Source organism: Channa argus, chromosome 8 (genome assembly GCF_033026475.1).
Source record: "Channa argus isolate prfri chromosome 8, Channa argus male v1.0, whole genome shotgun sequence".
NCBI classification, from domain to species: domain Eukaryota; kingdom Metazoa; phylum Chordata; class Actinopteri; order Anabantiformes; family Channidae; genus Channa; species Channa argus.
Genome location: NC_090204.1, coordinates 16,142,244 through 16,262,010, shown reverse-complemented (window position 1 = coordinate 16,262,010; position 119,767 = coordinate 16,142,244). Strand labels below are relative to the sequence as shown.

The following is a 119,767-nucleotide window of genomic DNA, read 5'->3' as shown; positions in this document are numbered from 1 at the left end:
GTTTGATGGAAGCCCTGAATCAGTATATATCATTTTTCTTGAACCAAAAAGTCACCAAACATGTCCACTTTCAACCAAGTTCAGAGCATAAAGGTAAGAATCACAAAAGTGAACCAACTTGAAGTGTCAAATCAAGCTACCAGCAGAACAGTGAAATCAACAATACTGGGCAGTGAATGAGCAAAGTCACACACAGCAAACTCACCAATGAACACAATCCTGGAGTTTATGCACTTGGTTACACAACAAAAAAGGCTATCACTATAAACAGAATAGGGTATAACTATTCTATTAATACAGAAATATGTACTGTGTACACAGTTATGGAGAACATAAATGTGACTTGCATAATCCAGTTTTTCTGCACCTGGAAATATTATAAATGAACCTCAATGACTTGAATTTGACCACCCTTTACACACCGAAGCATTTCTATCTTCCAAATTACCTCACCAAAAAAAAAAAACATTACTAAAATCCTTCGTTCATTAGCTGTTTACCATTTTTTTCCCCATAATCACATGACAGTGAGTCTTTTGGCGTGTGTGTGTGTAAAATTAAATTGACAATATTTATGATGTGTTTACCTTTTCCTCTTAAAGTAGATTTTTATTGAGAGTCCCTTGGGGGAGGGAGACTGAATGGGAGAATTAATACTGTGAAGATTTTACAAAAACACTTAATTCTAATGAACCAGCTCCAGATATTATCAACTTATCTCAAACATTAATACAGTTTCATTTCATGAAATGTCACAACATTTATTTTAAAAATATAAAGGTGGAACAGTGATTTAGGGAGGGGAAACTCACCTAAAATTCTTACATTCAGTTGTTGTGAACCCAAACTGAATGAATGATGCCATGATAATTGCATAACTGCTAATAAAAGATATCACTACACTCAGAAACTGTACTGCTGTTGAGAGCTAGAGACTTAGCTGTAAATGAAACAGATATTCAGTCTATTCTTACTTAAGACAAAGAAAAGCAGCACATTCTCACATTCCCTTGTTTTTAGATGTCACATAGTGACAGACACTGGGTGAAACACAAGTACAGCCAGTATGAATAATATATTGGAAAGCAAAAAAAAAAATAAAACAACAAAAACCAAAGGACTCATTCTCACAGACCAAACCATCTAGGGGAAACTGCACAAAAGAAAAATGTGGCTGAAAGTAAACCCTTGAAATGAACTCACAGGAGGTACAGTTTTTTCTGGCTGCATCCCACAATTGTTGACAGCTTCCAACAGTCACCAGCCACATAATTTACTACTACATATGATTTTACACATGGAAATAAAAGCCCTGTGAGTGCTGACCTGTCAGTAGCTAGTTTCAGGTGTTTACTAAAATAAAGAACTCCAGATATTTAAAGGGGAAAAGTGATCCTCCCTCAGCCTCGTTCATATGTAATGGGATCCAGAAGAGAAGTGTGTACATTGCCCCGGCAGAGTGAGAGATGAAATTAAAATCAAATACTTCTCTGTGGTGATGACAACCGTAATTTCACACTTGATATAAAAATAATTAAAGATGACTGATGTTTTTCAGCTTAAATTAGCTCCTGGCACAGGGTGACAGATTTCATATCCACTGTTTTATTGGCTATAAAATTCAACAAAACAATTTATGTCACATATCCAGACTAAGACTAACTTTAACGGGGCTTATGCTGCCCAAAGTTCAGCCAAACCTCTGATACAACAATGACACTGTTATAAACATATGTATCTTTAATATTCTCACTATATATTAAGAAAACATACAATTAACCCAAATTAACATAAAATAATTTGTTTTCTTAAAATATCATTTTAAAAATATCTAAATGCATTGCTAACCCATTGTTTAGCAGTTCGGGGGTGTTATTTAAGCTTAAACAACCCTAAACCATAACATATTTTTTTAACTTAGTTCTCTTTGATATTTTACCTCTGTAGGCTGTATTATAGGTTAAAAATCCAAAAGCAGATTTTCTACCTTCATAAACAGCTGAGAAAGGCTGCACATGGTAATTCGTACAAACAGTTGAACAAGTTTTTGTTTATCATTTGTAAATATATTTAATATTTAATTTAAGCAACAGTTCTAGTCTTAAAAACTATAAACCATGGTGCAAATGCCCTGTAAGGGACAATCAATTATAATTCCCGGACACAGTTAGACCCTTCTGATAACTAATGACCTGCATCTCCTTATGCTAGTGCGCCATCTATGGGTAAGAGAATGCATTTACTGTCATGCTTACAACATCAATATGCATATTATTTATTCATTTTTTTGTACTTTTGGCTTAACCTGTCAGTTCAGGGTCGCTACAGCGGATCATTTGTCTGCATGTTGATTGGGGACAGTTTTGTACCCCGGATGCCCTTCCTGATGCAACCCTCCCCAATTTCTACTGGGGGTGGGTTGTTGTGGGTTGGCTGTTGGGGGTTCAGTGTCTTGCCCAGGGACACTTCTGACATGTGGTTGGGAAGAGTGGGGCACAAACATCAGACCCTATGGTCAGTAGGTTGCCACTCTACTCACGGAGCCACTATGCATATAAATTAAAAAAACAAAATACTTACAAAACTCTGTTACACAGTATATTTCTATTTCTATTACTGATACATTTTAGAAGAAGCCTTTTATTTTATTTTAAGTTCAGAGCCATTCAGCCCTAAAATACATGTTAATGTCAACAAAACCTATGTGAAACCCCAAACTACAAACTTATGAGTTTGTATGTTGGTGTTTTCAAAAACTAAAATACTAGCAAATGATCCACATGTGGCATAATAAATTCCCAGCAAATGTAATTACAGAAAGCCACATTCCTTAATTTGTTCATTTGTATTTCCCAGCTTGTAGTGCAGTGTGGGCCTCTTTTCTCTATTTTTGCCTTAGGAGTACATATTTGTGACAAGTAGATTGATTTTTTTCTGAAGAGATTGCGAGGTAGAATCCAACAGACAGGCTGGATAAATCAAAAAAGTATTGATACACAAAAAAGCTGTTCCACAAGTTTGGCTCCTCCAGGCTGGACTATTGTAATGCACTCCTCTTTGGGATCTCTGGCAGGAGGCTTCAAAAGCTCCAAAACATTGAAAACACTATTACCAGGCTCCTTAGGAGGGTGTGGAAATGTGAGCACATCAATCCTATCCTCCAGACACTTCACTTACCCACCAGTGCATCCATGGAATTGCCCCACAATATCTTAAAGAACTCCTCACACCACAATCCACAAATATATACCATCTCTGCCCCTCCAGGACCAGACTCCACACAATGGGGGATCAAGCTTTCTCAGCAATTGCTCCATGGCCCTGGAACGTCTTGCCTGAGAACTTGAGGGCACAAGAGACTGTGGACTGTTTCAATAAACTGTTAAAGACTTTTCTGGTTCGAAAAGCATATTAATGGGAATGCAATTTTTTTTATTACTTTAAATTTACCCTTTATGTTTTTTGTGTTTTATTCTTGTTTTTAATCTGCTTGTGGTGCACTTTTAGATCTGCCCACAAATGTAAAGTGCTTTATAAATAAAACAACATTATTAATCTTAACACTACAACAAAGTAATAGTAAAAGGAAAGAGAATGGGGTCCAACATAAACATCAGTCATTTTCATACACAGATGTAAAGTACTGCATGTTAATACATCAATCATAATCATCCAGTAATATAAAAAAATACAATAGAATATACAAAAAGTACTTTTGATAATTGGTACATTTTGTTGCTATTATTTTTGTAATTTTTTTTCCCCAACTTAAATATTCCTATGCACATAGTGTACATGGAATGAGGTAGCAAGTGAAAAGATTACCAACAAGATTACCTGCAGCTGGGACATTTTTGGAAACGAGTTAGGGGGAGGTTTGGAAGTGAAACAGACTTAAACAGATATTATCTCTGCTTCATTTTTGTCACCTTTTTAATTTAAAGCTGCAATTTACAGATTGCCTTGCAATATTCATGAAAACAAGAAAAGTCTAAATTCTCATCTTCATGTATTCTTTCTCCCCCCCTTGAGGCAGACTATCATGTTATTAAAAAGTACACAATGAAACAAAATGAGAACAAATATCTTAAATCATTTAATAGTTGCAGTGATAATTATAAATAAGTACTGTAGCACAGACACACCATTATATACACAAAACTAGTGTATAAAGCTCTCAGACTATTACAGGCATTTTCAATGCAAACGTTGGCACAAGTCAATTATTTCAAAGTTCATTATTTACGGCACAACTACTTCCACAGGTATCTAAAAAGTTGGCAGCGAATATGATTCCGGTTCATCTGGAAGAAAATACACAGTACACAGAGAATGACACCATGTAAACGCACTACATGACATTCAGAGTAAGAAGTTCAAAGCCTGAGAAGTTGGATTTCCATAAACAAAAATTCATAAACTTTGGTTGTCGACAAAAGTTATGTTACACTTCTGACGACAGTATAAAAAGAAAACAGGAAGAATTTTTTTTTTTTTTAAATACTTTGGATTTTGGAAACCTATTTCCAATCAAGTACAAATGTAGAAATATATGTACAGAAAAACATAAAAACCTGTGATCATAAGGCAGAAGTGCTTTACTGGGATTTGTATATGTTAATATTGAGATGAAACTATAACCAAAACTCGGCAGGGTTTCACCATCAAAACACATGAACTGCGTGTTATTTTTCCATTGGTGTAACAGGGCCATTGTACAGACAGTTGAGCTTTTAGGCAACAGGTTCAAGTATCAAAGAGGCTTTAAACGTTGCAGTTTTGTGTAAACTCAGTGAACACTGTACATTTTGAGTAAAACCCACCAGTGAACTTCAAATAGGTTGGAGGCTAGAGGTGTTTTAACAACATTTAGTTCTTTACTTGTCCTTGAATATTGACTGTGACTGAAACATTTATACCTCGTCTACACCAGCGTGCAGGGTTCAGGCACAGTCCTGCCATACACTCACATTGAAACAGATGTTTGTTCTCAGCTGTTATTTGAATCACAACAGCTTAGTCATGTAAACTGTAAGCATATCCCACAGATAATAACTAAAGACCATAAATATCCTGTGTATAGATAAGGTGACAACATTTTTTTCATTTTTCAGCTAGAAGTAGAGATATTTCAGCCTAGTTTAATAAAGGGAAGTAAGAGAAGTTTAATGGCATTTATTTACATGTACTACTCAAACTATAACCAAAAGAAGCAAGTTTAATGTGAGTGAAGGTGTCCTATAAAACTGATTTCAGAACATATCAGACGCTGCTATCTTTACACCTTTTCATGATTCTCTACCTACAATGTCTCTGTGCATATGATGCAGAAAGATTATTGATATTCCTGCTTCATACCTCGCTACTTACACAAATCCTAAAGGCCAATCTGTCGGGCAGTAAAGTATTTCTTTGTGCGGTAGAGGTCTTAGCACCTTATAAACTCAGTCATTCATTATTAGCCCTACAGCACCTTTGAGACTACTGTACAAATGGGTTCCAAGTAAATTTTCCATTACTTTTTAGGTTATTATTGTCATAATGTATTCTCGTCTTTGCACTTTTTTATACTCTACAGTGCTATTCAAGTTTGCACAACAATGATCGTCTAAGTTTATTTCATGTTTCACTTTGTAAGTCTAATAACGTTTTAATCAGTGTCAGACTGTCCAATGTCAGTGTGACATTTTGTGATAAAAGCATACAGTGAAGGATCACAGCACTGTGATGCAGAGTGAAAAAAGTACGACAGCAGAGTCATGTCACCTGCTCGAAACATCATCTGTCCTGCTCTTTGTTGTGAAAATGCAGCTCTGCTGCACTACTTCCTCTTTTCTTTATGTGTTTTAGCCTGCACTAATCACAAATGGCGAGAAAGGGGGGAAAGGGGTTAATAAATGTCAATTCTCAATTAACTTTGAACAGGAGAGTGATCAACTATGCATTATTGATGCTATTATACACGTTCAGCATGTGAACTGTCTACACTGTAGACCGTTCAAAAACGGATCTTTCCTTTTTCTTGCAAAATTGCTTTTGCAACTCTAGATTTAGATGTTTAGAAGAGGACCAGAAACTGTGAAATTTGCTAATTTTGGAACAAGAAAATAGTTAATCAATTCTAATGTTTATCTGCAATAAATATATACTTGTTATCCTCTGCAGAATGAGCAGTTAACATGCTAATATATATTAACATTTAGCACACCCTATACAAATGCTTGATTGATTTATAAATAAAAACGTATGGAAAATTTACTACAGAAACCAGAGACCAAGCAGAGGGAAGCAAGCATCATTCAGTGGTTTCCTGAGCATGGTGGATGTTACACAGGCATTACATACAGATAGAGCTCCTGTCTGCACCATGGCCACGCAGAAGTCCTGCTCTCAGCTCATCCGCTCGAGGTAGACAGACAGCAGAGGTGTAGGAGGCAGAAACTCTTCTTGTTTGTTAACCACTTCAGTCTGACGCAAGCCGTTATTGTCGTTGCCTGAGGATCCAACAGACTCATGTGAAATGCAGTAAGCTAGCTTTGTAAGACTAACAAGGCTGAATAAATAAGATTAAATAAACAAAAAATAAATATTTATTTTAACTAAAAGGGTATTTTATGGTTGCTAAAGATACCAATATTTGACAAATGATTACTACATGCATATTACCAGGAGGGAAACATTTCTGTCTTTAAATATATTAACAATTGAGTGAATATCATATTTAAAGGCAAGTAATGCTGATTAGACATATTGCTCCTTTGTGTCCGTGTTTTTGTATCCACTCACTTGCAGAGGCCAGGTCCATGTACTGGCAGATGGCGTGAAGAAGCAGTCTCTCAAAGCTGATTCATAAATAAACAACAGAAGCGTGACTTTTCACTCGTCTTCTTTTAAACCTGATTCAAACTTGTGGTGGTAAATTATCTTTATTGACCCAGTTTCGATGTACAGATCAACAAATATAATGCACTGCTTCATCTCACTTGTTTTCTTTATGCTCACATCCTGTTTTTGTGTTTACTGTATTGGATTTCCTGCTGCTGCAGTTACTCTTCTTTGTGTGGATCATACAGGTTTCATGTAATCTAATATAAACTGTTAAATATTTATCAATCTAGGCTGTAAACATGTTTAGTGGTTAAATGATAAGGACAACATGAGGAGCTTTGTAAACATGATATATGATGCAGGAAATGTATTCAGACTGCAACATTTTATTTTCAACATTATTTATTTATTTTTAAGAAGATACTTTAGCACCCTGTTGCCTTGCTGGACTACACAAATAAATGTGGGGGCTGAAGTCAGTCTGAATGCATAGAAACATTTTCCATAAAGTCACTGATCGACCCAAATGGCCCATGAGTTCAGTCTACTGAATAAAAAAAAATGAAAATCTATCTTTAAGTGGAGTAGAAAAAGCTCCTGTATGTTTGTACAATATAATTATATTCAAGAAGAATATAAACAAACAATGTTTTTTGCAGGATTTAAGTTAAATTTAAGATGTTTAAGCCCAACCGTAATAGCACATTGAAACCAATTTAATGCCTGTTTCATGGTCATATAAAAGGATCGACAGCATGGAAAGTCAGAAAATGACCTACCATGAAATACAATCTGGAATTATTTAATACAAATGTTTTAGTACTTCCAAATATTATATAATATGAATGAATCACTTATGGAGGTCAATTGTTTTACAGATGTACTGAAACTCAAAAAGGATCAAACTGTTTATAGTTGTGTAAATTCCCCTGACAGCTGCAATCAGATACAATAGTATATTTCAAATGGCATTACAGCCAACAGAAGCCATTGAATTTATTATATTTTACCCATCACCAGTGCCATCGAAGACCTATTTATGAGGAAACTTATTTCAATGTTTTGTCAGACTTAAGAAAACCTAAATATAAAAAGTGCAGTTGCAGTTGCTACCTGCTGGTGAGGTTGGTTGTGTAAACTGAGCGAGGTTGAGCGTTGAAGAAGCTCAGAAGGTTTTCCTCAAGCACTTCTAGAGTTCCCTGTGAGGAAAGAAAAACATCAGCAGTGAGTCTCCGATAGGAAGACAACACAGAGGTTCAATCACACATATCACATAGTTCTAAATATTTATTTATTCTGTAGTTTTAATCTCTGCTCTGCTGCTGTGGTGCCTGAATTTCAGTTAGCTGTTAGCTGAATTAAATCAAGTTTGCCAATGTCAAACAACCAATGTACAACTGAAACAATTAGTCTCACGTAACTGATTCATCTATTTCTAAATAATTTATCAAGTTTTTTTCTACAAAAATGAAAAGAATTAGCTGGTTCCTGCTCTTTAAATATCAAGATTTGTTGCTTTTCTGTGTTTTATATAACTATAAACTGAATATATTTTAAAAAGGATACAAGATATCTTGAGCACTGGAAAACACCTTGATATTTTTATAGAAATTTTAACCCAGAAATGGAATGCTCAATTAATTGAGAAAATACAAACCCAAACTCAGTGTCACACAGGTCAACTAAGAAATGAAGGATATAAAGACATTTTCAGTAGTGACCGAAAGACAAAAGTATGGTCTCTGCGTCTGGTACACAGATGCGATTTTTTTACCAGCAGCAAACACATGAAAAGTAAACCAACAAGTGTTTTAGGTTTAGTGATCAAACTTGAACTTAAGCTTTAGGCAACTGTACAGTATAGATTCCTGTCATGTATACAAAACTTGATCCACTTAATTAATTATTAACCAAACAATTATGCTCCAAGCACAATGAGAAGAATACATGACACTTACCAATGGGATTTGCTTCCGTTTCAGAGTCGCTCGCAGCCGGCGATCGATTCTCTGGAAGCAGTCCTGAGCAGTGAAGGCAGGATATACTGTGAAGAAATGATTGAAATTCAGCCAAACAGCTCTATTCAGACAAAAAACTACTGACTGACACACTCACCATTCCTCTGGTCTTTGAGAGGCCTGGTGATTTTCTTCTTGGCCTCCTCTTGCTCCAACAGAGAGAGCAGCTTCTCCTGCTCCTCACCAGAGCAATTCATGAAATCATTCCATGGCTTTGAAGAGCAAGACAAAAAGCAAATCAGCTGAAACATGAACACAAAAACGTCAAAAAATTTAAAGCCCTGTAGGATGCTTTAGAGCAGGGGTAGTCAATTACGATTTAAAGAGGTTCGAATAGAGAAAATTTCCTCATGCGCAGGTCTCCAACAACATGATGTTTAAGTTGAATTATAATTTAGTTATACATTAAAAAAAATAACAATCTCAGAAAAGAGTCGCCGGTCGAAATGTAATTTCCGTCTGGGTCCACCCATTCGTTACCACTGCTTTAGAGCATAATCGAAGCAAAGCAGACTAACCTCTATGTAGTATTCATTGGTGCGGGCTTCAGTGAAGATGGACGGGATAGCAGGGTTACTGCAAACCTCCATATCATCTTTGGAGCACTCATCCCTCTCAAGAAGATTAGCAAGATACCGGTCTGATTTTCAGGGAAGGAGAGAAGTGATGATAGCTATGATGTAAGCAGAGCTTGAATAGCAGATAATGAGAAAGCCAAAGATGTTAATTCTTCAGATAAATGTCAGTTAAATGTAAATTTCCATTAATGAAGGTGACATGTTTCTCAATTTCAATGCTAAATCTATGAGTACAAAAGAAATCAAAGAAATAAGAGAGTCTCAAAATTTGGAGTTTCCTCTAAAGACTTTTCCAGCACAATCTGAAAATGCAAAAGCAGAGCTTACTGTTCTCCTGTCGACGGAGGCTCTTTTTGCCTTTGGCTCGGGGGGTGAGTTCAGAATTGCGGATGGCTTGGTTGATAAAGAACTGCTTCCTTTTGGTGGGAGACACGCGCTTGGCGGGAGAGTTGGGAAGTGAGGTGCATTTACGCTCCTCTATCAGGCTGGGAAATAAATAAGATGAAAATGTGAACTTAGTCAAAGAAATCATTATGGTGGAATAACGAAGTAACAAAGTCCTCTGGCCGAGTAATTTGTGGTATTTTATGTTGAAGGAAATAGTTAAACTGTAACAGATTTGGTGTTCACTTTTCCTCAAGCTGCTGCATATACATCTTTGCTACGCTTACCTTACAGTTCTTGTCTTTAACAATAATAAATGTCTTTAAGAATAACTAGAGTAAAAACAGGTAAGCAGGATTATAATGAAGATGTGTATGTCATTCTTATATTCGATGGTGGAGAGGACAAACCTTCCCATCATTACATAGAAAACCATATTCATTTGGGTTTAATTATAATAGAAAACAGTCCTTGCCCGTTTCTATGGTTTTCAAATACTGACATAATATGAAATATCGTCAAATATATCAGATATTTCAGAAAAATCTAAGATTCTAGTTTATTATTACAATATACACAACCGGCATATCATGATGGCCACGTGTGCAATTTAATGCAATGAAATACAGTGGCTCTGCCACGTCTTCTATTTTTACAAGGTTATAATTTCTCAGTTTTTAGGTTGAAATTGTCAGAAAGGTGATTCTACTATGCGTTTAGTTTTGAGGTAAAAGAGGGCAGTGGAGTCATCCTTGAGTGCATTATAAAAAGAGGTGGTTTAAAATTGTTTTTTTGTTTTTTTATTTGTCCTTGCAGCTCATCCCGTGAGTTCAGGGTCGCGACAGCGGATCATTGTCCGCATGTTGAATTGGCCCAGTTTTTACGCTGGAATCTGACGCAACCCTCCCCAATTTCTACCGGGCTTGGACCAGCACTGCACAGCTGGGAAGGGGAATGGGCTGTTAGGGGTTCAGTGTCTTGCCCAAAGACACATCGACATATAGCCGGGACCGGTGATCGAACCACTGACCCTATGGTCCGTGGACGACTGCCTTACACCCCATTTAAAATGAATGAGGCAGCCAAAACTTTGTAAATCATCATTGTGATGTCTGGAAATAAAATCGTGCCTGTTGATGAAAACCTGACACTTACTTTTGATGTTTAGCACATATTAATTACATTTTCATTCATCAGCAGTCTCCCTAAAACTAGCATGGCTGTTTCTGCTTTGCAGTACTGTGCCCCCTGCCATTTCTTTCTGCTGTAGTTTTAAATGGGTCATAGCAGTGAAGAGTATTCTGCAACACCCTTCGATGTAGGTCAGTGGGTGGTGTGTTTTCTGCCTGTGAGTTAGCAACTTGTTCAGCCGATGCTATTTTTGCCGTAGCCCTGCAGGTTACACGCAAAAGTGCAGCAACATAATACGGTGTAATCTGCGTTAGTTAGTTAGCTTTGTCCAAAATGGGACACATCACAAAATTTCCGTGTGATATATGAATCCGAATAAAACGCCGTACGCTCTCGTCTGTAGCCATGCAGCGGTTTTAATAGCTGTAAAATTGTACATACTGTAAACATATACATATATACATATACTATGACACCCCGTACCTCGGTCTTGACAACAGGGAAGTCATTCAAAGATCTGAATAACGCATGTAGTAGGAAAAACTCAAGAGAAATTCGTCAGGTTTATCAGTTTGTTGATAAAATCACCTTGGCGTGAGGGAATCCAAATCACAACACCCAAATCAGCTAATTAGTTAGCTGTTGAACGGCTAGCTTATCTACATCCATTCTCGCTAACGCTAACTAGCGTGGTATTTCAACTCTGCATAACTTAATGCTAGCTAGCTTGCTAACAAAACAGACTCGTATTTGTCACTTACATGTAATCCTGTTCTTCGTTATTTGTCAAAACCACCATCTTATTTAAGCAGAACAGACGGATGCACTCCACCAATGGACCGTTTAAAAAAAACACAAATATGGGGAAGGAAAAGACAAACTAAAAGAGACGTACGTTTGACAGAAGCTAGCTCGGCGGCTGCTAGCCAGACCCAGACAGAGGCAGCAGAACAAACACAAAGAGCTTTAAAAAAAAAAAAAAAGTAAGAGGTCTCACTCTGTCTGCTCTTAGAGCCACTCCATAACGCTTTTAAAAGAAATCAATATATAAATTCTATATGCTCCATTTACATGTTAATTTCATTTGTAACATTTGGATTATATGGAATGGCACGCTAAATATTTAATATATACTATACAACACATGGCATTTAGAAAATTTCACCAGTAATGTACAGTATTTGTTTTATTTCAATTCTATTTATTTGTCCAAATAAAACAAAAATGTATTTCAAGGAATTAACAAAGTCAAGATCTTACAAAATTGTAATAATTATTGCCATGACAAATATGTAGTACAGTAATTAAAATGACAAACGTTGGGTGATTATAATTAAAAAGATTACAAATAAGAATGATACTTTGATGGTAATGATGATAATAACATTATAATTAATTCTGAAGACCCATATTAACATTTAAGTTTTGTTTTGGGGGCTCCTTTTTGTTAACAGGGAAACCGTGCCTAGTGCCACTTAAGGCCAGGTTTAGGAAAGCAGCAAAACTGTGGGTTCTTAAACAAAATCAGGAAATAAACATCAACCGATAATTGTTAAAACACTTTAGAGCAAAGGGGAACCACAGTACCATTACACATATAACCTGCTACAGCAACTAGGAAGTTCACAAACTCTCTTTTCTTTTTCAGCCAAAGTCTAAATAAATTAACTATCCCAATCCATCAATTTACTGTTTTTAATCCAGGCTCAGTTTATAATATTAACTACAAATTACCTGCAGAGTTAGGTGATAAGCGTTTATCATTACGAGTGACTTCTTTCACGAGACAGTTATTTGATGTTACCATTATAAAATGATGAGTGCATCTTTTAAATTATCCACAAACGATGGAAATTAGATGGAACTTTGGGCTTTTGGAAGCCTACAAAATTTTTTTGTCAAAACAAGGAAGCTAAAGCACATAAATAAAAGTTAATATTAATGTGACTCTAACAATATAGTGAGTTACAAGTTTTCCTTTAGCTCGTGAGTGACTCATCTTTTTAAATAGAAAATCTGTGGCACCTAATTAAATTAAAATTCCTGACAAAACTTCAAAATAAAACCACTGACACCTCCATGAATTTTAAACTCCAGCATGTTTGAGTGATTTTAAGATTAAACATTATCATTCTTTTGACATAATTTGAAGTAACAATGACGTTTTTTGCACTTTCCACTTGCCTTTTGTATTCATGTTGCCATAACAGCCAGTTTAATAGGCCTGCAGTTGACTAAGTGTTCTGAGTTTTTCTCTCAGTTACTGGAGAGAAAAAGATCTGGGAAGGTCTGATGAGTCGGGACAACATATTTATTTCAAGAAGCTTCTTTTGAGAGATGTTTGGACAATATCCAAGAACATTCACCAAGGTTTTGTTGTTCGTATGTCAGAATGGGGAAAGAGAAGACAAAGACAGTAAAACTAGAAAAACATGAACCAGACACCTATCCGATGATTGTGGGGGAAGTGAAGAAGTCTATTCCCAGGATAAGAGCTGTGAAGCCAAAGGAGGAGATTCGAGTTTCCACAATGACAAGTGGCTCCACTACAGGCAGATGCATAACTACATGTGAGACATCAGGGAATGTAAAGAAGCTTTATGTCAACTTAATGCCCATTTTGGCTTCAGCGAAAGGGCCTGTGGAGGAAGAGGAAGTGGAAAAAGAAGATGTTAACAGCTGTAGAAATGAAAAGGAACCAGAAAGCAGCAGTAAAAAAGACCAATCTGTCATTAAGTTGGCAGAACAGACAATTAATACAAGTGATTCTTACACAACTTTGAAAAAAAAAACTGAACTCAAACAACTTTTTCCTGGAATTGTGCTGCCACCTTTAACTCAACCTAAGCAAACTCCAGAGCGTTGTGGCCACCACAAAAGGGTGTGCTTCACTCCTCTACCTCCCATCAGTTTGTTTGAGCAGACAACCACCACAGGCTGCAGAGGTTATGGAGACAGCAGGCCCTGGATAGATGATCTTCTGTTCTCTAACACTGTAAGCAAAATGGAGAACTTGTTTGTATAAAATGACCTGCACCGTGTTTTTACATTTACAGAAGTGTTACAGTTGTAACTTCATATGCTGAAATACGCTGAGAGTGAAGCAAGCTTTAAGGGAGTGGTTTGTTTCCAGTAAAACTAAACATTTAAGACTTAAGGCAAGTGAAAGTGAAGTTTGACATCACAGAACAAGTAGAAATACTAAGACACAGAAGCAAATGGAAGACTGTAAACAAGTACATTTTCCTACATCTTGAAATCTTCCGGATCTGAGGGGCAAAATGTTTAGAAATTATATGACATGTTTCAATGTTTGCTTTCTTAATTTCTTTTTGCAGAGATCAGCTGAATTTCGTCTTCCTGACATCACCTTGTCGAGTCTGGACACCCTGCTGCAGACAGTCACGCAGAAAATGGGGAAGAAGATGAGAGACGCTGATGAAGGACCATGGAGACGAGTCCAGCTCGATCACCTCCTCCTTGCTGTTAATGAACGGCCACTGAGGGAGAAGATGGTCAACCACAACACAGAGGAAAGAAACAAAGAAAACACATATGTTTGGTAGGTTTGTAAGTGTTATACTTTGATATTTGTGTGGCTACAGTGTAAAGGAGAATGTAGGAAGTGCTAGTACATTATCATTAAAACTGAGGCATTAAATATTACACAATTACAAAAAAAATATTTCAAGAGTTGAGACAAAATTTTAAAATATACTGAATATTTTATACCTAACTTTACTGGACACAGACAAGTGGGCACTTTAGTATATAAAAACCTCATCATTAAATCAAGTAATTTAAAGGATTTCCATTGTCTAGATGAGATTCTTTGGAGGTGGCTGTAACCATGAATACATTTGAATACATATATGAATGAATACATAATTTTTTTTAACTCCCTAAAAAGATTTTTAACACACTATAATGTAGCAAATTAGCATTTATGAAGGTATCTATCGACAACTATCACCAACGGTGTATGAACATAAAGAGTGACAATATAGTAAAATGCAGTTAGAAAAAAATTTCTTTACAAAAGACGTCATGATTTTTGACATGTTTTAAAATCTCTTTTTATGTATAACTGTTTCACAGCGCATTATAAGTCATTTAATAAAAGGTTATGAAAAGCTAAAATAATGTTAATTAAAGTAAATGTAACCTTTTTTCTTGTAACAGTGGAGCTGCAACAGAAACATTAGTGTGCGGACGCAGTCTAAAGGGACAATCATGGCTTCCACCTGTTTTTTTTGCACCAAAACCCACACTCACTGTCACTATGACAAAGAAAACCTGACTCACAACACTTTTATTACATAATAAATATTTATTTTCCTTAGAGACAGAACATTCGAAAACAGACATTTACATTGTTTGTCTCCTCTACATTAGCTTTCTTCAGTGTATATTGTACATGTTATAGTAGATGCATAGATTCATTTACGTTCAAGTAGAACTGTTCAAGCATCTTTTGTACATTCAGTAGAACAGCAGACGGGCTCTTTATGCTTACATTCAAATACATTTAACCTTTTTAAACATTGTATTTTAATGGAACGATTGAATTTATTTAAATACTTCTGATACTTTGTGTTTGTCTCATGTCTTTGGTGTAGTTACTCATTGTAACAATCCTATAAATACAGTATGTAACAGCGTATTAGGTTAACAATTTGCTTTGTCAGCTGTCATTTGATTTGATTACAAAAAGTCTGTCAAAAAAACAAGACTGTGAAGAGAAAATACTGAGCAAAGGTTACACAATTAAGTTTGATCAAACAGTACTATTAATAATTTAACTGTTTGGTCAGTGTTGTTATTCATTATTGTGTGTTTGATTGATTCTGTCTTCAGAAATTTTTGTTGTAAAGTAGAAAAATTTATAAGGACAGACAGCTACTTGATAATTGTATATATTAGGAATATTTTACTATCTTACCATAATTAAATGAAGTCTCCAAACATTTCAAAAGCTGAAGTCTGGATGTGATACTCTATACTGTAATGTGGAAAAAAAGAAAATAATATCAATAACCAAAAAAAAAAAAAAAAAAGCAGAACTTGTTTTACTCCCTTATGATAGGTAATATCCTTTACCTGGACAGCATGCTAGTGACAAATCACACAAAAAATGATATATTAAAAAACATTTGTGACAGAAACAAGACAAAGATTTTACAAAACACTTAAATATGTTTAACATGTTAAACAATATGCAAGAGGTATTTAATGATGAATGTGGAGTAAGAATTCGCTCCACTGTATATTGTTTTGAAACAACCAAGCAAATGCTTTCTGGCTTTCCAACCCATTTACTCCTACTTTTTGCAGCTTTTCTGTATTTAAAGTGCTTTTGCAAAATAAAAAGAGAATGTAAGAGGTTTAATGATAGAGCCCTGAGGAATGCCAGCCATTGTCTTCATATTGAGTGCTACATCATATTCTTTCATGACACATAAACTAAAGCTTTGGACTGATTAGGGTGATACAGAATAAGAAGACACCGTAGGATGAAGCTACAGATCTGTAAAGGAATGAAAAGGCACCAAAGCCATTGATAAGAAGCAAAAACTTTAGGGGAGACCAGGGGGGGATACGATTACCTTTACTGTCTCAGTTTCACCAGTTTTTACTTTTTCCACTCACTTCTTTGACAGACTCTAAGTAAACTCTGTTGTCCTGTGTTGACATGTTTGGACTGCTTCAAATTGTTGCTATATGCAACATTCAAATGAACAAGTAATGAGTAATAAAAGCTTTTGACTGTATTTGGTCCTTGCGTCTGCCACTTCTGTTGCACCGGTATCATCACAGTGCACTGTCCTGTGTGCTACTGCCAACTATAAAAAGTGCAGAAGGATCTTTACTAGAGGTCTCTGCTCTGTGTTTGGACCCACTGAATTCTCCCTGAACAACACCATTACTACTGTTTGAGCCACTGCTGCTTCTCCGACTCGTTTGAAGTGTCTGCTCTGACTGAGGTAACCACAATGCACTGCTGCTTTCTTTCTTGCCCTTGCTAGATTTAGCTTTTTTTGATTTAGCTTCTTTCACTTTTCTGTCAGATAATTTCTCCTGCTGCTGTGGAGTCTTGTTTAGCCGAGGGGGGGTAACTGGTGGCTGAGGCTGAATGGTGGGAAGGTTAATCCTTGAGGGCAGTGCAGTCAGTGTTGTCTGTACTGTCCCGTTGCTGATGACCACATCTGTAAGGGGGTCGTCATCAGTCTGCTCTTTTGCAAAGTTGACAAACACCTACAAAACAAAAAGGCTTTATTATGCATAACATTGATTTATTCTTTGATTATTAAACATTAAATGATATATTAACATTTTTAAAGTTAATCTAAAGCAACTGAAATTAAACAACATGAACAAAATGTCTACTTGCTGTAATTCTATACTTTAATTTTTTCTGTGTAAATGAAGAGTTATGTAAGCTTATGTGAATTCTGTAGACTGAGATGTGGCCAGGAGGAGCTGAGGATCAAACCCTAACCCTATGTCTGCTCTACTTAAACTGAGCCACAGACATTTCAGCAGTCAAGTCTCTTTGTATTGTCCTGGACAGAGCTTCCTTGTTGAGGTGCTCTAGAGGGGCAGTGGCTATTTTCTGTTTTATATAAGCAGGTAAACTCACAAGGTTAACACCTTCCTTTCCAATTTGGCCAAAGACAAGATGCAAGTTTTATCTATAATCAGGTTAAAACTGTAAATATACAAATGACTGAAATGCTGCATGGAGAGAGGGTCCAGCCATATGTGGAGGGTTCTAGGGTTGTCTTCAACTCTGTAATATAAACACTAACTTTGATCCTCAGCTGTCGCCACATGTTAAATTCAAAACGTTTTAAAACATTGTTGCATCAGACAAGAGTTGTGGATTTCCATTGATTGTGTCTTTAAATTTCAATTGGAAGGTTATTACAAAGGGATATTTTAATGGCGTGTCAGCTCTGGTGATCTGTCTTTCCCAGTCCAGCTGGGATTGACTCTAGCCCTTGTGACCCTTAACATGATAAACGTTTTAGATAATGGATAGATAAATGGATGGAAAAGGCGTTTCAATATTCATGAACATGTGACTTATTTTAAGACAGACACTGTTCCTCAGCAGATGACATACTAAGCTACATAACTGCCATCATAGCCACATATTAAAAATAATTTCAATGCTTTCAATGAATGTGTGTGGAGACTTGATTTGCAGGACCTAGCTTTGTGAAACCCAAACAAATATCAACAATTTCATTTGTGTCCATACCTGGTCCAGGGTGGTCTGTGACACAGAGAAGTCGGTGATGCCGAGCTCCTCATAGTTGTTGGCCAAGACATCAAAGACACGAGCCAGACAGCAGGCGTGTGAGGGGAGCTGGTACTGCAACACATTCTGGTGGCGTTCTTTCAGTTCTATGCTTGGAAAACAGTTCTTCATGTAGCTGCTGACAGGACATGTATCTGACTGAGAATTAGAGTCTGTCAGACGAAGGATGATAGTGTAGCCATCTCCAAATCTTGAGGATAAAGTAAAGAAAAAAACAGTGATTTTACATGGTTTCTTACATGATTTTGACTTTTAAATCTCCAACAATCCTTCGCTGACTGCTAAGTCTTGCTTGCCTAACACTGGATTTCAGAGTGGGGTTACCTGTTTTTTAAGTGTTGTACAGATCCAAGACACTGGAACCTGCCGTTGACCATTATGGCCATTCTGGTGCAGAGAGCCTCACATTCCTCCATGCTGACCAAACAGGTACAGGGATAAACAATACAGCACAGAGGAAACACGTAGCAAACAGATCACAATGGTGCAGCACAAAAGGATTTTTAAGTACTCTAAAAGATCTCTTTTTCAGTGTTCCATTTCTGAAAAAGGCATTTAAAAGTATTTTGTCATCACGACCTTGGATCAGATTATTATCCTCTTTTTAGATAACAATTCAGTGTACTGTCCATCTCCTACCTGTGGGAGGTAAGAACTACAGCTCTTCCCTCTTTGGTGACACTGAGGATGCAGTTCCACAGAAACCTTTTGGCTTTTGGGTCCATACCAGTGGTGGGCTCATCCTAAACCAAATTATATAAGTTAAAACATGAATAATTGTAAGGTATATAATACGTGTAATGGTGGGCTACAGGTAAATTCTGAAAAAGGCACATACTAAGAAAGAGTGGTAATGATAAGTTTTAAACTTTTGTTTTTGCATGAATGTCTGCAATGTTGGGCTGTATGTGTGATATGTAGAGTATTTTCATTAGTGTGGAATCACTTTTTACATATTACTTAAAATAAGACAATGCTTGTAGTTTGTCAGTTACTTGGCATTTCTTGTATTTATATGTAAGTTTAACTGTATTTAACAGATGAAAAGGATACTAATACCATTCTCAGGTATTCTGCTACACTCACCACCAATGAAAGTTCCTGCTCTTTTTACAGTCAAGTGGTAAGATCAAAAGCAGTAACAATAGTATTTTTGAACACTATTCTACCCCTATGTGGAATTTAACAGTTGATACTAACACCACTGTTATGTTGGATATTTTCTACAGAGGTAAAAAATGTTTTAATGCTTGATGTTGTGATGTTGTTTCATTGATTTCTTAAAGGTTCATCCTCTGTCTTGTGGATCCTTACCAGAAATATAACAGGTGGAGCCCCAATAAGTGAGATGGCAGTGGAAAGTTTCCTCTTGTTGCCTCCGCTGTAGCCTCCTGCCTCCCGCTCAGCATATTGGGTCAGCCCCAGCTTCTTTACCCCCCACTGTGCCACCTACAAGCAGAGAAAAGCAGAGAAACCAAGTCATGCTCACCATGTCACATCCTGCAGCTAAATACATGGGTCACTCCACAATGGTGGAAAAAAAAAAAGAAAAGTTTAGAAACAGCCTAGTTGTTACAACTCATGTAACCTGAAGCTGATATGATCACCTGAAAATATTAGGCTACTGAGCCTGAGAGCTTATTCTGTTCATATGTGCAGCCTGTAACAGAACAATACTGGAAAACTAGGAGATAGACATGAATTTATTATCTAGCCTGACATTTTTTAGATATCTGTATGAATTTATAAATCCCAGATTAAAGTCTTTATATTACTTTATGCATTAGTTTCAGTTTAGGGGTGAACTGTTCCTTTACCTTGGTAACAGAGTCCTCTTGAACCCCCCGCAGACGGGCGTACAGCTCCAGATGTTCCCGGCCCGTCAGCAGATCACTGATGGCATCAAATTGTGGACAGTAACCCATCAGCTGGTGGACTCGCTCCATCTCTGTCAGCACACTAAGAACCACCCAAACATGCAGTTTAACAGACATGCTGCTGCTAATGCTACTACTGCTTTTCCTACACATATTTATTTAATTGGACTGGTATTATTGCCATTAATATCTCCCCTAATATGAATGTCTTCTACTGCTGCATCTACTAATACTACTTTGTTTTTTTGCTGTATCTAGTAATACTACTTTTTTTTTTTTTAAGGGCCACTAATCTACCACTAATACAATCAGTACGCCTGTTTCATGTGTATTGGTTCATGTCAGTTATGTAGTATATTCATAAAACGGAGTCACTGGCTGGTGGAAAACTTCTTTACCTGCAGTGGTTAAGGAAAGCCTCCCCATAGGTGATCGATGTGTCTCCAGTTAGCATGCGAAATGTAGAGGTCTTCCCTGCTCCGTTCACCCCCAGCAGGCCAAAACACTAAGGCACAAAAGACACAAAATTTACAAATGTATCTACTTATACTATAGATGGAATGAACAACTAGTTCTTTGTTTACGACCGTGTGAAGTTATTTAGTCAAAACTGTTAAAAGAATAGATGTTCCTATTGTTGCACCAGTAATTATTGTTGTAGCAGCAGTAAAAGGAGTAGAACCACAAGATAAAGTAGTGTCTGCAGCAGCCTTAAAATAATTGCTAAATTATTATTCAAACTTAGCTGATGATTTATGAGAACAACTGTGTACACAGATATAAATGACAAGCCGTGCCCATCAAAACAAAAGTCAAGCTATCTTCATCATCTATCTTCATTGTACTATAATGTAGTAAGTGTTACATTTGGTGTGAAAATCTCTCACCTCACCACGGGGAATTCCAAGGCAAAGGCGATCCACTGCTGGCTTCCTGCCTGCTTTGTACACCTGCAAAAAAACAAAAAAAACAATGGCCATCAAAAGCCAAAGGTTTACAATGAAGCTTTCAAAAAATTAACAACTCTGCTGTGTAGGATCAGCAGAGAAGATTTACCATGAAGTGTCCAGTACCCATTATTGTATTGTATGTTTTTACATCTGTCAAGTGTGTTAATATTTTTTTCTAGAGGAAATCTTAATGTAAATGTAATTGTGTTGCTTTCCACATTTCACATTTCTGTAAAGTGACTTGTTAAAAATTTCCTTTCAGATCAATAAGTCTGTCTTGTTCAAATAAAGAAAATATGGTGCTAGACCCCCCTGCTTTTGGTAAGAGGGAAAATCCCACTGAAAACACTCTAACCTGCTCTTGAATTGTTTGTGTTGTGAAATCTTACAAAACACTCACAGGATGGATACAGTTTTTTACTTTTGAAGTTCAATTGCTGGTTGTACCTTGCTCAGGTCTATCATGCTGAGGATGTCTGATTGTGCTTTGCCACTTTTCACCCTCTCTCTCTCTCTGGCAACGTCCTCATCCTCTGGACCGAGGGGAGGCATCTCAGATTCAGCCCACCACGGTCTGAATAGAGAGATACAACATCACCCTGAACTGTGTAACTATGAAAACTGCACATCTCATGTTTATAAGAAGAAAGCAACAGGTTTAATTTATTTATTTATTTATTTCAGATTTTGGAAAAATTCTACTTTATTATCACACAAACACACCTGAAGCGAATGAAGAACTTGTACTGCAGCAGAATGGTGAATATGAAGAAGACAACACCTTCGGCTGCCATGGCAAACAGGTTCTTTCCCACAAAATCCCACTGAAGAGGCTCCAGAGTTGGCTTTGTGCCTGAGAAACCACAAACACATAAGAAAACAGATACTGCATATCTTTATACTATACATTAACTATACATTACTGCTGTGAAAACATTGTGTATAAATCAGTGCAATAATGCTCTAAGCATGATACAAAAAATATATTTTATAAACATAAGAAGGGTTTATCAGCCTAAAGACAGCTGTAAAATACCAAACTGATTTATCTAGAAACCCGATTTTCGAAAAATGCTGAAAATAGAACAAAGGCAACATATAATATAACATATAATAGTTTTTTACATTTCTGACATGAAATCTAAAGGACCATCAAACTTTGTCCCACTCACTGAAAACCTGCATTATGAGGTAAAAACATTCTGCAAAGGAGACCCTGAACTGCTGAGCAGTTAAAACTGTATATAAAGCAAGAGTTCTTAATTTATTGCTGTACAAAGTAAAGTAATAGGCCTCCACAGCTCCAAGACACAATGTGTTGTGAAATGTAGAGTGGATATAACAGTTAACATTTATATATTTTTCAAATATAACCAACCATATCAGTTTCAACATTACATATGTTGTCTTTGTACCATTCACAAAATATAGATTTTAAATGATTTCTAATTTATTGCATTGTCATTTTTAAATTTTTCACAGCAACTTTTAAAATAGGGTTTATATTTGGAGGTGAATATACTGTATACAGTAGGTACCAAGTCTTTGGAATGCATCTGCCATCGCCTGGTTTTTAGCCATGTCAATGAGTCCTCGCCCCAGACAGAAATGAGGGAAGATGAGAAACACCTTCTTCAGAATTCTGTTTACCTCGTTTAGGTGCTGGAAAGAAAATGTGACCCAGAAATTGTTGACAAAATGTTAAGCGAGAGTTAAAGTTGAAGAGGTAGATAAAGTGTAACTTAGATATTACTAGATTTGTCTTTTTCTGAGATCATTTTAAAAACTCAAAGCCCGACATGAAACTAAACTTAGCTCAATAAAAGTGTTGTAATTCAGATCCCATAAAGCTTCATGTTTCTGCAAACCTGGGTCTTACTTTTTATCTTTCCTGTTATTACACTTTAGCCATGAGATTTTTAATTTGTTAACTCAAAATGCATTTTTAATGTCTATATTATATTATCTCCTCTTTGTCTAAATTATTTCAACTTGTACCTCATCAACAAACAGCTCTAAGACGAAGGTGGCAATGCTGCCGTTAATTCCAATGAAGAGGTTGATGGAGGTCAGAACCACATAGGCTGTGCTCGGGACAGTAAAGACAAAGGATGCTGGGTACATCAGCGGTGTGATCGACCACCTAAATAAGTAAAGAAAGATACATTGTATTTATATCAGTGGGCAAGAGACAGGGTACACCCTGGACAGGCTACTAGTCTATCTCAGGGCCAACGCAGAGAGACAGAGACAGACAGTCTAAACGTACCCATAGAGCAGAAGAAGCAGGACGAGGGCTGGCAGGTTTTTCTCAGAGACATACGACTGCTGCTGGAAACCGATGAAAATCAGCACCACCATGATGGCTGGAACAGTGTAGTTCAACTGACAAAGTAACAAACAAAGTTCAGTACATTTTATTCTTCTATGTTCCCTTAAAATAATGTTTAACCTGAGTCAAACCTGAGAACAATCAGGTACTTGGAGATGATTAAATGAAAATACAAGATAGCCAGTTTGAGTTGATGTTGAGAAAGTTAAAGGCTTATCAGATTATTTGGAACCACAACTATCATGTAATTTTTTTGTCATGATGAATGTTACATAAAAAGGTAATAGGCCCTTCACACTAAGTAACAGTTAGGTGCTTCTATGGTGCATGGTCCATATAAGCAATACCTGCTTAATTCATAATAAAAGCAAACACTGAAATGTGCACACAAACTCTTGGAAGGAATCTAAATTCCATTATGTTAAGATAAATCAAACAGTATTAGATTGCATTTCCACATTTACAGAACTACAATTAAAGATATAATAAAAGGTATGATTTTTTCATGCAATGCTCTGTGACAGAAACTGCCACACTGTAGAAATGGCAAAAACACTACTGTCTGTGCTTAAATTTGCTTCACGTTTCCCCTGATGTCCACTTTCAATCTGACATTTTACTCATACATTCATTACTTACATTATAACAAATGTGACACTTGTGGCTCATTGAAGATTTTTATTTTTACTATTTCGTACTTTCTGTACCGAGTACTGACCATGTCCCAGGTGAAGTTGGCAAGCCAGTAGATGATGGGTTTGACCCCGCTGACAAACTGAAGATGTTTGGCTTTGCTGACTCGCTCTTCGATCAAAAAAAGAACGAAGCTGGCTGGCACAAATGACATGGCAAAGATCACACAGATGGAAACCAGAACATCCACTGAAGAGGTCATCCTGAAAGAGGAAGCAGGAAAAACACATATGAACATACACAAAACATATATTGTGGATTTATGTGTTTAACCACTCAAATATTGTGGTTAAACATAATTCTGTTGAAGGTAGTTTTTGTTAAATGGAAGTACTAGCCTAGAGGCGGCAGACTGGTAGAGTTGGATGGTCCAGCTTTGCCCACATTCATTCTATAGGGAATTTGGGTTGCTTAAAAATAACAAATGTACGTCTACTAAATATTGTATTATTATGTGGAAAAATGTGGACACGTTTAAAATACTTTCCATTCGAATAACCCCGTGGTTACCTTTGTTACTGTATCAACAATCCAAAACAATAGGACTGTATTTTGTTTTTTTATGTAAAAAGAAGAAAAAAAGCATACACTACACCTTTACATATTTTTTCTTTATTGATCTGAGCAATGCAACTTAAGAGCTGACAAAGAAACTTATTTAAATCACTTTTGGTATTGTTTTATATTCAGCTTCTGTACTGTGATACCTTTTAAATCATTAATGTATTAAATAAAATGTTCATTACAAACTTTACTAATTTTACAGGACTGCAGTCAGTTGAGAGTTTGCCAGATTATACTCTAGTCAAGTATCCTCATGATTTCCTAATCTTTCACTCTAACAGAATCCCCAATGTTTTACGGAGAACATTCAAATGTGGCAACTGCACAGGTGTTATTGCAATAATACCCGACCTAACCGTATTAAATGACCGTTTGAGACCAATTAGGCATTGAAATGGACAATTCAGGAAAATGTTGACACTTGTACAGTACTTTACTTCATCCATAAAGTCCTGCTGTCAGGAAGCCTAATTTACAATTGTGTAGAAGAAATGTGAGACTGTTAGCAAAGCCAATGCTATTTTCCAATGGCAGTGGCTCTGCTGGCAGAGTGGCCGCCCACCAACCACAGGGTCAGAGGCTTCACCCCACTCTTCCCGACCACCTGTTGAAGTGTCCCTGGACAATGTACTGAACCCCCAAACAGCCCATCCCCATCCACATCCCCATCAACAGTGCCGGTCCCAAGTCTGGTAGAAAAGGGGGTGTGGCATCAGGAAGGGCATCCAGCGTAAAAACTGTGCCAAATAAACATCCGGACTAATGATCCGCTGTGGTGGCCCTGAACTTACTGGATAAGCCCGAACGGACAATCAAACAAACAAACAAACAAATGAATAAAATAAAAAAGAGTGAACTTACATGGCCATCTCAGTAAGCTGCTCTTTAGTGAGGTTGAGTGGGTGATTGTAGGCAGTGATGCCATGTTTTCTTCTCTCTGGTCCTGGGGGCAGGCTCGCTCTCAGCAGACCGTTGTTCATCACATTGACAAATGACACCATGGCGTGCCATCCTTTGTTATTGTACCACACCTGAGTGATAAGAATGCATTTTTCACTCTAAAACATAAAGCTACTGAATGAAAAGAGAAAGAAACACAAACTGATTCTTTGTAATTTGTGTCTTAAAATGGCTTGTCTGTGTTTTACGTACAGACAATTATTTACCTTGACATTGTTTTGACTGTTTAGTCCTCCTAGAAAATCTGGCAGTCGCTTGAGAAGACGATCCAGTGAACTATTCTGTAATGAGCAAAAAAATAAGTTAAGCCCATTTAGAAACCTAACAAGGTCGATCGAGCAAGCTGGAGACCCCATTGTACCTGTGGGACTCTGTAACGACTCCTGATTGCCATGATCGAGTCTTGGACATGATGAACCTGAGATAAAGTCTGAGTGGCTCTGCCCCCAAGAGAGAAGCCTCCATATCTGCAGCACAGAAATTAAAATTTATACCTTTTGAAATTGTCTAAGTATAAGTTTATTTATTTTCAGTCATTTAGAGGAGTATATGAGGCTGGTGATGCTTTTTATCACCAGCTTACCTAAATTCATTCACCCACTTCTTGGTTTTCAGGCTGCAATTAACACAGAAGGGAAACAGTGAATCTGTGAGGAACATTTCTAAAGGAAATGGAGAAGAAGTGTGATACAGGGCTAATATCTCTGTACTAACATTGCCATCTGTGATTTTTACATTATGTTGCTATTCACAACCTAGAAGTTTAATCTGAAGTCCAATAAGCAGCACTAAAAATCTAAATGTGAAAAAAAAATGACTGGAAATGAAAAACCAAAAATAATATGTGTTTACTGAAGTACCTTTTTTTGAGGATTTGAGGGTAGGTTTTTACCAGATAATCAGAGATGTTATAATTTGTCAGATTTTGGAGGATGTCTCCAGTCAGTCTCTTAATCTGAAAAATAACCAATTAAAAGAGGTTTAACCAAAGGGTTAAATACAGATGCATCCTACAGTATATAATCAACCTACCGGAGAAAACTTTATTCAAATTATTCAAGGCTTGAGAAAAGTTTTGTTTTGTTTGAACCAAGTTTAATTTGAGCTTAATTAGGATAAGCAGTGAACTTAGATTAAATTAACTTCATTTTCAGCATGTGAAAGTAAATCAATTACCATCTAAATCCATACTGACCTGCGGAGGCGGCAGACCACCAGCACCCTCTGGGCAGTCAGGCAGCATCCGGCGGACATCCTCTGTGCTACACTGACATTCAGGAGAGGGTCTGTCTCTGCTCCAGTTGCCTCTGTTGAACATGTCCCAGGTGGAGTAGGAGACATGTGGGCGCATGAACAGGCCACCATGCTCACCTTTGCACTGAGGATTCCTGCAGAGAGGACAACGTTGCCTTAAAGTTTGGTATTGACAAAATGTAAATCCAAAACAAACTTGGAGTTAATGGTAATGATAAAAACTGTTTGTAGAGATAAAGCCTACGAATGACATTTTCCTTAATGCCAGTAAAGAACATACATTAGGTTGCTTATTATCCCAATCAAATTAATATACTTTTTGAAGATCCCAGCAAGACAGTCATCCAGGTCATTGTTATCCCAAGCGTGCTATTTAGTGGCAACTAGACTTGCTCATAGTTATTGAAAGCCCTTTAAGAAGCAAGGCCAGTTGCCACTGAACATTACTTCTGGGATCCCAGCAAGAGCTGAATACTTTAAATGTTAGTTCAGATTTTAGATCTTCTTTAAGAATTATCTCTATAAAGGAAAGTATAATTCATGTATTTTATGTTTAATCTTTCAGAATTGTTTTATTATTTGTTTTCTCTCAGTTTATTTGTATTTTGTTGCTATCTATCACATTTTGTAAAAGAAATGTCATTTAACAGAGTCTAAGATCTCAGAACCTAGTGATGTTGTCCTCTTTGTCAGTCTCCATGCAGTTGGTACCAAAGCCTGGCTGGTCCAGCAGAGCTTCTAAGAGGTTCTCCATTTCAGGGTTCCCACGAGCATCATTACTGGAAACATTAAACACAAGTGAATTCCGGATAACAATAGCATGACATTTTCACATCTAAACGCTCTTTTTGCAACTGGTTACCTGTGACAGAATAAGGGAGTAGATGAAACTAATTCACAATGGCATCAACTGATCCAAAACATTTGTTGTGGTGACTAACATAAAGGGGATATATACCCACCTGAAGAAGGTATATTGTTCTCCATACATCCAAGGTTGCAGCTGCAGGGCAGGGTACTTCCCAAATGGAGGAACAATGAGGCTGAACAGCAAGGCGACCAGCACAAATACAGCAGGCAGAACAATCTGTAAATCAACCATTGCAAGATCAACCTAAAGAAAGAATAGATCTTTCTCTAATATTGTCTAATAACTAATACTTAACCACTGCAGTGAACAACACATTTTTATCTTACAAGGATTAAAGGGGACTAAATGAAACAGCCTTTTTTTATTGGAAAAATGAACTTAATTTATGACAGATGGCTTTTGAATCTAGCTCTTTGAAAATGGTTGTTACTGTTTGTCTTCACCTGAGCAAAGAAGCCCCTTCGGCTCCTCCTAGCATAAAGGCAACGTTTGATGAAGAGAGCCCTCAGCTGCTGCCAGGTCAGCCACCAGCCAGTCAGGGGGATGCCACCACGGCCATGGCCACTCAGCAGGTCTGTCTCATGAGGTTCTGCAGACAGAAAATCACAATGTAACAACTGAACAGGGGTAGAAACACGACAAGAATGATTGTGGATCATACTATTGCCTACTTTTTTTTCAAATTATTATTTTCTTCCATCATGCAGCACTGAGTTTGAGCCACATCTGGCAGTTGGTGGCTTAGTTTGGCTTAAATAGCTGATAAAACTCAAATATTTTTGTCAGTCTGATTTAATTAGGCATTTTTGTCTTATTACTGTATGACAGATACTTGACAGAAAAAGAGTGACTATAACATTTGGACTAAATTTGTAAATTCTGAAATCAAGCAGATTTAAGTAGCAACATTTAAGTGTGAATCCACATTTAGTTATACCTCCTTTATCAGTCACCTTTAACAGTTTAATGTGGAAAGTTATTTTCCAATTTTTCAAAGTTTCTTATCTTGGTTAAAATTAAAACATACTCCATTTTTCTTTCAAACAATAATTTTAAGTACAAGTAAGTGATGATTTGAAGGTACCTTGCTTACGAAGCCTTTTCCTTCCTGGCAGCATTATGGAAACAAACAGTTTTAACTGGAGATGGAATGATAAAACAAGTTCTACACAAATCTACTATATGTAACTGACTAAAGTGCATACCTGTATCTGGTTCTTCTGCATTTTCTCTCTCAGCTCGCTGCCCAGCTGATAGCTGCCGATTTTGGGGAGACTGAGTCTGGGAGTCTAGTTCCGGATCCACATCTGTTTCCTCTGCCACTCTCAAAAAGATCTGGAAATAAAAAGGTTGGTAATGTTAAATGATTAAACACCTTTTGCTCATTATTTCAAGAGGTGAAAATAGCTTTTTATATACTGCGCAATAAGTAGAGAATTTTAGGTTTAATTTATACATTTTTAAATATAACACTTCTCTCTACTCCAGCCTCAAGATGGGTAAAGATTTCATGCAAAAGTTTTAGTGCAAACTGGGTATTTATTTTACCTTGTCCACGTTTAAACAAGTGCTATTGTTTAGTGTCTCCTTTTTGTCCAGTTTGGAATAAGGAATTTGTTTCTGTTTTCGCCTGAGATCTGAAGCTCTAGACAACACGCTGCAGTTAATGAGCATCCAGTAGCTTTACAGAAAGACCAGTTGACATGATTCACACTGACTAACCTTTTCACGCTCCATAGGTCTCGTATCAGTGCTAATTCGATCCTAACATTAAGCACATTATCCACAAAGCACTCTTGATGCCAGCTGGCTGATATACTGTACATATGGTATATCCCACATGGATGGGAATAATCTTATAATGTGAGATCCTGTTATGCTCAAATACACTTAAACACATAAAATCATGTAAGGTTAGGAGGTGTCATATGACATTACCATATTTTTGAGAAAAATTTTGAAAAAAATTGATATACAATGCACTGAGAATGAGACAGGAAAAAACACAAAAAACTAATTAAAGCTAATTAAACTATGAAAATGCAGCCACCATGCAGATTAAATGTTAATTAACATGACATGACATTGAGGTAGCCATCAGGTAATGTTCAGTCATGTTGGATTTAAAACAGGTAGCAGAGGGGGAAAAAAGTTCAGATAGTTCAAATAGAAACATTTTCACGGGGTACTCCAAGATGGTGGTCCCCCGTTTTGTAGCTGTCACACTGTTGCTGCTATGTAATCAAGCTAGATTAGGGAAATAGTTTGGCTAACTAGCGAGTTAAATTAGGTTTTATGTTGAATTAGGTGTAAACAAACTATATGTATCAATTTCATTAGGTATAAAATTGATTATGAATTGCTGGTGATGGTGGTTTTATACACCTTTTGGAGCTGTTATGTTGACATTTTCTTCTCGTGATCCCTGACTCGTAATTAAAAGTCAGAATCTGTCATTACCGTTTTTACATGAACACTTTAATAAACATTATATAAATGCACGTCTGCCCCAGTTGTGATTAAGTAGAATAAAATGCAAATATATTTTTTCCCCTTTGTTTTATAATTAACTTTTCTTTAAGGGATGGTATCAGCATAAGAAGAGCTACCATATCTACAAGATAGGCATAGAGTCATGATGATATTCCTACTAATGTTTGGTAAAGATAGAAAGGAAAGAAGGAAGGAAGACTAGCTCCTGTTAAAGCACAGTAGCCATTGGGGATCTAAATACATAAACACATCGCACAGATGTCTGTTGTCTGTCTGTGATGTTGAAGACCTATATTTGGCCACTAGTAGTTATTTTGTAATTGAACCTTCTGTTGCTACTGTAATCACTAATGACAGATTTCCATGAGGGGCCCTACAAATAGTATCATAAAGATAGAGGAGTTGTGACAGTGACTATATGGCTGTAGCTAACTGTATAATGAAGGGACAAGAAAGCTTATGTATGGTAAGTCTTTTTATTTTTTTATGTGTGTAAAAAATAAGCTTTGCTTTCCTAACTGTAGTCTTTTGTTTAAGTGGCATATCTATGAATGGAAATGTATTTAAATGTTTCACCTCCTCTAGAGTGCTGTCTGACAGGCCATAGCTGCTAATGCCCAGCTCGAGCAGCCGCTGATCCAGTTCAGACAAGAAGATGGCCAGGCTACTGTCCTTGGTGGCCGTCTGTGGCAGGTTGATCACTGCCTCACGCCCTGACTCCTCCACCAGCCTCGCACCCGGAATGTGGTGCTGTGCCAGGGAGAGCAATGCCACTAGATCTGAATATGATGATGTGAAGAGGGATTATGTTATAATTCTGACATTAAACTGTGTCCAGTAAAAAGCATAAATGTACCAAACTGCACCTCAGTTCACTGGGGAGGCCATTAAACACTCACATGAACCATTCTCCTCACTTCCCAGCCCAGTGTCTTCACTCATGGATGACTCACTGTCCTGAAAGACAAAGCACAGTTCTCAGGATTTACACAGCAGACTTCAACAACAGGAAAATTTAAAGATTTGTCATGAAAGTTTTTACATGAACACTTTAAACAACATTACATAATGTTATCAATTAAGCAAAGCATTAGCAAACCTGTGCAAACAAAATCAACTTGGTGCAAGTGACATTTTCTAAATGATAAAAAATTGAGACCAAATAATAAATAATTAAACTACTACTTAAAAATTCTGAATTTGTCATGAACCCTTTTAAATAAACACTTTAAATGAATGCAACAGGTCTGATCTAGATGTGATTAAGTTGAATAAAATAAACAATAATAATACTACCACTACTAATAATAATAAAAATAAATAAATAAATAAAGATACAAATGAACATCAAACCTTGAGAATAGGCAGCTTGTTAGTACTGACACTGGTACTCGTGCAGATACTGGTACTACTGGGAGTGCTGAAGTCCATTCCCTCTCTTTTCACCACAGTCAGGTAGTAGCCAGATCCCAGGCAGGATTTCAGGAACAGGGGTGAGCCACAGCAGCACAACTTTCCCTGGGAGATGATGGCTATCCGGTCACCTAGCAACTCTGCCTCATCCATGTAGTGAGTGGACAAGATGATGGTTCGGCCTGTTTGAGGAAACAGTAGACAAATATATTCACTTGGTCTTCTCACTTGTTTACCTCCAATCTAACTAAGAATCTCTTTTCACTCTAAAACTAGTCAGCATTACATGTACAGCAGCCGTTCATCCTTATGCTATACATTTCTTTTGCGTTTAATAACTTGTAGGTAAATGGTATTTCTGAAACAATTAATCATTTAGCAACCACACAAAACATATATTCAATACCTTTGCGATATTTGAGCAGCAAATCCCAGATGCCTCTGCGTGAGTAAGGGTCAACACCAGCAGTAGGTTCATCCAGAACAACTACCTTAGATCCTCCAACAAATGCTATAGCCACAGACAGCTTCCTCTGCATCCCACCTGAGAGGGACAGTGGAAAAGAATTTGTTTTAAAGAAAAAAATATTTACCATGAGAAAATCATCAACTATCAATCAATCAACTAACTACATAAATTTTGTTCCATGCATTCACATTCTAAGTTAAAATAGCAAGTTTACCAGAAAGATTTTTAGTCTGTTCATGTCGCTTGTGCAACAGACCAACGTCATCCAGGAGAGTGTCCAGCTCAGCTTTCACCTCAGCCTCAGACAAACCCTTCAGACACCCATAAAACCACACATGCTCTTCCACTGTTAGTCTGAAAGACACCAGCAAACAAACAAAGGAAAAATATAAAAAAATAATTGAAATTATTTTAGCTTAAAACTTATAAATTGGGGCTGCCTGATGATTACTCTATGGCAAAAATCATAATCATGATTGTTTTGTTCAGTATTATACAATTATCTGACTTGATTACTTGTTAACTGTGGAAACACCATTAATTAAACTTGTTCTAAATTAATACATTTATTAAACTTGTTCTAAATTAATACATTTATTAAACTTGTTCTAAATTGGGGGCCTGGTGGCTCAATGGGTATAGCATCGTATAGCGTCGGGTTGGGATGCAGAATACCATGAATGCTACCCAACCAGGTGTGGCCCCACTCAGCCACCAAGGATCTCTTTGGTGCCGGTACTGAGCTTAGATAAAATGGGAGGGTTGTGGCAGGAAGGGCATCCGGCGTAAAAAAACAATGCCAAATCAACATGCGGATAACGTTCCACTGTGGTAACCACTGAAGAATTCAAGATTTGATAACTTCACAACCCTATTACCAGTGTTTTGGAACAAAACATAGCAGTCACAGAAGAGTGGTGAACCTTACATGTCAAATAGGACATTGTGTTGTGGACAAACCCCCAGGGTCCTCCGGATGAGGTCCATGTCATGGCGAATGTCCATCCCCTTGATGTAAATGGTCCCCGAGGTGGGTGGAAACAGGCCAGTCAAGACAGATCTGATGAAATTTAGAATCAGTGCATTGTTTATTTTGTACCTTTTATACTTGCAACTGCAAAAGCTGTAGTAAATAAAACGATAAAAGCTCTACATCAGGTCCATACACAATAACTGCTATTCAATACACAGTTTTGTTCTTTTCAGTGAAAGATGCTGTGTTTGTAAAATGCTGGTTGGCACTATGTTTGTTTTGGCAGAAAAACACACAACTTCCATTCTCCATCCAGTCTTTAAAGAGTTAGTCTTCACGTGTGCCCCCCAATGGTATTTGGACCAGCAGTGTCTCCTAGTGTCTCACATCAGCTTAACTGTGCAATGGATTGACGGAAATTTTACTGTCCAGCAGAGTCATACTAGAAGCATAGTTAAGTACTTGTATCCGTACTCTGTGTTGGCAAGTACTCAAATGTAAGCCCTGAAAATGAAGTGGTATTGGGACATCCCCACTTAGATTTCTGAATCACACTCTTGTAAAACATAACTTAAAATGCTTTAAAACCCAAATAGATACAACAACTCAGTGGTGACAGTGATCATCTCTCAGTCTGCAGCTGTACTCACATGGTGGTGGTCTTGCCAGCTCCATTGTGACCGAGGAACGAAGTGATCTGCCCCTCGTAGAACTTCAGGTTGAGGTGGTTGACAGCCAGTTTGGCTCCCTTCTTGTAGATTTTCACGAGATTTCTGATGCTCACTCCCAGCATCAAGTTAGTGGGTTCTGGTTCGATATGATCTGATGACATGCAAAAATGCTGAGGAGTCAAAATACCTAATTACCTGTTGTAGTACTGTGTAATTCTGCCCTCACAGAGATTCATAATGAATAATAAAGTTTATTATGTGGCCAGAAGCCACCAGCTAAATCATAAGAATGTTAGACATTGAAATTCCTCTAACTACACAACAGACAACAACTCAAAAATGTCATGACAACGATGTGGAGTCTGGACTGAAGCTTATACTCAGCTCCAGTCTCTTTTTAGTTTTAAACATTGAAGTGGACGAGCAGTTGAAGAACTGCTGGCTGAAAATAAAAAATTCCACAGTAGATCACACATTGAAGGCCAAGTGTAACTATGACTGCACCATTAGGTGCAGTAGAATAAAATTTAACAAAAGTATAAAAAGTGCAACAGGTCATGTTGTGCATTTTTCAGAGCCTCATACCATCATCCTGCTCCGTAGGAGCTGCTGGGATTGGCATGCCTGCTTCTAGGGGAATCCCACCCCAGTAGTTCAGCTGGAAAATGAAGTACCAGGGCCGGGGGATACCATATTCACCTGGTGTAAAAACATGCCAACATATGCAACATATACATTTTTTGTTTAGTTTTGTTTAAGTGGTGTTAGCATTCCTTTGTAAAGCTGTTTTCAGCAAAGCACTTATATCAGTTTCTTTGAATCCTTGATCAGACCTGGCCAAACAAAGTTTGCATAAAAGGGAATACAGTCATACCAGGAAACACAGCTTCGATGTACCAGGCTGCAATGGCATAGATAAAGGCATCCACGTAAAGCATAACTATAGATGTACTGAAGTTGTACGAGTCTCCTTCTACAAGGCTGATGCGCAAGTTGTACCACTGGATGCCCACACCTTGCTCCTCGTACTGAGAGAAATACTCACATCCAAACCCAAAGGCCACAGGAGAGAGAAAACTCTGATAAAAGAAGAACAAACAATTTTCAATTTTGGACTTGAACACTTTGTGATAGTGGACAGTAAAAAAGGTACAAAAGACACAGTAGATTAGATACATTTAATTTAATGATAAATTTTGTTAATCAGTTAATAAATATATTCACACTTCTACTGCTAGAAAAAAAAGCGTCACAGAACCAGGAGTCTGCTTTTACTAGAACTTTGCTAATAAAACTAAAGAAATTGTACTTTTACCCATAATTACTTTACTCACAGCGAGGACTTTGTGAGTAGTTCTGAGGTGGTCTCTCCAGGCAACACAAAGTACATAGGGCAAGTACAGGCTGAAGTATATGAGTCCCCCACAGGCAGCCGCCAGGTTGGCTTTTGAGAAGAAGGTACTGATGAGGAAACACTGCATGATGGTGGCAGTGGCAAATGCCATGAGGAAGAAAAAGACAACAGTCGGGCTACTGTATGGCAAGATGTCTCCCCACTGGAATCAAAGAGAAGAAGAGCAATGGACAATGTTCCAGCTAATATAGTACCAGAAGAAACTATACAAGACCTAAACAAACATTGACTTTAAAATTCTACTTAAAAAATAAATAAGTCTAACTTTCTATGCTGATCACACCAAACCTGGTGTGTTTGTATTGTGTTTCAATGTTTGTATTCTTCTTTTAATATGTTTTGTAGAGACTGGGTTGTCGTCTTGCCTTGAGCAGAGCAATAAGGAGTGCTGCAGAGACCAGAAAAGGAACTATGCTGCTGATGAACCAGCTAAACCACAGTGTTCCTGTTCCCAGACCCATAATCCTCATGGTTTCCTTTAGCCTGGCCTCCTTCTCGTACACCACGCCTTTAATGATCATGGCCACAGAGTATATCCAGGCCAGCGTCATGAAGAGTGGCAGGGAGCGGTTCAGCACTCGAAGAAAACTGTAGAAAAGTGGGAGGGAGAGATCATAATTCGATTTTCATTATATTGTAAAAATGTGTATTTATTTTTTTGACCTTTCGGCTCATCCCGTAAGTTCAGTGTCGCCACAGTGGATCATCTTCCACATATTGATTTGCACAGTTTTTACGCTGGATGCACTTCCTGACACAACCCTCCCCAATTACTACCTAGCTTGGGCAGGCACTGCAGAGCTGGGGAGGGGAAGGGGCTGTTAGGGGTTCACTGTCTTGCCTAGAGCCGCTTATATAGCCGGGAACGGGGATCGAACGTGGATGACTGCCTTACCAACTGAGCTACAGCCGCCCCCACTCATTTTATTGTAAAATAATGAAGCTTAAAGGAAAACAATTTCTTTGCACTTCCATGAAACGTTTGTCTTTATTTTTTCTTTATAGAACTATTGACTAGATGCTAAAACTGACACTGGTACAGATAGGTGAATGTGAACTTAATCATCTGAAGGCAGTAAAATGTGAGACACTCTGTGTGCTGTTTGTGAATACATAAATCATACATTCATACATAAATCAGTAGAGATTCTGAAGTTAACTTCACGCTGCAGTTAGGTACAGAATTTTGGACGCCCTCTGAAATGGCAGGAAGAGTAAAGCAATTTTATTTCATTCACATAATATTGAATGAACATTCAGCTAATGCAAATGTTTTATCATCAGAAACCCAAATTGTCAAGGAGAGTATAAAAAGGTTATAGTAAACTAATGAAATGTCAGTGCAAAGGTCTAAATCTTTCTTGATAATATATAATATACTATATTATAATGTATTTTTTAAATAAAATATACATTATACATTTTTTTTAGTTTTATGCATTTTGCCGATTCAAAATGAATAGGTGCTACTTTTTGCACCCAAATGTCAAAGTTAAAATGCAGTGAGAATTCTGTCAGTGAGTCAGTGAATGTATCTGTACTAGGTTTTCTAAATAGTATTGCTTGCAATTGAAATTGAATTCCTCTCAATTTCTTACCCTCTCCATCAAATTTAAACAATTCAGAACACTTTTTAGCCACACAAAATATATGCCGGAAACACATAATGTAACAACAGAACACATGCCTCACAAGATGGTGTCCGCATGTCCCAACAGATACCACGGTGTGACAAAGCTTCACATTCTTTAGACAACAACATAAACACACTCACACATCGTCTACATAGCAAGGGTAGGGCATCTGCTGGATGTAGATGCCTGTAGTCTGTTGAACGCCGGTCAGTACTTTGCTCACAGCTCTCTCCACCAGGTCCTGGATGTACACGAAGCCACCCCAAATGTAGCGCATGTCATTAAAAGGGTCAGCTGCTGGGCCAGGATCCCAAAACCTGAAGGAAAAAGAAAAAAACAAAACAAAAAAACAAACAAACAAATGTGTGTTTTATTTTTGAAATCCTACCACATTGAAAGGTCAAAACCAAGATAAAAAGAATCTTCTTGCCGTTTAAGCTCTAGTCTTATTTTTGTTTGTTTTTTTATTACTCATTGGTTCAGGACAACAACAGATAATTAAATGATATATTTCTCAATTTTACCTAACAGCAACAGGTGTTATGTGAGGAGAATATTTTATTTGTGCCGAATGCTAAATTATTTAAATCCTGTTTAAATGTTTTTAAATAGAGAAGCAGACTGGATAGTATCTCAAATTATGTAAAAACTCCCTTTTACAATTTCAATGAAAATATCTAGAAACTATTATAAAAGAGAAGCAAGAGACAAAAATGGAGCTCTGGGCTGTATTTAGTACCTGTCCTTGATCTTATTGGTCCGTGTCACATCATCAATGTCCATGCGGATCTTGTAAGTGACGTGGGGCGGCAGCTTGGGAGATGAAGAGTTTGGCAACATAAAAACTATACCTGCCCAAAGCTCCCTGTCTTCCAGTAGCTCCAATGCTCTGTCAACCAACTGACCCTCAGTCTGCAACCCCTCCAGCTTGTTCAGTGAGAAACACTGCAGACGAGGACAGAACATGTCAAAGCAAAAATGTCACCAATAAAAAAACAAAAAAACAATCTGTAATTAAATCTGTAAGCTGACTTAAACTTCACTTTTTAACTCTTTACTATTTTACCACCATATAACACAAAATAACATTATCTTCTTTTCCTTTCAGCTGTTCATTCGCCACAGCAAATCATGTGCCTCCATCTAACCCTATCCTCTGCATCCTCTTCTCTCACACCACCTAACTTCATGTCCTCTCTGTGAATATTAATAGTAGGTAAAATTTTATAAATAGAGAAGCAGTAAGCATTTCAAAGTAAAACTTATTTTTTCAAAATATCAATTAATTAATCCTGTTACACGTAATTCTAATTACTGTACTTGCATATTTAAAAAGAAGCACAGAAAACAATTGAAAACAGTAAATTCAAAAGAGAAAGAACCTCAGTGACTTGTGCAAGAGTGGTGACTGTGTGATTGATGTCGTTGTACACATCAAACCAGGTAGGTGGTGCTCCAGGCTTTCTGGGGGCATCTGGTGAGGGTGTAGACAGGAAACGTACAATCCTAGAGGCTGTCCAGGAGGTGTTCTCCAAACGCAGGTTGACCAGTACTGCAAACTCTGGCCGCTTCAACAAATTCTGTTTCACATATACAGTCACAATAAATAAAAAAAGGATTTAAAACCAAATAAGTCATAACAGGATTATTATGCTTGTAGCATCTGGTGAGTCAGACCTGGAGCAGCTGAATCTCCACACTGCTCTCCATGTAGTTCTTGATTCGTGGTCCCACCTCGATCCAGGCTTCATTCAGTTCCTGCAGGATCTGCACATCCGCAAAAGTCTTGTTCACCTTCCACAAACACAACATATAGTTAGCTAAAATGGATGTGCTTATTTCATAATGTTTATAGTTGTTTTACAACACATAAAACAGCGGAATATACTTTTCATCCAAAGTTTACAGAGATTAAAAAAAAAACTGCTTCAAGGTCTGGGGATATTGCAGTTACAGTAAGTGGTGTTTGATTTCACATGCTGAGTCACCAGGACATCCCAGAATAAACCTAATTTAATAGACTTGTCAGTCTCTTGTTTCAATCTGAGTCACACAAGCTGAGCGTTCGCCTCTCAGGTTGCTATACAACCTGTGTTACAAAAACAAATACATTGATTTATGTTAACTATTGATGATTATTAGCAGATAAAACATCAAACTTCTTTGCTTAATTACAGCATCACTTTTAACAATTTAACTGCTAATCCTCTGTCCTATTCTCTGAGCTTTGGCTTGTTGTACCTCTTTCATGACTTGCTGTACTGCAGGGGTGTCTGGTGTGTACAGAATTTTCCCAGTAAATAGAGGTTTGATTCCTCGCCACACAATACGAGACAAAGGGTTGGACTCCAGACCACGAATCAAACTTTTACAAAATGGACCTATAGCAAGAAAAGAAGAAATCAAATAGGTCAAATGTTAGCTAACTGAAAGAATATAAACAGTGCACACAGAATAGTAATGATTTAGCTTGAATGTGATTAAATCCATTTTAGACTAATTTAATATATTTAAAGGAACTGAAAGGTTTAGAAGAGCACTTGTTAGATTTTAGTCTTCTAGACAAAATAATGAACACAGGAAATGTGTAATAACTTGCGTAAATAAGTGGTCTGATACTTTAAAGCACAACCCGTCAAATATCTGCGCAGATTTCTATCTATACATAAGAGAAAACAATTATTACACACAAACTTGGATCTGCAAATTCTCTTACTGGTGTTATTGTCGTGGTCCAGATCAGTGTCCTCAGTGCCATTTTTGCCTAAAAAGGACTTTATGTCATTGTCTTCATACCAGTTAAGTGATGGGATGCGTTCACCCCCAAAATCAGGGTGACCACACATAATCCTGGAAAATGCTCTGAAACTCTCTCTGGGCAGTGCCGTGCGATTCTCCAGAGACAGAAGATGAAGAGCTGTGTTCATCTCTGCAAAGCTGGAGAGGGAGGAAAACTAGAGAAAGACAGAATAAGTAAGAGAGAAAGATTTGGAGATGGTTAAAGGAACGACACAAGAAGGAAGAAAAACAGTCAATGCAAAAACAATAATAGCAGAGATCATCCTAAACATTCTACAGATACCTATGAACGATTGTGAAAATGCCAGTTGTGACTGTTTTACTTCAGAAACAAGATAAAAGCAAAATAAAACAATTGTGATTTAAAAGGTTAATTATCTGGTCAATAAAATTATACAGAACATTAAAAAACATTTGATATGTTTTTTACATTCACAATAGTCTAAACCATTAAATTACTTGTTGAAGGAATTGTTTTTTTAATCCAAAATATAAAAACAAAAGAAAACAAACAAAAATGGGTTGTTGTCACAAAAGCATCAAATTGTCACATTTGAAGTTATTAATGGATTTCAACTAAATCATCAGTTCATTAGCTTCACGATGTCCATCAGTACCAGGTTTTCACTCCTATGGCGATAATGGTATTAAAACTTAAAACAAATGCGCCTTTCTCGCAAATTCTGAGTAGATAAAACATATTTGATTAATTGTTAATTAATGACAGTCTGTGATTATTCACAATAAAAAAAGGTTAATTAACTGACTGCCCAATAATTAACTAAAAACAGTTTAGTTTTTTGTTTGTTGATTAAAGAATCAATTCATTGGAAAATCATTGCAATTCTATAATAAAAGTATTATAACAAAAGCCTAAGGTTCCTCTACAAGCTTCAGGATTGAGTATGTCTCAAAATATGGGGACCCAAAAGGGGCCCAATAAATAATAAATGTGTGAATCAAAAAATGTGGAAATAGATATAGAAATAAGTGTTAAAATAATAACATGTTTCAAAATAAGTGCAGCTATTTACAAATGGCACCAATGAACAAGTTGCACTAAATAATACTTGTTAATAATAAATGCACTTTCTGTCCGATCTACAGTCTCTCATCTGAACTAAATGCAGACTCTGATTGATGTCAATGAACACGTGCATTCTCTTACATCATCCATGAGGACAGCCAGCTCCTGAGAAACTGAGGTAATGGCCTGACTGATGACTCTCAGGTCTCCAGCGTTGGCCATCAGACGATCTCTCTGACACGGAGGACAGATAGATATTTTTATTGCTATTATTTACTTTAACAAAAGCAACTCACAGCAAACAGCCACAAAACTCATTTGAATTCACTGAATTTATAATAACATTTGTTGCCCAAAGAAGATTTCTACCGTAAAGAACTTCGTAAAGTCAAGCTGAGTGAGAAAAAGGCGCTCAGCCTCCCGCAGGACGTCAGCAGGCAGGTCACACAGTTTAGCTTGAAGATCCTTCATGACTGCTTCTCCTCCATCCACTGTCAGAAACTGTCCCAACATGCTCACATTACAAACCAGGTCCTTCAGCTGCATTTGAGCACCAGCCAGAGAAACCTAGATGGGAGAAAGTTGAAAGTCTCAATATTTACTTCTAACAGCATTAGATAGGGTACAAGAAATATAATTGATAAAACATAATATAGTAACATAATAAAACTTGTTCTTAGCTGTAATTTTAAAAAGATTTCTATGCTACTTATTTCCATGTTCCACACAAAGAAACATAGGCAATTTAGAGTTACCAATGAACCTAACATGCAGGCCTTTGGACTGTGGAAGATAAACCGTAGTACCTGGAGGAAGCCCACAAAAACAATGGAAGTACATGCCAACTCCATGCAGAAAGCTGGCAGGCAACAGACCAGGGACCTTCTAGCACTGAGGTGACACAACTAACCACTACACCACCATGCTCCCATTATTCATGTCTATTACTATTATCTGCTAAAATGTTTAAATAATAAAAAACATAATTGAAACTCTCAGCGTCTCCAAAATTTGTCCTGGCTATGTTTTTAGCATTTCACCTTTTATTATACCTAAGAACATTTAATATTTCTGTGGGAATTGGGAAAATAAAGTACAAATATTTCAGCTAATTTCTCTTATTTTGCACTTTTAGTGGAAATCACTTTTGGTTCATAAACCAATTAACACAAAAGTGAGATTCTGACGGCTTTACTGGGTCCTTATTTTTTGAAATTCAAAATTTGTTACGTAGGGATTTATAGCTGAAACCCCACCTGAAAATTGAGACGAGCATTCATCAGCTGGTCCACAGTCACAGGAGACAGGCTGCCATTGGTCAAAAGGAAGGTGGAAAATGTCTCATTGGCTCTCAGATATTCTTCCACTGGGAGATCTGTAATAGAAATCCAAACACCTGCATTACAAATAACATCTAGAAAAGATCTTTCAAAACAAGCTGTTAAGCTGATTAATTCCTCCTCTGTTGGACATTAACAGCAAATAATTTGTACATTTGTTCTGTATTAAATCTAGAACTTAAATTATTTGATTTCATATTTGACATATCTGGCAAAAAACTAAAATATTACGTTTGCCACAGGCTAGTTGACTTTAGTTTTCAAAATCATCATTTTAAAACCTGTTTCTGGTTTTAGTAATCTGCAATGAAAATCAATAATAATAAACTGACTAAGCTCTGATGCAGAAAGCATCAGTCATCATTCATGACCATGGCTTTAATCCAGCATGATGGCTCAGATATGTGCTGGTTAGTATGGTTAAGATGAAATATAAAAGTTAGATGATTCACAATATTAATTTTCTCACTCGTCTTATCTGTTTGTTGTTTTAAGTGGACATTGTTGCAATAAAAACGTGTACCAGGAAAAACTGGTTCTTATAGTCTACATTTTAGTCTGAGGTTTAATTTAAGTTTAGTTATTTCAGTCTCCTGTAACCACACAGAAATTTGCCTTCAATTACAAAGGAACAGGATTTTGGGATTTAGCAAATGTCTAGTATTGTGTAGTTATTTCGCAGAATTTACAGTAGAGTCTTGTTTTCCTCTATTCAATCCAACAATTATTATAAGTTAACTGATGGAAGTCAAGGTTCTACCAGATTTCTGGTAAGTTTTGGTGAGGAATCCTGAAGGTTTATATTGACGTATTTGCTCACCCATCTTTTGCATTTAACCATAATGGACCAACTGGTTAACCAATCATAGTTTTTTTTTATTAGGAAAACAACTGCATGTTGTTAATATACATTAATGTCTTTACGGTCCAAATTTTCAGAATGTCAATATATTCATTCAGATCAAAGCTAGAGGAGATTCAAACAAACTGTGCTACTTGGCCAAGCTCCAGGTCTTTCTGCCAGCCTTTGGACACTCTCCATCAGGTCCTGAAAGCTTAGTGAGGTCCGGTTTCCACTGTAGGACAGAACAGTCTGGGCATCCACAAACAGACGAGACAGTCTGGAGAACGACAGTAAGAAGAGTTCTAACAGTGACAAATACACAGTATTAATTAAAAGAAAAAGTAATGACAGTGCAATTTTACATGTTTTTTTGTACAAATTGATCATGTAATGCGATTATCTTCACCAAAGTCACAAATATTAACAAACACAATTTTTCTAACCAGATAAAACACAGGTATAATCTCCATGTCTTTACAACTGCACTTGCTTGAGGTCATTACTGCCAAAGTTCAACCTGCTGTACAGTCAGATCATAACTGTCTGTGTTTTATCAGCTTAGAAATAGTCTGTTGATAATTGTGATGTTGGTGGAGATGAGATCATATTTGACCAATTTATGCAGTAAACAAAAAAATGCATATGAATTATCACTGTATTTTATATGTATACTAGTAGACTTTTTAGTTAACTAGCAAACACAACTTCCTGTATATTAAAACCACCTGCTGTGCTCAATCAAGTGAAGCTGAGCACAATTTTAAACTGGCTAAATTCAAACAAGTATGTGGCTCTTTTTTATACATGAAAGAAATTTTCATTTCACAGAAGCAGCTAAAAAAACTGCTTAAAAAAAGGACTGCACATGGCAGAAGACATAGCCAAAACTGAGCTGCAAGTTCTCAATAAATGCAAAAGAAAAATTCTGTGGATTTGGGTAAGCAAATTGTATTGTTTTGTGTTGTTAAAAAAATAACTAATTCAACTAAATATTAACTACAATGGATTTCAAGAGTTACATTTACTTTTAATTTTTGTACCACAGCATTAACTGGCACCAATTGCTACCTGAAAAGTAGGTAATCACTTACGAACTTAAGGTTGCCTTGGAAAAAAGTAGAAGCCACTTACAACCATGCAATATGTAGCCAAACGACTAAAACATGCAGGAGCACTGATACAGTACAATATATTTCTACCATTAGATAGTCTTGTTTTACTTTTTGTCTTGTTGGTTAGGTATAAAAAACTATTTTGGACTATAACACACAGCTGCAAAGACTACAGATGGACTACTGTATAAGTGAGCAATGGTCATCATGTAAACCCCACCACTCCACAAAGTTATCCATGCTTTCACCCCCAGGTTACATACATGGAGTTGTCGAAGTTCCCAACTTGGCCAGGTATCTCCCCTGGTGTGTGGCTGTGAAAACAGGGATTGTTAATGTTGCAGATAATACCCTGAATCCAGGGCAAGGTGCCTGCTGATGGCAAAGCCTTGTTTGGAAAGTGACCTAAAGGAAAAGGAAATGAAAAACAAACACAAACACCAGGAGATTAATGTGAGACACGAAACAACGAAAATACTGTGTCACTGACCTAAAACACAATCTATGGACACCTGACCGAACAATAATCCCAGCATAACCTAAACAGTTTCATGGGATCATGCAACTTGTTTTTATATAACTGTGTTTTGATGCTCTTAATAACTTTCTGTAATATCATAAAACACTAAGTGCACAGCTTTTCTGTCTGTCTGCTACTTTATTTGAAGTATAGAATAGTAAGGTACAGGCTTATTTTTTTTGTCCTTTCAGTGAGTTCACACTGACTAATCGGTCTAAATTATGTTGTGTATTGTTATGTTTAATTATGTTACATAATTGTCTTAATTCACTTTATATTAATGCAGGTCTTTTCAAATAGGGTCAAGAACACTAGGTTAGGAAAACAAATGTGCGTGTTTGGCACAAGAATTTCTCTTAGTGACTAAATCCTCTTAAGCTGGTTGGAAAAGTCCAGACATGCAAGCGTGTGTAGGTGTGTGTCTGAAAGCAGGGACATTACATAATGTCACTCACATTGGCTCTGTTTGTAGGGAGGGTGTGAATGACGAACAGAGATGAGGATGACAAAGAGGAAGAGGGGCCAGAGGAGTTCAATGATCAGCTGGATCTGAATGAGAGGAGAACACTGAAGCTGTTTTAAGGGCATCAAATACTCAAAAGCCATTACTGTTCTCTTTTCCAAAAATTTGATATCACTCAATGTGACCTTTACTAAAGCTGACAAATTTTAATTATAAAAGTCACTTTGTGTTAATTAAAACAGAAACAATATTTATTGAGATTTTTAAGCTGGTCTTTATTGCAACTTACTGAGGCTAAACATTTTTGAATGTTTCCACCAAGAACATGACTACATTGTAAGAAATGAGGGCTACGCTTACAGCCGTTGTGGGAAAAATGCACTTCAAAGTCCACAAATTGTGAGATAAAATGTAATCCCAGTCTGCACTTCGATTACATTTGTGTGTTTAATTTGCTCCAATTTCTATGGTTGTTCACCAGACAAAATTGATTTGAATGATCCTGCATTTTTTTTTTTTGTTTTGTTGTTTTTGTTTAAAAAAACAAAAACAAAGGATTGGAGAGAGGTTCCACTGACTCCTGAAAGGAGCAGGTTGTGGCTAATAGCTATTATTATGGACATAATAAATAATTTGCAAATTGTAACACGTATTTGGACTTTTTCAGAGGACGTTACTGAAAGGAAAATTCTGTAGACTGTAACATCACCAACTAACAACATGGATGAGGGGTAACTGGAGAGAAATAAATAGTCTCTCTTGTTTTACTTAGTTTTGCAGAAACAATGTATATGTCAGGTGGGTGCATATTACAGTAACCAAGATGAACTGGTACACTTGTTATCCAATCAAAGTCCAACACAACTATTGGCTTGTAATATGATTCAGTTTCACTCTGTAAACACAAGTAAAAAGCCAATCATATCAGTCTGCCACAGCTCAGGAGGACATTAAGGGTAAATATGTATTGGAAATGCTGTAACTTTGATAGATGTAGAAATCATGCATTACCAAGTTTTCATAAACATGTGACACTTATATCTCACAGTGTAGTCACATTCCTGTAGTAAACATTGAAGGACACTGTGGAAAGCTTTTAAACTTATAGCAACCAAGGGGCTCAGTAAGAGGCATATATAGTACTCATGTTTTCTTTTGTCACACAATCTCATAATGTGTTTCCTATTCTTAAAGAATCAACTATGGTGGAGATATGGTCACCTTGTTCCTCCTGCGATATGTGACATTCTTCCAAAGCAGGAGGTAAAGCTGTCTGCAAAACCCCATGACTCTCATCAACAGCCTGCCATGTTGTGATCCTTGAAAAACACAAATGTGATGGGAGAAATTTCAGCAAATATCAGGGACAGCTGGGGACAAATATTGCATGCTATCCTTATGTGTCCTATCTTGTCAGTTCACCCTTGAAAGTCACCTATTAAATCCATTTAATGTATTAAATATAAAAACAATAATTGGGGTCAAAATATACATACATACGGTACACACCCCAACATTTACCAACTAAAAGAGATGGCAATTTGACTCAAGGGTAGCTTTCCCAGAAGCATTTACACTTGGCTACTTGTAGCGAAGTTGGTAAGGCAGTTGTCAACAGACCACAGGGTCAGTGGTTCGATCCCTGGTCTTTGTGTCGAAGTGTCATTGGGCAAGACACTGAACGCCAAGTTTCTCCTGGTGGGTCAGGTTAGCACCTTGCGTGGCAGCCACTGCCATCGGCTGCGTTTAAGTGTGTGGGTGAATGGGAATTGTAAAGCACTTTGGATAATAGCGCTACATAAGCTGCCATTTACCATTTTACTTAAAATATAGTAGAACAGCAGTGAACACCTGTGCCTGACCATTACCCTGAGGAGGTCAAAGCTGTGGCTGGAGAGAGTTTAAAGTTTAATCATTAAAGAAAAAAGCTCTGAAAAAACATAATCCAGGATCATTTGATCAAACTATTAAGTTAGTCCTTCCATAGTAGAGAGATCCAACAACTCCCTGTTTTTTCATTTGGATTGTGAAGGTTGTCTTTTGCACCAACTGTGACCTGCTCAAGAAAGTCAATCCTTTCCTTTATCCTGAAATCCTCCTGATCCTGCTTACGGTACCTGTGTGAGAATTAACATTCACTTTTGCTCTGTGAAGACTGTTAGTTTCGACTGTAACCCCTTGAACAGGTGTATGTTGGTAGAAGATATAGAAATTTGTGCACAGTTTTTATTTACTTGGCAGATTAACTAAAGTACGTGTAATGTTATCAAATAATTTAACCGACAGATAATAACCAAACCCAAGCCTTAATATAAACCTTTCATTTGGGATGCAACTTCTTCATAGGAAAAATCTAAACATAGGTTAAATAATATCATTTATAGATTAAGTAATACTGATTATTGCAATTATCATTCTGACTCTGGCAAAGCAGGTAGTTTTCTATTGAAAAACAAACATTAGTTCAGGTAAAAACTGACTAGCTAACCAGCGTTACGCTGCACCTTCTTCATCGTAGCATATTACACTGTGATGCTAGTAGTAGGCGTCAAACAGGCGCTTTCAACCAACATAAATACAACGTAACTTGCTCCAAGCACTCGAGTAATGTCTACGTATACTTATCTACAACTGTTAATAATTACCTTGCTTATTTAAAATGCGGTTAAGTCTCCGTTTAGTGTATCAGACACCAACTGTCGGCAGACCTCCGTTGACTCACCATAGCCACACTGTATACGCCAGTCTCTGTAGGCTGTGAAAGCAACGCCTACAGCTAACGCTGGTTGGCTGGAGGAACTTCAAGAGGCACAAAAAGCCGGTGAGGAAACTGGTTGGTTTTGGCAACAGAGGAGAGGTGATTGGCTAGACATTGACAGCACTGTTGTATACATGCTCACATGCATTGACCCAAATAACATCAAAATGCATCTTAAAGATTTTAATGAATATCCCAGACAGCAAATTCTTTGAAATATACATATCTCTATCAATTAAGGCAGTGTCCTTCTGTTGTTCATGATATCTGCTTCTTGTCAGGCACAGTTAGGGAAGCATTAAATGAAAGAACTAGAGAGATAGACTAAATAGTATTCTCTGAAGCTTGCAACAGACACTTACTGATATGCACATGTAGGTGAGGGAATGGAGGTACATCAGAATTAAACTGATAAACACTTTGTTCTCAATCAATTAGATTTCCCTTGCCTGCACATATGCCTCAGGTGCTCTGGCTGCACATCAGGCTGGTAAACCCATATGAAGGGACAATATATTTGATGCAGTTAGTGGAGGCAAAAATAAAAGAAAAAGTGTGTCTATGCATAATTGCATATCAGCTAATGCCTGCATTGTTAAATATTTGATAAATATAATGTGAGAGTAAATATATATCATCATCATTTGAAAATATGCTTTCACAACAGTGCTTTAATCCCCTGTACATCTTAAAAAATATAGCTACTGTAGTTGTATTCAGTGGTGTGACAACAGTTTGCGATATGCTGTATGATTGAGTGCATATTATTTCTGAGTCTGGCAACAGTTCATGTAACAACATGCTGTGCAATTGTCCTGTCCTCGATGCAGCAGGAAATGCTCAAAGAAACACTGGCTGCTCTTGTCCTGTTAGAAGTCGATATGTTGAAGCTGGCATTGTCTTTAAATGAATCTGGTTAGAGAAACATAAATCATAATTTCAATTAGAATATATTGAATACTATGTTTCTGATTTAAACATGAAAAAAACAAATGTAAAGTACAATACCCATGACTTTGTTCATAATATATAATTTGGCTTGTAAGCATTTTATCCCCTCTCACCTCTCCAACAGCATTTGTCAGGATCTGGATGATCTTTTCGTGTGGTGTGGCAACCACACTCTGACCGTTGATTTCAATGATACGGTGCCCGACTCGGATTCCTCCTCTTTCCGCTATACCTCCACGCATCAGACTGCAGATCTGCAGAAGAAAAATAGGATGTTTTTTGTGTCTGAAAGCGGGAATAAAAAAGCAGATGGACTTTAGGTCTGGTAAAATTGCTCAAAACTAAATAAACTACATAATGAATCCTGCCTTAGTGTATTAGGTTCACACTTTGCTTGGAAATCGGGTTTTCCTTTATTTTCATGATCTTAAATAATTCCTCATTTAAGCTTCTTCTTCCTCAAACGTTATTACAAATGTATTTACTTAGAATGACTAATTCTGTGGGTGAGTGAAACCTGACCCACTGGTAAAAAACTACACATATGAAGAATGACGTACAATGCCATCCTCCACACTGAAGCCCAGCTGAAATTTGGGATCTGGCCGCCTGATAATCGCCATGGTGACAGGAGGGCAGTGAACGATGCTAAGTTTCACATACTTTTGGCTCTTCAGGTCCTGAGATGGAAACAAAATGTGGATGAGAACAGCAAAATAAAACGTACCACTTTTCACACAGCGGAAAGCTTTAGCACATTGAAATCAAAATAAAGAAAGTTACTTCTTTAACCCTTTTCATTAGTTATATCTCTGGTCTTCTTTAAAAAATAACACTTTTAATTTTACCACAACAACGAAATAATGAGTGTAAGAGAATGGCTATTGGGTTCATTCTAATAAATGTTTAAAAGGAGAAATCATATTTACATATTTTACAATAAATCAGAGAATGTTTATTTTAGCTCTAAAGTTCACTAACAAATGGTGCTGACACACTCACGGACTGCATGAAGGCACAGTGCCATCTAGTGCTACTCTTAAAATCAGTGCACCATCAAGCCAATTTAAATGTATGGTAATGATTTTAGAGATAATTTATCTGAAAATGAGTCATTCCAGCAAAAAGCCAAAGCAAGAAAATTGTATTAATACTGCTGACGATATGATTACCACAATTATACTGTGCTTTTCTTCTTACCCGAATTATGTTCTGGCAGGTGGTGATGGGGAGACCCACCAGGCTGGTGCCATTTACAGACATGATGCGGTCACCGATGCTGAGGTCACCGCAGCGCTCAGCCGGACCTCCGTGAAGTAGATTGGCCACAACCACAGTGGGCAGGATGGAGCCCCAGCCCGACTCAACCACTGCCAGCCCCAGGATCTCTCCAGGGGCCTTGGTGATGACAACCTAAACCATAGACAAAGGGAAACTGATTAACCCCACCCGGTTTTTACTCATGTGAGACCCTTGTGGGTGGTCACACTTGTGCACATATTGTTGTTGGAGACATAAATAAATAAATTAATAAAACAGAAACACTGAGCAGGAGTTGTTTCAAGATTTTCTTTGAACATTTTGATTTTAAATTTGAGTCAACTAACCTGTAATCATGTCCGACTTCAGGACTAGTCATTGGTATACTTTAAGATGTCATTTTGTTTCCTTGCACAATAGCTCACCTGACTGATATTCTAACATAAATTAACAAAGCATCAAAACATATACTTGTCAAATCATGACTACTTCACAAATTGTTAAAGCCTTAATCTTCTGATCACTAAGGGTAGTTGTGTGAAATACACCATGCAGAAATAACAGCAGATCTGTTGTTCCGTATGTTTTAAGAAACGTAGCCACAATCACTCTGCTTACATCTCTGAGGTTCTGAGAGTCAGAGAAGTGGGCCAGGTCTCCATTGTAGAGCTCTTGACTTTCCAAGTAGTCACTGTACTCGCCAGGTCTCAGATCGCTGGCTTTGATGCCACTGGCCTGAAGAAACTGCTGGTAGGCCACGCCGAAAGCCTGACCGATTGCCTGAGCAATGATCTGGGCCTGCATAAACAGGGAAGAAGAAAGAGAGAAAAACAAATGATTTTTCAAAATTGTAACTATTTGAGCTGCAGCTGTTTGTGGGAGAGTTTCCCTATCCAATTTTGTGTACACTGGTTTATCATCCTCCAACACTCTGGTGACTCTGGCACTCAGACAAAGATGTCAGCAAGCCAAATGCAAATGAAAGGATAAACTTCATGTTTTTCACCTATATCTGTGGGACTGCCTGACAGACTATCAAAAGGCAATAAATCAACCAAATCAAATTATTTAGTACCATTGTCAATAATTGTCATAAACCTCCCATGCTGTTGATTACAATCAACTTTTATCAATCCATGCACGACTTCTTACCCTGGCCATCCATATAAATGTGAATATTTTCTTCACTATTTTACAAACAAAATTACCAGTGACAGGGTGTGTTCTAGTGCCATTTCTTCCCATCCAGCTGTTATTTCTGCAAGCACAGCTGTCTCCCCTCGTTCCTAATTTCAGATGGTGCTTACAATTAAGTCAAAATGTCTGGAGAAGACTGTTTTTATTCAATTCCATGTCTTGTCTCGTTTGGAGCTGTGTGCGGGAATTCAATTCCCTGCTCTAAATTGGTTCAGGTCATATCTCATCAAAATAAGTTTTACTATTAATATGGGTGACTGTTCCTCTTCTTCAATCGCGCTCCTCTGTGGTTTCCCACAAGGGGCTGTACTCAGTCCGGTTCTGTTTTCATTGTACTGTACTGTGCATTGTTCCATTCGGGTCTATCTTAAAGAGATATGGTTTCCCATTTCAATGCTATGCAGATTACATTGCGACATATTAAGATAAAGGTAGACAAATGCAATGAAAGGCATATCGCTGCAGTAATTGTTTGACTGTCTGAGAACATGGCTGCTGCTTAACTTTTTACATTCTAGTGAAAACAAAACAGTGTTTGGCGACTGTTTGGAAAAATTCAGTATTAGTGGAAGCAGTGGCCTCATGGAATTCAGGGCCTTACAAAAAGTGGGAGACTTTTTTTACATTTGGGAGAACTGACTGGCTGTCTGGGAAGGGAAACCAGGGCAAGCCGAAGCTCAGCTGTTATCCAGCAGAAGACAGCAAATTTGATGCGAGATGCAACACTGTATAAAACTAAAGACATCTTAAAATTCTATTTCTATTTCTGCATAATACTATTTGAAGCTAAATGCACAATACTGCAGCTGATTTAAAATAAAGCAGACATCAGGTGTGGTATGGTGTGGGAGTCCATGGTTCAAAATATGACAACTGATGAGGCAGGAACACACCAACGTGTCACTGGAAAATTAACACTTTTAATAAACTCACATCTTCAGAGGAAAAGACATGGCAGATCATTAAGCACTTCTTCGTAGGCCCCGAGGAGGATGAAGAAGAAGAGTTGGATGATGTGTCACCATCCTGTCCTTTACGTTTTCTTCGTGCCATCAAGACTACAATGTCACCAATGTCTGCAATGTAAGAGATCATCTGCAGAGCATGATCCATCATGGCTTCCTGAGTGGAAAAGGGACATGAGAGCATTAACAATATGAGAGAAGACCAGAAAGTCTGGTTGACAACTTTGACTTGTAAAGATTTAAACATGTTGGAAATAGGTTATTAATTACAAAGAACAGTGTCAGGGGTGTTATTATGGCCTCTTAATCTACCTTAAAGCAGACTTTGTTTACAAAACTGGACCGCAGAGCTACTGTATGGTGACGGAAATCATTTAGTAGACAAGCATACATTTTGTAAAAAGGCTTATGATATTTATACTTAATAACAAAGTAATATAAATGAAATTCTACCTTTAAATGTAACTGTGTGCTATAAATAGTAAGAAACCAAGATTTAAGAACAAGGACAACCTGACAGTAAATGATCCACTTTTACTTGACCGATAATTATTATCCACAGTAGAGAATAATAGGCTCTACTATCACTGAGGTCTGATAATAACTCACCACCCAGTTCTATACTAAAGATTCCTGCAACATGTAAATTAACATTTTGAGAAATGCTGTGTCAAACCCTGGATTTATTTAATTTTATTTAACTCAAGCTAATTATGAAAAGGCGAGAAGTGACACACATACCTGTGTGTCAGCAGTGAGCACTTTAATTCGCTGTGTGGAGATGAACAGATCCACCTCTGTCATAGGCTGAGATTCTCCCTCTGGAGCCTGAAGGAAGAACAACCTTTATTGTCATGAAGCACATATACATATTGCACATACACATTGAAATGAATGAATACACAATGAAATTCTTTCTCTGTATATAAGTTATCGCCCTGGGGGAAGGAGAAGCCACAGTGAGCTAGTGCTGAGTGTTTCACTCAGGGACCCACCTGGTGGGTTTGATCCTGCAACTTCTGCATCCCATCCTGCTGCTCTACCCATTGAACTGAGCTACCAGGCCACCTCAAATGTGCAACACTGTGCAGCACTGGTACTTAGTAAGATACTACTATGGTCCAGTATACCAAATCAGTCCTATCTACAACATCTGCAGTGTTGTGACACAAAACAGAAAAGCATAATCAATCATAGAAAAAATCCGTTCACCTTTATCCTGTCCACAGCCTCTTGAGCCTGGGCCATTCGAGCATTTGTAGACGGGTTTCTCTCTGATTTGATCTGAGTGGAGCCAAGGTACTTGGCACCAAATATTACCCCCTCCAACAGGTCATCAGGGTCACACGGACCAGGCACTAAGGAAGTAATGCACATTAACATGTGAAATAAATGATTTTGAAGGTTTTTTTCTACAGTTGTGGCACAGACTGTCACAATTGTAATACATGAATATAGAAATGTGGTGAAGTGACTCACCATCTTTATATGAAGGATGGTCATCAGCACTCTGCAGTGACAGTTATAGAATATAATTTTAAATTCAAACTGTCAAAATAGAACTGCATAAAGTTACAAAAATATTTGTAACTTAGTTTAGTAACTTTTAAGATTTCATCGTTTTTACTGATATGTATAAATAAGTTACTTGCATAGTATCTTGAAGGGATTAAACATTTACTAGTTATAGCATCACCATTTTATCTTCTTTAAACCGGATACAAGTGTTTCAACATCAATATTTAGCACAAAACCAGTTTGATCAAGTATAAGGTCTTCTGCAGAAAATAAAACTATTACATTTATCAAAACATAATCAATTTTAAGTTTACAATGAATCCCCTTTTAGATTATTAAAACTACATCAACCTACCTCTTCGCTCTCTGCAGCAGCTTCTTCATCTGGAGGATCCTCGCCCAGCTTCATCCACACTGGTTCAGGGTACTCATCATCAGGCATGGAGGTGGGGGAGTCGTTCCTGTCTTGGCACTGTTGACCATTCCCATGATGACCCCAGAATCTCTCAGCGTCCCCCTGACTGTAGGAAACAGACACTACGGCATTCACTTCCCCTCTGTGGGGCAAATAGGTGGGATGTGGTGTGGCACTAAGATCTGTGCATTGCAGCAGCCCCAGCAAGTGTTGCTGGTGGCTTTCAGAGAACAGCAGCCCTGTGGTTTCAGCGCTGTCATCTGTTAATAGAGAAGGGGCAGATGCGTCCTGCTCAGACACGATGGAGTTGTGATGGTGAGTTGGTGTATGATGATTAGGGTGAGATTCTTCACCCATAAGCTGAAGTTTACTGAGAAGGGTGTGGATACGGCTGTGATCTTCATCACCTGATCTCCTGTTTTCAATTTCCTCTTCAGTGACTATATCCTTATCCCTAAAGGGTACCCTTTTCTGGTCTTCCCCAACTCCTTGTAATTCTGAAACCCTCTCCCCATCCTCCACCTTAGACTGCTGTGATGGCTCTGCATGTATCTTTACCAGTTCCTGCTGGTTGATGTTGAGCTGAGGCACTGTGTCGCCTACATCCATAGGTAATATTAGTGGTTCACCTGGACTCACTTTGTCCATGCTGTCAACAGAGGGAGGGAAGCTGGTGTCATCTAGGTCATCTGTTGAGCACGCTTCACTGGATGAGTCAGACCTCCAGTCTAATGGAGGGGGCTCAATCAGGTTGTAGGAATCCAGATCTTCCACATCTGAACCAATTGGAGCTGGCACAATCTGTCTTCTGACCTCAGTCCCTGAGGCACTATCAATAAATATGGTGTCTGAGGTTGGCAAAGCTGGCTGATCAGCACGGCAAATGTCTGAGTCCATTTTGTAAGAAAACCTGTCAAAGGAAAATTGCATTAATGTGTGGATTCCTAGTTAAGACTAATAAACAGCAGCCTTGTCAGAAATTTTGGTGCATAGGGTTTTCCATTCCCTGAATGTCACTCTATTTCAGAGTCAAAAAGAACTTCAATTATATGAGCTATTCCATTTACCAATCTCTCAATATAAAAGACTAATTATATATGCGATAGAAAAAGCAGTCTAAAGCTTAAAGTACATGGATAACATCTACAGTATACTAGCACTACATAGACTCCATGTTTAAACCAATGTTATCGATGAAAAAACGTTTCATACAACTCATTTAGTTGCAAATTCACTTATATCAATACGCCCTAACTCTATACCATCCGAACAACAATGGGGTCCCCCAAGTCCGTGCGAATGGGTTTACGATGCATACATGCAAAAAATATATATTTTATAAAACAGTCTGTATTGTTTACAAGCGAGGGTTTCCTTTAACTACTCCGAAAACATATTACTTACACTACTATGTAATTACACACTAATTACATAATTGTTGTGATAAACATTTCTGAGGACCAACCCCCCCATCCCACAAAAAACAACAACAGAAGAACACTGCTTAAATTAGATGTTTTAATTGAATAAACGTCACCGATTCTACAATCGATGTGAAATGTAACGAACTTCATCTCAACTAGTTTGCTGACTAGCGTATCTTACTTTGAACATGAAGCTGGCGCATAGTAAACTACAACCTACAAGAGTTAATGGGGCTAATAGCTTGTGGTTCGACCTACCAATAACAATGAGCTAAAAGAAAAACACACACACTGTCAAAAACAGCTGGATTCAGTTAACGCTAGCAAAGTGTGGTTAGACATAGCGTTAGCTGAATAGCTAACGTTAGAGTAATTAACTTAGCTTTTAGCTAGATGTTTAGCCTAATTAAAAATGCAGAGCACAACAAAGAAACCAAAACAACATAGTCATTAATACCACACGTATTGTCAATATCAATCCAATCGTTTCAATGTCGAAAAACTGGAGCTGTCACCTGATCTTTTAGGTCTTTTTCGGTTTCTTCGTGCTCAGGCAGTTGTGTTTGCCACGATAGAGAAGTTGACGTGGTTTGAGTTATGAGTCTATTCCAAAAATTTGACTTTGCTTTATTCGTCATACTAGCGCCAAGCAAGAAATTAAATGTAATAATTTCACATAATCAGCAAGTTAAAATTGTCACGACAGCAATGAGATACTGTTCTTTTGTCATTGCCGCAGTTCCCGAGACCGCAGCTTTTATTTTATGTGGGGACGTTGGACCCTGAGTAGATTGTGCTGTGTTCAGGAACTCCCGTAGCTTTCCATATCATCGTAGGCCTGGCCTATTTAACCGTAATTTATACCGGACTTTTATGTAGCTATCTTATACCAGTGTTTATGATTACAATAAATGAAACTGTCAAGTGAATTATAATCGTAGAATTAAAATTGATATTTAAGATGTATTTTTGACGTTGGTTGACATTTTTCCAAATACTGATAAATCCATCATCCTTAGAAGGCAACAGTCGCATACGTCATATCGCATCTTCAAGTCCCGTTCAATCAAACGACAATAAATCGATACAAATCAAACATTTATTTAAAAAAAATTACACAATGTTAAATTATTCAACATATTATTCAGTTTAGCGTCCCCATTTAACCACTAATACAAACTGTTTGTCTGTAGTGCATACAAAATGGAAATATCTATAACTTGGGTCCACCTTTCTAGTATTTACACACATGCAAATCAGATATTTATGCATCTAATTTAACCAGTTAGCCCAGTGACTTGGAACAAAACATGATTTGGAAGCCTGGCTGCATTAAACCTGTATTAAAGAACAGTTATGGTACGTATCCTATTATGTGCTTCATGCAGACTGTTTACAGAGGTTGATAAACTTGTGTGATTAGGACTTGTGATCATCATTACAGTATCACTTTATAAAATTTGTTTTCTTATTACTCAGTTATGGTGCAGATCATTTTGGGTTTGATATATTTGGACACTTTACTTGCTACAAGACTGAAAGAAATCTCCACTAACAGTCTAATCGTGTTTGATCATGTTAAAAATCTGCTACAAATCCTTTTTTCAACATTTGCAGCAATACATTGTCCTGATTTAAACATCCAATCTATTCCTTTCCATGAGTTGTAGACTATGTGTTGACTGACTGGTCACCGTCACCGACATTCATTTGCATTAAACCAATCAGAGATGAGACGGTGCCCATCAATCCAACCAGCCAGTTTGGAAATCGACCTGCCCAAAAGAAGCCCGGTGGCATCCAGTGAATGGCATTACTGAGGTCGGCCATGCTGCTGATAATGGAAAGAGTCTCCACTCGCATTTGTCTGTGAAGCTGAGAGAGACTGCAGGAAAATATGTATTTGTTAGGCCATGTGGTATTAGACCTGATTTCCATTCTTATTGTAAGTGTGCTGGAATAGGCAGACCATATATCATATGTCTTAAGCTAACTGCAAAAATGACTGAACATTGGTCATGCTGCTGCAGCAACAATACCTGTTTTGAGCTCCGTCTCTCCTACATTTCTTAAGCTTCTTCCTCAGTAGCAGCAAAACCCGAAGTGACCTGAAAAACAACAACACAGCTTTGACTTTGTATACTTGTATGTCATAACTAGCTTTTGCATATACTAATATTAAATATTTTTTATATTTAATATTATTTTATATTAATATTATATTATACACATTTTGCAAAAGTTTCGAAAAACATGAGTTGAGTTAAATAAAAAAATGTTTACACTTGTGTTCTGTCTGATGTTTGTGAACAGGTAATCCCACCTGAGTATTCCCAGCAGCAGTGAGGTTCCCCACAGCACTGTACTGAACAGCCACCATTTATCAGACTTCGTTTTGATGAGCTCAGCGTCAGCGGCCCATGCAATGTGTTCACAGGGGTAGTAGAGCTGGTCTGCCACATTTGTCAGCACTGATATCCAGCGTACACCTGAGTCCTCCTCCTGTAAAACACATGCAAAATGCATTGATGATGTATTTTACAGGTTCATGGTAAAGTGCGCAAAAAACCTGTGCAATAATGTATCTGTGACTTGCCAAGGGACTAAAAACTTGCTCTAAACTACCTCTGGTAATGCAATAAGTGATATAAAGTATGTTTAATATATACATGGTTGCTTATAACAAAATCAATAAGAAGATATCGCTGTAGTGTTTTTTCTTAATAAGAATGACCTCAGTGGGAAAAGAGAAAGGTGCAGCATGTTGTTGTGTTGCTCACCCCATGTCCAAACCCATAGCTGTGGGAATAGGCCAGCATGGAAAGGTCATCAAACAACCTCAGCACTGTCCTGCATTGGCTAAGCTGAGCTGAAAACAGAAGCAGACTTTTCCCGAGACGGTGGAAGGAAACATCTGCTTCTGCCTTACGGAAAAGAATTCCTCCGACAAGCTGGGAGCCATAACAGACCGACCTGATCTGAGGAGACAAGCATAGATGGAAAAGCAGTGGGTGGTGGGTGTTTTTTATTCACTTTTTCTCTTGGTTTTATTAGTGCCTGTTTTAGAAACTTTTAAAATGACCAATGTAGCATGAAACTAAAGTAATTTATTAATAATAATATTTATAATGGCACAACTGATGTTATGAAGTGATACCTTTACATTTTGTTACATAAGCTAGTACCTTAAGTTGCAACAAAGTTGATTAAATCGCCCTGGCAATAAATGTGGCTGCAGGAATACTTACAACTTTATCTCTTCCTCTGTAGGACTCCAGCAGTCGGACCAGAGACTCTAGAGACTGTTGCATGTCTCTCTGCAGCTTACAAACACTCTGAAACAGTCCAAATAAACGAGCAAACACTCATCTGTGAACCTGCTTGTACATCTCCAGTTTAAACTGTTATTTGGATCTGAACAACTGCTCAGCTGGACTTTGAAACAGGAAGCTCTCCAAACAGACGTAAATAGACGATCACAGAGTCAGTAGAACTTCTTCCTCTTTTTATACTTTTTGCTGCTCAAACACAGCTGATGTGTACTGCTGCCCTCTCCAGTTTAGGCAACACAATTTCAACATGTCTGGCTGATGTAGCTTCTAAATTTCAGTAAATACAGTAAAAGCATTTAAAAAAGCCTAATGATCTTTTTGAGTAGTGAGTAGTCTATATATTTCTTTTGGGAATCAAAAATAAGTTCAAGTAATACACCCCAAAAGATTTTTATATACTTGATTTCTTTTCCTCAGTGTTTTCCCAACCAAGTAGTTGTGGCAATGTGAAAATGCCCCAGGGGAAAAAAAAATCATTTATTTTAAATGTGTCAACATCATTATTATTGTGCCAGTTTCGGTCAAAAGGCTCATTTTCCCCTACAACATTTTCCTTATCTTAGCTATTAAAATAAAAAATAATACTTGCTGAAAGTATAACTATTAAAGTTACAAATTAGTAAGCTAATTAAATATTGGATGCAACTGAATATGTTTAAATAGTATATTACAGAACCTCAGTTCTACCACTTGTTTTTGTGTTTAGTTTTTCTCACATTACTCAAATTACTCGCAAACTACTGTTTTCACAATTTCACAGTTGATTCCAGTAAAAACCTCAAAGGCCAACTGCTGTTTTCAACTCTCACTTTAACTCTCAGAACACTCATATCAATATATGTAGATCATTTCATGTTTGTTTAATTTTTAATGTTAAGTAGAAACCTTCAAAATTACAGTATTTCTTACGACTGGTAAACTGATGTATTTACTGTTTGATTCTTGAGTTATGATTATGGTAGTTCAGTTCAGCTCACAAATGTAATGCTTACAGGATATTTCTGCTTCAACACCATAGGGTTCTTTCTGCACTCCACATCACCCTCCCACTCTCATACATTTTAATACAGCACTGCAGTACTAAGTAAAAAACAAAAATCATGCTGGGACACAACAATCCAACAAAAAAAGATTTATTTTAAATTATCTCAAAAGTTAAGCAATGCACAAAGCTACAGATATAGTGTACTCATTTTCTATACAAGCAGTTTGACAAATAATTAATTATAGTTTGTTATTCTCAGCATGTGTGTGTGTGTGTGTGTGTATCCACATGGATTAGTTTTGTATGGCTCCATATAGTTATATAGTTTTTTAATTTGAGTTTTTTTAAGGCTTACAAAGTTTGTTTCAGAGAAGGAAACTGCACCTGTGGATTCAAATAAAGCATTCGGATCCAAAAAGAAAAATCTTTTCACTTTAGTTTCTTTTCTTAATAGTTATATTTTTAAGTAGCTTAGTTTTTTTTATAGTTTGTTTCTTTATCTGTCACTTTCAGTCCCTTACTGTTTGAGTGTGTGTGTTTAGTTTGACATCCTTTAATAACCAATGTGAGAAGAGTCGTTGTCATAGACATCTGAAATGAGAGAAAAGAAAAGAATAAGATATATATACATATAGTTAATTTTAAATCACAATGGGTTTGATATATTCAAATGACACTGCATATCACATTGGTTTAGTTAGCTCTGCATTTATTATGCAACATGATGATCCAAAGATAACTCACCAGCTGCATAGTCAACGTCGTCATAAATGTCTCCTTCCCTGCAAAGGAAGGTCTAAGTTACACTCAACAATCAAACGTTTCATTGATATTGCTGTTTAAAAGCTATTCTTTAAACTTAACCCATCAAGTTCAAAATAAGTTTGAAACTCAAAGGGTTGCACCAAGTATATGTACAGTATAGTGTATACAACAAAGGACATATAGCCAATAAGTTCAGGCAGTGTAATATAATTATTAAACTTCTTATGTAAAATACATATTTTTTAAGGTGTAATTCTTTTCTCAGCAATATAAAGACACTATTTGCTAATGATAACAAGGTCACATTTAAATCGAGGAGGATTCACTTACAGTGGAAGAAGAAGAGATCTGGGCACATAGCCATCTGTGAGAGGTGAGACAAAACAGATTTATGTACATAGCAAAAATGTCACTGTGAGTTAGTTAATATGTTTATTTACATGTCCCACACATGTATTTGATTCATTGTATGTTTATTTTTCTACAGTGCATCTGACAGACAATGTATGTCACACTCTGGCAGGAGATGTGGCAGCTCCTGACCTTACTGAGCATTACTTTCAGTAGCCTTTCTACAATTTATCAACCTTTCTAACATCAATCACCTGGACTACCCAAGTACAAGATCATCACTCATTTAAAACAACAATCACGGAGGGATACAGCGTGCTTACGTACACTTCCCAAACCGGTTGCGACATAGAGCCTTCTTGCTGTTGGTGAGCTGGATGACATCCAAGATTTCTCCCTGAGACACAAGCAGCTCTTTCCCACCTGGTTTCTTTATGATACTGTTAGGATCCACCATCATGGTGTGCAGAACCCTGAGCGGACCTTCATACTAGAAATTAACAGTCAAAATTTTACACTTTCTTAAGGCAATGGCAGTGTAGCATGTTATATTATACAGTTGTTGTCAGTTGCATCCTCAAAGATCAGTCCTGGAACACAATCTTTTACCTTTTGGTTTTCTTTGAACCAGTAATTGTGTTACAGGTTTCCGTTTTCTGTTATGCATATGACACTGCATTATCTATCATCAAATAATTGTTACATGAAAGCATAAAAATTATTTACCTTAAATTTTTTTCGCAGCTCTTTCTCCATTTTGGGATCTATGCTAAAATTCATAAGTTTCAATTTAGTGTTTCATAATTAAATACACTTCAAAAATTAAGTTGCATAAACATTTATTTATCAAATAACACATATGTTTATTTTTTTTATTAATGTTTATGAGTTTATTAATGTTGTGTGCAGCTACATTGAAGCAGTCATATCCTGTTAATGTAATAAATGGAAATGTGAAAAAATACCTGATTTCAGGAGGTGGTGGGGGGAAATCCTCATTTAGTGGTTGAACATCATCATAGTCATCTGTGGACAAAATAAAAACTAAATTGTTCTTACCTATAAAAAAAATTGTCATTAACATTATCTAGTAAAACAAATAATATAAATATAAAATACATGTAAATTCTAATAATAAATACTCCCAAAAATGTATCACTAAGACATAAACAATTTAACCCACACTCTGACCTAGCTAAACTATGTATTTCAATAAAATTATCAGGAAACATTTAGTATCAAAGTTAGTCAACTTTCTCGTTCCTGAAGTTGTCAAGTATCATGTTGAACTTTATGGAGTGTTATTTTACAAATTCTTTCAGTTGCAGTGGATGCCATAATCTTGAACAACATATTTTAAAGATGTTTTTGTAAGCTTGTTTGCAATGGTTGACGCTGCCCAGGAATACTCATTGTAGTTAATGCATTTAACACAAGAAACTTTGCATAAAAATTGCTTTTTTCTGTTGATCAACAGAAAAAGTCAGAGGTCTTCTAAGAAGTAAAACTACCTCCCCGCCAAATGGAGTCCATACAAAGCACTAAGGGATCGATTACCCACTGTACCCACATGCACATTGTTGTTACTTACCATCATCTTGAACCATGCTGCAGATTAGAGGAAACACAAATCACATGTGAGTTCAAATGAATTATTGACATGGTAAGAATTAGACTTATTGAAAATAGTGTAAGACATCCTTCTGACAGTATAATAAGACAACACTCCCTTCACTAGGATGACCATGACTTACTGTACCTGTCTCGGTTATTGGAGTCCTTATTTAACATTTGTGGGGGATTTGGAGGTGGTGGAGGTAATGATGATGTGTCTATTTTTCTGGCCTGGAGTGCTTTGCGTTTTACTGCCTCGTAGTCAATATCCACACACGTGTTACTGATATACCCATCTGCCAAGAATCAATGAAAAGATTAAGAATACGTATTACTGCAAGGCATTTCTCTTTTTATAATTAAAAACATTCTTTTATTCTTTTTAGGCATCTAAGCTCCTATTTCCTATCTATAAAAGGTTAGTAAGTTACATTGTCATGAAATATGCATTAATAGTTTTTTATATTAAATATATTCAATCAATGTCATGAACTGGTGACTCAGTGGTAGAGCAAGGGCCACCTTGGTGCCAGTCCAGGGCCTGGATAAAAAATAGGATAGTTGAGGCAGGAAGGGCATCATGCGTAAAAACTGCCAAATCAACATGCGGAACACATTTCGCTGTGGCTACCTCTGAAGGGACCCCTGACTCTTCTTGTAATATAAGAAACAAGAAGTGGAGTTTTATTGTAATATGATTTAAATTCATTAGTAAATATTGATTCTGAGATACTGCAACACTGTCAGAGATATTCTATTATTAATTTATGCTCTGCTACCAATTGATTGGCAGAATTGTTGCAGCTCAGAAGAAGCAAAGTATACTTGTTTAATCTGCAAAAATAAAAAGATCAGGATGAGGAAATCAAAGAAAACAGAGCGTTGGGAAGTTTCGTTTTCAGTTTTTTAAAGCATGAAACACTTTGTAGCTACAGTACCTTTTAACCCCTATTTCCCAGGTTAGCACCATTATAAATTTGCCAGTACATTATTTAGCATGCAAATAAATATAATTATAATTAAAACACATTAATTAACATTAATTCATGGTACATCAGCCTATTTTGCTATTCTGACAATCTGAAACGCTTACATATAGTAACTTACATTGTTTACTAGAAATAGTAACCCAACATTAAACGACAGCACACAGGAAGCAAATGAGGAAGACGCTGAGAGGTTAACATTATGGCTTGAAGTACATTTTTCTTTCACATATAGGTTTAAGTATTATCGTACCTCATATTTCTATAAACCTGCTAAAGTAAGAGCAACAGTTGTAATAGTAGCTAAGGACCAGACAAATCAATCTCAAGATCTATAATCGATTGATCTTCAAAGGCACAATCGTACACTGAGTGCCCTGATATCCGAATGCCACAAAAATGCAGCGTACTAGCTTCAAGTCTGGCTGGGGACATTGGTTGCATGTCAGATGCCTCCTCTACGCTCATGTCTTCTATCTGCTAAAGTGCAGAGATTGCAGAAGCAGTTGCTGCACCATTAAGGCATAATTAAAAAAAGTTTCAGTTTCTTGATATGTCATGATATGCCACCAAGCAAGGTGAGTGTTTGTTGATTGGTGTAGCCACTGGTTTTGCTTCACGCCTAATTCTGGAGAGGTTTTCATGGCAAAGCTTCCAACATGAAAAGTGAGGAAGATTTAAATCAGAACCTACAGTTTCCATTCAGAGAGCGAGCCAACCATTTCCCTCCAGGGTTATTTTTCACTCGGACGATCTCCACACTTTCTCCTTGTCGCACACTGAGGTCCAGTTTGCCTTCTCCGTGCCAGTCATGTCGGACTTTGGCTGTATGAATAACATCTACCTCCCCTTCCAACTGCAGGAAGACAAAAAATAAATAAAGTTGACAGACAACTGAAATTAATATGCTTTGTAGAGGGATGAAGGACGCAAAACCGTGGTGTTTCAGGAAATATGTTAACAGAGTTACAATAAGGAAATTCAAGAAGTTCAAGGCAGAATTAAAAGAAATATTTAATTATAGCTTTCCTAACATTTATGAATACAGAAGGTCAGCAACAGTAAACTTGATTTACAAGGTAACTCTTAACTTTAAAGTTGGGAAAGCACATCAGATTTGTTGGTTTGTAAATCAACTTTGGCCTAATGTACTGAGGTTTTTAATGTTGCAAATCTTGTTGCAACCAGCATTCCTGTTATGAAAGAGTGTGTATTTCCTTAAACTGTGCACGATATCATTGTCTAAAAATTAGGTGTACTCCTGTCTGTCCTGTTGTTTGACATATGTCATTAGTTCTTCACCTGAAAGTTCCTTTTCAACTCATTTTCTCGTTTCTGACGCTCCAGCTGTGCTTTCTTCTCCTGCTCCAATTGCTTCTTTGTCTCTTTCTTGTTAATCTTCTCAGCATTTACCCGGTTCACCTCAAACTGGTCCCTATTATAACACAATTATAATTAACAATTCCATTTCAAAATAGTCCTCCCCATCACAAAACAAACAAACACATGAACAGATGAAGATAAACTAAACAAAAATAAACAATTCCACATCATTTTTTGTATATAGTTTTATGATGACCGATATTAATCTGTCGTTAAAGCTGCAATATTGCAATTTTTAGTGTTACATAAGAGACAACATTTACTGTGGTTGTTTCATTCATTCTGCTATAAGCTTTCACAATAGTATTTACAATCTATAACCTTTTGACGTGTGTAGCCACATTTCAACAGTTCCTTCCTAAGTTTTATTACATTATATTGCTTTAACGGGAAGTACATATGTTAAATTACAGAAACAAAGGATGGTTCACAGAAAGTTATAGAGTTGAAGCATTTATTTTTCAGGGGTTCTCTTTGACTTACTATGGGTAGGATTTGTATGTTGGAACGGACAAAAGCATGTGTCAAATCAGTCAACACAAATTGACTGGCTCATATTGGGCTCATTACCAGTAAGCAGTTGTTGTATTTTGGTAGGAGTGGATGCAAAAATAGCAGAGTATTAACAGTGTTGTCAACAGATCTGTGCAGTTGCAACCATTTCTAATTTCAAACAACAGAGAGCTGAATACAGAAAGTTTGGAACAGGTAGAAGCAGAGAGTTAACACTTACTCATCAATAAACTCATACACATCGTCAGCCTCCTGCAAAATAAAATGAAATGAAATAACGAAGGAAAAAATTATTAACACCCTTAAAGAACAGCAGCAACAACAACAACAAAAAAAAAACAATTTGCTTGTTACTTTTTACATCCTTTTGAATATATGTTTCTAGTTTTAAGAAAAGTATATGTTCTCACAAAAGAAGCCACTTGGTGTTGAGTTCGTAAATGTGGCACTCATGAAAGTAAGGCAGGCACTCAGTCTCAGTTTTCTGTACTTACCCCATCCAAACACTGTGAACTGTTGTCACTCCAAGACTCTGTGATGTCACGATATGAAAACATTAAAGGCATGTCTGCACAGTCATTTGCAAAATGCTTTACAATCATAATATAACTTAGAATTGCCAATTATTTAAATTAGGTCTTGTGAAAAAGAGCATGCTCCATTAGACAATATTTTTACCGTTTTTCTCAAAGCTTGCAATGTCATCATACATGTCCTGGGTGTCATCAATGTCTCTGAAAACCAATAAAAACCCAAGTTTGCATGTTCATTATTCAGTTCCAGCTCATTCCTATAATGACTAACCCTGTTTTCTATTGTGCTGATCAAACTATCATCTGCATGCTGGATGTTGTAGTTGTACAGATTTGATTCAGAGATCATATTGCAACATTACCACCAAAAACATCGTATTAAATATATACCAAAAAGAAGAAACAAGCAAGCAGACAAATAGACATATTAATCTACTGTACATATATGTATATAGTTTATATTAGAATAATTTGTCTTTTGTGCACCCCAGCATAACGAGGTTTACCTTGATGTATCTACCTGAATGCTGTAGCCACAATCACTGTGTGTTTCTTACTGTCTTCTGACTTTTTGTTTTGTTTTCTCCATTTTATTCTTTTTCTAAGCTAGCTTCAGAACGCTGACATGTGGCAATGTCAGTGTTTTGAATTTTGACCACAACAGAAGCTTCCCTTTATGTTAATGGTACACACCAGTTATATTGTATTCAAAGTTATTTAGAGTCAGTAGTGACATGAGCACAGAAAGCTAAAGATATTGAAAATGAAAGTGTTATTTGTAATGTTGCTTCTCTTAGATACATTCAATTGCCAGTTTATAATGTACTCCGAAAACCTCCTTCCAAATGAATGTGACCATGTGTTGTGACCATGTGTTGTGTGTCATCTCGACACTGTTGTATTAAACTGCATTAGTTGTATTTGGTGTAACTAAGAAATGCAACTGCGTGTAACTGAAAGTAAAGAATATCAGTTAGCACTTGGAGAGGGGAAGAGAGAGAGAGAGGAATGACATGCACCAAACCTTATCTGACAAATACGTCAGAGAACTTGACACCTGGACTTGCAAAAATATATTTCATATTATATTATTTCCTACTCCAAAAACAATGTATTCTCTTTAAAGTGCACAGCATTTGTGTAGTCTGTTCTATTGTATTCTAATGTCTCACTCCATTTCCTGTATTTTGGTGAAGATTCTCAGTCATCCAGGTCTGGTAATCTGAATATAATATAATACATTTCCTTAATTGTTTCATCGTGACATCTGAATTTATTGTCACTGACTGTGGTTTGAAACGTGTGAAATAAATGACTAAATTTAAACCAATGTGATATGAGTTTGTGAATACTTACATTGAAGCCATCTGGCGTGGCAACCTTATGGGCTTACTGGATCGTTCTGGTGGTTTTGGAGGGTTGATAACTTCTGCTAAGGACTTTTTGCCCGTTGAGTTTCTGCCCAGGGAATCTGCTGGGTTGAACATAAGACAAACAACCAACAATAAAATCAGTGACATGTTCCTAAAAAACAATAATGATGAAACGTGTCCACAAATGGCTTCTTTGCTTTATTTTAGTGAACTTTACGGATGTTAGTCTTCATACATTTACAAAAAGTGATGCATGCGGAACTGCTTTTAAACATTTATCTAAAGATTTGTTAAAAAAACAATTAATTGAAATCTTTTATAAAAGATATCTTCTTTGAGTATTTAATGCTCTGCCAACAATATTTAGATATGAAAAGGCTTTAAGTTTCCATCAAACGTTTTAACTGGTTAAAGCAAATAAGATTTACAAATTCACCGGCTGTTTTGACATTGTGAGTTGTTAAAGCAGTAAACGCAAGGGTGGTACTAATTTTAATACAGACCTGTAGTAATAAGATATGACACAAGCAACCTTAAACTGAAATAGGTAAATGCAAATAAGCTATATGTTATTTTATGATTTAGTTCTGCTTTTTTTGAGAGATGGAAATGACTGCAGGGCAGAAAAACAGTTAGCAGTATTTTCCTATTACTGCAGCCACTGTCATGCTTCTACCAGGCTAATTATTTTTAAGCAGAAAGAATCATAAACTCTTATTGTTTATTTGCAAATAGACAAATTAACTAACATTTTATAAACATTAAGCAAAAAACTGAAAGTCATCCATAGTTAAAATAAATATGCAAACACACTGACCATCATTTTTTCTCGGGGCAGGAAGGGCAGGTCCTCGACTAAACTTCATAAAGGGCTCCAAGTTGACATTAGAGGGACGTTTTGGTTTCAAGGGAAGGGGTCCCTCAGGGGGCAGGGGCTTCCTCAGCGGAGTCACTTCCCCTGCACTCCTCTGTCTGGATTGTTGTCGGAGTAGTTTGGGATTGGGGGTGGGAGCAGGTGCAGGTCCCTGAGCTGGAGCTGGAACTGGGGTCAACGCTGGGGCTGGCTTGACACATGGAGGCCTCTGGTGCATCATCATCATGTTCTGCAGCATCTCCCCCGTCTGCTTGACCTTACTGGCATCGACCTTCGGCTGTATGGATGCTCTGACTGCAGGATTGGGAGGCGGTCGAGGGAGAGCAGGAGGTCTTGAGGGGATAGAAGCAGCCATTGGCTCTATCCGTGGGAGCCTCACTGGGCTCAGTCCAGCCACAGCAGGATGAACAGTGGGTGACAGTTTGTGATGAACTAGATCCTTCTCTGTAACTGGGAAGATCAGTTTCCCATACCCAGGTCGTGGAGATTTTGGGGATCCGCTGTCTCGGCTGCTGGTATCCGAGGCCTTGTTGTTGAACTTGGCCCTCAGAGCCTTGACATCAAAGCTCTCCTCCTGAAAACAACACAGGAGCACAAAGTCAAGACTGCTGCTGCTTCTTGGTTTGTAAAGCAGGAAGTTAGCAGCACAGTGCACAGCAGGGCATGCCCCCCACGCTCACAAACACACCACTTGACAAAACTCTACACTATCTTTACAAAGTGAGAGTGCACTGTGCACAAACACAGCTTCCTGGTTGTTTTGATCTTCACAGAGCTGATAAGTCCCCACCAACTCTCTGCAGTATACAGACATTTTCAAAGAGCAACAAGGCACCGAAGGCAGTGGGTAGTAATTCCAAAGCACTCTTCTTATAATCTGCCCCACGTTTTTAAATAAATGCTTTAAAATGCAGGGTAGGAATGTGTGTGTACCTGGATCAAACCAATGCACACACAACCAGCTGTGTTTTCATCAGTTCAGAAGACATACACTGACTTACAGTCATTTTCTGGAGACTTCCCCTCACCATTATCCCTACTTGCCCCCCCTTTTTTAACCTTAAACAAAATCTTTACCATAAAATGTAATGATTGACTGAACATGATGTGGACTTGCAAAATAAAGATTAGCACCCAATATATGTCTGTAGGCATGTTGGAAGAAGTACTCAGGGTAAAAGTATCAGTACCGCAGTGAATACAACTAGTCTATAGCAAGTATAAATCCTGCATTTAAAATTTTATTTAAGTAAAAGTACGAAAGTTTGTATTATGAACAACATACCTAATAAAAATACTATTTTTGCCCAATGAATCAGAATAATGTACATTGTTAGATGATGCATTAATACAACATCAGTTAAAAGTTGCAGCTGAAAAAATGAATGTACAAAAGTAAAGTAGTACAAGTGGCTGAAAATTGTACTTAAATAACTTGAGTAAAAACACACACACACACACACACACTGAATACAAACAGTTTTCCTGGATCATGTCACATATATAATTTATTGTATGAACTTATCATCAATAAATAAATTCTTATCAATAACACACACACACACACACACACACACACCGATGACAGACTGAACACTTTCGTGGATCACATCACTCATATAATTTATTGTATGAAATTATTATCAATAAATTCACAGTTTGACTGCACTAGTAAGTGCTGACTTTAAGTTTTAAATTAAAATTTCTTTCTGTGATTGTCATTGCCAGATCTTAACATGGAGAATCTTTTTGTGAAAATAATACTAAAAAACTATCTATATTCAATCTGTATAACAATCAATATTTCAGTTCAAATATTCTTTTTGTTATAAAAGGTAGTTAAAAGAGAAAAATAGAAACAATTTATGGAAATGCCATTTCAATGAGGAGAATTCATAAAAAATAACTAAGCAGAAATTTTTACCTGTTTAAAGAAGAGCAAATAATAAAGCGTCAATCATTACTTCTGTTAGATAGATAGATAGATAGATAGATAGATAGATAGATAGATAGATAGATAGATAGATAGATAGATAGATAGATAGATAGATAGATAGATAGATCACTCAGTCACATGTCCAGAGGTACTTTGGTCCTTCACGAACAAAATGGCAATAACATGCAAACCACAGGAAATAAAAAAACTCACAGGTGATCATCTGTACTGGATAGAGGTTAGTTCCGGTCACCCTGGAAGGCTTAAAATTATATTGGCAATAACTTTATCATGAACTCAACTGCTTTTCTAAAATACTTACTGCTACGTTGGACAGACTAATCAGCAGCACGTTCCTGCTGTGCTGGCGGTGTTTGTGAAGACATGGTGAATGTAACAAGGTTATTTTTGGTGTTTGTCGATGACATAGGAGGTTATTTTAAGTCCCTTCACAAAGTCACTACTTTACAACCTCAGTAATAAACATGTGAATGGCTTTACATATGTATGTTTGTGTATCACATTTGCCATTTACTTGGAACATAAAAACCACAGTTATATATTTCTGTTTACATGATTTCTGTTATTTTTCACAACCCTAATACAGTAGCAATTAAGCCTGTAAAGCAATGGTTAAACTGGAAAAGAGTCATTTTAATAGATAGTGGAGACGTTAATATGCTATGAGATGTTAATATGTCCCTGTGGGGAAGTTTGACTTCACAGCACCTCAGTGAGATAACAGCACAACAAAAACTTAACAATTAGACAGCACAGGTTATTTACACCAAACACATTGTGAAAAAGTTTAAAAACTTGAGAAAAGTCAGTGGGCAGTGGAATATCACATTATGTGTTGTTTGAGCCTGGACGCAATAAATGAAAGTTTGTAGTGACTGAGCATATATGGAGCAACACACAGCTGCAGCATTAGCACCGAGAGTGAAAGCTCAATGTGTTTATTGTGACTGCTTGGTCAAAGTCTGTTTATACCTGAGTGGAGGGGAAGGATAGTTTTTAATATAGTGGTTTTCATGGCGTATATATACGGTGGTCAGTTTAGATTTCAGCTGGAATAATAGATTCCTACAATGACATATTTACCTTTAATAGATTTTATTAAAAATGTTCTCTCTATAACTGGTTTATTTAGCCTTATTTTTTTCATTTTGAAGTGCTTGTTTAGTGAATGCTGATCACATTCAATGATGTTGGCAGGAATGATTAAATAATTCTGATAGTTGTCTGACTATGTTGTGTGCTACTTTTGCAGAAGCTCAAAGCCAAAAAAGAAAAATTGGGCTGATCACTGTTAACATGAGGATTAGCCATTTCATCAGGCCTTAAACTCTTGTTTTTAGGTGTCTCTTAGAAGTTCTTTATAGTTTGAATGTTATTCTCACCTTGATAAACGGACCAAACTAAAAGAGGACATGCTTAACATTGATTTGCAGAAGATGACAGAAAGATGAGAGATGACAGAAATAACCGTATTAGCTTGGTGAAAAGTAGGTGGTCGGGTACAGTACAACTGTTTTTCAGAGGCCCAAATATAATTTGCAACAAAACAACTTGGGTATAATAAAAACACATTTCATCATGAATTAATCTTCTCTGTTGGGTTGACATCATGAAAACATGATTATAACGAAGCAATCCCACCATCTACAGTATGAAGACATAAAGTTTTGTCAGTAGCGGCTGTGAAAAGGAGCAGGAAGTGCTCACAACCACACGTCTTCGTACCTTAGCCAGCATCCTGCAGCCGTTACCATAGAAACGCCCTCTATTGTCACTACTGCACCAATAACCCGCAAGCTCTGCTCGCAGTTGTCTATCTTGTTACAAGGAACAAAGGAAACACACGGAAGCATTTTCTCTACACCACAAAACTCTCTCACACACTCAAACGGACATGCACACGGGGCTCCAGTTTTATTCAGCGAGCCTCAACAGAAGAAACAGACTGTGCATGTCTGTGTGTGTGTGTGTGTGTGTGTGTCTGTGTGTGTGTGTGTGTGATACTGACACTTAGATGGTTTAAAAACGATCTCACCACAGACTGAGCAGGTGTTTCTGCAGGGAAATCCTGGCCAAACTATTTTAAACAGACTTACATATTAAAAAAAGGAAATAGATCTAAACTGCAGTCATAACATTGTCTTAAATGTAGTTTAAGTCTGAGTATTGCTTTTAAAACTACAATAATTAGTCAAACTAATTGAGTAAATATACTTAGAATTACATTTTTCTGGATGAAAACTAAAGGGTGAAACTAAATGTTTAAATACTGTGAAACCCTCATTTAGGTGACAATAGGTGACAAATCTATTTAATAGATGGTAAATGCTTTAAAACACCTGGCTTCAGTGTGGTTTAGAGTCACAATAATAAAAATAGTTTGTGCACCCTAACAGAGAGGAAGTACAGAGTTTTTTACAGTTTAAAAACTAAATATCAACCATCACTGAGCTTAAAAAAAAACTCCAGAGCACATTGTAAATCATTAACAAGACATTGCTGGGCAATAAAGTTTTTTTCATCAGCAGCCGCTGGGACATTTCTATTTTTCAACACAACTTCTCTGTTTTACTTGGAAGATTATGTAATTGCTACTGAAACCAAACACATGAACCTTTTACTTTTGAGCATTTGAGTGAGGACATCCTGTTTAAATCTGTCTCAACATATATTTGAAGGATTATAAGCGGTTCATAAAAATGTTCAGTTTAGTGACTGTGTAGTTATGTGATAGAAGGAAGCTGAGTTTCACAGAGAAACAATGAAATTTGTGTTTTCACAACTGTCAGGTTATTCATATATGCCGTAAAGGTCAGTAGGAAATGGCCAGAATCAAATTGTCAGCACACGAGAAGTGTGAACGGAACAGTAGAAGAGGTGTTACGCCATTCATTAATGTTTAAAAAAAACCACAAATATTCTTTCTAAAGAACAGGAAATAATATTTTCTTACCATAATTGCCTTTAGTGGTGGATCAGTGGTGGGTAAAGTGCTCCATGTCCAGCAGTGATTCAGTATCCAGGCTGATGCTGTTGTACACACAGCTACTGTACAGTTACGTGACCTGTGTCTCAAAACGCACAGCAAATGAGGAAATACTCAGGCTGGGCAACAGGGCGACTGACATTGCCACAAGAAGGGATCAACAGCAGAGAAACAGTATCAAGCTCAAAAGAAATAAGAGTAAGTTTGTTTCATTTGTTATTAAGATTTTTCATGTTGTTTGGGTCAAAAGGAACCACCTTCAGGTGAGGAGAAGAGGAAAAGATTTATTTATCTCTGTGTGTGCATGCAAGAAAGTAAAGAAAGGCAAAAAAAGGGAAGAAACGACCAATGGCATTAGTGAAGACACAAGTGAAGTAATCAAGTACATTTTAATAAGTTCTATACGTCAAATCAAAAATTGCTTGAATGGACATTTCTTAGACCTGCCAGAACTGTATATGTCCAAAACTTAAGATGTGTTAAAAAAACAGCAATTTGTTTCTAGGTAATTTGATACAGATAAGGTCCAAATGTACAAATGTACAGGAAAATTATTTCCTGTACCACACACAACCGAAATGAAACAACAAATTGATAAAAGTCATTTGCTAATGACAATGTTAATATTATTTTGGATTAATTTTATGTCAAACAGCAGCAGTGAAAATTTTATAATCTACTACAACTCTAGCTGATAGATTTAATCTGTCAGTTGACCTGTGTATCAAGAGAAATAAGCGACTTTATGAACAAATTAAATAATGGGTGAACATCCACATTCATATGGGCTGTTGTTGGTGGGGGTTCTTTAGCTGCCCCTCAGTGTCCTCATCTTTCTATGATACATATTAATGGTGCATTAATGTAGAACTGCATTACAGGGCTCTGGCTGAACTAAACGTTAATACACTCATTGCAGCTAATCAGAAGAGAGAATTTTTTAGTGGTATTATAAGAAAGCAATAGTTTTTCAGAGACAAATGAGCAGCAGAAAATAAAAGGTAAAATCTCTCTCGTCTCATGGAAATTAAACAATAATTTAAAAAATTCATACATGTAAAGCTGAGGTTTATGTTTATGTCAGTTACTTCAGGCGAAGATGGGGATTATATGGACCTAATATAAAACAGGAAGAAAAAAGATTTCACATGACTATACAACAACCAACAGCTGGTGATCTAATTCAGTATCTGTTTATTACATCATTTAGTTTGAACAAAAATGCATGGAATTTGATGTTCTGGTGTGAACGTCGTTACGGGTTCGGATTGTGGTCAAAGATGGGCGAAACTGACTGCATTGCTCCTGTTTCTCCAACAGGGGTGTACATGGAGTTTAAAGGGGTGGGAAACCCATTGACAGTGGATGGGTTCCCTCCCCACATGACCCCTGACTGAGAACCGTGAGCCTGAATCTGGTTGCCTGCAGAAGGCACTGTAAAGCCTGTCGATGGCCATGAAGCCACGCTGCCGGTCATTGTAGGCCAGGGCGCAACAGCTGCTGGACTTGCACATTGGTTTCCCAGAGGCCCCTGCACGCCCCATGGCATAGTAGTGGGAGAGTAGGGGGGAGAGGAGTAGGGAGAGCCCGCAGCTGGCTGCACAGGGAACATGGAGAGGATCTGAGAAGTGGACAGCTTCGGCTGGGGAGACTCTGAGAGATAAGAAGAAAGGAAACTAAGTGAATCTTTAAATCTGTACTTTCCACTCACACGAAATAAAAAGGGACAGTCAGTGGGATGAGTCAGGTAAAAGTAAAATTTACCAAACTTCTGACTGTATTATAAAAGGCATGATTTGTTTATATTTGTTAAACCAAATGTAATAGAATCTATAGAGTTGCATGGCCATAAATTCCATCTGGATAGACCATATGTGTTTTAATATATTTTAGGACATGAAAGGTTATAGGCTGGTCTTAATGTGAAATTTACTATATATAGTAAAGAGAGTTTTTTTTTACTTAAGTCTGGCTAACTTGTTCTTTTTACATAATTTTTTAAAGATCAAACAAACCGAAAATAAGCAAGCTTCACAGATCCTGACAGTTGGATGAATTTATGCTAACCAAAAAAAATCTGAGTTAAGATAACCAACCTATAGCTGCATGAGAGTGGTATCAATATATTTTTCGCTAACTTGTGAAAAAAGCATATTTCCGTCATGCATGAGAAAAGTAGCACGTTTCTGTTAAGTTCAATTTTATGACATTACACAACTGATGGATTTAAAAAAAAGAAAAATAATGATTAAAACATAAAAAGTTTTTATGGCAGTTAAAAAGCATTTAATGACAACCTCCAAAAATGTGTGAGTCAAGTGACTTTTTGGTTTAAGGAAAGATCACTATGATGGGTAACTCATACCACAGTGGTTTTGGTAAGACATTAAATACTACTACAACAACATTTACAATATAAGAATTAAATTCAGGATCAGTTCTTTGGGATTTAGGTCCACACATTGTGACTTGTCAAAAAACATAACTTGTCTGCTCAAGAGTCTGTCTTACAGTATATGACGTTAAAACATGCAGAACCATGGGAATTATGGTATTTTGACCATTGTATGTGAAAATACATTTGGGGATTGTCATTTAGGTCAAAGACTAGCATGCAACAGCTGTTGGGAATCAGTGCATGGCTAAAATCTAAATCAAGTGATGTAACTCTAACTGGATACAGACGAAACGACAGTACATCTTTCAACTACTTGAGGTTTCTAAAGATAATTTGGCCAAAGAGTTATTTATAAATGAATTCATCTTTACTTTGTGCCCAAATCATCTTAAGGTTCTTTAGCTACACAATAACGTCAAGACTGTACAGAGTGTGGGAGGAAGCACCAAGAATGACAAAAACAGGGTGGGTGGCCATTAGCCTCATTCAGTTGGGGGGAGCAGTGAGAGAAAAGAAAAGAACAGGAAACAACAACAAACATTGTGCAGGTGGGTAGGGCCAACCTTTCAGTGAAACACAATGAAATAAGGTGACAAAGTGTTTCATCTGTTGCAGACTGAAATATCTGGTTTTAAGTAAAAATAAATATGAGGTTTTGGTTACAGGCTCCATAGCACTTCAGTTGTTGTATTTAGATTCAATCAAAGTTTCACTACCACAGTGTGATGTGTGCTAATAACCCACAGAGCTGTTGATGCTTTAAGTCTCTAAACCTGAGTGAGGTGTCAACAACGAATGATAAAGAGGGAAGTGGAGAATGTTTGTATAAGGATGCCGTTTCAGTATTATGATTTAACAGCCTGTTTTAATGATATTTATTTGCATGATAGAATATGAAGTACTGAGTATTATATACTGAGTATATCCCCATTTGATGAGATAATTAAACAGATTTTGTCTATGTATGTCTTGTTTCTATGACCACAACATCACAACACCAAGAAAAAATAAAGCAGAACTCTCAAACTGCACTGAACTAAAGTAGCAGTTAAACAAATATGGTTTTAGGGGAAATTTCAAAATATATAGGACATGTAGTTGTCAACCAGAATTTTTTCTTTCAAAATAAAACAAAAAAACAAAAAGCAACATATAATCAAAAAAATTTTGTGAATTGTGTTGGAACTTGCTCCCAAACTTCAGGCTGGAACTATGTGGGCTCTAAATCTAGAGAATCTAGTGAATCTGCTATTTGGTGAAGACTCCCAGAGAAACAGGTGTAGTTATCTGGAGGTCATTTCAACCTCACTTCTTTGTTTTTAGTTAGAAACGGTTGTGTTTTGGATGTGATCCCCTGATTGGTAAGTGTTGCTTTTTCTGCTGTATGTTTGTCGTTTTGATGGAGCGGCAGCTCCGCAAAGAAAATATTTCATGGTTCGCGCCCTGCTCTTCCTGACCACATGTGGAAGTGTGCCTGGGCAAGATGCTGAAGGCCCACCAGCCCATCCCCAGCCGCACACTGCCGGCCCCAATTTATTTTATTTGAATTTAAAGTATTTTTAAAGTTTTTATATTTTACGGAATAATTATGTACTAAATATAGTCTTGTCTCTTGTAGAATTTTGAATGTTTTCTTATCTGCCTGGTGGCACCAGGAAAAAGTCTTTACAATGTTTGTTGCAATCAGAATGGAATCAAATCCACTGTTTTTAGGAGGAAAACCTGCATGACTTAGCTCAGAATGAAAACCTTCCTCTTATCTGTGCTGTGCTCTATGTTATTACTAACCTGGCTGAGTGGTACATGAGCTCTGAGTGGATGAGAGCTGCTCCTCCACTTGGAAGGAGAAAATCTCCATCAACTCATTTCCTAAAGAGACCTTGAGATAAACAGGTGAAGTGGTTACAGTAAGTAGATTATGGATTAATGTACAGTTGTTTATACATTATAGAAACAAAACAAACACCATACATAAAGTGGAACAATGTTATTCTCCCACTTTATTATTTCCCAATTTATTATTTATAAATATTTATTTATAAATATTTTGTGCTTTTGTTTTTATAAAGACACCAGTGTTAAAATAGAAGTGTAGAAAACTCTTTATAATGGGAATGAGCTACTTGTTAATCTACACACACACACACACACACACACACACACACACACACACACACACAAAAGGTCCAGGACCATCACAAGTTAAGATATTTGGTGATGCAAAACATTCAGTTATTGAATGTCACGCTGTGGTTTACCTGGTTTGATTGGGCTGATACAGAATCTGGTCGTGGACTAAACACATCCTCAACAACGGAGCCCTGAAAACGAGAGTTTGATTTTAAGATGTGACTACCACCATTTGGGAAAAAATAACCAAAAATGTTGGAAACTGAGTTTTTTGTTTCTTCATTTACCGTAGGTGGAGGAGCTGGAAACTCATTTAAAAGCAGTAAGGAGTGGGTCTGGAAAACAATATGAAACAAACATGAAACCATGAAAAATAAAAGCAAAAAACACACATAAACTTTGAGATTTTCTCTAACTTGGGTCATTGTCTCTGCAGGTGTCTGTGGCGTCTCTTGGTCCACACTCTGACAAACCTCCTTGATGTCAGCGAGGACTGGATCTGCCTGATGAATCCAGATAAACCATCACACTGCATATCAAACACATCGGTGTACAGCACAACATTACAATTGTCCAGTGGTACAAAAGACTAACTGGGATGGAAGTGAGTTCAATGCCAACTCAACACTGTGAGGGAGTAGAACATTTTCTCGAGAGATTTCCTTCCTAAAAGCACTGCAATGATAACATTTCACCACACTGGACTTCACCATGTCCTAAAAATGTTTTTTATACCACTAATCTGCAAAATAAAATATAATTTTTATAAATCTATGTAATGTAAAATTTGATATTTTCTCAATACATGTTATATTTGTTCTTCTTTAGTACTGTGTGTTGTTACCAGGTTGGCCATTTTTATGTAGAACAGGTTGTAGGTGTCTTGGTCTTGGCAGATGTAAGCCAGAGCTCTGGGGTCTGACTCATCTTTTGTCAATGAGCTGATCCTGCTCCTCTCATGGTCGTGAAGTACTGCCTGAAAATCAGAACATAGAGAGGTTTTAAGCTTTTTAAGATTTTAGATGCAACATGTCAAACCACTACACAATTATTCAGCGATAAAAACGCTGACCGGGGGAAGAGAAAACTACAAATGTTGCAGGAAAAAAGGGGAACTGAAGATGCCATATCTGAATCTTTCAGTTTCTCTGTTGCTTTAACAACTTGATTCAGATCCAAAGAGTTTGTTGTTTAGGATGTTAGGTATCAAACAATCAGCAGGAGCCAGATACTGGACCAAAATTTCAAGCGTCACGGACGACTGACTACAATAAGTCTGTGGTCTGTGCTCAGTATGAAGCTCAGTATAAATTTCACATAGGAAACATATTTCCTCATTTTATTCACCTAATTTTAAATGTTTTCCTGGTTATTATCGTAGGAAAGAGCTGCACTGAAAGGTTTTCAGAGACTAGAAACAGAGGTCTAAAGGTCAAAATGTGGTGTGATTATTAGATTAATCGGTTCCTCCAGGCATAAGTAAGAGTCTGGAAGGTATTGCAGAACAGTCTTATTGCACTGATGCATTTCACTTGATAAGTAAATAAATACTCAGTATCTCCTCCCATGGGCATCCTGAGAATTGTCCAGTTTGGGAAAAAAAAGAAGAAGCAAGAATTCAAATGACATGTGCATTAATGTGGTAATAAAAGAAAGCTTTTTCCTGTTCACTGAAAAACTGGAAAGCCCATTGGTTGCATGCAGTGAACAGAAGCTGCAATATTAGCTATTGGTCCGAGGGGGGTGCTACAGCTACAGGACAACACAGAAAGAGAGTTCTGAGAATTTTAGTTGTAACACACCCCTGTCCTCTCATCCACAATCTTCAGACCGCTGGAGGAAACTTTCAACCAGACTCTCTGCTTGTGTTTACCTTGTTTCCTTCCTGCAGCCTCAAAGCCCTAAAACACACACACACACACACACACACACACACACACACACACACACACACACACACACACACACACACACACACACACACAATTAAGACATTTTATAAGCAACAATTTATATAGATTCCTTTTTTTACAAGATAAAAAATAATTTTTGCAGCATTTGTATTTATTGTAATTTAATAATGACTAATTGATGGGCAGTGCTAAGTGCAACAGGGAGAGGAAGGTGGGAAATAATTGGGTATTTGTGAGCACGTAGCTGGTAATCTTAGAAATGCCATTCATTCACCTCCAGTTCTCTGTTCTCTTTAGTTCTCCTTAGAAGTTCTAGCCCCAGTCGGCCATGTCGGTTTTATCTTTTGGTTCTTATTTTTATTTTCTTAATCTAATAATTTGAAAGTTGGTGCATTAAACTTCACATGAACTCCCTATGGTTAGTACAAAGTGCCGTGAGATTAGAGAGTCACTGACGTGTGAGGAGTCAGAAGGAGGTCAGATATTTAAGAAGATCCCTCTCATCTGCAGGAATTTTCCCACAACCACTTTTCCATCTTTCTAACCAGTTTTTTCATCACAGTTCTTATGAGAGTACCTGTTATTTATGGGTGGAGTTGTTATTGCTGAGCATAATGAATGAATTCATTCAAATTCAGTTTTCATTAGTGGTGCAGAAGCACAACACCATGATCAAATTTAGTGTTTGTGTCCGTTGGATTTTCATGGTTTTGTTCATCTCAATACTCAGCTTTCCCGGCAACACTAATGCCACACACAGCAGATAACAAGACTGGTTTTCCTTGCTAAGAACCGGTTCTTTGGCTGTCATGTGTGAATTATTGGTTCGATTTCATGCAGGGGGATAGAAAGAGGGATATTAACTGTTAGTTTCAACTGAGAGTGATTTTACCCTTTCACACATCTCTGATGTTGGAGTTTTTTTTAACTTCTACCATTAATTGTTATGTGACCCCTCTAATTGATCTTATGACCCTTTGGAAGGGGCTGGTGTACCTTTGAAACTCCCTGGAGTACACTAAAAAGTATTTTAAATTGCTCATTTCAATCAGCTCTAGCAGTAAAAGGTTGCTAACCAATAATGTCAGATATTATGAAACATGGAGCTAAGTCACCTGTACAGTCACATTTTATCCAGAGCAGGTAGTTTTACTTTTGATACTTCAAGTCCATTTAGCTGATAATATATTTGCTTGATATTTTGAGATGTAGAAAGGATTTTTAAAACAATATTGATAGGGCTGGTTCTTCCATTAAAAGGATATGAATACTTTTTCTAGCACTGGCATTTTCACAGCAATTACTCAACATACTTAAAATATAGTTACTAAAATAATTCAGTCTGGATGGCTTGATGGAAGTGGTGGACAGATTTAGTATCTTTGAAAAAACAGCATGTCCCTGTTACTCCTGGAACAGCCCAAGTTATGACAACCAATGTCCACCAATTTCAGTCCTACTTATCATATAATACCAGATGTCTGGTGTTTATCTTTGACTTTCTCTCTGAGAAATCCGCTGCAGTTTTTGAGGACGCGAAGGTCTTTTCGCAGACAATAAACTATCTTGAATGAAGAGCTAACAGAGCTACTTTACTTTGGCTCCGAAGGACATAATACCTTAAGTTTCATCATGGAGTCCCAGCACATCTTGTGTCCCTCGGAGTCGTGTACCGGGTCCACCCCGATCAGCTTGGCTTTGTAGCGGACCCCATCTCCATGGAAACGAGAGCTGGTCTCACTGGGTGTCCTGGTGGCTCCTGGGAAATAGGAGACAAGAGATAATGGGTCAAATTTGGTCATAAATTTATGTGTGAATCTGTGTAAGAACAATTTTTGTCTATTTGTGTTGATAAATTTCATCTCAAAAGGGTTTGTGTCTAGTAATATAATTAAAGTTTGTGTTTATTTGTATTTTAACATATTTACATTTCGGTGTCTTTACTGTGATGTTTCTGTGTTGGTCTCTATACTAAGTCAAATCAGTTTATTTGTAAGCACATATAAAACAACAAAAGTGCTGTAGGGTATTAAAACAAGTAAACAAAATATGGAGGAAATCACTCAAAGACAGAGGACATAGATGACAAGGCTCTTGGTCTAATCCAAACAGAATAAAATCAAGGCATGAATCATGCTCTTGAAGTCAGTAAATGAGACTTGGCATTGGCCAGAACTCTCAGCTGAAATATTTTAGGTTTGGCAACTGAACTTATGTAAGTACACTGTCAAATATCACACCCAGGTTTCATCAGGAAAACCAAGGAAGTCAACAAGTCTAAAACCGACAATCTCAGTTTTTCTTACTGTTAACAGACAAAATATATGCCCATCACTGTTCAGTAAAAACTTTACAGAGTTCATAATCTTTCCTAAGGCAGAAAACTATGAAAGGAGATGCCACACTTGTTAAAAAAATAACCCAAATGCATGTTGCATTAAAAGGGACCAAGAATGAACTCTTCAGGTACCCCTAAGGTGTGAGGAGCTAACAAGCATGAAAAATCAGAGGTCCTCAAGTATGATTTAAGAGCATTTAAGAGCAGATCTTTGAAGGCCACATCACAGATGCAAAAAAAGAATGTGATCTGGAAGCACCAGAACAACCCTGAATAAAATAATAATAAACAATCATTAACAACTTTAGAACGTGCTAATTTAGAGCAACAATCTATCAATCAAAAGAGGACTAAGACAGGTGGCCAGGAGGTGCTTCCAGATAACTGGAAAACTACAGCTAAATTGGTCAGGGGGACAGGTGGGAGGGTACTCGCCATGCCATTGGGAAAGAGGAAAGTGGACAAGGAGACTAGGTGGTGGAACAAGGAAGTTGTATACAGGGAAAGAGGTCAGCTAAAAAGAAGTGGGACATTGAGAAAATTTAAGAGAGTAGAGGGGGGTAATGGGAGATGCAGCTTAAGATGACTGATATGGAGCAGGAAGTAACAATTACGAGGGAGTTGAAGAAGATGAAGAGTGGAAAGGCAGTTGGTCCTGGTGACATACCTGTGGAGGTATGGAAGTGTCTAGGAGAGTTGGCAGTAGAGTTTCTGACTAGTTTGTTTAACAAGATCTTGGAGAGTGAGAGGATGCCTGAGGACTGGGGTGCCTGAGGTGCTGATTTTTAAGAACAAGGGAGATGTGAGGAATAAAACAGAGGAATAAAGCTGATGAGCCAAACAATGAAGTTGTGGAAAAGAGTAGTGTAAACCAAGCTAAGGGCAGAGGTGAGCAGCAATATGGTTTCATGCATAGAAAGAGTACAACAGATGCAGTATTTGCTTTGAGGATGCTGATGGAGAAGTACAGAGAAGGTCAGAGAGAGTTGCATTGTGTCTTTGTAGATTTAGAGAAAGCGTATGACAGGGTTCAGAGAGAGGAGCTGTTGTATTGTATGAAGACGTCTGGAGTGGCAGAGAAGTATGTTAGAGTGGTGCAGGACATGTATGAGAGCTGTAAGACTGTGGTGAGTTGTGCTGTAGGTGTGACAGAGGAGTTCAAGGTGGAGGTGGATCTGCATCAAGGATCAGCTCTGAGTTCCTTGTTGTTTGCTCTGGTGATGGACAGATGAGGTTAGACAGGAATCTCTGTGGACTATGATGTTTGCAGATGACATTGTGATCTGTAGCGAGAGCAGGGAGAAGGTGGAGAAATATCTAGAGAGGTGGAGGTCTGCTCTGGAAAACAGAGGAATGAAGCTTAGCCACAGCAAGACAGAATAAGTGTGTGAATCAGAAGGACCCAAGTGGAATGGTGAGGTTACAGGGAGAAGAGGTGAAGAAGGTGCAGGACTTTAGGTACTTAGGGTCAACGGTTCAGAGCCACGGAGAGTGTGGAAAAGAGGTGAAGAGGCGAGTGCAAGCAGGTTGGAACGGGTGGAGAAAAGTGTCAGGTGTGATGTGTGATAAAAGAGTATCAGCGAGAATGAAAGGAAAGGTGTTCAAGATGGTGGTGAGACCAGAGATGTTGTTTGGCTTAGAGACAGTGGCACTGAAGAAAAGAGGAGGACGGAGGAGGCAGAGCTGGAGGTAGTAGAGCTTAAGATGTTGAGGTTTTCTTTGGGAGTGACGAGGATGGACAGGATCAGGAATGAGGACATCAGAGGGACAGCTCTTGTTAGATGTTTTGGAGATAAAGTCAGAGACGCCAGATTGAGGTGGTTTGGACATGTTCAGAGGAGAGACTGTGAATATACATCGGTAGAAAGATGCTGAGGTTGGAGCTCCCAGGCAGGAGGTCTAGAGGAAGACCAAAGAGGAGATTTATGGATGTAGTGAGGGAGGACATGAAGTTAGTTGGTTTGAGTGAAGAGGATGCAGAGGACAGGGTTAGATGGACGCAGATGGTGACAGCTGAAAGGGAACAGGAAGAAGAATCTTAAACTGTTACAGGACAGGAGAGAATGTCATAGAGACAGAGAGGTCACAGCAAAGACGAATGATATAATACGAAAGATCTTCATCACAAGTCATGGTGGATTAAAATTAGTATTTATAGTACTGAGTAAGACAGTGACAGAGTAATCTAATCAGAGTAATAGTTTGTTCTTGACACCTTTCTGGTCATCACTTTACAAGGACGTCTGAAGCTTATCTTTTTCCATTTGATCTCAGCTCACCTACGTTCCTGTTCGACGGTACACATGAACTTCATTTAACCCAGACCCACATTCCTACTTTGAGTGTTTGGTCTGAAAAAACGCAACCGAGTCTAAAATATTTCAACATCAGGTTTAAACTCTTGAATCCAGGTCTTTGCAAAAAGATGTCAAGTGCACACGTCCAGAAACAACAGCCTCATTCATAGAAAAAATGACCACACAATTAGAAGCTTGTTTTTAGGGAGTGGAGTGCTGAAGTGTGATGCTTAGTGTCTCTGTGTGTGTGTGTCTGTGTGTGTGAGCTGAGTGAGCATTTGACTGATCGTTGGTCAATGTTTCATCTCATTTCCTGGAATAAAACAGGTGATTTAGTGATTATGGATATGTCAGTGTGTGTTGTTGAAGCAAAGTTCAGCTCTTAAACTATTTTAATTGCGTTATGTAACACTTTATTGGCTTTTAGTCATTATGTAGATTAATGTTAAACACAAATACACAACTGAGTTTAATGGTTTAGTACAGTCAAAGTCAGATTTGGCATGCTTAGTCTCCACAGTTTACTTTTTATTCTTTAGCTTATTAAAGTTGTTGACTTGTTGACAAAAAAAACTTTAAACTATACCTTCAGTCATAACTTTTTCAGTTTCACGTTAAAGCCTTTTGTCAAGCAGAGATAGGACTTGCACACTGCAGGATCATGCAACTGTTGCCTTTTGTGTGTTTTTCCTGTGTCTGGGGCAATGAAGCCTCGATAAAAGAATGATTACGTATTTCATGGTTTAACAGTTGGGTTTAGCAGGATTTTATATTTATTTCTTTGGTCATAATATGTGTATCCAACTTATTAAGGTTAGAGGTTGATTCATTTTCTGTGAAAAAGCAACATAAATAAAGTCCAGGACTTTCCTGCTCTCTCTGTCTCTCTGCTCTCAACATGTCCCGTTTTGCAAATACTCGAATGTTTTAACAACCTGAATCAATCTAGACCAATAACATTTCCCAAAAAATGGAACTCATGCTGATACTTTCAGCCAAAGCAAAGTAGAGAAAGACGTTATAAACCTGGTCTCACATGGTGCAGCAGACATCCCTGGAGCCAGGATGACTTTGCTCAAAAAAACAAAACTTTGTTCAAGTTTCTTGTTAATAAACCATCACTTTAGTTTAATGCTTCAAAAATGATTTATTTTTACCAGTGCCCAGTTTACCCCAGACCTGCCTCCCTTTAAATTCAAATTTTCCTAACAAGATAAATCCAAACTCATTGGACAATGTTTTTTTTTTCTAAATGCATCTGTTGTTGCTAAATTTCACTGGATCACATCAACGGATTTAAAAGGTCCTGGTTGATACACTTTGCGTCAGACTCAAAAACTAAGCAAATTGTGCATTTGGGGTTGCAATTCTATGAAAACTCTTTTCCACTGATTTTAACTCATCTCTTTTTGGACGTGTCTCACTACTACAGGTTTTCTGCTGTTTTATAGGCAGTAAACTTAAATAAAGCAATCACCTTGTCATAAAACCATCATCTTTCGTGATGGCTAATGGTTAAACTGTCTGAGAAGTGTGTAAAATGGGTTAGGTAAGAGTAGCATTTTAAAACGTCTCTGACATCCCATCACACTCTGTTCACTAATCAACAGTTTACGACAGATTAGAAAGACATTTATCCACTTCACATTAAAGGTTATTAGGTTTGGAACTGTATTAGAGGACTTCCAGTAAAACACTGTATAACTCAAATGACATTACCAACATGTTTCTCGGTTGGAACAGCTGGAGAAGCTCCAGTGGAGCAAAACCAAAACACAGTCTTACCTGAAACCCTCCAACATCCCATCAGATGTTAACAAACTCAGTGACCCATAGCCGACAAGGGGACAAACTGTATTTTGGCAACAGCTTTAGAAACACACTAAGTTATACAGTGTACATCCACTTTAATTTACCCAGTGATATCCATATAAAATAGGAATAAGTGTTGTTTAGTCTCACAAATTAAAACAAATGGTCGTCCTTTGACATTTACGCTACTGAATGACTCACAATGGACATGTTTTATTTTGGGCAAGAAATTTGTTTGTATCCTGGGGATTTTTGAATCTGTCACTCGACAGAAACGACAGAAAGTTTCTGGTCAATTCTACACAAATTTTGCTGGGCAAAATTTCCTTTTGCCTGCTGTCTGAACGCACCTTTAGTCTTCTGTTTGAATCCGGGTTGTGAATTATTTTGAAAAGCATAGTATAAATACAATTCACTTTAGGTCTGTGTCAAATTAACACAATGATTGTTAATGGCTGCATTTGGATTAAAAAATTAATTTCTGATCAGACAAAAGTAAATTTTGATATGTTCTTGTAATTAGCACATTTTTAAAAGTATTTTTCAAAAGTTTTAAAGTCTCAATCAAAAGGTACAACTCTGAGGTTATTCCTTTCAGTCAACAGCAGCCAAGCATTTGTACCTCTTGTGCTGGAGGAGAGCCAGGTCCTGACAGCAGGTTGGCTTGAGGCATGACAACTTCCAGCCGTTTGCTCTGTCTCCATCGTGATGAGGTTTGTTTGGAAAATTGAGGCTCAGGATCCTGTGAAAACAATCGCTGTCACTGTTGCTTGCTGCAAGAGAGCATGCTACATCAACTTGGCAGCTTGCAGAAAAAACATTTTAAAGCTAATTGCCAAAAGGAGTAAAAAATCTACAGGTTTAAATTTGTTTTAGGATGAAATTATAGAAAATACCTTACCTGCTGGGAGAGTGCCTCTGCTCTGACCCGGCTTCTTGGCTCGACTCTCAGCTGAAACTTTTCAGAGTCAAAGGTCAGGCCACAGACTTGTTGGTGATATATTAACATCCGCTGGGAGGCCCAAAGACATGGGAACTCTTGCAGAAGGCTGAAGAGGCTCTAATAGACAAGTAGTCAGTACATGGTCCGTTTTCCTTCGACACAAATACATTTGAGGTCATATGTTTCCCTTAAAGACAAGCTTTGGGTGGTATTTTCTTAAAATAACAGCGGAACTTAATACATCTTGCTAAAAACCTTGCAGGAATGGTGGCTGAGAAAATCCAGAGAGTACTAAACACAGAAATAAAGTGATGTTTAAAAGAAAAACAACTTAATCTTTAGGTGGCACTAGCAAGGATTTTGATACTATTTAGCTCATAAAATCATCAGAAAATGAAACGAACTTTGTATACAATTTTAAATACAAAAGTTGTCCTTTCGCTCTGTGGTCTGACATACAGGAGTGGTACTCGTGTTTTTACTTGTGTACTATCACTTTATCATACGGGGTCACACGAGTGATGTGGCATGTCCATAAAATTGGAGGGAAGAAAAATCTAAATCAAAGCAGCAGCAGTATCCTGACGTTTGTGAGCCAAAATCAAGATAACCCCGATGACAACAACATGATATGATGATAAGTATTTTCTCAACTGCAACTAGCCAACCTCCAGTGTCAAAGAAAACGTTTTCATAGCTGTTTTCACAACCTTTTTGGACTCATGGTGGATGAGTAAACTGAACATCATGTGCAGTTGTTGCAGTGATCCTTTAGAGCCGCTGACTGTTCAAGACTGACTCCACATTTCACTATAATGAGTCACTTTAGCGCAATACTGTAGTAGTAAAACAACTCATCCAGTCGAGAGGCTACGCAAATTGTAAGCTTACTTTATTTGGTGTGTATAAGTGGGGAAGACGTCACTGTAAATATTCTGAAAAAAATAGCCTGAGGTCGAGGAAACTGGCAACCTGACTGTATTTTAGTATAATTGAATTTTGTTAGACTTTATGTTTTTATTTCCCTGCGTTTCATATGGGAATATAGCACTTTTTAGTTCATTATCTCATTGGTTTTATGCAGTGCCAACTGTGCTTTCCTATAGTTTTTCTTATGATTTAGAAATATTTATTTAGCTTGAACTGAATTGGATGGGAGTCCCAGGAATTTAAAGAGGTCATATTATGCATCATTTCTATTTTTATTCTTAAAATAAAGAGAGGATTTACGTAACTAAAGCTACAGATTTTTGTTATAATGGGCCCTTACGCAGCAGTCAAAATCTGATTATCTCATATGTGAAGTCACTTTAATTATTTTCTCTACAAGAAATTTGTCAAATTGTATCAAGTTGTTTTGGTATCAGTTATTTTTATTCTAGTAAATGGTCTCAAAATCTTTCAAAGCTGCTATTAAAAGTCGTCAAGAATGCGGGGAAAATGTTAGTGGAAGAGTATAAAAGGAAAGAAGAAATAAATATTTAGGAAAGAGAGTCAAAGAAAGGCAAAGAGGCTTTTCTGCAAGCAAGGGTTTTCTCAGGAAGTAAAGCTAATTTGCTGAAAACCTCCCCTGAAACAGGAAGATATTTATGTCAGATTAGACACAGCTTTTTCCAAATCTCATCTAAATGAAAGGGATCCTATCATCAGAATAAGATTTAGCAGAATGATAGATTTATTAGTAACCAAAGGATAAGGAATAACATATTTAATCTACTACCAGTGAAAAAACAAAGACAGGAAAATCTTATTTTCGCCATCAAAGCACTGAGGGGGTTTCCTTTATTACAACAACAAACATGGGATTAAAGTCTCATTTCCCAACAGTGACAGTGAAGATGTTAAAAGAATTCTAGCACAAACACTGGGAGCTGCAAATATCCAAAGCCCTGCAACGTGACTGTAAAGGCTATATCACAATAAAATTCTCAAAACTGATGTCATGTTTTAAAAAGCTTCACACAATCAGCAAAACAGAATTCAGTGACCGATCGCTTTGATTGGTTTGACACAAAATGCATTCAGACAAGACATCTTTCAAAAATGTACAGGCTCTTTTCATCCTCCACCTCAACCAACCTTTGAATAAATGTGTATTTAAAAAAACTCACATTACGTAAAAAAATACGTCAGCTCTTTACATTATGCTGCATTTAAACTGGAACTAAGAAAACTATCATTTTTACTATGTATTACAGCTGTATTTTTCTGATCTGTAAACATAACACAAAAATTACAAAATGTTTCACTGTTACTCTCTTCCGTCCAACATTGGCCTCCGTTTTTGTCCACACCATATGTTTACCTGTTGCCTACTTCTAGTTCTCAAGCTGATTTTTCAGCAAGCTCATTAACTAAAATTGTTTTCACACGTGTCACTGTGAGCAGACATTTGGTACAAAATTGAAGCAGAAATGTATAGATCAAAGTTTACACTTTGCTGGAAGTGTGTTCTAAAATTTTAAAACTGAGTGCAAAGCTGCAAGTTTAGTTTACAGTTTGGCAAAAAGGCAAAAAGTTCCAAAGTGAATGTAAAGCAAAGACAGTGTGTTCAGTTTGGCACACTTGGTGCACTCATTGGCTACGACTGTTAATGGTTTCAGAGAGAGTGCTTTATTAAACATTAATAGTGTTCAGGAAAAAAGTCCTTATTGGTACATACAACACTCAACGCCTATTTTTATTCCTCTAAGAAAAACCTGTACAGGATGAGGAAAGGAATCCAGTACAGATGAATGCAGATTGTTTAATAATCTTATGGGATGATTCTGTGTTTCTCTTCTGAGCACAGAGCACTGTACAGCAAATCCAACGCTGATGTCACATTTTCTTCCAAAATTGCATCTGGAAAAGATTTTTCAAATCAACGCAAACCAAATGAGCCGAAAGACATCCAATTTGGCAAACCACTCCGCTGACAGATGTGCTGGCTTTAAGGACCATCAGGTTAGCCAATGTGATAGATAACATAGTTAATCAGCACCCGTCCCTACGCATATTAGTTAAACGTGTCAAGCAAATGCTTTGTATGTGATTATGGACCAAGATTATAAAATTTTATTTTATCTTTATAACAAACACGCTGCCTTTGACAGAAATTGCCACTGAAAATCAGGACTTCATAAGTATTTAGATCAACAAAACAAGTTACAAATGATTATTTCTACATAAGTAGTTACTGGCACATACTGTTTTTTGGTATCATAAAAACACTGAGTAATACTAGTATGATGATAAGAGTTGACTGATATTGTATTTCTATGGATGTACAGCCATGATAAACACCTATAGTGAGTATACATTTCTGCAGTTACTGCTTTAGTTTTGTGCACTTAGGGTTGCCCTTTACAGAAGCCCCCAGTATTCATATATGTACCGAAAATGCCATATTATCAGGGTTTATATGAACCGCACATTGTCTGGCCCTCTTGGCTGCCACCTTGTTATTTTATTTAATTTAAAAGTAGAGACTTTTAAATTCATTAATAACTAAAAGTACACTAGATAATGTTTTAAAAACATCAACCACATAAGGCCTCTTATTGTATAGTGTTCAACAGTGACCTGAATGCCTGACTGTTGTACTCATGCCAGCTTTGTGATGTAGCACCACAACAGTCTGACAGTTGTTCAAAATTAGCCCAAGTGCTGCTAAATAGAGCTGCCTGTCAGGCTTATCTAGACAAAGCACACTGACACAAAACAAGAGTCTTATCTAGGAGTCAAATACGAACCAACGCCACATTTCTGTCTCTGCAATAAAACGCAGATGAATACATCCACGGTCAGCCACAACTACAATGTGAACTAACCTGGCACCATTTTCTTTTCAAAACATCTGTGTACACACATTTCTTATCCATTGATTTGTTTACTTGTTCTTTTCCTGACATTTCATACATGATCACATGTGTATCGTTTTTCAGCGGGCTGGAACTTCATAAGCCCTGAATGGTGACATTAAACACATCAGCAGTTCTTGAACATGTTGATCGCAATAAGTCTCAGATTACCCTGACTAATGCAGTCAAGTGTTTCCCACGTCTTTCTTCATACAATGGAGGCAAGTCCATTGCGTGTCTTACGCTCAAACTTAAACTAAAGGATTACATGTTCTCCTGTGTCTGGTGGGAATGGTATGACCTCTTCAGTGAATGAAACCGATTCAAAACCTCACTGGAATAACAAAAACGTCCTATGTTGTATGTGTGTGGTGTCTTTCAACGTGTCTACAATACAACATTGTGTCATTCATGTTTGCATACACCCGGCATGTAAAATCATCAGATACTTGGTAAGATAAGTTTCAAAGTGATGAGGTGCAAAATTCATTCATTCAGGCATTTTCCCTCCTGTCTAATGTGTGAATGTAATCTAAATATAATTCAATATTAAATGTTCAATGTTGAATTTAAGTACACGATCAGGCATGGTTGACCTTTAAACGATATAATGTAAAAGTAGTCAGAAATTAAAAAAAAGAAAGAATTAACCCAAGCTTATAACTATATAATCTTTGGTAAAACAATGGAAATGTCTACATTTCTGTCTTGGGAAGAAGTAACCCCTCTGCATTCCCCGTCTCTGAAGTATCACAAACATGCAATATGAGGGGAACATGATTTGTAGCATTTATACTTACTTTAATTGCATAGCGATGAACTGTTCAAAACATACATTTATGAACTATTTAAATTCACCCATCTATACAAAAACAAACTCAGAAAGACCCAATGGAATACTTTTATTCTTACTCACTGGACTTCTTCTCCTCAAACATTGTCTTGTATTAAAAAGTCTGTTATATTCCAAATAATCTGGTTATAAACTCAACCCCCCCACCCACCCCCAAGATTCTCAGGAAATGGGAGACAAACATGACCCTTATTAAAGTCAGATGTTTGCTGACACATCCAACCCATCCAGCTGCTCCACTGTACGATAATTATCTGCAACACCCTTTTCTCCAGATGTATTAACTTCAATAATAACTTTAGGATGGGCTGATATTTAAACGCTGCGCCGATCTGTTTCCCCCTTTTGTGGCAGGGAAAAACTGAAATCTTCATTACAAAGGACACTGTTGACACATCAACAAGGCAAATATTGGCCCATGTACTGAATAGTAAATCAGTGCATCCCTACTCAAGATAAGTGAGCCAGTTGGGTCAGTGATGCTTTAACTACCGTCATCTGTACTGTTAGGTACTGTTTCAACATATTTAGCATTCACATTGAAATGATTTCATGGGATTTAGACACCAAAGTCCTGGGTTTGCACGCATAGTCCTGTCTAGATTTATGATTTGGCTCAACAACGCATGACAAATACATATAATAAACAAACAAACAAACAAACAAAAACATTCCCCAAAGGCTGACATGGGGAAATACAGGATAAAGCTGTTGGGTGGATCATGGTTATGGAAGTGGTCCTATCGTTAGTAGCCTGCTGTTACAGATCATTATATTTCAGAATTTAAAGAGTGTTTTAACAGGCTTGGTAGCTGCACCTGTATGCAGGCTTGTCTGTTTGTCTGGCACCGATATGAGTATATTATAATGTATAATGTTATTGTACAGTTCAGGAAATCTTTAGCTGTTGGGTTGTAGGGAAAAATAAAATTATTTAATTAAGTGTGCATTGAGTTTAGTACTAATTAGCAAATAAAAGCAAACTAAACATAGCTGCTGTATGTGAGCATTGTCATTGTGATCAAATTATGATTAAGTTCTTTTTGCCTTTCTGCCATTATGTAAAAGCAGCATACGACTTTTGAACAAAAACTTCACTTGAGGGGAATTTCTCTGATTACTAGAACATTTTAAATGACAATAAGTCTGTAAGTGAGAACTTATCAGTTTTAAGTGTTAGGTTAGTACAGGATAAGCACTTAATGGCTGGATTGGTGAGCAGCTATGTAGCCTATGCAACAGACAATGTTAGATGTTTTAGGAACTATAAAACAATAACAAAAGCAAATAAAAGAGAAAAAAGAAAGAATAATACAATTTAAGAATGATGCATTTTGTCCTTTGAACTTATTCTGTTGGTTCTAGGTCCCCACAGCAGATCATTTGTTTGCATGTTGATTTGGCACAATTTTTTACGCCGCATTCCCTTCGTGACGCAACCCTCCTAAGAACTGAGCCACCGCCGCCCCTACTGAGTGATCTAAAACAAAATAATTAAATCTTGTGCTCATTTTTCCTTAGGCAGGGAACAAAACCACAGACAGTTAATTTAAACTGGGCCAACTGAAAGTTACTGGAAGACAAGTTCCATAGTTTGATAAATGGTTTTCTTCGGGAAATCCTGACACACCCTCAGACTGAAAACAATGTATAAATAAAAAATAAACATGATAATAAGATTAGCAACATTCTGTTCATCACGTGTGCCAATTCCTGTAAGTGCAGAATTGAGACTTTCACCACGAATGATTTCAGGGAGATTAACAGTATGTAAAACACATAGACAGAGAGAGCAGCGTTTATCCTCATCTTCATCTATGTTCAAATACATTCCTTAACTTATCATTCATAATGCTGTGATAAATACTGTCATAGTCCGGCTTCAGCCTGCATGCAACATTAAAAGAAGGGGTTACTGTATTATTAACATATCCAGCTATCAAACTATGAACCATATTTGGGTCTGAGGACTGAGGTGAAGACCTACAAGCTGCACTAATGTTAGAAAGGAGGAGTGTGTGGTATGCAAAATACAAGGGGGTATCCCACTGAAATATAGTTTAATGCATTTGAGCACGTTTCAACTCCAGTAAAAACAACACTGTAACATTTTTTGTTTATCTGCTTGTTTTAGCACACAGTATCCTAAGAGACTTCACTGAACCAAATTCTTTAAAGATCCATTTATATTTAGGTTTTAAAAAATGTGTATTTAAAACAAAATTAACAGTTCACTCATTTGTGATTATAACAACAATGAGGTTCACGGTGAACGTGATACACACATCATAACAGATTTAAAATAATAGCTGATTGATTTGGTTTACATGGAAATTTAACAATTGACAAGTGGATGGTTGGAATATCTCCTGTACCATGCGCACAGAAAACGCTGTGGTGGATTAAACTCTGTAATGGTTTGACTTATTTGGTCTTTTTCATTGAATCAGATTCATCAGCAAACCTTCACAAGAATGTGTTAGTGACCATTGGTAGGGGAAGATTTTATTATGTCTGATATTATTTTCCTCAGGGCCATAAATCAACAAGTGATGAGCGTTATAATAAGAGGAGTCATCTAACTACAACTGCTTCTTGCAAAATAATTAAACAATTTCAAAGTTCACACTTGATCACAGTTTCTGAGGGTTGTCTGGTTTCAATACATCATGCTTCTGTGGAACTAATTACATTTGTGAAATAAAATTAAATTGTGTAATTTCTTTTCCTGCTTACAGTCGGCTTTCTCAGGAAAACTCCTTTCTTAACTGTCATTGAAACAGGAAAGCTGGTTTCCAAAATCGGGGTAGGGGATTGGGAATACCTGTTTGCCTTCTGCAGCTTTCAGTAAACAGAAGACTGCAGAGGAAACCATAGTTGAGTGATCAGAAATGGGACACTTCCTGCTGTGGATCAGCTGTGTGTGTCTCCCCTTTTTTGCTTTGTCAATCTCCTGCAGCACAAACACACACATTATGAAAGAAAAGTCAGAAAGCAGTGTTCTCTGTCACCATACACGAAAAATATTTGGCTCACGCTTCTAAAATTTGTTCGAGGTGGAGAAGAAATCAGGTTACTCTGCTGCTGCATGTATATGCAGATTTCCAGTAACCAGGTTTCCTAAAGGGTGACCAACTCTTAACTTGCTTTCTATGGCTTAAGTTTAGAGTGAAATCCTGGTCAATCCGCTTTTACAGAGCTCCTCCAAATGACATCACCGGCAGAGTTTTACATCATTAGGAGTTCAGATGATGTCAGTGATGTCAGATTGACATCACTGTAATCACATGATTACAAACGCCATAGTAAGAGAGACAAGATAAGATAATCTGAACTGAAGGTTCCTTTAAGTGATGTCATCTGGAGGTGTCTTTCAGCTAGCAGTGGAGAAATAATTTAATATTGGGAAATCAGAAGCAAGCTCTATGGAATTCAGTTATATGTACTAATCAAACTAGAACCAAAAGAAGAAAGTTTAAAATCTTAGGAGGTGTTCTTTAAGTGCATGTAAACACAGATCCCGTTTACCCGAGAAAGCTGGTTACAGTAAGAGCATGTAAACACAATCGTGGTTTCTGCAAAATGTTTCTAATTGTTTTGTGTTTCTGAAACTCTAAAGTATGAATTAATACCCTGAAAGGTTAAATAAATGACTTTACTGTAGGTCATTTTTCTGATACCCCATATAAAAGCATTAGGTAAATCAATGGCAGCAGATATGACAGAAAAAAATATTTGAAACACTTTTTAATGATGTGACATTTCAAGAAGTTTCGGTAAGTCTGGGCAAGATGAGCAAGACAAGATGATAAGGAATTGCTTTAAAATATTGCTTTAAATGGTCGTCACTTATACAGCGCTTTTCAACCTACTGGCACTCAAAGCACTTTACACTGCTTCTCATTCACTCATTCGATGGGGGAGCTGCTATGCAGCTGGCCAACACTCAACGGGAGCAACTAAGTTGGGGTTTAGTGTCTTGCTCAAGGATACTTTGATAGGGAGGAACCGGGGATCAAACCAACAACTGTGGGATTGGTAGACCACCCCTCTGCCTCCGGCGCCACAGTCACATTAGAAATCGGATTCTTTGGAAATGGGAAACAAACACATCCCTTATTAAAGTCAGATGTGTTCTGACCCACTCAGCGAAATTGTTCAGGATTTTTCAAGCTGTCTTAATCTTAATGACACTGAAGATTATGCATCTGACTGAGATTCTTGGTTGGTAACCCCTTTCCCACTTTCCGCAGATGTTTCCACCTCAAACACTTCTACAATGTAAATAATCAAAATCAGAAATACCTTATAAAAGTGTAAATAATGAGGGCCATGCTGTACATCACTTCTTCCGTGGCAAATGCGCTTGGAAGTTCACATTGACTGCTACTGAATGTTGACTTTGAAGTTGCTTTGTTCGTTGTTGTTCATTGACTGGTTTCTTTTACAAGTTGTGAATAGAGTTAATTTTTTTTTTTTTTTTTTTGCAGTTTAATACATACAGGTGCAGATGATTTGATGAAAGCATATTTCTGCATGTGATTCCCTACAGCACTTCTGTGTTTGTCATCCAGACAATTTGGATTTGTTCCTGCCAACATGATTCATGTTTGTTGTTATCTACAATGCTTTGAAATGATGTTCTACAAATTCCCTTCAAAGAATCCCGAAAAGAGTAGGTTGTCGCTTATAAATGTCGAAACGGACATCATCTTGTATGTGCAGACCATGTTGCTATAAGAAAATGTCTGAACACTAAAACACCCCCACCTAACAAACACTAACGATTGGTAAATGGAGAGAAATATGTGTTGTCTGTTGTTCATCCCCCAGCTCTGTAGAAACAAATGTAGTGTAGGTCTCCTGGTTGGACATTGTGGTAACCAAGACAGATTAGGACACCGGTTATGTCTTTGTGTGCAGCTTTGGAGAACAGAAATGGTGAGATTTGTCTTGAAACTGTGACAGTGTGAAACCTGGAGTTTTGGAGTGTCAGGTGAACTTTGAAGCAAGTGTTTTAGACAGAAAGAAGGCTGAGATCCCAAAGCCCACATAGCAGGGACACAGTGGACAGCAGTAATCCTCTAGCAACAACTAGCAACTATTCCATGAAAGCCACCTCCTTTTAGCCACTAGAGGGAGGTGTCACTTGAATGTAAAATGCAGATCAGGTCTAAATTTCTACTTAACCCGACCCGAGTGTTTAATAGCACTTAACAACATACATTCATAGTCGGATTTAATAATTCTAAATATTTACAATTGCATCAGGTTATCCTAACCTATATAACCAAACCAGACCTGAACCTGAAACTGATTTCTAAATTTCTATTCACACTCGACCCAAGGTCTTGAGTACTGAGCGGTACCTTTGGGCTCATTAGACATTAGACAGAGGTTTTCATCCAAGAGCAACTTACAAGCTAAGTGCAAAGCAGGCAAGAAATCTAAGTCAAGGAAAAATGAAATCTAAATCATGACAACAAATGTTTCAGTTGTGCTGTTGCGGAAGCCTTTTCTGAAATTGGGACCACTGTTACTGATAAAATGTCCTCTTCATTAAAGGTGGTCTCATTGTTGAAGCTACACAACCAAATGGATGAAAGCTTATTTTACTCTGCACCCAACAGTGTCAGGAGTTCACCTCAATGTCACTGTCAGCTTTTTAATGTCTGAACAAGAGCTATTTTTATCAAAATACAATACTGACAATGAACTTGTTTTGTTGACTCACTGACTGACTCCATTCACCGTTATCTCTTTTTTCTGTGCAGTTAATCGGACCCTCTTATTGCTGTGACCAGCATCTAAGTTCTGTTAATGTAACTTCTGAACCACTTCGCTTTGGGCTTCTTTGTGCTTTTTAGGACCCAGGAGATTATATTGACTAACTTCCAGGAAACAGCAGAGCTGTTTCTCCCATTTGTCAAATCCCCAAACTCTCTTTGAACCAAATGCCTTCACATCCATGGGCAAAACAAAAACATCATCTGAAATTTATCATTTCTGTGTCATTTTAACCACCAGTTTGGTCAAAGGTTTTGACATTGTGTACCACATTGCACAGACTGATCTAATCTTATGTTATAACTGTAACACTGAAGTAAACTTAACGATTCAACATGAAAACCAGTGTTAATGTTTGTATCTAGTGTAAGAAAGAAAAGCAGCCTTTTAATACAGTTTTAATAACACAGTTAAACAATTTTACATTTTTAGAATGATTAAGTAAAGTGTAAAAATGGTGAGACAATGTGAAAATATTCATTTAATTGATTAGTGATTTAATAATTTACTTGCAGACAATTAACACTAGAATCTGCATCCTCCCTTGGTTTCTAGAGCTCTGGTTACTTGTTTTTACGTCTAGTAGCAGATTTAATGTTTTGGCACTGCCCTTATAATGTTATTTTTGGCAGCAGCACGCAGTTGGTTTCAAGGGAAAAGACACAGAAAAGAACTGTCTACTGTCTGATATAATCTATGGACAGATATGGCAACTACTTGGTGAACATAGCGAATATAGTGAACATTGTATTTTAGCAGCTAAATAGCCAACTTTTTCCTTCAGTAGTTGGCAGAGATTAAAGCTAGAGCTAAAAGAGGGCCAGTTTGAAACCCACACTTTACCATTACCTAACACTAACCATTTTGGTTTTATGCCTAAACCTATACAGAGTTACAGACTTATTTCTAAAAATCTGGTTATGAAGCTTCAAATTATTTCTATAAATTCATAAAAATCTGTAGGTAGGTGTGCTGCTGCTATAGTAAGTCAGCAGAGGAGTGCCACCTTACCTCTGCAAGTAGAACTATATATACTCAATACAGCAGATGTTGTTTTTCAGTTTTTCCAAGTCAGGATGGGCTGCCCCCAATTTTCATGTTTAAGCCTCTAATATGTGAGGATTTGCTGTGGTTTTCTGGGTTTTATATGACTTTAAATAAACATTCGGGGTGGTGTAGACAAAAACTAATTAAATATGGCTGAATATTGCCTATGACCTTTCAATATTTTTGGTTTTTTAAAACTTCGAAGCAAATATACTCAACAGTCTCCAATCTCAATGCATTTCTGAGGTACTTGAACACCTGTTTTATAAATCTGCACCTACGTCACCCAAACTGGGAGCAGGGTGTAAGTAAGCATAAACAAAATCTGTATTTTACAGCAAGTAAATACTTAAAGAATGTGGAATAAAATCTTATAAAATGTTGAGATCATTTCAACATTTATTGCTTTAGGAATAGTGAGCAGTACTGATTCATCTGTTAATATGATGATAGAGATAGGTTTAAGAGGAGAAAAGACCTTTTAGGGGTATATTATAATATGTTGTGTTTTACAGTTGAGTCATTCAGTGAAATCTACGTACATTACACTTTTATAGCTGCTGCCCACTGCAGAGACCACAGAGATAGTACATTTTAAGTGCATTTCCAATAAATGAAATACCTTTACGACAAACCATAAACCAATACGGGGACGGCATGAACATCCCATGATTCACCGTGAAGTTAAAGGACACGTTGGAGTTTCCAGCCATGGCATCATTTCTGTGGCTTGTTGTTCTTCTCTGCCAGTTCCTTTTGTCTGCAGCAGAGATAAGTGGGGGTGGTTTACTTCTGAGCGAGGTATTGTGTTTTGTCTTTTAAGGTCGGCTGCAGACAGACACCCTTCTCCACTGCTCCTCACTGTAAACATAAGTCACGCTGTAATGAATGTGTGATGGCTGGAGAGTCGGAGCAGACTATGTGCACTGACGTGCTGTGTGTTCTCGCTGTCCATCAGCCCTGTGTTGTTCCTCACAACCATTTACAGTCATCTCTGTTTGGGTCAAAGCAGTGAGCTGCAGTGTGGATAGAGACGTTTGTCAAGCCCCTGTTGAGTCTCTGCGTTGATTGGTGATTAAACTGAAAATGTTTTATTACCGTAACATAGCTTTACTTATATATTATCTGAAGACAAGCTAAGAAAACTAGGGCTGATTGATTTACATTCACATTCTCTCACAATCACCAGTATACCTTTGATTTAAACAAAAGTGGTTTATTTAAAAGACTTAATGTTCTACTTCATAAGTGTAAATGATGCTGAGCATGTTCTGAAACGCAGGACTTTGCAAGGCCAGTATAAAGTTAGCTCCCAGCTACCTCCAACTTCCATCTAAATGCATGCACTCATTACATGGTAAATGGTAAACACTTTACAATGTTGGTTCTCATTCACCCATTCACACACACACACGCACACAGTGATGGAGGTGAGTGGCATGCAAGGTACTCAACTTACCCAACAGAAACCAACTTGGGGTTCAATTTGGCACATTGGCAGGAGGGACCAGGACCTCGTGGTCCGTTTATGACTGCATTTCTGACTGAGCTATATTGAGTTTATTAACAAAAAAACTGCTTCTCCCTATATTAACATGAAAATCCTGTTGATTATATGACCTTATGAAGGGACGGAAATTGTTTTTCGGAGATGCATTATGGTATGCATATAGAATATATAGATGCATTAAGTACTACAATCTCTGAGGCTTTGGCAGCAGCTGTTCAAGCTCATCCAAATCCAAAAGCGCTGTACAATTCACATAGACTTGACAGACATCAAAATCAACAGAGGCACAAAACGGTAAAGTTTAGTGGATGGAAACTACACAATGAGCTTCACTGCACTACTGCAGACATGTAATATACTGTAAACTTAAGTTCTTTGTTGGGGATTTATTTAGTTTATGGTTATGTCGATGAAGATTCTCGTTGGTTTGATTATGAGAAGATTGAATCATTTCAACTGGACTTCTACAGGTCTCTTCTAGGTTAGAAATGTTTCTTTACTTATCCAAGCTGCTTCATCTGTCTGAATAAACTAGCGAGGGAACCCCGTTACATCCTGCCTTCACAATGGCTACATCTTGATCACTCCACCCTGTTCCCACCTCCCACTTTAACAAACCTATTCAGGCCAGGGTGGGACAAAGGCCTAGTCTGGAGGATAAAACTGGGTTCCCTAGCCACTTTAATCAGAGTGAAGAAGCTGCTTGGATGAGTAACGAAACAGCTGATTCCATCTTCTGATAGTTTATGGTTATCTTTCAAAATGAGTGGTATGACTTTATAAATGACTACTAAATAATTATTGACGATTGAATGGATTAAAGAATACACAACAGAAATAAAAAACGTGTTTAAGTTTGTTTAAGTTGTTATGTTTAGGATTTTTATTTGGTAATACTATAGCTTGCTTAAGTCATTTTTGAGAATAATTCTGAAATTTCAGATTCTGAAGAATCAGTTAAGTGGATTCTTTACACAAACGTTAATTACAAGTCGCACCCTTTACAAACACACCCTTATAAAAAAGAGCTACTATCATTAAAGTAGTAAAAATATCCTTCCACAAGTGACTCATGTCTAACTGGACGTGAAACGTTTGCCGCAAGCTCTTCTGTCTCAATAGCATCATGTCCGTGGGCCCTATCTTTACTCAGCAGCCCTTCGACTTGACCTTCGGACAGACTGACACAAACATTACGCAGCGCTCCAAAAGCACATGAAGAGAGAAATTTTTTTTTCCCGATTGTCTATCTCTTCCATCCCATCCATCCTGTAGTGCTGCCGGGTTGCTCAGTATATTTAGAGACAGCCCACCCCTCGGCTCACAGCCGTGGGCAGTGACCTCAATGGTCTGGATTACTGGAGAGCAGAGGGGATGAGACTACCAGAGAAGATTCGTCTGCTGACTTCCTATCTTCTGATGAAGGGGGTTAAAGAGGAAATGCGCGCCCAAATCCACAACAGACCAAAGGAAATATCGCTAACAAACAACAGCCCGTGGGTTTCCGTGGCAATGGAAAACTCGAGCTTTACGCACGGATCTGCTTCCATGAACGAAACTGCGGTGGAGACAGCAATCCTTCTGCCGATTTTTATGTTTGCGGGAGGCGCCATTGGGAATATAATTGCAATAATCGTCCTTTCGGTCTCAAGACAGGAGAGAAAATCTTCGGCCTTTTACACGCTGGTTTGCGGTCTGGCAGTAACGGACCTGCTGGGCACCTGTCTGGCGAGTCCGGTCACTATAGCAAACTACCTGGACCCGCATGTGCTGACCGACGAGCATGTCTGCGAGTTCCACTCCTTTTTGCTGCTCTTCTTCAGTTTAGCAGGACTCAGCAACATATTCGCCATGGCAGCAGAGCGGTACCTGGCCATATGCTGCCCGTACACCTACCAACGCTGGGGTGTAGACAGGCGCTTTGCGCAAAAGGTACTTTTTCTTATTTACATCAGTCACATTTTCTTCTGCTGCCTCCCGATGATGGGCATAGCTAAAAGCGAGCGGCAGACGTCCAAAACCTGGTGCTTCATAGACCGGAGTACGCATGATCCTGTGGCCGCCACTTACTCCATCCTGTACGGCGCCGTCAGCCTGCTGCTCATCCTGGGCACCATGGTGCTGAACCTGGCGGTGTGCGGCGCGCTGCTGCTGATGCGTCAGAGGACCGTGCAACGGCCTGTCACCAGAGGCAGCGTCCGGGAGAGGTGGAAGGCTCTGTCCTCGGCCTCAGAGACACAGATGATGGCGGTTCTGGTTATGACCTCCGCGGTGGTTCTGGCCTGTTCTGCCCCGTTAGTGGTGAGAAAAGTCCTCAGTAAATGGTTTGCATTGGTTGGTGGTGTTGTTGTGTCCAAGGGGCTGCAGATCAACTCTAGTCCTGCAGTCAAAAACTTAACTCAAGTACAGAGAAACGATCAGCTAAACAAAATAATCAGTGTTACATGATTATTTTTACTTTTATTATGTGCGAAATCTGCAGCATTTAGAGTGTTTCCATGTGCAGAATATTTATTGGATCCATGGTAAATAATTCTATTTTACAGTTATGTTCATATTCAAGGCTAAAAGCGTGTTTTATAAAAACTTGAACTGTCAGATAAGTAGTAGGCTATAAATTAACGCTAAGCGTAGACGACATGTATATGAACATAATAATTAAAGAAAGACTATAGTACTTGAAATAATACTTATTTTTAATTAATTGAACTTTATTTTTATTTTTTAAATAACAGTTTATAGTCCAAACAACTAATCATCAATAAAGAAAATAATCAGTAGTATTTTTTAATAAAAAACCCTAGTTTGGTCAAGTTTTTACAAGTTAAAAAAAAATCTACTGTAAAATGTAGAAACGAAGATGTTTTGTATAGGTTTGATTAAACCACATCAATTTTCAAATCTAAACTGTAGTTACTTGTTTCTCTCTCCAAGGTCAGTGTGTTTGCTCATCGCTTCATGCAGTACAATGACGCTGAAGCAGATCTAGCTGCCATCAGAATAGCTGCAGTCAACCCCATTCTCGACCCCTGGATCTACATCCTTCTCAGGAGGTCTCTGTTTCGGCGCTTACTCAGTTTATCCCGACGAGGGAGCAGCATTCACAGTAATTCCTCGTCTGCACCACCAAGGAATCCGTTTTATTCTGATATGATGAAGGACAGTCACGTGTTCACCCAGCTCATGTGCAACGCAAGCATCGTCACTCAGCTGCCCGCTACTGTCAAATTCACCCCATGTGACCCAGAGAACCTCTAATGGACTTAAAGCGCTGCAGACTGAAGACTTAAAAATGGTTGCAGTTTTCTGCAGCTCAGCACAGGGCCACACACTGCGCTCCCGAGCTGTCGCCAGACAAAAAGCAGCACAGACATGACTTTGTGGCCCACAAGTGGGCTGGGCTCCTGTAGGAATATTTATTTAATAACTAGAAGGGGAGAGCTGCTCTGACTGAACACATGTAGATGCTCCAGTGACACAAGAGGGACAAGAAAAACTGGTTGACTCAGATGTTATTACGGAAGTGCAACAATCAGACACGAATCGTTCTTTTAGAAACGTTCTGCTCATTCACTCATGGGTCTGGGTTCTGACTTATTACAGTTTTATAAAATTGCACTTTTTCCTAATCTCTCAGTTGGATGCTATAGGAATATTATACAGCTCCTGCAGAGAGATTTGTATCTAACTTCGTCTAATAAGTGTTAAAATGACTCGTGGGTGTTTTTATGGTCTAAGCCTGTGACACCTGTATTGATGAGTTATCTGATATAACTTTTAGGAGATTCATAAAATGCTCGCTTGAATCCAGCTCAAGTGGTCTGACATTCGTTCACACTGTTGCTCTGTGTGTTTCAGTTTTATGTATTTAATATTTATCATTTCTATGCTCCAAGTGTCAATACACACATCTGATAAGAAAATATTTTCAATATCAGAATTTTCAGAATTTCCAAAAAAAATATGTAAAATCTTCAGGGAAGGAGCGTGTAGTTTATACTAATAACAAAAAAAACAAAAAAAAACCAGGCAATATATTAAAAGCTTTTGTTCATTCAGCTAGTTGGCTCAGGTTTATTATTGACTTTCAGGATAATGTGCGTGAAAGAAATAGCTCCATCTGAACCCCTGTGAGCTTATTTATTTACCATTAGCAATTTTAATCTTCATTTGTGCTTGTGTGGGACTCACCTGCCAAATTCAGAAAAAGTCTGTGTTAGTTTAGCAAAAAGAAATATCTGGAATAACTGGAACTGTATGCAGTGATTACAGTTTTGACTATAATTTCAGGAAACATCTATGGACGTTATTAGGAAATTTGAGAAAATTGAATTGACAGACCCATCAAATTCAAGCATTATTGAAAATGACTTTTGTGCAGGGACTGATTTGGTTTGTGGTGATGATTAAATTATTGAAGATCAGTAATATGTATTTTCCAGTTTCCCGAATTCATCAGATGTATTTGTTACTTTGCATTAACAAGTATTTTTTTCCCATGGTACTATACAGGGGCCAGAGTCAACTGCTTTTAGTTTTTAGATGTGGTTCTGTGTCCTGTTCAGGTCAAAAAGACATTTGTTTCATGTAACAGAAATTGTTACCAGTGAATATTTAAAAACTCCTGTGCGTGTAAGGATCCAGGCATTTAACATATGAAACACTTCTTATTCTTTAACCTATGTGTATGTAAAACACACTGAAAACACCGGACTTCCACTGGTTCACAGGGAGTCATCCATGCCGTGGGACAACACACTGGTAGCAGAAACGACCACAGCAGAAGGAAGGTGACTGAGCTCCCTCTCCAGCATGTTTTTTCCAAGATGCCTTAAAATCCTTTGCAGACTTGATGTACTTTCTTTGTTCATGCACCAAACTGAAAAATGCGGTTGATAAATTATTGATGCAGCATTAACTGTAAACAAAAATACACAAAGTCAAGTGTGTCTGTGAATTAGCTTTACAACCCCCCAAAAAACTGTGCTGGTATTTATTACTTTGAAAAATGTTTGCTGCATCAATATATTTGTGGCCACTAGGGGGCAGAAGAAATGAAAGTCTAATTTTATCATCCAGTTGTAGTGTTTTGTGAGCACACAGTGAATGAACAAGTGTCAAGACTTCTGCTTTTTCTTCGTCAATTCCTAATAAAAACATCTGTGGTTAGTGAAACACTGGTGACTTAGTGGAAATTTGTGACCCAATGTGTAATTAAATTAATATAAATATGGAATTTATAAAATATGTATTAAATATCTAAAATGAAATGAACAAATTTCAGCTGAAACATAAGGCTTTGTTTTGTTTTGGTTACATTACATATGGTTAACCTAGAAAATTCAACAGACTCCTAAATATTCAATAGTGTGTTTCATGGTATTGAGTTTTAAATGTTGAGTTGTCAGCAGCTCCACTAAAGAGCCATTTTGCCACTAAACCTTTGAATGAATGTAAAAGATTTCAGGAGGAAACTATAACGGATGTTTCCTTAAAAAAAAAAGGGGGGGGGGGGGGGTTGCCTGGTTTACTATTACAGTAATCATGTTGAGATGCCTGAGATAAATCTGGTGAATCCTTGGAGGGTCTCTCCCCCTCGGATGGCAACAATTGGACTTAATGGAGGACTTGTACTATATTATTTAACTTGTAACTGAGCATTTTAAGTGTATCAAGCTAGTCATACTTTGTACAGAATTAAGATTTGAGTACCTGAACAACCACTGCCTTAAGTATTCAAAATTTAAAGAAAAAATGTTTTTAATCCCAGAGGAAAAATACTTGTGTATTGTAAGACTTAAAATGATTAGCTTTCCATAATGCATTTATTTTTCCCCCAACATTTAAAAATAGCATTTACTAAACATAAGCAGACAAGAGTGTGCAGAGTTGCACCCCTGTACATTTTATACCGTGACACCATAAATAAAACTCTATAAACATTGGCTAAGTAAAACTTCTGTCTCGAGATCCATTAAAGACACACAAAAATTAATCATTTTACAAGTTTTACAAAGTAACATCTCCTCTCCCCACCCCATTCATTAACATGTACATGCCAGTAAAAAGCTTTGCAGCAGAGAGCCAACACCCCAATCAATCATCTATCACCTGTTTGACGTACAACACAGCAACAAAGTAAATCAGAACAAAATTAATAAACAAGCTCAGGTTGGGGCTTGTGGACACATATTGCAGGCCTCTGTCAGCATCTGCAATGTCACGCTCTGCTTTTGGCAACGTGAAGGACAAAACTAACCCCCAAAAAAATCAAAAACAAACATCAGCTGCAGCAGGGAACAATATTTTAAACATTACTTATACTGTCATTTATTTTTCCAGTGAATTCGGGCAACAACACATCCAGATATTGATTATAGTCACTTCTGTCAACCAAATTTACCTGCTGCCATGTCCAAAACTTTGTGCAAGTTTTATTTGTATGAATTGAGTAAAAACTGAGTATTTTGTCAGAGCCATGCTGATCTTTCATCTGCATGATTTTTTATTCTGCTCCTTATATGAAACATCTAACAGTGTATGTTTTGTCCGGCGGTGCTCAATATGTCCCATTTCACCAGATTTAATATGTAGATAAAGAAATTTGTTATGTTTAAACAGTAAACGTTCCGTCTTGAGAATATACAAAATACATTTCTCATATGCGTAATATTTTCATAAAATAACCCGTTGTAGCTAAATCATGCGTGCAAGTCCATGGATGGCTTCAGGTGCTCAGTGTTTAGTAATATAATCAGGGCAGTGACATTTATTCATGACAGTGGTACTAACATATTAACATGTTATGGTACAATAATAATTCTATTTTTCTTTTCCCCATGACGATTGACTTCCACTCTACTTCTGACACTGTTTTGGTCTTTACCAACACTTTAGCATTACTGTTGTTTCTTCAGCCACTCAGTATGTGTATCTGCTGTGACTGAGGAAATGTGGGTTCATTAGAGCTGTTTTAGCTGGAAACAGCTTCTTGCAGAACCCAAGAAAACCAATCAGAATTAACTTTAGAGTAAATATGCAAAGCTCCAATGAGCTGAAACATCAGGTGGTATTTTTCTGTGTTTAGTATTTTCCCATTGGCAAGTAATTTGATTCAAATCTTAATACAGGAAATTTCAGATTTGAACTATATCAAAATGTCAAAGTGAAAACAATATTTCAGCTGATAAATCATTTAATGAAATGTATCGTCTAAGGGGTTTGGATGAAACCCAATTTTTATTTTTTTTTAGGCCATAAATTGCAGCGTATGCTGTTTTAAAAGTTTTTTTGACATTTAAATTTCAGTTTAAGTTCATTTCAACAGGACAAAAAAATGGACATTTGGGTATTTCATCGATGGGGGCTGTTCACCACATCCCATTGTACAGGTGTTTTAACATTTTGTCAAGCTGCATGAAACAGCCGACTTTTTAATTTCCTTTAAGTGCTGGCCACCCACATTTGGTTCTCACACTAACGCGGAGCTAATTTACCTGCCTGGTGGAGAAAATCCCAACAGCCCCTCATTATCAAGATCCTACAAAAGATGTCAGCTACAAACTATCTGCGAAAGAGCAAGTTTCTCATGAAACAATTGATACTTTCTATGGAAATACAAGAGTGCACAGATCTCACTGGGCTCCTGAAGGATTGTTTTGTTATTTATCTCCAAGCTAAATACCATGACAGAGTTTTGAAATTCAGAAAACACAAACATATACACACAAAAAAGCCATATTATTAGAATATAACCGTACTATCCCCTTCCAATGTTGGAGGGACTACAGGCTGGAAAACAGGCTCACAGTTTAAAACTGGCACTTTTACAAACACATAATGTGCATTGTCCCTAAAAATATATGTGTTCAAGTTCAAATAATGAGACATTTAAATCACACATATAAAAAACAAAAAAAAACTTTGTATTGCTGCAGTGAGATGCTTAGTCTGCATCAGTGATAGCACATGGACAAAAGAGACTGGTGTTTCCTACATGAAATAGTTGTTCAGGCGGCAGAGGCATATTAGAGATAAAAAGAATGTGATCAATAATGATAATGAAGCCTCGGGTCCACCTGTAACTAGAGTTGAATCTTCAATTGCACAAACAAACCTTCATGGAGGTCTCACTGCAAATCCAGTTGGACACCAGCGTAACCGGAAATGCTTTAAATTAAACCTAACCTGACAGTAAATCTGCATTACGGCATGAGGTCCTCTTTAAAAAGCAGGATGGAACAGTTTTTGTTTAGACTGAAATTTCTCTGACAGGAGAGAAACTTTCACAAATAAGAAATACCAACAATCAAATCACATTACATTGATTCTTCATTTTCAAACTCCCCAGCTGAAAACATTTCAGCTTATCTATTAGATTTCACATGACTACCAAAGAAATTTGTTGCAGTACTTTATGTAGTAATAAAATCCTGGATCTGCAGGTATATAAAGTAGGACAGATATCTGGGAGGCCATCCACTGCTCGGGATAACAGAACTGGTCTCAATAAGTAAAAGTGACTCAATTAAAAGCCATCGACACTGTGTGTTTTTAAAAATTTCTGAAAAAGTTTAACATCTGCTGTTAAAAACATTTAGCGACAAAGTGTCTTCTTCTCAGTCAAGCACAAAACATGCAGTGCGACATGCTTGTCGGCTCTCATCTTTGAGATGTGTTCAAGCGCCATTTGTAGGTCTAGAAAAAGCCAATGTGAACCGAACCAGCAGTTGGTCCTCTTCTAACGTAGGTTTTTAATGTTGGCTTGGTGTTCCAAGGCCCTTACAGACCGGCCCCCTTTTTTCCTTTTGGTTTGGGCACTTATTTTTTAACCACGTCACAACTGACATTAAAATTGTAACACATAAGAATAAAAATTGAACAAGATAAAGCTGAGACTGCTGGAAAAATCTGTTTTTAGGGAGGAAAAAAAAAAAGGATAGAAAAGGATAAAATAACATTTTGAACTGATGACATTGTATGAAAATTCAGTGTGATATTACTTTCTCTGACGATCATAATTGTCAGTAGCCGAGATTTTTCAGTCTGGACCAAAGTGTCGGACTAGCATGGCCCCATAGTCATGTGCAGGTAAATGAATAATAACGGCACCATCAAACCAAATATGTGAAATCCACAAATTCGTCCCGATTATTTCAGTAGAAGTCACCTAAAATCCTCCACTGTCTACAAACAAGTCCCCTCTGCCCATAGCTTCAGAGTAGTGGAACGAAGGATTTATTCACCGAGGACAGTTTGAACAGTTTTGTTTCTCATCACATCATAACAATTGCCCCATGAAGAAAAAAGGTCAATATCAACATGAAAAGCCTAAAACAAAAATGTTGAGGCCTTCTACTAAAGTGTGCTTGTTACAAATGCAACATGACAGCCTCTTGTTTTGGAGCAAGTTTCTGTTCACAGTACATAATTACAGCTGATGTCCTTTCCTCTGAAGGCAAAATAGTTTATCCAAAGCCGTTAATGAAAAACAAATCCCTCTAATCACTGATCAGCTACCTTCCACATTCCCTCCTACTGTGGCTTAATCCTTCACCAAAATGATTAATACAATTTTCCCGTACAGTCTGTACCAAAGTAATAAACAATGAAATAGAACAAAGCTGTCAGAACGTAAAGTTTGTACAGAGGAGTGTGAGAGATGTCACTGGCCCATCACGACTGACTTCTTAACCAGAACCAACAGCACTTGCCTTCAGTCTTGTGTTTAGAACAGGACGAAGACCCCCTGCTCAGAGGGTGGCTATACACAGTAAAGTCTATGACAGCAACCCAGAGCAAAGACAAAATATTCTTTTACACCACATACTGATGGTTGCCGCTGTGGTTTGTCGTGTAGGTCTGCCGGCTGTACTGGAAGTGGTCGGTCCTCACGTTGTTCCAGCTGTGCTCGGAGCCATGGGGGGAAGGCACTGACCCGTTGGCCTGGATTTTCTCCAGCGCTGGGCTGTCAAAGGACCTCAGGTCCTGTTTGGTACTTGGCAGCAGCTTCTTATGCATGTTTGCATCATACTTGGCCTGTTTTTGAAAAGCACAACGAATTTTAAATGATAGAAAGTCCCAAAGGTCGGTCTATCACTAATCCTAAATTGTTTTGGGCACCAAATGATGCAATTTCTCCAAGTGAATAAATAAAGTGTAATGTACCTTCACTATTTGTAATAAAAACAAAGGAAAACAGCCACGAGTCATGAAACTTCTACGTGGAGCATTTTTGTGGAGTTAATATACAAATGTTTATTATTAGTTTTACATTCAGAAGTTCCACCAGCAAAATACATTAAACACTACTGCACTAAATGCTTGGTAGAAAAATTGTTGATCATGTGTTTGTTTTGAATATATATTAGTCTGTTTGGCCTGAATTATGAATCTAAATAATTCAGGCTAAGAATAAATTATAAATCTTAGAAACAAGTTTTTAGCTTTCTGGTTTTATTGTCTTAAACAATTTACTTGTATGTCAGGTCTGTGTGACTGCAGTATTCTAATTCCCATAATTGTTGAAAAAAAAAAAATATATATATATATATATCAGCCGTTGTTACGGGAAAGAAAAAGAAAAACATTATTAAGCTAACCTGCTTTTTTAATGTTTCACCATAAATCGGGTGGAGGAAACAGTATTTCGATGGATTTACTGCAGGAGTAGACATCAGTGTTTGAAAACTGAAATGCCATTTTCATCTGCAGAGGCAGGCTTGCTTCATTCATCTGTGTCAAGTATAACCTGTCTCATTTGCAGGCTGTCTATATAAAACAATTTACTGCTACCATTACTCCATTCCTGCCTGACCTGCTGTTAGGAAAATACCATATTTAGCTGTTGCACAAAACTGTATTGCTTGCAGGTAATTTTTCATATCAGGACATGAAAATTAGGAATATGTTTAACTTTTACATAAGACAATTTTACAGGTCATAAACTTTCATATCAGGACATGAAAATAAGGAAGCTCCTCTGCAGAGATTGGCAACAGACAGAACTGTTTACACTGATTAAAAACAAGCTGAAGTAGCCTTACCCTTTTTACATGACTTATTGCCATCTGTTTCACAAAGCTAAATTAGCTTGTACTCTCATGTGTATGAAGGAAGGATGTTGACTGCTCTTAGGCACTCAATATGGTAATTCTGAAGTACCTGCATTGAGTCCTTGCTGCAAGTAAAACTTTAAAACGAGACTCCAGTGACTCTGTCGTCTTTGAGTAAAAATTTCTTTGGATACGTTCTAATGTTTAATGGTTACAATAACTGACCTTGTTGTAGAGAAAGACTCCAACGATGGCCGTCATCATACCCATGACGTTGGTGAGGCTGACCGGGTTGCGCAGCATGAACAGTGAGATACTGATGACCATGATCCTCTTGGTGGCGTTGGCGACAGCGTAGCTTAGCGGGCTAATAAGGTTGAGCACGCTGAAGGCAATGACGTTCTGGGCAAAGTTGCAGAAGCCACTGATGAGCAGAAGGACAAAGGTTCCCGTCCATCCTGAGATATCCGACTGAGACAAGAAGGACAATAATATAGGATAGGATATTTTTAATAGTTTAAATTCATCTGAATACATTTTAACCCTGGCCTCTGAATAAGGTTTTAGGCTGTGGGCCAGACATAGCAAAGCAGCTAACTAACTTTCAAGAGCTGTTAAAGCAACTCACCAGGTCTCCATTTACAAGAAACATAGAGAGATCAACCAGAACCCAGGTGGGCAGCATGAAGATAACCGCATTGAAACCCAGGATGTTGAGCAGTCTCAAGTGGTGGATCCTTGTGTCACGCAACACCTTTAAAAGGAGGAAAGATCAGATCGGATTAAGGAAAAAAAGGTATTGGAGGAATAAATAAGGAGATGCAGACTCAAGCAGTCTTGGCTCTTTCCCACAAGTCCTGTGGGAGAATGTGATGAAGTTGCTAAATTTAAATTTGAGCATTTTCTTCTTTGCACTCTCCCATAAAGCTCTTAGTGGTGAAATATAGAGGCAACATTTGCTGTCTGTACAGTCTCTCCCATCTCAGCTAAAGACCGGCACAAGCTTAACGACTGTACAGACTGTACGAATGTGATTCAGGTAAATGACTGGAGACCCAGTTGGTCCTGGCCAATGCCAGTCTAGCTTAGTTGGTGTGATCACTAAGTGTGGGCTGTCTAAAGATTCTAGTCCTTAGTCTTAAGATCCAATCTCTCACAAAAATGTTAAAAACCATGTTTAATATTTATGACCACTATCGGCGACTGATGACATCACAACTGAGTTAGACTCACGGTATCTTTAACTTAAACCTGAACCTAGCATTGTAGACTCTGTAGTCCACATTGTCCTCACCTTTACATCCATGACGTTGCTTCCATTTTTTAATAAAGAATGTACTGTCCTCCAAGAGATATGCAGTGACTAGGAAAGGTTTCTGTATCCCCATCTGGGATTTGATAAACTTTTCACTGAGCAACATGTACCATTTACCATTTCTTTTGTCTTTGTGTTGTGGTTGTAGCCAGGATTCTGATTCACTAATCACTGAGCCTTCCAGTTACAGGGATATTTCTCCTACAATCCTTTAAACACAGTTGCTGCACCCACTTGATCTCAATTTCACTAACTGTGGCTTCACCAGTGATCATTTAGATGCTTTAAATGTAGAATCAAACCCCTTACTGCAAACAACTGAACAATGAATTATTATATATAATTATTAATAATAATCACCTCATATTATTAATGAAGCTAATAAATTTGATCTAAACAAACATATACAAAACAAGGTCAAACCTGCAAGAAAAAAAAAATTCCCCCCCCCACTGAACCCCTCTTGTAGTATTACAGTAAATTGCTGTTGTGTAACAGAGCTGCCCCTCCTGTTGTTGTAAACACACCATCACTTCTCTTTTTATACTTTTTAGAGAGAGAGACACCACCAGAAAACAGAAAGTAAGTAAGTTTTAGACATATCACACCAACTCAACAAGAAGCAACTTTTTGCTCTGTGCAGGGCCAATACAGCACATGCCAGTCCGTGGATGACTTACCTTTTTGGAGAAGATGTTCTGTAAAGAAAAGCAAAGCGTTGCAGCCAAGGCGCTGATTAATCCCGACACATCAAAAGACAGCTCAGTCACTGTGGCAAGCAGCACTCCACCAATGATCGGGATGAGTGAAATATAAACCTATAAGACCACACAGAGACAGGGAGCCAAGTCAGCAATAGCAGATTAAAAACACAACTTTAGTTGTTTACATCAAAATAAAGTAATTACTTAAACACCCTGCTTCCAAATCTGCAATCCATGACCAAGTCATTACAGGCCTATTAAAGTAAGGAGCTGCAATAGTTGGTGAATTGGTGAACCTTTTTTAAAGTTTTTAAGAGAAAACAAGCCATCTTTGCTAACAGGGCAACAGTAATTATTTTCATTATCAATTAATATGCATGTCTGTTTTTACTATAGGTGATTTTTAATTTTGCCAAAAAAATGCCAAAGAATTGTGAAACAAAAATCAGTTGTAATGTCCCACTGCTGCAGCTGGACCTACAGTACTAACCCAATTATGGGAACTGCACCTGACAAGCTGAAACTATCATACCGTCTACAGCAGCAAGTATTTGCATATTGAAAATATTGGGATCATGAGAAACCTGCAGTTGTTATGAAACCTACTTGTGCACCCACTCACTCCCCTCACCCAGCCACTCAGAGGGAAACTGAGAAAACACAGCACTTATTAGCTGATGCAATCATTTTAATGCCATCAAACTCCACAGTTTTATCCTGCAATTAAACTAAACTGCAAAATTACAGACACAACAGTGGTGTAATAACAATGAAGATTTTTGTAGTTAAGAAACCAGTAATGAGCTGTAAAAGAACAGTAAAATACAGAACTATTTTTTCTAACTGTTCTGAGGGCAGTGTGAACTCCACTGGCTTTAATGATAAAATTAGCTTCTATTTTTATTCAACGCCAAAGAAGTGTTTTAATGACACTTCTGCATATTTGTTCAGTTAATGGGCTTTATTTAACTATTAAACTGATTGTAATCTTCGAGTGTGGACAAACAAGGTTCAAAAGCTTATTAGAGTTTATTAGTTTATTAGGTGTTTATAGACTTAAAAATTAGCAGAAAAATCATCAGATTAATTGATGGGAATAATCATTAGTTGCAGACCTATGTTACAATTTTCCGCACCTCTCATGTCTCTAAATAAGAACGGCAAAAAAATGTGGTGCAGCACAATATTATTTTAACTGTTGAACGTACACATTTCTGTCAAAAGTTGAACATTATGAGCCTTAGAGATGTTTCTCAGTGCAGTCTGGACTAAAGCTGTTTCTTAAACAGGATCTATCTGCACAGCAACGTGGCATCAACGCCTTTGTTTCCTATTTGTTGAACCAGCTTGTCTGACCACTGAGCTGTCGACTGGAAAGTAAACATGACAAGCTGATGCTGACTGCGACTTTTTCCACATTCAGGTTGAAAAATTAAGCTGCAAGTTAAAAGCTGTGAACTTTAAATTACCACTGCCCCAATCATTTTATCTTTACCTTTCTTTTATATTATACTGTATGTTTGTTATGTCCTCCACCAGAAAATGGCAGAGAATTGGCAGGAATAATTCACACAACACTAAACATATACAAAAAAATATAGCAACTACTTTGGTAATTTATTATGTTTACTTTAAGTTCATTTTTCAGCAAAATAAAAAAAACCCACAGCTTCCATCATCTTGATTGTGAACATCTTTGTTTTCTGTAAATAGTAGTAAATACAATTGGTTCTAATGAACAATAATCACCTTGAATTATGGGAAATATTTCTCATCATTTTCTTACTTCTCAAACAATCAACTTCTAGAAAATCTAATCAGCATAAAGTTCATGTAAAACAATGGCATTAGATAATTCAAAACCATAATGTTAATGTTATTATCTTAGCAAATTTTCAAACTTTAAACCAAATAGTGACTAATAAACTGACATAAAATATCAATCATTTTGGTTTCTAAGATCTACCTGATGTAACCTTGAAGCAAATAACAGTTCAGGATCTCCTTAATTACACTACATCCAGTTGATGTACCAGTGCACCAGTCCACACAACAAATATGTGCACATAACAGGTGAATTGTCTTCCTAGCCCAATACACCTCTGTGTCAAAAATGGGAGAAAGTGTCTCCTTTTTTCTCAAATTACTATTCCCTCTGGTATGGATATGTCCAACCAGCTGGTGCCTGCATACCAAGACACCATGCATGAAAGAAACCAGACATAAATACAAATCCAGTTGGCTTCAAATACAAAACATTTTGGCATATATTTTCAATACATTCACTAGGTGAATGCGTTTGCTTTACAGAATTAAAATTACATGTCTAATTCTTGTCCACCCTCCTCCAGAGTGTCAGGGACAAAAGCCCCATTTAGATGGTCGTAATATGACCTGCAGTACAGGCACAGTACTGTGCCACATCACCACTTTTGAAGAAACTGAGAAACATTCTGAAACAGAGCGGGCCTTGTGCAATATGTGCCATGTCAAACTCACTCACCTTTGTGGTTTGCTTCTCCTTCATTATAATTCTTGATAACAGCACAACCCATATTGGCATTGTGGCTTTGACTGTGAAAAAAGAGACACAAAAGTCAGTTTGTTAAGTTGATAAATGTGCAAAAGCAACAGTACCAGGTAGAACATAGAGTACGACATTTGGTCAATGCCTGTATTAAACACCCAAACCATGTCACCGTGCTTGGCGTTATTTACACTTTACAGTAGTTTGTCCCTAATAATATGTTTTACTCAACAGCCATGACACCCACATTACTGATCAAATGATCAACACATAGTTAAAAATAGTTCCTTTACCATTAAAAAGTGCCATTCACAAGTACAAAAAAAACAAAACACAATTACAGCAGCAAAGAAAGGACTTTCAAACTTTAAAGATTTTACTGGCCCCGAGCCCTGAATCTCAAACTGGGCCCCAAGACCAGCAGGGTTCTTGTGATCCTGGGTGAGGTCAAAAGAATTCTTTTTATGTTGAACTACTTCCAACTGAATTGTAGTCAAGCTACTTGTTTTATGAATAGGTTTTATGTAAAATATTGATATAGCCTAGTAGGAAAAGGGTGGGATTTAATTTTACCGACATGGCAGCAGTGGTTCAAATTCTATAAAGGGTCTCCAAAGTGGAGGTGGAGCAGATCTCAACATAATAATTGTTTGATTTTAAGTTTAGGTAAATAATTTGAGGTAAAAACAGAGTACTGAGAGTTCAGGTGCCAGTTGTTAGGAACAAATAGTTTAAATTAATGCAGTCTAATATATCAGTCTACCAATAAATAATACAAGTTATTGAAAATATAAAGTGGTATAAAAGTTTTTTTCCCAATTCTACTTTCTGATTATTATTATTATTATTATAGGTATAAAGAATTTACATTTTCTTCACAGGTGATACTACAAAAGCTTCTAAAATACCAAAACATCTCTCCAAAAGGATTTAATCTAAATCAAAATATTGACATTAACCTATTTACTAAAGCAAATTAAGCATGATAAGTATAACTGTAGTTGCTAGGTAAGTTTTAGATTAGGATAAATAATCCAACATGGAATTAGTAAATTAATTACACTATATTATAATAAGATAAACAACACAGCTGTGTTTTTAAAATTTTGCTGTATTGTATTTACCAATTGCAATAATTTGATAATGTTATTCATTTAGATATTCAGTTTACTACATGTGACAAAGTAAAGAAAATCAGCACATTTTAGGATCTTAAACATAAGAATATTTTTATTATGTACTTGAAAATAATAGGTATTATTAAGGGTTTATCAGAACTGTTCTGTCCATCAACTAATAGCTTTATAATATACTGGCCATACTGCACAATGGCTACTTTGAGCAATAAATATACAACTATAGCAGATTTGTACTTTATAGTGAGTTTTTTAGTGAAAGACCATCTCTAGACTGTGGTATATTTACTTTTGTAATAAAAACATCTGAGTAATTTTCCTAAGATCAAAAACTAAACATTAAAACCTTTAAAGGATTTTTTTAAAAGACTTAGTTGTAACAATGTGTACCTAAAAAACTGGCAACCCAGTATAACTTGTTGCAGCTGCGACTGTCAGAAAACAGGTAGCCAGGAAAAAGTAGACAAACTCTATACTCAAGCATGTTTTCTATCTGATTTCTCTGGGTCTTAACCAGACCTAAATTAATGATTTAAAAAAAAAAAAAACATTTATCATCCCTGTGATTTTTGTGGTGGAAGAAGTAAAAATATTATTACCATAGTGTGGAAATGCTCTATTACAAGTTAACAAGTATTACAAGTCTTGCATTGGCAACTAAGCAACGACTATTTAAAGTAGGAGCCTTAAGATACACTATTATTCCTTATGTTACTATTATACAGAATTATATATATATATCCAATAGGTCTATGCTAGCTGACGCATTCATTTTAACCACTATGTACTGCTACATAGCCTAATTCATAATAATACTTTATTTGCAAATGTTATTTTCTCTTAATTCTCTGGACCAGCAAGGTAACTTGTATATTAAGCCAGTTAAATAAATAGGTAAACAACATAAAAATGAAAAACTCATACAAATTTGAGTACCTCAAATTCCTACTTAAGCACTTACTTTCAGCCTCTGCAGCCAAGTAACAATATTGCTCTTTCTAATCATTACATTAGGAGCTGAAGTTTACAGTATCTAGTAGTCAGACAGTGCAGAAGTACTGGCATCAAAATTCAGTTATCATTCTAAAGGAAAAGTAAGTATCCAGAATAATAGCCACCCGATTATACTTAATGATGCATCAAGGTGTAAACATTACATATCCCAAGTTGTGAAAGTGGAGGCTATTTTTAAAAAAACGAATTTATTTTTATTTCATTATATTTTGTATCAGGCATCTGCATTTGCTGATAGTATCTTAAGCTGTTAAATACGTGATTACACTAGTGTAATGTTGTTGCATCTAAGTAACCTAAACATATCACTCATAGATTTTTGAATTAATATATTAGGAGGTTCTTATTTTCTTGTAGTTTCAGGTGAGAGTTACAGACACTGCAACCCAGGCTGGTTTCACCACGGATCCCTCCCCTTGACGTACCACATGAGCGTTAATTAATGGCTAGCTATGCTAACTGCAGCCGATTGATTATTCTTTTAAAAAGTCTACAGCTGACAATAGCTAGAGGCCCCACAGTAATTTAACTAGCCCAACAAGACCTAGTCTGCCCACGACCTACTGGACACCAACATTCCCATTAAATATCGATGTGACCGTGTTGTTCAGCATTAGCCTGTAGCTAACATCAGCTGACGGAACGGACACATCATCAAGTTAGTGCCTGGCTCACACGCTCCAGGTGGCTTCACATTATTACTACCGACAACAAAACCCGTTCTACTCACCGGTATGCGCGTACGAAACGGGCACTTTCCATATGCTGAAGTGGGCCGAGACAGATGCAAAGTATTTCCCGAATGCTAAAGGCAGGATGTACCACCGGTAGTACCTGCTCGGTAGTTCTGTTTTGGGGACTCCCCATGCCCGTAACAGCGGCGGCAGGAAGACGACGATGGAGATGATATGAAACAGAGAGACGGTGACCGGGTACGGGAATCCATTTAGGATAATTTTGTTAACGACGTTTCCCCCCGAGCTGACCGTGTACCAGCACGCACATAGCGACACTATCCGGATCCCTTCCCTGACCGGGGTCCGCTCCACCGCAGCCATCTTCCAGCGCGGAGTGACGAGTCACCGGCGGAGTGTCTCTGGTTGCACCGGGGGAGGGCAGTGCTGGTTCACCGTCAGACTAATGACAACGAATAAGACTGAGAGAGAGAGAGAAACGCACAAGCACACACATGCGCGGCGCGCGCACACACACACAGCTTCTGGCTGCCGCCATCAAATTAAACAACACCCACTGAGTACAAAGTAGCCAAACGAAAAATATATTTTGTGTTTTGAACTTAAAAACGTAAATGTTTTTTTTAGACATTTTTCCTAATTTTCCAAATGTACGGCTCTTTATGAAGTGTTTTTTCTAGACAACCTTACAGGACTTAAGGGATATGATGCTGATGTGTTGAAGTCAAACATGCGTCAATGGATAAGAGCTTTTTTTATGTGGAATAGGAGGATCTAAACACCGTTTTGCAGGTGGTTTTAATGTAGCTGTTTAGCTTGCTGCAGACAATAAAAAAAGTCTATATGGGTTGATGCTATTGATTTTTCTTTCTGCGAGTTAAAAAGAGCCAGCAGAGATCCTGACCATTCAGAATTGGTATGCTGTTTAGAAAAACTGTAAGGACTCATGCATAATGACAGGGAAGACAATCATAATTCCTTCATTTTTTTTTTATTAACACATGTCAACATGTCCACAAGGACAAAGTAGCAAATATGTTTTCTTCTGTTTGACTCAACAAAGAAGGCTGATTTCTGTACATTCACTAAAGCTCTATCTTTAGGAAAAACAAAGGTTCCCATAAGGCAAACATATTTTAAAGGAATGATACGAAGTACTTTTTCCAGCATGTCAATTTATATCTCAGTTCATCCTGACGGTACAAAAATGCCAGCTGGTAGTTTGCTCAGCAACATTAAAAGCCAAATATACAGTGAAGGGAAATGAAAAGTATAAAATAAAATTGATTCACATTATCTAAATGTCTTTTTGGAGAGTTTTACTGTAATGTCACATTGGCATTATCAGCAGGGAAAGGCTGAAATATCACAGCTGC

General features: G+C 37.4%; 9 protein-coding genes across 14 annotated transcripts; 2 read left to right on the top strand and 7 right to left on the bottom strand.

Annotated features, from left to right (window-relative positions):
- Positions 1–4,083: 4,083 nt before the first annotated feature.
- r3hdm4 (R3H domain containing 4) lies at positions 4,084–11,892 on the bottom strand. Its single transcript, XM_067513823.1, has 8 exons — positions 11,701–11,892; positions 9,752–9,909; positions 9,365–9,486; positions 8,944–9,058; positions 8,787–8,872; positions 7,942–8,027; positions 6,787–6,842; positions 4,084–6,494 (listed from the first exon to the last, which is right to left on the bottom strand). Exons 1-8 carry the CDS (start codon positions 11,736–11,738, stop codon positions 6,391–6,393), a joined length of 765 nt encoding a protein of 254 aa, XP_067369924.1. The 5' UTR covers positions 11,739–11,892; the 3' UTR covers positions 4,084–6,390.
- A 1,493-nt stretch (positions 11,893–13,385) lies between these two features.
- Positions 13,386–19,662, top strand: LOC137131268 (uncharacterized). Of its 2 annotated transcripts, none has more exons than XM_067512305.1 (3): positions 13,386–13,934; positions 14,278–14,501; positions 19,550–19,662. In XM_067512305.1, the coding sequence occupies exons 1-3, from the start codon at positions 13,392–13,394 to the stop codon at positions 19,608–19,610; spliced, it is 828 nt and encodes a 275-aa protein (XP_067368406.1). In that variant the 5' UTR covers positions 13,386–13,391; the 3' UTR covers positions 19,611–19,662. The 2 variants fall into 2 exon arrangements, with proteins under 2 accessions (XP_067368406.1, XP_067368405.1); XM_067512304.1 differs by lacking the exon at positions 19,550–19,662 and adding an exon at positions 15,122–15,248.
- Positions 15,206–47,736, bottom strand: abca7 (ATP-binding cassette, sub-family A (ABC1), member 7). Of its 3 annotated transcripts, XM_067512295.1 has the most exons (50): positions 47,582–47,736; positions 46,158–46,255; positions 44,929–45,022; positions 44,217–44,358; positions 42,994–43,118; positions 41,914–42,032; positions 41,027–41,224; positions 40,799–40,891; positions 39,548–39,785; positions 39,073–39,212; positions 38,509–38,625; positions 38,214–38,411; positions 37,571–37,776; positions 36,972–37,148; positions 35,563–35,785; positions 35,118–35,339; positions 34,658–34,862; positions 34,369–34,482; positions 33,763–33,934; positions 33,068–33,199; positions 32,354–32,493; positions 32,077–32,214; positions 31,611–31,852; positions 31,157–31,214; positions 30,834–31,036; positions 28,970–29,099; positions 28,849–28,872; positions 28,208–28,353; positions 27,856–27,980; positions 27,562–27,672; positions 26,835–27,027; positions 26,500–26,594; positions 26,223–26,255; positions 26,001–26,106; positions 25,846–25,920; positions 25,541–25,710; positions 24,141–24,318; positions 23,360–23,475; positions 23,089–23,233; positions 22,629–22,752; positions 21,814–21,943; positions 21,538–21,664; positions 21,028–21,090; positions 20,539–20,645; positions 20,081–20,222; positions 19,578–19,712; positions 18,903–19,006; positions 18,588–18,680; positions 18,204–18,453; positions 15,206–17,194 (listed from the first exon to the last, which is right to left on the bottom strand). In XM_067512295.1, exons 2-50 carry the CDS (start codon positions 46,230–46,232, stop codon positions 16,751–16,753), a joined length of 7,137 nt encoding a protein of 2,378 aa, XP_067368396.1. In that variant the 5' UTR covers positions 46,233–46,255; positions 47,582–47,736; the 3' UTR covers positions 15,206–16,750. The 3 variants fall into 3 exon arrangements, with proteins under 3 accessions (XP_067368396.1, XP_067368397.1, XP_067368398.1); XM_067512296.1 differs by lacking the exon at positions 28,849–28,872; XM_067512297.1 differs by lacking the exon at positions 44,929–45,022.
- A 611-nt stretch (positions 47,737–48,347) lies between these two features.
- Positions 48,348–56,221, bottom strand: si:ch73-40i7.5 (amyloid-beta A4 precursor protein-binding family A member 3). Of its 2 annotated transcripts, XM_067512298.1 has the most exons (11): positions 55,940–56,220; positions 53,941–54,910; positions 53,547–53,577; positions 53,280–53,425; positions 52,809–52,895; positions 52,036–52,224; positions 50,524–50,703; positions 49,846–50,058; positions 49,206–49,325; positions 48,759–48,899; positions 48,348–48,606 (listed from the first exon to the last, which is right to left on the bottom strand). In XM_067512298.1, exons 2-11 carry the CDS (start codon positions 54,895–54,897, stop codon positions 48,535–48,537), a joined length of 2,136 nt encoding a protein of 711 aa, XP_067368399.1. In that variant the 5' UTR covers positions 54,898–54,910; positions 55,940–56,220; the 3' UTR covers positions 48,348–48,534. The 2 variants fall into 2 exon arrangements, with proteins under 2 accessions (XP_067368399.1, XP_067368401.1); XM_067512300.1 differs by lacking the exon at positions 49,206–49,325 and having other exon boundaries at positions 55,940–56,221.
- Positions 56,222–56,505: 284 nt separating this feature from the next.
- pex11g (peroxisomal biogenesis factor 11 gamma) lies at positions 56,506–58,886 on the bottom strand. Its single transcript, XM_067512306.1, has 5 exons — positions 58,673–58,886; positions 58,205–58,402; positions 57,748–57,926; positions 57,464–57,532; positions 56,506–57,309 (listed from the first exon to the last, which is right to left on the bottom strand). The coding sequence occupies exons 1-5, from the start codon at positions 58,733–58,735 to the stop codon at positions 57,096–57,098; spliced, it is 723 nt and encodes a 240-aa protein (XP_067368407.1). The 5' UTR covers positions 58,736–58,886; the 3' UTR covers positions 56,506–57,095.
- A 987-nt stretch (positions 58,887–59,873) lies between these two features.
- Positions 59,874–73,168, bottom strand: si:ch73-40i7.2 (FYN-binding protein 1). Of its 2 annotated transcripts, none has more exons than XM_067512301.1 (16): positions 73,044–73,168; positions 68,077–68,707; positions 67,243–67,360; positions 66,032–66,087; positions 65,848–65,885; positions 65,574–65,605; positions 64,760–64,892; positions 64,151–64,313; positions 62,617–62,767; positions 62,449–62,465; positions 61,823–61,883; positions 61,584–61,626; positions 61,185–61,347; positions 60,837–60,870; positions 60,486–60,523; positions 59,874–60,332 (listed from the first exon to the last, which is right to left on the bottom strand). In XM_067512301.1, the coding sequence occupies exons 1-16, from the start codon at positions 73,044–73,046 to the stop codon at positions 60,295–60,297; spliced, it is 1,719 nt and encodes a 572-aa protein (XP_067368402.1). In that variant the 5' UTR covers positions 73,047–73,168; the 3' UTR covers positions 59,874–60,294. The 2 variants fall into 2 exon arrangements, with proteins under 2 accessions (XP_067368402.1, XP_067368403.1); XM_067512302.1 differs by having other exon boundaries at positions 67,243–67,357.
- A 162-nt stretch (positions 73,169–73,330) lies between these two features.
- On the bottom strand, positions 73,331–86,990 carry LOC137131267 (disabled homolog 2-like). Its single transcript, XM_067512303.1, has 10 exons — positions 86,866–86,990; positions 86,587–86,706; positions 81,137–81,276; positions 79,407–79,505; positions 78,449–78,580; positions 78,021–78,107; positions 77,892–77,939; positions 77,733–77,795; positions 77,263–77,353; positions 73,331–74,729 (listed from the first exon to the last, which is right to left on the bottom strand). The coding sequence occupies exons 2-10, from the start codon at positions 86,666–86,668 to the stop codon at positions 74,332–74,334; spliced, it is 1,140 nt and encodes a 379-aa protein (XP_067368404.1). The 5' UTR covers positions 86,669–86,706; positions 86,866–86,990; the 3' UTR covers positions 73,331–74,331.
- Positions 86,991–100,922: 13,932 nt separating this feature from the next.
- LOC137131572 (prostaglandin E2 receptor EP4 subtype-like) lies at positions 100,923–105,457 on the top strand. Its single transcript, XM_067513018.1, has 2 exons — positions 100,923–102,247; positions 102,881–105,457. Exons 1-2 carry the CDS (start codon positions 101,321–101,323, stop codon positions 103,202–103,204), a joined length of 1,251 nt encoding a protein of 416 aa, XP_067369119.1. The 5' UTR covers positions 100,923–101,320; the 3' UTR covers positions 103,205–105,457.
- A 295-nt stretch (positions 105,458–105,752) lies between these two features.
- slc35e1 (solute carrier family 35 member E1) lies at positions 105,753–118,817 on the bottom strand. Its single transcript, XM_067513020.1, has 6 exons — positions 118,427–118,817; positions 115,523–115,593; positions 112,996–113,133; positions 111,629–111,754; positions 111,226–111,471; positions 105,753–109,984 (listed from the first exon to the last, which is right to left on the bottom strand). The coding sequence occupies exons 1-6, from the start codon at positions 118,752–118,754 to the stop codon at positions 109,763–109,765; spliced, it is 1,131 nt and encodes a 376-aa protein (XP_067369121.1). The 5' UTR covers positions 118,755–118,817; the 3' UTR covers positions 105,753–109,762.
- Positions 118,818–119,767: the final 950 nt, after the last annotated feature.

Bases quoted from the DNA above. Each gene is read 5' to 3' on its own strand.
- r3hdm4 (XM_067513823.1), bottom strand. From the start codon at position 11,738: ATGGTGGTTTTGACAAATAACGAAGAACAGGATTACAT. The intron at 9,910-11,700 runs GTAAGTGACAAA...TTTATTTCCCAG, and splicing joins AACGAAGAACAGGATTACAT to CCTGATAGAGGAGCGTAAAT. The intron at 8,873-8,943 runs GTGAGTGTGTCA...ATTTCTTCACAG, and splicing joins TCTCAAAGACCAGAGGAATG to TATATCCTGCCTTCACTGCT.
- LOC137131268 (XM_067512304.1), top strand. From the start codon at position 13,392: ATGATTGTGGGGGAAGTGAAGAAGTCTATTCCCAGGATAAGAGCTGTG. The intron at 13,935-14,277 runs GTAAGCAAAATG...TTCTTTTTGCAG, and splicing joins ATCTTCTGTTCTCTAACACT to AGATCAGCTGAATTTCGTCT. The intron at 14,502-15,121 runs GTAGGTTTGTAA...TTCTTGTAACAG, and splicing joins AAAGAAAACACATATGTTTG to TGGAGCTGCAACAGAAACAT.
- abca7 (XM_067512295.1), bottom strand. From the start codon at position 46,232: ATGAGAGTCATGGGGTTTTGCAGACAGCTTTACCTCCTGCTTTGGAAG. The intron at 25,711-25,845 runs GTAAATAATTGT...CTTATCACTCAG, and splicing joins ACAGTCAAAACAATGTCAAG to GTGTGGTACAATAACAAAGG. The intron at 21,944-22,628 runs GTACCTACTGTA...GTGGTTTCTCAG, and splicing joins AGATGCATTCCAAAGACTTG to GCACAAAGCCAACTCTGGAG.
- si:ch73-40i7.5 (XM_067512298.1), bottom strand. From the start codon at position 54,897: ATGGACTCAGACATTTGCCGTGCTGATCAGCCAGCTTTGCCAACCTCA. The intron at 53,578-53,940 runs GTAGGTTGATGT...CTGTCACTGCAG, and splicing joins CTGCTGCAGAGAGCGAAGAG to AGTGCTGATGACCATCCTTC. The intron at 52,225-52,808 runs GTATGTGTGTCA...TTTTCCACTCAG, and splicing joins TGCTCACTGCTGACACACAG to GAAGCCATGATGGATCATGC.
- pex11g (XM_067512306.1), bottom strand. From the start codon at position 58,735: ATGCAACAGTCTCTAGAGTCTCTGGTCCGACTGCTGGAGTCCTACAGA. The intron at 57,533-57,747 runs GTGGGATTACCT...GTTGTTTTTCAG, and splicing joins CTGCTGCTGGGAATACTCAG to GTCACTTCGGGTTTTGCTGC. The intron at 57,310-57,463 runs GTATTGTTGCTG...ATTTTCCTGCAG, and splicing joins AGAGACGGAGCTCAAAACAG to TCTCTCTCAGCTTCACAGAC.
- si:ch73-40i7.2 (XM_067512301.1), bottom strand. The intron at 65,606-65,847 runs GTAAGTACAGAA...TTTATTTTGCAG, and splicing joins GTTCACAGTGTTTGGATGGG to GAGGCTGACGATGTGTATGA. The intron at 61,627-61,822 runs GTATTTTTTCAC...TATGAATTTTAG, and splicing joins CCACCACCTCCTGAAATCAG to CATAGATCCCAAAATGGAGA.
- LOC137131267 (XM_067512303.1), bottom strand. From the start codon at position 86,668: ATGGAGACAGAGCAAACGGCTGGAAGTTGTCATGCCTCAAGCCAACCT. The intron at 78,581-79,406 runs GTGTGTTACAAC...TCTGATTTTCAG, and splicing joins TTGTGGATGAGAGGACAGGG to GCAGTACTTCACGACCATGA. The intron at 77,940-78,020 runs GTTAGAGAAAAT...ATTGTTTTCCAG, and splicing joins CTGCAGAGACAATGACCCAA to ACCCACTCCTTACTGCTTTT.
- LOC137131572 (XM_067513018.1), top strand. From the start codon at position 101,321: ATGAGACTACCAGAGAAGATTCGTCTGCTGACTTCCTATCTTCTGATG. The intron at 102,248-102,880 runs GTGAGAAAAGTC...TCTCTCTCCAAG, and splicing joins CCTGTTCTGCCCCGTTAGTG to GTCAGTGTGTTTGCTCATCG.
- slc35e1 (XM_067513020.1), bottom strand. From the start codon at position 118,754: ATGGCTGCGGTGGAGCGGACCCCGGTCAGGGAAGGGATCCGGATAGTG. The intron at 115,594-118,426 runs GTGAGTAGAACG...CTTTTTTCACAG, and splicing joins CGTTTCGTACGCGCATACCG to TCAAAGCCACAATGCCAATA. The intron at 113,134-115,522 runs GTGAGTGAGTTT...GTGGTCTTATAG, and splicing joins AGGAGAAGCAAACCACAAAG to GTTTATATTTCACTCATCCC.